General features: G+C 43.5%; 4 protein-coding genes across 7 annotated transcripts; 1 reads left to right on the top strand and 3 right to left on the bottom strand.

The window, feature by feature from the left end:
• Positions 1-3,860: 3,860 nt before the first annotated feature.
• Positions 3,861-27,869, bottom strand: NR1D2 (nuclear receptor subfamily 1 group D member 2). The gene is made up of 8 exons (XM_084221660.1): positions 27,575-27,869; positions 23,920-24,180; positions 21,895-21,983; positions 20,832-20,976; positions 18,655-19,271; positions 15,309-15,494; positions 11,313-11,523; positions 3,861-6,906 (listed from the first exon to the last, which is right to left on the bottom strand). Exons 1-8 carry the CDS (start codon positions 27,588-27,590, stop codon positions 6,710-6,712), a joined length of 1,722 nt encoding a protein of 573 aa, XP_084077786.1. The 5' UTR covers positions 27,591-27,869; the 3' UTR covers positions 3,861-6,709.
• A 15,495-nt stretch (positions 27,870-43,364) lies between these two features.
• RPL15 (ribosomal protein L15) lies at positions 43,365-48,943 on the bottom strand. Of its 2 annotated transcripts, none has more exons than XM_084203279.1 (4): positions 48,829-48,943; positions 47,199-47,380; positions 45,715-45,851; positions 43,365-43,721 (listed from the first exon to the last, which is right to left on the bottom strand). In XM_084203279.1, the coding sequence occupies exons 2-4, from the start codon at positions 47,368-47,370 to the stop codon at positions 43,416-43,418; spliced, it is 615 nt and encodes a 204-aa protein (XP_084059405.1). In that variant the 5' UTR covers positions 47,371-47,380; positions 48,829-48,943; the 3' UTR covers positions 43,365-43,415. The 2 variants fall into 2 exon arrangements, with proteins under 2 accessions (XP_084059405.1, XP_084059404.1); XM_084203278.1 differs by having other exon boundaries at positions 47,199-47,383; positions 48,829-48,939.
• Positions 48,944-48,979: 36 nt separating this feature from the next.
• Positions 48,980-64,599, top strand: NKIRAS1 (NFKB inhibitor interacting Ras like 1). 2 transcript variants are annotated; one of them, XM_084205797.1, is made up of 5 exons: positions 49,034-49,079; positions 50,085-50,178; positions 50,869-50,993; positions 58,625-58,866; positions 61,658-64,599. In XM_084205797.1, the coding sequence occupies exons 3-5, from the start codon at positions 50,900-50,902 to the stop codon at positions 61,895-61,897; spliced, it is 576 nt and encodes a 191-aa protein (XP_084061923.1). In that variant the 5' UTR covers positions 49,034-49,079; positions 50,085-50,178; positions 50,869-50,899; the 3' UTR covers positions 61,898-64,599. The 2 variants fall into 2 exon arrangements, with proteins under 2 accessions (XP_084061922.1, XP_084061923.1); XM_084205796.1 differs by lacking the exon at positions 50,869-50,993 and having other exon boundaries at positions 48,980-49,079.
• A 1,008-nt stretch (positions 64,600-65,607) lies between these two features.
• LOC311157317 (ubiquitin-conjugating enzyme E2 E1) lies at positions 65,608-111,179 on the bottom strand (the record flags this gene model as incomplete). Of its 2 annotated transcripts, none has more annotated exons than XM_084211952.1 (6): positions 65,608-66,702; positions 67,626-67,773; positions 74,792-74,924; positions 106,660-106,710; positions 108,781-108,959; positions 111,000-111,179. In XM_084211952.1, 6 exons carry the CDS (start codon positions 111,177-111,179, stop codon positions 66,605-66,607), a joined length of 789 nt encoding a protein of 262 aa, XP_084068078.1. In that variant the 3' UTR covers positions 65,608-66,604. The 2 variants fall into 2 exon arrangements, with proteins under 2 accessions (XP_084068078.1, XP_084068077.1); XM_084211951.1 differs by lacking the exon at positions 111,000-111,179 and adding an exon at positions 110,255-110,327.
• Between the last annotated feature and the right edge of the window lie 33,000 nt (positions 111,180-144,179).

The following is a 144,179-nucleotide window of genomic DNA, read 5'->3' on the forward strand; positions in this document are numbered from 1 at the left end:
CCCAGAGCCACATTGACATGGTTTTTGAACACTTCCAGGAATGGTGTTTCCATCACTTCAACTGAGCAGCCTGAACACCCTTTCAGTGAAGACATTTTTCCTAATATCCAATCTAAACCTGCCCTGGCAGAACTCGAGGCCATTTCCTCTTGTCCTGTTGTTTGTTATTTGGAACAGGGACCGACCCCCACCTGGCTACACCCTCCTGTCAGGTAGCTACAGAGAGCAAAAGGTCCCCCTTTGGAGCCTCCTTTTCTCTGGGCAGAACCCTCCCAGCTCCCTCAGCTGCTCCTCATCACATTTGTGCTCCAGACCCTTCACCAGCTTCATTGCCCTTCTCTGGACCCACTCCAGCCCCTCAGTGTCTTTTTTGCAGTGAGGCACCAAAAACTGAGCACAGGATTTGAGGTGTGCCCTCACCAGTGCCCAGTACAGGGGGACAATCCCTGCCCTGGTCCTGCTGACCCCACTGTTGCTGATACAGGCCAGGATGCCATTGGTCTTCTTGGCCACCTGGGCACACTGCTGGTTCGTGTTCAGCTGGCTGTCAACCATCCCCCCTCCTGCACATTTTCCACCTGGCAGCTTTCCATGAATCCCACAAATTATGGAAAACATGACTGAATTCTCTTTGTGAAGTGTAAGAACCGGCATTCATTCTGTGATGCGTTAACCTGGCAGTTTTGCTCATACCCTCATAGAGGCACCAGCAGGACAGATGTGCCCCTGCAGGTGCGTGTGCAGGGGCTCAGTTTGGCCCCGTGTCCAGCTCCCAACAAGGGGCAGCCTGTGCATGGGCACAGAGAGGGCAAAGGCACACTGCACAGTAGGAAGCAGGGCTGCCAAGCCGCACACATGTTAAGCAGCAGGAGACAAGGCTGGAGAGGCTCCTATTGGGCAAGGATAAGAAGGTGAAAAGAAAAAATCCTTCATGCAGCGTTGGCTGAGCTCTGCACCACAAGCCAGCCTGAGGGGTGCTAGTTTAGACACCGTGGAGATGTAACGTTGTTAAATTGTTAAATCATTTTTGCCATCTGCCTCTGGGAGGCCAGGTGCATGTCAGGCTGACCCTCTACCTGTCACTCGTGCACGGGGTCGGGGCAGGAACAGGCAAGAGGCAGGATCGTAGCAAAGGCGAAGAAGGCGTTATTCAAAAGAACCGCGTGGTTTTATAGAGTGGTACCATAGATTCTGTTCTATTGGCTAACTAACAGAAACGTCTTTCTCACGCACTGTCCTTGAGAGGAACAGAAAAATAAGGTAGAAAAACAGCACCTGCGAATTGTTTACAGTCAACAGGCTATCACATCTTTCCAGCTCCCTAAATTTCTCAAAAGCCGCTGTGAGAAACGCTTGCCGTTTGTCTCTCTCTGTCCCACGGCATCCACATTTACCCGTGTGTTTCCTCTACCCCAAAGTGCTGTGCAGAAGAGAAGTCAGCTATCAGGATGTGCACAGGTCTGGATTGCTTCCTCGGGCTTCTGCATGGGCAGAGGGAAGGGGACCAAAGGATACTTGAGGTTCTCCTTGAGATCCTCCCATATTCTGGAACGATGCAAGAACCAAGTCAGTCAATCTCTTCTCCTTGAGATGCTCCTATATTCTGGAACTATGCAAGAACCAGTCAGCCTAGGTCAGAGACAATCTCCAGCTGTGTGCTGGCAACTGAACCTGCCAAAGTGGCGTACAAGAGGGCATTGGTGTCAGCCTCATTTCATACAGCATTACCCCTGCAGCTAATCCAGGGCTGCCTGCACGAGGCCCGTGGAGCATCACCCACGATGGAGAAGGGCTGTTGTACAGCAGCAATCCAGCAGCAGGCCTCTCCAGCTGTGCTTCCTTTTGAGCTGCAGTTTCTGATGGGCTTTTGACACGTGGCTCCTTTCCTCTGCCTTCTACCATCTCACAAGTAGCGCTCGATGCTGCTGCATGGAATAATTTGAGTTACAGTCTTCTCAAACTGAGTGGGTGGGGGGGCAGATAGAAGGGCCCTTTGGGAAGATAACTCCCCCATCAAGTTTTAAGCATGTAATTTTACAAGTAATCCCCTCTCTCCAGCCAGAGGCAAAGGCAGTCCTGGGGCACAATGCAGGGGAGCAAACCCTGCCGTGGGAATTCAGGCCAGGCAGGAGACAGAACAGCTCAGCCCCGTGTCAGCACAAGCTGTGCATTCACCAACAATTCAGGTGTGCATTTACAGCAGGTATAAACTGCTCTGTGAAGGAAACTGATGCGGCAGAGCAGCGTCTGCACAGAGGAAGGTTTATTTAGCGTGAATGAGCATTCTTCTTCCAAATAACCAAGAGTGTGCAGCCTGTCAGCTTCCACACACACCTGCTCAGCTCCTCTCTTGCTGGTGATGTGTCCTTGACCAACTTTCCTGCCCAGCAAGCACAGCCTCTACAGTGCTTTCAACAAGCTGCCCACTGCAGCTCAGTCAGCTGCCAGGGGCGGCTGCCTCCAGGCTCTCCTCATACCTGGATGTTCCTCCCTCCCCACTCCAAACTTCAACTTTAAATAAAAAAAAGTAAATTAAAAGGGGGGGGGAAGGCGGCATTCACTGATGAAGGCTCTTGCAGCGCTTGCTGTACTCATCAAAGAGGAGGAAGTGCCAATTACTTCCTTGTAGGAACTGCTGCTGTAATCACAGCGCTCTGCGGTCGAGCTGCAAACGCCGATCCCCTCCCGCCCAGCACAGCCCCTGGCTCCTGAGCCAGAACAGGAGGCAGCCGGCTGCCCACACCCTCATCACTTCACACTTTCACACAGCAACACTCATACCTCTGTTTCCTTGTGACATTCACCATTTCCTGGTGCAGTGAGGACGGGCCAGGCTGCTGCTGTGGGCACACTGTCACAGTGTCACAGTGTCCCACTGCAGACCCAGAGCCCGGCACGCTGCCCAGGAACAAGCACAGATGCTTCCTGCTCCCCTCCCCTGAGCATCTTGCCAGGCTGGGAGGTTGGGAGAGCAAGGAGAGCCGAATCATGTTTTTGCTGGGAAATGTCTTTCCTGCCCCTGCCGTTCGCTGTGGTAAGGCTCTTACAGCCAAACAGGGAAGCATTACTTGGGGCCCATCCACAGCAATTCGGGAAGAGTTGGGAAGGGCTCTTCCCAAGGACCTCCCAGGCTCTGGAACCTCTGTGCTTTGTCACACTATTCACAGGGGCTCAGACTTCACGGCAACAAGAAAAGCCATGTGCAAACATGGCACCAGGAAAAACGTGCCACACAAAAAAAAAAAAAGGCATTTTTGTGCTGTTATTTTTTTCCAATGCTGGGAGTAATAATTTTGTTCAACTTTTTTTGGTGTGCACCTTTTTTAAAAAATACCACTAGATACAACATCTTCTGGAGAAGCTTCTCTTATCTCCTAAAAGAGTGCACTCTCTAAAGCAGGAAATGAAGCTGGAAAAATAACAGATCTTTGCACCTCCTATTCTGTTTTTTGTACACCTTTCTTATAACCTTGTCTTACCCAAACAGCATTTTTTTCAGCTTTATTCTTTAGAGCCTTATCCTTTTCTCAGTTAAAAAGTTATATTCTCCACATTAATGCAGTGTTTAAAATAACTATTTTAATGACACACCCCCAAAAAATCCTGTAACTGTAGCAAATGGAGCGCACCAGAGAACCCCATCCAAACACTTGGGAAGACAGAGCAGTAGCACAGACAGAGGGAGATGCTGGCTCTCTCTCCCTGCTGCTGTGCCCCAGCACAGCCCCGTGACCTTACAGCAGCTGATGTTCTCATCCAGAAGAGAATCTCTTCTGCTTTGTTCATCCCAGCGTGCTGTCCTCCCCCCCAGATTTCGTCCAGAGGAATACAAAGAACACAGACACACAAGTTTAGCTTGCTGACATAATGCCCATATTTAATCTTTTAAAACAAGAACAAAATCAAGAATAAAATCAAGAATAAAAATTTCATTTAAGTCATACAGTACATTAATCTTTCAGCAATGACCCAATCTACAGTACTCAAATGCCTGGCATGAAGTCTATTCTCTCAGCATTTAACAAGTGTATAACCAGTGACACAGTAAAAGAAGAGCTCACAATACACAGCTAACACAATGAGTTTAGATTTTCTTCTAAGAGTCCAGCTAGGGTTGGTAATACATGGGTCATTTTTGAACCATACTTTAATCAGCTTTTTGTTCAGTCAATCTGTTTGGGGCTTTTTTTTCTGTTATGTGAGTTTTTCCATTATGTACAGGAAGATTATTTCAAATGAAATTGCACAAGTTAGAATATCTATCTATAGGCATACATGGTCAATCTAACTAAAAAAATTTAATAAGCAATAATTACTCAGTCCTGGTTATACATTCCTAAAGGCTTAATAATACAGTTTTAAAAAGAAAAAAAAAATAAAACAAAACACAACAAAACACAGCTGTAGGGTGGCAATCTCTGTAAGAAGCCTTCTTCCCTCCCAAAACAACCAAGGGTTAACTGTACTTTCCATGTTTGAAATGGGGTCTACAAAGAAGTCATTTCAGCAACTAAACAACAAAAACCGTGTGACTGTGTCCTCTCTAAAGTCTGAATGGTTCGATGCATAATTCAGTGAAGCTCTCAAACAAATAATACTGGTAGGATGCAGACTGTTAACAGAAATTAGGACAATATGCCCTGATAGAACATTTGGGTAGCAAAACTGCAAGTATGAAAGGGCCATTACCCAGTGGTTAAAGCAGCTTGAAGCAGGACAGCCCTGCCTGGGGAGAGGGTGGGCTCCTCTGCTCCTTAGGCTACAGCTGAATTCTCCCCACCTCTCACCAAGTACTTGCCCCACCTGTCCTCAGCCCCCTCCTCCCGTCTGAGGTGGAATCCCCCTACCAAAGGCCAGGGGAGCATGGCAGGGTGTGAGCCCTCCCTCTTCCCACCCCAGCTCCTGATGCTGAGCAGCAGGCACGGGGCTGCTTCTGCTGCAGCTCCAGCACAGGCAGGAGGGCTCCTCTCAACCCACCGTGGGGCAGGCAGGAGCTCTGCAGGCTGGAGGCTCCCTCTGTCCTGGCCCTGACTGCCAGGAGCAGACTCCCTGCCAAGAGTAGCCAAACACTAGAGACCCTGAGGGCTACCTCTAAGGCAAGTTAACTGAAGAAGGGTGATGGAGCATCTTCTTCCCACGTTAGCAAAACATAAATGTAACTAATTAACACAACTGCTCTGACTTCTTTTAATCTCTCTTTTCTGGTGCCAGGTCCTGCTACAAATGGAAAAAACCCCATAGAGAGCTGCTTTCCTAGATGGAAAAGCAGCAGAATCTTAAGCCTTGTGGATCTGCCCTGTAATTTGCTACTGGCATAAACAACAAAAAAAGTCCCATTTATTTGGTTGGTTTTTGTGGTGTTTTTTTAAGGAAAAAAAAAAAAATCCAGACCATCTAATGCACCTTCTCTGCACATCACACACGCTCACATGCACACACACCAATGGAGAGCTCCAGAAGAACAGGCATGGGAACCACAAAGCCCAAATGGAGAAGAGACGAGGGGAATCTCACATTTCTGTTTTCAATTCTCATTTAGCAATGAAGCAGCAAAATGATGTATTGCAAGAAATAAACAGTCACAGAACACACATACACCCGAATGCAACCATGGATACGTTTTTCCCATTTTTTCTTTTTCTGACAGACGTTGCTATTAATCTGACAGCTTCTTTCTGGCTGTGCTGAAGTTTTTGAAGAGCATCTGGTGCTTATTTAACCTTTATCAGAACACAAGAACCTTAGTGGCAATGGACAATCCATCTCATCAGTGCCACAACCAACCATCTCTGCTTGAGATTCTCTACAAAACCCTTCTGGAAGTTGAATCTGACTCTGACTCTGCCTCTTTAGTGCCACTCTTGGTTGTTGTTTTTTTGTTTTTTTGTTTTTCTAAAATTAACAAACACAGCATATTAATGCAAATTCGATGTTTTCTAAAAAATGCTCAGATAATTAGTTCAGCAATATGCAAAGTGCATCTATTTGGTTCTTTCCATAGATCACCTTCTGTTTTAAGTTTAAATTCCTTCACAGTTTAAAATATTGTGAAGAAATTATATGTATACTTTATGTATAGAACTATTTATATACATACACATATATACACACAACTCTGTACTTTATATAGCCATAAACACTCACTACTTAACTATTTATATTATATACACATGGCATGAACACACGCTCAGTGAAGAGTTGGTGCAGGCTGAAACCATTCCATCGGGTTTAATGGAATAACAACAGTGAAACCATGAGTGAGTTATCAAGAGACACAGACATTCATCTATTAGATAAGTGAAAGACCAATTAAATCAGCTCTTCCATTTTCCTATTAGCACAGGATTGTTCCCACCCCATTCCATGCTCCATAAGCACATACACAGCTACTTTGCATTCAGTTTAGGTGAGAGGGCAGTGGTGGTTCTTTTTCCTAAATGAAAGGAGAGTCCATATTCACTCGGGCTCATCGCAGCCTCTCCTGCAGGAGTGGGCACAGCCGGGCCTGGGTGCCGCGGAGGATTCCGAAGGCTGCGCCGCCGTCAGCTGAAAGCACCTGCCAAAGCTTTATTGCATGGTTATGGGACAGCTATCAACTGTTCACAGTCTGTGAACTCTCTCCAGCAAGTGGTACAACTGTATAAATACATACTTTAGCACGAAACAGTTTAACACGAGGCAAGTCCAAGTACAAATGAGACCTAAAGGCCTATGGGTGAACTTTAAAGGCCAGCAATTCTTCAGAGTGCATGTTGTTTAAGGAACGCAAGTCGGGTAATTTCAAAAGAAGTTTTGTGAAAATAGAGGCTTCGTTTGGGTGATTTTTCATAATTAAGGTCCTTAATGCGCGGATTAGTGTTTCCTGAAGTGCCTCCACGGAATTGACATTTTCTATTCCGGAGCGATCTAAACAAAAGGGCAGGGTGAGAGGGAGAGAGAGAAATTAAAAAACAGGAGGGTAGGGGGGGAAAAAAAAATTGACTGAACAGATGCAGGCTGCAACATAAAACCAGGGCAAGAAGCCCTTACTAAATTAACAAGCACAAGAAAAATCAGACACTTATGCCAGAAGTTTTAAATCACACACACCAAAAGTCTTTCAAAGGTTATTTAGCATTAACTTTTCAAAGTACTAAGTTCATACCAAACTGGCAGCATTCAATCACTACTTCTGTGATTCCTAACCCACATTTCCGGAGGATGACAGACAGAAGCAAATGTTTAAATATGTTGCTGAATCACAATTTTCAACCCAAGGAGAAAGACAGAGTGCATGAAAGTAAAATTTCAAATGTTTCTTAATACAGAACCCTAAACTTAAACTGAAGGTTTGAGGAGGAAATCCCACTCTGGACAAGCCCCAGTTGTTATCTGCACACTGGGATTCTCATGAGCAAAGGAAGTACAACCATTCATATGACTAGGCACTATTTCTGAATGTGTTCTGAAGCACTTAAAAAAGGCAACATGATGCACCCAAAAATTGCCAGCTGAGGAAAAGCATGTCAACACCAAGACAAATATTATGTTCTCACATACTGCACTCCCACCACACCTGAAGCACTGCTTACAAGAGGGCTGTATTTAAGCTGAACACACCTGGTATCATTAGGCGGAACCTCAGTAAGCGGCTTGAAAGGATGAATTTTTAAGTAAAACATCTCACCACATAATCATGCACAGTAGCTGTTTTTTTCCAAGCTGTAGCTTCTTTTCTTAAACACTATGTAAATTCAGCAGGGCACACACATAGCCAAGTGACTGGCACAAACAGAAATGTGCTTTGATGTGTACACGTACTTAAGCACTTTGCAGAACTGGGACGTGGAATGACAACAGCTTTCTGGAGTAACACTGAGTCAGATCGTACAGAGTGGGAATCCCTTCCTTATGCTGTCACAGTCAATCCCATCAGATTGCTCAGGTGAACAGGCTAGAAGTCCTCCTGGACTACTCAGTGCAGTTCCCTACTGCTATAGGAAAAGTTATTACATAATCCAATTAAGGATGCATCTTGGAGCAGTTATATGTGTTTTGTTCCTTGAGGAAGATTGTTCCAGAATCTTCTACAATTAGGAGCTCTGATTACTATCAAACGATTTTTATTACCACACATTCCACTTTTCTGTGAAAACTGTCCAATAAGTTTGACAGCTGCTGTCCAAGAGAACATGAGAAGGCATCTCTCTGCCTTTATTTATTAAATGATCTCTCCTGCTTGCCCCCTGCTCTGCAAAAGCTTTGCTCCATTCTGAGCAGGTACAGTGACACTTGCACAGAACATGCCAAACAGAGTTCCACAAGAGCTCTGCACTGACAGAGTATTGACAACAGTACTGCCTTGCCTCTGAAGGTGGAAGAACGCAGCCCAGCCTTTCCGGGCTGCCTCAGGTGAGTTACTGTAGCCTCCTCACTTCAATTAGTCCAAGTCTTTCTACCCCCTCTCAGTCTACTTCCAGTTGCTCCCAGTGGCCAGCAGAAGATTGTGTTAGTATTATGCCAGTAAGGGAGAATAACAGAGGGTGTGTACTTCATATTCTTCTACCACAAAACAAGACCCTTAGTTAAGGGATTATCTGCTCTCTAGACCTGCACAAACCACATTCCTTCAGCTTTGCTTCCGCCCTGCTTTTTCCTCCTCCAGTGGCCATGATCCATCTTGCTACCTCTCCTCCATCTTCAACACATCTAGCTAACTGAAGCCAGAGGTGAAGCATTCTTTTAATTCTGGAACGGTACCAAGATAATTCCTCAGCACCACCCAAGTGTGATCCTGCTTTTTCTTTCTTTGCCATATGACATGGGAAGGAGAGGATGTAGAGTTACAAACAGTCCTTGCTACTACCCCTGCTTCTTCTGTACATTCTAAATACTACTCCTAGGAGTGGTTATTCATCCAGTGTTAAGTGGAGATGTTTCTCACAAGCATTCTCCCAACTAGCAGTATTTAGAGACCTAACTTCTTTTTCCATTGGTGAGTCTTGGTTTTTATTTCGTTTTAATCAACTATAGGTCTTTAAAAAGATCTTTAATTAGTGCAACAATATGGTACTTCATATTGTGGATCACCTAATCAGCATTCAACAGTCACACTCTCTTCTGCTTTTGGAACTGATGTAAATCTTGACTACTATCTCCCCTTCAGTCTTCTCTTGAATAACCTTCATTCTGAGATGAAGAAAGCATAATGGCCTTTTTCTTCCACCTTCAGTCCTTCTTACATTTATGGCGTTTTTTCCTTTGCTTGCATCTCCATATTATTCTCTCTGATCCTGTTCTTCAACTCTAAATCTCCAACGAAGCACCACCTCCCCTTAGAGGAAATTACTTCTTTGGTTACACTACTCCTCAAAGAATGGGACATAGGGATCTGTCTTTCAAGATCTGTTTAATCAACACATGCCCACAATCCTTCGGTTCTACAGGCACCTTCTCTTCCTGGCAAGCCCTCTCACTGTAAGCATCTTTCCCAGGAACTCTGCTGAGGCCTCTTCTGTTCTTCACTACCCGCCTGAGCATGAAGCCTCCTCATTTACTCACTTGTGCAAAGTAACAACAGCAGCATTTCAATCCAGTCTCATGTAAAAGAGAAAAGCTGCTCTGAAAATTTTTGAACTCACAGTGATCATCAGTGTTAACCACATCCCCTTGTGTCTGGAATACAGCCCCAACACTGGCCAATAAAGCTGTACTTCATAAAACCCTAAAAAATTTTGTGAATTTGTCCAGGAAGGCTGTGATCAGACTGCAGATCAGATCATGAGGCAGCTAAGATAGGCAGCAATAATGTCCAAAATACGACCTGAAAAATCCTCAGCAACTGCAAGAAGCCTGAATACCAAACACCTTCTCTTTGTCCTGCTGCATGGCTGACACTACATGCTGCACATGTTACATGCCATCCCTAAGCTAACCCCTGCTGGGAGCTGGCAATCAGCACAGTGCATTAAAGGCTGGGGAGATGGCACTGCACTGGAAGCACATTTAGCAGAACAGATACAGCCACTTAGACTGAAAACAGGTGGCACAGAGATTGAGATATTCTAGGACCCAGGAGCTGAGCAAGCAAGAGCTGTAAGCCTAGTTAGAGTGCACAAGAAGAAAAGAGACCTGGTTGTCAGTCCTTATTTTAAAGGCTGCCTGCAGTTCTTGTCAAGAATTTCCAGAGGCTGGAAAGGTAACTAATACCTCAGGTTTCTCTCTGCTATCTGAACATTTTCATTAACAGATTCCATGCTTCCTTCAGATCATAGTGCCATGCTTCCTTCACACTGCCATTTGTTCTGGCTCTTGGAGCTTGCTAATTCTGTGCCACCCTCTGCTCATTATCATGGCTTACAACCCGAAGAAGAGACAGCTGCCCTGCCCTGTGCTGTGACATTTCAGCTCAGCCATGCACAAAGCTATTAGCCTGAACTGTCCTACCTTGTTACAGAGGCCTCACGTGCCTACAGCACCATGCCTGGGTGACCCTCCTCGATAACACATGGGTCTAAACTGCTCATGTGAAAGGGGTGCCCTTGTTCAAGGAGTTCAGTGCTCCCCAGCTGCTGCCTCGCTGTCTAAGTGGGCGCTGCGAGCATTCCTGCTACCTACCCCTAGGAGAGCTTCTTACCCAGCACGCAGGGATTCTGCATCTTGCATTCCAGGCATTATATGCAGAGCTAATGTGCCTAATTTGAGGCTTGAGATAATACTGCAGAAGTAGGTGCTTAATCCTTCTTTGAATCTGGGCCAGGGTGTTCTGTCTATCCAGGGACTGAAACAAGATAGGAGGCTGGTGAAGATGTCAGTGGATTGGCAGGCCTTTAGTGGAGAGAAGTCACGATGCAGATGATAGGGCTTTCTTGCTGACATAGGCAGAGATCAAACTGTTGGATTTAGACTTAAGTAAAATACGCAATAGACTTAAATGACAACACTTGGAAGCAAAAATACCACCTTATCCAAAGACTTACGCTCTGCAAGTCAGGAGTAATTTCAGTGATGCTGTCCTGTGAAACTTAGAGGAGCCAGACAAATAGCATCTAAACGGCCATGGAGCAGCTATTTGTTTTTGCATTACATAGAAAGCAGTAGGAAACATAAGCCCATTGTTACTTTTTTTTTAAAAGGCAATGTTAGAAAGGCTAGGTATCTTAAAAAGTACATTACAGCTTGCTAGCACCTTAAAACCTACTCAACTGCACTTACACGTGAAATAACATTTTGGTTATTTGGTATATATATCTGGTATACATTTTACAGAAAACTTTTAATAGAGAGTCACATTCGGTTTTTGGCAAAGGTGCAAGGTAACTTTCTCTTCTTACCAGCAGATACCAGGACAACCGCTGTAAACAAACTCATTTCCTCATCGCTAAGTTGCAGGGCATTTAGTTTCTCACTAAATTCAAACATTGAGTTGAGCAGATCACCAGCTCCCATTGAATGCAAGTCATCCACACTGTACTTCTTGCCACTCAGGAAGGTGACAGTACGTTCCTTTGCATCAAACAAAGATGCAAATCGTACCATTAAAACCTGCAGAAAGAAAAAGGAAGAAAAAAAAAAAAGAACAACAAAACCAGATAAATGCAGGTGCATTTGTAGAAAAGCCAAAGAAAAAAATTAAACTTTTTAACATCATTCAAAGTGTCTTATTAACCATTCTAGAAGCATTCTATACAGAAACTGTCAGCATGCTATTGAACTGCAAAACACAGTGCAAGCTCTGGCCCCATAATCTGAGAGAAACAAACAAGTGACAAAACTAGGGAGTGGATGCAGGGGAGGGACTACAGCATATGAAAGGCAGGAAAATTAAAATTTAAGCCTCAGACAGCCTGAGCCACACAGACCATGTCATTCATAAATATGCCAGTAGGACAACTTGCTTAAGCCACACAACAGCCAAAGGCACACAGAGCATTAAAAGAAATGTTTTCTTGGCCACACTCAAGAGGAGCAAAATGAAGGTACTGAACCAGATTCTCACTTGGCATAAAGTGGAGCAGCTCTATGGAAACAATGCTGATTTACACCACCTGATGATCGGGCCCCCTAGGCATTCTTTGGAAAAGTACCATGCCACATCACTGTACCCACAGGAATGTTAATGAGCTCTGCTAGAAAGGAGCCACATGTAGAGCTTTTAAGAGGCTGGAGAAGCACAGCTTGAGATGGCACCTGGTCTGCAGCAACTGGGAATACCCCTTTGGTACAAGCACCTGGGCTGGAGCAGTTGAGGTGTGCTAAACTTACCCCTTTGGGCTGAAATTTCTCTTGTGGTTTCTCAGTTGTACTGTGAAATGTTTCCCTCTGGAATGGCTTGTAAAGTTTCATTTGCTCATGTTCAACAACCGTATTTACATTTTCAAGGTTTAAGTTGCACAGAACAGCTTTCTTATTTGAAGAAAATTAACTAACTGGCATTGGTTAAAACTTCAGACTCGCTCTAATCTCTTGGTGTGACAGTTGTCTCTTCTCATTTACCCTATTAATTGCATTAATTCAAATGTTTACTACAGGTGAGAGGAGAACCCGGTTTTCAAAGACTAGTACCTTTGACAAGCTTAAAGAAAGGAGAGTTCAAAACAAACAAAAATGTCTGAGAATTCAAACACTGTTCATGCACATCACACGACCTCCTGAATTTAACGAGCCAAACAACATGCAGCAACCTTGATGGACACAGGAGTGCTACATACTATTCAGTTCTGTCAGCTAAGCTATCTGTCCTTTGATGACAACAACTACAGAGTGCAGAAACCCAGATGCAGAAGCCATCAGAACACAACAAAACCAGGCAAAGGGCAGGCAGACAAAGCTGAACTTGTGCATTAGCACAGACCCACCAGGTATCCAGCAACCTCTCAGTTCAAAACGGTATTCTCCCTACAGAATTGGCCTTTAGAAACATCTTTAAATAACAGGAGCAACCAGGATTAGTGCCGATATTCAAAACTGAAGCCTGTAAAGTTGTGCTGACTTCTTCTAAGGCAAAGACCTCCCCTATTTCAGTGCCACCATTCTAAACAAGGAGGAACAGTTTGGACTATGGCAAAGCACAGGATTGATTCATCCCATTTCACTTCAAACCAGGCTCATACTTGTGCATGCTGAGGACACATCTGATCAATCCTATCACCTGACCATAGCAACACAGGCACATAAAAACCTCCACTCTGGGAGGCTGCTTGACCATGTCCCTAGCAGCTGCAGTCAAATCTGAATCACTACTCAAAGGGATCCAAGGGCCTTGTTAGCTCTACCATCAACTACATTTGGAGGGGAGGTGGAGAAGGGCCCACTCAAAACCAGTCGAGTTCCTTATTTTAGGTTCAGTGCTGTTTCTGAGCTGGCTCTCATAAGAAGCCACGCAAATGCCACCACGATACACTGAACTCCCCAGTACTCCCAGTTCTGAGAGACCTTTATAGCTTGCGTGTGTGTGAATACAAATATAGCTGTGCAGCTTCTGCACCAACACTGTCTCCATGTGTCCTCGTACCCTCACAAGAACAGGCACTCCTCGAATACGAACTGCTAAGAAGCACAGTGCCAAGCCAGCCACACCAGACCTGGAGGCAGCACTGTCACTCAGGTTCTTCTATTAACATGCAGACACTGGAATATCCTGGTTCAGTTTCCCAGAAGACAGAAATGACCTTGGATGCACCAGGCTTTCAAGATGCTTTTGGCTCTATCGCAATGGTTTCATTAGTCCTGTTTTTGTGAATTTTAGTGAATTTTTTTCCACTGTTCTGCAGCCCTACCATTTTTTTTTCCTGTTGCTAAGATGCCACATAGGCCTTCAACTGCAAGTTGTAGCTCACTAACAGGAATCATTAATGTTTCTTATAAATAAGTGAATAGTGACAAGCATGCAGCCATACATTATTACTAATTCCCCTGGATACAGAAACCTCCTCATCAGCAGTGCTTGTAACCGGCAAAAAAAGCATAGGAGTGAGGCCTGAGAAAAGCTTCAGCTGAAGAAAGGCCAAGACAAAATGTTTTACTTGCAAAACATGAAGGTTTGGCTTTACATTATAGGGACAGTTCAAGACAAATTTTTCACCCTCCTCCTCCTTTGCAGAGGAAGGAACCAACATTTTTGTGAAAGGTGAAAGTAGTGAAGAAGTAAAAATACTGCCCTTTCACTACAGGAGTTGTAGATGAATATTAAAAGGTCAAGAAAAAGTATAACAGAAAAAAATACATGACAGCAAAATGAAGGAAACAAGAAAACTAATAGACTCCAGGCAACAAGTCTTCCTGTATAGCTTGTACCCTCCAACTCAACAGTTACTCATTTCAGAACTGTATAAATGCAGACTATAGACCCAACACATCACACAAGAAATGTCTTCGATTCAGGTAAATACAAAATCCAGCATCTCTCTTTGAAAGAGTAAATCATGTAAACAAGAGAAAAGGCATCAGCAATGCCACACTCCCCAAAAAAGCACAGTAACACCAAATACTTGGGACTTCGGCTCCTCTGACCCTCTTTATTCAAATTTCACATTTAAATATTTATGAAACGTGTCCTCTCTACTCAAATTTCACATTTGAATATTTATGAAATGTGTACGGTCTCCAGTAGACACAAGGGTCTGGAAGGGCAACTAAAACATGATGTAAAGGTCATCTAGTGAAGGTCACTAATTATAAAACAGCACCAAGCTCTGTGGTATCACTTCCAAATTAATACCACTAATTCACATATACGTCATGACCACAAGTGGATGCAATTAACCACGACGACCTAGTGGGATTAGTCTAGAGTAAGTCAGGCTGCAGCTGGCACACAGCACCGACAGAGCTGCAGCACTACACGTATTTACCATTGTTACTGCATGGGACATGGATGCTTCAGACACTCCCAAGTTGCCACCTAAGTGGTGACTGGTCAGGATTGGATACTCTGGCTTTTGCAGGAAGCAGAGTGGCACAAGGAAGGACATGCAGAGCAGTAAACACATTCCTTGAGAAAACTTTTGAGTCAGTAGACAGCTTTTCTAACCTATCTACCCTTCCAGATACAGTACAGCTCCTCAGAGTAAGCAAAGGTAGCTAGAAACCCTTAATTATGCATTTATTAATGCCCAGGGCTGAGCAGTTTTGAGCTCAGTGGAAGAAGGACAGGTCACCAAGGTCTGACCAAACAGATCCCTTGGACACCATCACCTCAGAGAATGCTCAGAGCATCCATGAACAAGCTGGTTTCACTTGACACAGCCCAGTTCTGTTTGGTTCTGTTTGTACAGGGTCAGATTGATGCACAGCTTGTCAGGTTTGCAGTACACACACGGTGGTCTCACCTCAAAGGTCCCAGCCTTCAGAAGATTGACCTGGTCATGCTGGGAGAGGTCTCGGAAACCTGGGATGCGCTTGGCGAACTCCACCACTTCCTTTACTGCAGGAGTAAAACTCATGGAAAACTCTTCCCAGATTTCATGGCCAGACTTGTTTGGGTCCACATGGGGAGTCTTACTCATTGGGCAGACCTGATGTTTGCAAAACACAGACAGAAAACAGCTTGTAAAGGTATCGTTCCAAATACTGACAAATACTTGAGAGAAACATGTTTATTATTCAGCAAAACTCTGCAATAATGACATGGGGAAAAAAGAGATCAGCATTCCTCAATCAATTCCCAAAGAAACTGGATTTCTTCCCCTTGCTTTAAAACAAACTAGGAAAAAAATCCACAGGATTGTTAGCAATCTGTTTATAAATTTGTTAACTTCAGAACCTACAACACTGTGTACTGCAAAAGACTGACACAACCAAGGTTATGCTACTCTTCCCTGATGTCAACTGATCTGCTCTGACATCTGAATTTCTCTTTACTTGTATTATGCCTGTAATTTCACAGTAAATTGCAATTTCACAATCAATCAGTTGCAATCTCACAGTCACTACGACATTCATTCTCCTATCTTTCTCGTTCTGCAGGCAACTGAAGTGCTTCAGTCAAGGCGACAAAGATGTCAACACCAGGGCAAGAAAGCAAGCCTTGGTTTCCTGAGTCACAGGTTTACACCCTCATTACAAGGATAACCCTCTTCTGCAAGTTTGCTTTTACTTGTATCACTGAAGGAGAACACCAAGGAACTGGTGTTCCAGTATTTCTCAGTCACAAGATGACAAAATGCTCTTTCTTTCATACAAACATACAGCAATTTTTCGTAGGAAAGTCTGAATCCATTACACTGAGATCAGACAAATCAGTCAGGGCTGACTGCCAATAAATTCCCTCTGCAAGAGCCAACCAGAAGCTCTGCGATATTTTCAGTTCTAGCTTCTAAAATTTACATCTTTTAATGAAGCTTAAACCTTTTAATATTCATTTCACCTGTCATCATCAAGGACAAAAATTCCTTTTAAGTATTCCTCACAAGGGTACTAAATGGTGTATGTAATCCTACATAATGTCAGCAAAACAAAGAGAAAACAGTGAAATAGATTAGCAATTCCTCAGAGCTGTGCTGTTTTTGCAGGGCATCTTGAATACGGTAATTGCCTAGCAATTCTTTGCGTGGGAGACTATAATATTTTGGCAAAAGGAGAGGTCTAGGCACACAACCAGAAGGACAGCAGATGCCAACCACTGCTCTGCCTGTGATAGTGCAGTGGTTCACATAGGTACTGATATAAATACAGCTCTTTCCGAAAATAAGGAATCTCTGGTTCAGTACTCTGCCCTGCAATGGACTTAAAAATCACCTTAACTTCTCATTCTACAACAGCATACCCTGACCCACAGGCACTCAGTCCCAGGGGAAACTACCACTTCCACACCCAGTGCATTGTGTCTGTGGTCTCTTGACAGACCTTGGCCCAAGAACCAGAGTATCTCTAATCAGAAGAGACCCATAAGGATTGAGTCCAACTCCATGCTCCTTGCAGAACCACCTAAAGCTAAATCATATGCCCAAGAGTTCCATCCAGGCACTCCCTGAACTCTGACAGGCTTCCTATGGAAGCCATTGTCAGCTTGTACAGTCACCAGTTCTCTTCAGAGGAACCTCTGCAGGAATGACCTGTTCTGCTTTTCTGGTTACAGGGACATTGAGTAAAAACGACCAAACCCCTGAACATCTGTCTCCATACGGGTTCAGAACTTAATTACTTGCCCTTATTGCTGATGACTCATTTTGGTCAGATCCTGAACTCAGTGAGTTCTTGGGCAAAACCCTCATTCATATCAGGGATGTGGGGTGGGGAGGGGCACTACAGTGCTCTGCTGGATTTGGTTTTGTCTCCTTATCACTGATTACGTCCTGCCTGCAGCAGCCATGCACAGGTCAAACTGACTGGCTGAGTCTCTGCAAGGCAGCACCACTCCCTGCCCGCCCATACTGACAGGTTTAACCTCTGCTTCTCAGGAGTGCCAAGAATGCTGTTGTAGTGACACCACATACTTTCCCTGCAAGGAAGAAAAGGCTAGGAATTATTATTTGCCATGTTGCACTGCCTGGAGCCTGCAATTAAGGTCAGACCCTGCTAGGGATGGCATGGTCTACATATGCAGTAGACAAAAAAAAAAAACGAAAAGCCCCCATAGAAGTGCAGCATCAAAATAAACACCTTTACTGTGGAGTCCTTTGGGGGTCTTCAAGAACGTGTGAAGGATCTTCACAAGGTAGGAGGCAGAAAAACACTGGCAGCTCAAATACTTCAGAAAGGTCAGGGGCTCGCGCTTCACACCAGGAGCGCAGGATGAGAACAAGGATGTTATGTTCTCTCATCCCAGGCTCCAGTGATAAAGAGAAGGACAATCTATTTTAAGGGGCTTACAGAACTGGTTGCCTGAATGGCAGAGAAACAGCAGGTGCAAGGCAAATGAGAGGGACCTGTTAAGCAAAGGCAAAAAAAAACCCAACCAAACCAAACCAACACCCATATGCAAAAAACCAGGAAGCATCCTTGTTAGGAATTCAGTGAAAAAATGCTCTAGCAAAGTCATCTAAGGTACCCAGAAGTGTGTCCAGAGCCTCACTTGCCTAAGTACTACAGAGAAGACCCTGAACTTCTAATGGTTTAACTCTGCATCTTCCTCCTGCCTCTGTTCAGATCTGAACATGTTCTACAGTGAAAAGGATGCGCAGCCTGTGGGACTCGTTAAAACAAACAAATCAAAAAATCCCCATCACCAAAAAAGCAGCCTACCTTGCAACAGAGATTTTAAAGCCCATAGTAAGGCCTGTAGACTGGCTTAAAACCCAAGCCCTGGGGTTTGACCCCAGAAATTTGCTCTCAATATCCTTAAAGAAAATACAGTACCTCTGACCGTATAGATTATTTGAAAGTAAAGTCTTCAAAAGGACTGAGTGAAAAGGGGAATTTGTAAACTCCTATTTTCATTCTAAAGTCAAGTCACATAAAAAACCCATGACTTTTTTTTGGCCAACACTCTTCGATGTTATTTTACTTTCAGTTAGCTAAAAACCAAGCCAAGAAACCCCATTAGCAGTACGATTTCCAATCCTTCACACCTTTAGCCATTTTTGTCCTTCATCACAATTTGCACTGTCAAACTTGTGTCACCCTTTAAAGTTTCAGCAGTTGTGCCAACTGCGTGCAGCTTCACTGACTACTGAGACACAGCTGGATCACACCCACCAACAACTAAGTCAAATCAAACAATTGACATCAATATACCAGATGCATTCTTCCTCCAGTGCTGCAAGAGTAAGTGGCATTCTTGTTTGGAGAAAAGCCATCTTCTGGGATCCTCTCACACATTCGCTGAGTGTAACCACTGGTGAAGTTCATGCAGTGGCTGTTTGTGAAGCACACAGGGTGCCCGCTTGGATAATGCATTGTGCTTCTCCCTTTGTACTGTCCCCCAAGGTGCTGTTCCCTGTCAGGGTACTGAGGGCCACCCAGGCCACCAACACAGTGCTCGCTGCTCAAGATGTACTGCTCGGTGCTCTTGGACACTCTCTCCCCACTCTGGGGCTGCATCATCTCTGCTGGGTTTTGGGACTGTTCTTGGTTGTACATGAAAGTGTCTTTGTGGGCCCTGGTGACCATACCGATCACCTCCTCCTTAGCCATGTCAGCACTAGGAGGGGGAGAAGGGCTTTTGATGGTTTCTCGCTCTTGCTTGGGCTTGGAGGAAAGATCTTCTTGAGGTGCTTGGTCTTGATGTTCTGCCAATGCTTCGTTGGGCAAGTGACCGCTGAACTGACTGTTCATCATGGTTTTCATGGCACTCTGCATTTCAATCAACATCCTCTGTTTTTCACGCTTGGGAATACGGCCAAATCGAACGGCTACCAAGGTGGAGAAATGGATAGTAGTGGGGGGGGGAAGGGGAAGAAAAAAAGAAAAAAGTCAGTCCTGAAAGTGTTAGCGTGCACATGCAAAATAACATACCCCAACAAAAAATCCTGCCTTTTAAGGCAAGATTTTAACTGCTCTCACCAATACTATAGCCTGGGTAATACAGTGAAGTCAAAGAGCTCTTGGGGCACAGGACTGGCATGAATACAAATGTATGCCGTTGTTTAGGGACAAGGCAGCTCTAAGGCACACAGTCTGTAATGCCTTTTCCCCTTTTGCCTCAAACCTAGCTATGTATTATATACACAGTTGTGTTAACTGCAGAAGTGTCTTTATTAAATCAGCACAGCTTCATGAGCTGATAATTAGCTGAATGTAAACACAGTTAATATCATCTTTGCATAGAAGTCCTACAAGACAGGTCCTCACGGACCAATTACATAACTTACCAAAACAAGAGAATCAATGCTGAACGAAGCTTACCTTGGCAAATTTTCTTGGTAACTTTGCCTTGACAAGGACATTTTCTGCTGGCAAGGGGATGGGCATCATTGTGGCTGCAGCACTTTTGACCCTGTCCTAGGGAATCTACAGCTGCCTCTACCACCCTGTCCAACCGCAGCCGCACAAGGGCTTATAACCAGTTTCGACTGATGTAATTATGCAGCAGTCCATCATTAATGCAACTAAGTCTCTTTCATTAAAGCAGGTGCAACCTCGTGCGCAAACAAGCGCCTAGGGGATGAAATAACTCCTATGCACGACAAGAACTCGGAACAATTATTTAAAATAAGTTCTAGCACTCCACCCACTAAATTATTAACAGCCCGAGATTCCTAGTTCTTGTGAAATAAACACCCAGAGAAAATTTAAAAGTGAAACAGAAGGAAGAGTTCTGGTTGTGGCAGTAAGTTGTAGCAGACAAATGAACTACACTTTCAGCATTATTTATTATGGCTCAAGGAGTGGACAGCAGGCAAGGTGGTCAGAGACACAGACCAATATCAACACTTCCTCCCTGCCTTTCCTCTTCCTCTAAGAAAAGAAAGAAAAAAAGGAGCAGACACATGCTCATCCTATGTACCCAAAGCTAACTCTTTAGGCTCTATTCTAAGGCTATCAGGTTGGGCAGAATTCCCTTTCATTGAAAAAGCAATAGTAACAAAGGAAAAAAAACAAAGACAAAAAAAAAAAAAAGAAAAATATGAGTCTTGTTCAGATTCAGGTAGGATACAGCTGTAAGTCTTAACATTAAGCCAAAATTGAGACACTTGTTACAACCATCCCCCTAGCAAGCCACTGCAGTACATCCCACTGCATCAGCTCCACAGGCGGGAGGACAGCTCTGAGGCTGCTTGCAGTACCACCTCACCAGCCCAGGACACTCATGGAGCAAAAAGGCAAGCTGAACTAAATGCTCTCAGACAGGAAAGCTCTCCTTGACTATAGGGCTTGGCTGCATTATCTGCCATTAAGACCCTCAGCAATTGTTTTTGAGGTGGGCAGCAGATTCCCTCTCAGAGGATCCCTGGCTCAGTACAGGAACGTACCATCTCTTGACATCCCAACAGACAGGCATTTTTTGAAACGACACTGCTGGCATCTGTTCCTATTCATTCTCATTATAGAACAGTTGTTATTCTTCAAGCACTTCTTATACTGGATGTTTTGCTGAATGCTTCTTCTGAAAAAACCCTGTAAGCAAGCAAAAAAACCCCACAACTATCATTACAGCACATGTCAAATCCTTCCACCAAGACTCATGTCTCTGCGAGCACGGGAAACCTCAGTGCATCGCATCAGCGGCTTCAGAGCCATCAGCCCCAAGAGATTTTAAAGAACTTGGTACTCCTCGTGGCTTACTTCCCCTTTGTGTGTGATCTGTATGTAATGTGAACTAGTTATGATCTCTAATTACCAAAGATAAGTTGTTCCCTGCAGAGTCAGCACCTAAGAGCAGAGTATCTCCGATATTACCTCTGTCACTGTACCAACAGTTCCTAAGACATGCTCTCAAACACCTATGATATCAAGTGCAAAGATGGGAGTCAAAATAACATATTTTGACTTCCATCTCTGCAGTTTGGCAACAAAACCATCCTGCTGCACCACATGGCCTTCAAAGGTGTTTTCTTTTCAAACAACTCTTTATGCAGATCAACTCCTTCACAGAACATAACGTTTGCAATGTTACAGATTAAGAAAATACATATCCAGTTCTGGCTTTCCCTGCGGTAAAGAACTGCTTTTCCAAAGCTGTGTTGTTCTGTGCCCCAGCCCAGGCGACAACTCACACCCACTATCTCTTAATGCAATTAACAGGCACATGTCCTGCGTGACATGGTCCTTACCATCTCTGCCTCCAGTTCTTGTTCTCTGCTGTGTGCTCCAAGTCAGGCAGGATTGGACAAGGGGTGGGAACAGAAAGTACTGCAGAGTTTGGAAAATGCTGTATGCTCCTAAGTGGTTTGCCTGTTCCCTACAGCTTCTGAAATTTCTCATATTTAACGAGGAACTACACCAAAATTTGTTTTGGCAGTATCACCCCTTTTTCCCCTATGGGGAGAACTTGAGCATTTCACCAGCAGAAAGGTGAGCAGAAATATAGCTCACCTTGCAGCCCTCACAGGCATGAACACCATAATGAAATCCTGAAGCGACATCTCCACAGACTTTGCAAAGAAGAACCATGCCATTAAATTCTAGAATCAAACAAAAAAGTCAAGGATATAGAAACCAGTGACAACTGCAGGAACATGTTTCCAGCTTTTAAAACCTGGACTTAAATCGAAATATGTCAGGTCAGTTCAACACATGAAAAAATACAGCAGAAGAACAAACAACATGAATATACAAACCCCCTGAACAGTTCAGAAGGTACCAGTGCAAGGGTGGGGGGAAAAGAGGACAAACACGAAGCACTCAAACAAACAGGGAGAAAGCACACATTCACTGGGCTATCAGAGTAGCACTGCACTCAGCAGCAGAAAAAGAAAGTCTGCTTACATTTAAGCACTTTTAAAAGGACCATTCAGTTAACTAGGCCACCAAAGTTCAGGCTCAATCTGTTTTTTCCATCAGGACAAGAAAGCCTATGAAAGGCTACAGTTTCCCCAACAGAGAATAAACACTTTTTCTTAAAAACCAGAAATACTAAAGGACGCTTTATAATATATTCAACACCGGCCATACACTGTACCTATCTGAAAACAATTCAAGACTGGTAACTCAGCCATATCTACATATGTAGAGACCACTCATTAGAGTGCATATCCAGAATGGCTCGCACACTTGAACTTGAAAATACCTTCTCAATCTGCTCATGGTTTGGGTTTTTTAAGTTTTTCCCCAGCTATTTTATTTCAGCTTGTCAATAAAAATTTTTTTCAAGTCCTAAGTGCTGGTCTAACATCGGTCTCACTGAAGCCAATGGGAATTTTACCAGTGATTTCAGTAACCACAAAGTTACCTTAATCCAACAGAGACAGCTGGAAATACTCCCACAGAAACATATTCTACCAGAAAAGTAACTGATTTGACATTTGGGTTTCATTTGTAAATCGGAACTAAAACATTTTTTTAAGGTTTTCTAAAAGAAAAAGAACCAAACCACAACTTTTTTTTTTTTTCAAACATAGTACTGAGCTAAAAAAGTTATCTATCTATCTGAACAATTTACAACAGGTTTCATTCCAGGAACCTCTGCCCTGATACCAAAACCCTAGTTACTAAAGAATTTTTAAGCAAAGGTTCTTACTAAGAACTTAAAGTAGGAATACTTAAAACAAAATACCCCAAACAGCAAAGCAACAAAAAAACCCTATTTGAGGTAGAACTATTAGACAGTTATTCTAGCTTCATAAGAATCCAAAACAATAAAACAGTTCTGCCAGTAAAAGAATTCAGCCTCCAAAAGACTAAATTTCAGCTGTTTGCTGAATCACTCCATTCCAATACTTATTTTGAATCTTGCCCTTCCAAAACTGTTCAAATATACTTCTCCATCACTGATCTTTTCTAATTACCAAAGGAAGTGTGAAGTAAATATGCAGAGATAGATTGTTGCATGTATTTTAAAAGGCCATTCTTGAGTTCCAGTTTACAAGTATTTTATTTTTCACATCCACAGAATTATGACTTGGAACCAAAAAGATAACTGTTCCACCCACAGCTATAAAAGTATTACGCTTGGGTAATTTATTTTGTTCCTCACAGCTGGTGGGGGGAAGGGAAGGTGAAGGGGCAGGGGACAGAGTATGAAAGAACAGAGAAACCAGATTTCCAAGACAGCTCCATAAATACTCTTGAAGGTAATTTCTGATTATATCACCTTTACTTCATCACTTTTTTTTAACCGACTGTTTGATTTTTCCTAAGATCAGTTTTCACTAATGGCAATTTGAAGTAAAGCTGGACTGTATTTATGGGCTGTTTGAGGTTGGCAGCAATGGGACCCCCATCGTATTAGCATTTGCATGGCAATACCGTATGGATTGCCACACACATAATGCCAAAAGATAAACATGGAGCCTTTGCTACGCACCTACACCACAAGCCAAAGGGAGACCTGGGTGTAACACACGGGGCTGTAACACAAAAGGGGAAAATGGTGTTTTCAGGAACTGGCACCAAACATACTTGTGACTCCATTATGGCCTTTTGTCAAACCAGCAACACTCGACTGGTTTGTTTTAATAGTCTCCTCCAGCCGATCGCTCTTCGGCGCCCCGTCAGAGCCTTCACCGCTCCGGCCATTGCATCCGCTTTCCGAGGAGGAGCTGTTTGGAGGAGATGGAACAGGCGAAGAGGACGACTGGAAACCGCTGTCTGAGCTCTCGCTGTGACATGAGGCTGGGCTAGATGCCGAGCTCGAAGAGCTGATGTAAGCTATCACACCCCCTAAGGCAAGAAAAAAAAGGCAGCACGTAGTGACATAACCAGCAGACATGCACCGCTGCCATGTGAGCCACGCCGTGACCCAGCACCACCAGATCAGCCATTACGTGCTCCTGAGAGCACTCCTTTCCCTCCCTCTCTCCCTCAAGCCTGTTTGTCTCCATTAGTTGTCTACAGCTGACCTCCCAGTCTGCCTCATGCCCTTCTCCCATCCTATCAGCCTCCGCTGGTCCAGGCCAGGATGAAATGGCATAACCAAAAGATGGAGCAACAAGCCGTGGTGCTGGAAGGATGGGGCAGCAGGGACAGGGCATGGAGTGACCCAGAGAGGGTTTCCCTGGCCACCCTCTGAGCAGAGCTCATCTGGAGCCAGAGCCAAGACAGGATCTTACAGCGCTGTGGAACCAGAATGCAAACAAGCTAGGTTAGGGACAGAAATAGGGCAGAGAGAAAGACTTCATGCAGGCTACACGCCAGAGGCACAGAAAGGAAGGGCTGGGAGGTGCTCACGATGCAGAAGGAAGGGGGCAAGGGAAGGAAATAGCACTGCAGTCTGGTTAGCCTACTGAACGCCATTTGTCCGACTGCAAGCCTTTGTAGCCTTTCTAGCAGCAGCTAAACTCCAACTGCCAGGCTGCTATTTGCAAACAGCCTCCGTCCTGCCGCATCTTGCAATCTGACACACTTGAGAATCCCTCGTATGAAACAGCTTTTTGTCCTCAGGCAGACCTGGGAGCAGTTCTGGCTCTACACAGGCTCCTTCTTCTTGCTCGTAAGCAAGAGAAATTGTTTGCACTTCATATGAGTTTGTCTCCGAGACTCAGCATTTCAAAAGTAAATATAAAAACATTTGATATTTCACTCCAGAACTTCAAAAGCCATAGCCATGAAACTGTTCAAATAAATGACACTCAGTATGTTCTACATTTTATGCCTCTATTGCTCAGTAGACTCTCTTCACTGATGACTCAGGACATTGCAGCAAGGAACTCCACACACCAGTAAGAATTCAAAACTTTAAAAGGGCCAGGCACTGCCTTCCTTTGGAAGAGAAAAGCGCTGGTGTCTGTAGAATCCTTGATCAACTGAACTGGCAGGGTAGGCAGAGGCTGTAGCATCAGCCATACCCTCCTCACAGATAAAAGCAGTGGTATTATACAACCCTGGAAACATCACTGCTTGCATGGAGCAATTCTGACTTACAAATTTTCAGTACTTTTACTAGACATAACGGTCCTCTAAGCACCTCTGCAGCAGCAAAACTGGCCCACTTCCTCTTCAACATTTCATTTTTTTCTACCAAGGAAACCCTTGGCAGGAGGGTTCCCTAAACAGCACACAGTCCAGGAGCTCCTGGCAGCGCTGTCTGGGAGCAGAAGTCAGACTAAGGGGCCATGTGACACGTGCAGGACACACAGACCGCTGCTCACGTTCCCAGACAGCAGTGTCCCTGCACCCTCCACACGGGCTGGTCCCGCACAGATTTTTATTATTTTGTTGTTTGTTTTTTTTTTAAGAAATCCTCCACACAGCATAGCACGCATTCCGGATCAGGTTTTCGGAGAAAGGAGGATTGGCAAGGGGGTCATGAGTTCAGCCACGGCATGAGAAACAAGGCATCATCAGGCACCCGTGCTGGGCTAAGCCACCACCTGTTTGACAAAGGTCTGTGCCATCCCCCAGCGCCGCACGCGTCTCTGCCAGGCGCCAGGGCAAAGCTCACTGCTCGCCTGGTCCAAGGGAGGCACCGGGCTTCCCAGCAGGCGCCATCCTTATCGGCAGGGGCAGATCGGGACACGCAAGCACAGCCAGCCCCTGCAGGGAGCTCCACGTTCCTCCACGCTGCCACCGCGCCCCATTATCTTTAAACCCTGCTCGTAAAAGAGATGCTCTTTTCCCTCAAGGGTAGGGCCAATGTCACAGAGGAGCACAGAAAGTGTGTGCCTGTGGGGGAGTTTCACCCCTCTTCTCCTTAGAGCTGGAGGAGCTCCAGATAGCTGGGCTGCTCTGGCACCCTAGAGAGCTTGGCAGGCCTGCCAGCGTCACAGTCGCAATTCCTCGTACTTGTTGTTATTTTGGAAATCACACCTCCCCGTGAACCCTGTTTTTGTTTGGTCAGCAGTCAAAAGTTGACTCTCACGCAGAGCACAGGGTGACATCTCAGAACAAAGAGCACAGACACAGAGCACGTACACGTGCACACGGATGCCGGCACTCCGCAGAAAGGGGGGTACCGGGATGCTCGGTGGAGGAGGCAGCCCCGGTTCTGCGAACTGCCAGGGATTTTCTTAGGGAACCCACCTGCCGGAGGGTGCTGAAATGAGTCCTCTGGGCTACGCGGAGCCGCGTTACTGCTGCTGCAGCGGCGGCGGCACCGCCGGCTCAGTGACAAGGACCCTCTGGGCTCTACCTGGCGGCATTCACTTTAGGGATGGGGCGGGAGGGCACCGCAACCTGCTGGTGTTCCATTAACACAGATCTGGGAAGCGGTAACGCCGCAGGGGCGCGAAGCAGGCGGCAAACTGCCCGGGCGATCCAACCGGCGCCCGGGACGCTGCGGCTGCAGGGGCTCCCCGGCGGGCACCCCCATCTCCCTGGCTAACACACAAAGCGGGAAGGGAGCGGGGAGCGCGGTCGCCGTGCCCGCAGCCGCCCTGCCGCCTCACCCCATTCCACCGCACCGGGGCTGCGGCTTTTCCCTGCCGCGGTCACGCGGCGCCGGGGCTGGAAGAGCCGGGCCCGCCCTGCGCTGCCCCCGGGCCGCCCCCTCCCCGTTACACAACACCGCCCCCGCGCATCGGGACGGGCCGCGTGCCGCCGCCGCCGCACACGGCCACACCGCGTGTCCCCCCGCGACCCCGCGCACTCCCCCGCACCATGCCGCGCCGCCGGTCGTCCCCCCCGGACCCCCCCCCCTCCCCGCTCCACCGCGGCGGGGGCGGAGCCGCGGGAGCCGCGGGGGCGGGGCCGCCGGGCGCCGCAGCTGCGGCGCGGCCCCACGTGTCCCCGGCGCGCCCCCGCCGCCGCCGCCGCCCCGAATGTAGGTCACCAAAACAGCGGCCGCCCGCGCGCCTCACGTGTCCGCGCCGCCCGCCGCCCCGCGCCGCCGCCCCGCCGCTATTATGCAATGCGCGCGTCACCGCCCCGCGCGGCCAATGAGCGGGCGCGCCGCGCGGAACGTAAACACAGCGCGCACATGGCTCGCCCGGCGGGTCCATGTGAGGCGGCGCGGGGCCGTCCCGGCCACCAGCGGGGCCGGGGCCGGGCAGCGCCGCCGCCCGCCGCGCTCCCCCCGCCCCGCCGCGCCCCGACCGACCCCCGCCCGCACCCCCGCGCCCGCCCGGCCCCGCGGGACCATCCCGCACGGCTGCCCCCCGCAACGGCCGACCTCGCTTACCCGCGCTGACTTCCATGGCGACCTCCTCCCGCAGGGGCACGGGCGGCGCCGCGCTGGGTTCCGCCGGGCCCGGCTCGGCTCCGGTCGGCGCGGCGCGGCTCCGCTCGGTCGTTGTCTTCCCAGCTCCGTGTCCCCGCCGCAGCCCTACATGCAGCCGGCGGGAGGCTGGCTGGCAGGGAGCGAGGGAGGGAGGGAGGCGACCGCGCTGTCTCCTGTCAGAGCAGCGGGTGCGCGTCCCCGCCGCGGCGCCCTCCCCTTTACAACAAAAGCGCTCTCGGGGAGCCGCGCAGAGCGAGTGCGGCACCACCGCCCGCCCCGCCCCGCCTCCAGCCCGCCCCGCCCCGGCGGCCGCCCCGCCCCGCCCCCGGCCGCCCCCCTCACCCAGTGACACACTTTCCGCGCCGGCGGCACCGCTCACGTGCGGCGGGAGCGTGCGGGAGCGCGGGGGCACTGCGGCGGCGGCGGGGGCAGCGCACGGAGCGGGCGGTGCGGCGGGGGAGCGCCGCCGGGGTCACCGCCGCTGCCGCTGCCGCTGCCGCAGCCGGAGTGGCGCTCGCCCACCGCGGCCGCGGGGCAAGGTGAGGGGCGGCGGTGTGTGTCAGCTGCTCCGGCGCTGAGCACCGGCAGGAAATGCCACCGCTGTGACTGCCGCAGCTGACGAGCTCTCACCTATCCCGACACGAGCATCTGACAGCTCGCAATTCCAACTGTCAGCGCTCCGTGCCCTCTTAGCCGCGTGCTTTCTCACTGCCGGGAAAAGGGAATATCCGGGAGAGACCCTTCTCGGCAGCGCACACACACCGCTGCAGCCATAGTCTCTCCCTCTGCAGCCGTAGGGAGAGGCCATCACACAGTTGATCCCAATCTCCGTCTCTCCTGTTTTCTGCCAGGACGTGATTTTGTCGCTCCCAGAGCGATTCCAGCCTCTAATACCTTATATCATGCAGTGATGTCCCTGGGAACAGACCTCCCGCAACGGGGGAGGGATGCGTCCCCAGAGGACCCAAAGCAGGGGTGTCCCCGCTGGGGTCGCCATACTCCCTCTCTCAGAAGGAAATCCACGAAGAAAATGCACCACAACAAAAAAGGGAGCAGAAACTTGGGGAAGACTTTCCATTAAGCTAATACAGAGCCCAAAGCCAAGCTCTGGCCCTCCCTGATCCCGGGGTTCAGAGGCAGATGTGTGGCTTCATGGACTATATTGACCTCCAGACTGAGAGCGAGGCAGCGGAGTTAAATGAGGTTAACCAGTGGAGGTTAAATGCAGCTAAATGTAGTTTACTGCCTCCTAATTTGGGTGAGTTTCCTCTCCTCTCAAATGAGGTAAACAGGTCAGTTTGTGTGAGCTTCATCGCTGCTCGAATAAGGTTAAGAGGGTGAGTTTTCCCATTTTTCTGCGCATGGTCAGCAGCTGGGAGGCATATAGCTTTCCTCTTGGTCAATATCCATCACTATCTCCAGACCCTTCATCCCCCAGCCCCAATTTCCTATAGAAAAAGCTCCTCATATCCCCAGTTCCCTTCCTCATACCAATTTTAAACTACATTTCCTAAGCCCTGCCATGCTGCCCTCTGGGCTCTTGTGTAGCCCCGGCCTGCATGACTGGCAGCCAAGCAGTGCTGCCTGCCCTGAGCACGGTCAGTGCAGGGCACAATGGCCCACCCTCCCCGTGCTCAGGGCTCTGGCTCGCTCCTCCGCCTGGCTGCTGGTCCTTGTGGACAGAACACAAATAAAATCTATTTGATATCAGCCTATCATGGCATCTCAAACCTCTCAACAGATTAAATTGGCCTGCGGACTCAAAGGAGAAGGTAGTGAATACATCAAATGCTATTCCTGCTAATGTCAGGAACAACACCAGAGCAAGTCCTCTCTGTCAGTGTATTCTGTGTCTCTAATGGTGTATTTGGATTTTAACAAAACAGATGTTTGAGTAATGGTTATTAACTGGTGGGTCATCAACCCCAGGGTCTGCTAAAAAAACCCTACAGAACTGCACTGGGTCTGCTAATAAAACCCTACAGAACTCTTGCTTTTGGATAAGGCTTCAATTTGCAGGCGGTGGTGGAAGCACCCAAAGATGAGTATGGAGGCACTGGCACTCAGACCAAAGGTCCTCCTGGCCTGCAGGCCATTTGTGGTGCTCAAGGGAGGTTCCTTGGTGCATGGGTGCATGGACTCCATTCCTGAGAGTGGTCAATAAAGGGAAGGACTGCTTGTTCACTTCCTTTGTGGGCAAGGATAAATGCTGCTGCTCCTGCCTGGCGGGACAAATGGGAAAGGCAATGTACGCAGGTTCGTAGGATGCCATAGGGAGAGGCCATCACATTATTGCTCCCAATCTCAGTCTATCCTATTTACTGCCAGGACATGATTTTGTCACTCCCAGAGAGATTCCAGCCTCTAGTATCTTTTACTTTTGAGACTCTCAGGGATCATTATAGCAGTTTCAGCCTGCTCTTGCCTCCGGTGCTGCACTTGGCGGTCCTGAAGCCAACCCCCATCTATCTTCAAGAATATATTTATTTTGCTTCCCTCTCCTATCTCAGAACAACCCATGCAGACCTAGGAGTGCTCTCTGTGTTCCCATACTCCATGCTTTCTGGTTCCTTCCCTGAGGTGGCTACATACATGGCTTGCAAGAGCCAAGCACTTCTCTTAGGCATGTAGTATGGCAAAGGGCAAATGATGGGCCCACCACCCAGCCTCACACAGGATCCTTGTGCTCATCAAGGGCACCAAAAGGTGTGTTTCCTGAGAAGGTCCAGCAGGTAGAGCTGGCTGTGGGTGGCCACAGGATGCAAACAGTGTGATTTCTGTCCTGGAGTTTCCACAGGAGGTCTCAGCAATGGCCCATCCACTCCTGTGCTCTAGTTCTGCTGTTCAGCACAAAGCTGCGGACTGCCACAGCAGACCATGAGAGCCGCTTCAATGTTTGGAGAAGAAAGCTGTCTTAGAGAGCACCAAGGTTTTTATTCTGCCCTCTAACCTGGAAAAAGACTCCACTCTGCCAATGTAATAAGAGGGTCAAATATTTCTTAGAGCCTCTTTCTGCCTACCTCTTCCAAACCCACATAAGCAAACACCTGGCTAATAACTTGTGGCTCTGGGCGCTGGCCAAGTCGTGGTGCCTGGGCTTCTTCTTGAGGGGCTTCTCTTTGACTCTAGCTTGGCTGCTAAAGCTTTGGTGTTACTTGCTGAACTGCAAATAACATTCCCTTAAAGATGTGATGCTCAGTGGATGTTTCCTGGTCCCCGCAAGGGTCTGTGATTCAGCTTTCCATGAAGGGCAAAACAAATCCTGGCTTTATGGAGAAGCAGTGTACTGCTGGCATTCACAGTGGCATGGCGGTGCTCCAACCTGAAGGCTGGACAGGCACTTGAATGATCAGTGGAGGAGTGATTGGGAATTTGTGTGTTTGGTCAGTCCTTGGAATCCTTCAGCCTCTGTTTACTGCTGCTGTCTGCAGAAGGTTTGTGGTTCTGGGAACAGACTGAAGTGAGGCATTGAAACATGAAGGGGCAGAAGAAGGGAAAAAGCACAGAAGGTGGGACAGACAGCTTCTTCAAACCCCTTCCCAGCCCTGGGAAGGAACACAAACATTTATCCCTCTTCCAGCCCACACACACGGAGCAGCCCAAGCAGCGTATTCAAATTCCAGAGGCTACAGAGTGATTCCCATCTGTCCTACCTCTGGGGGGGAGATGGCACAATGCTGTTGCAACCAACTAATGCTGACTTAAATGTTAAGTGCAGTTGATAGCTGGATGGTGGGACAGGATGCATTTTGGCCACCTCAGCAGAGGTATGTAGAGGCTGATGACTCTTTTTCCTCAGGCCTGAAATGCTGGTGGTTCCTCAGGTTGGATCCGAATGCCTGCACCTTTCTGTCCCTGTGGAGAGGCCCTCCTAATCCTGGTAAACATCCACACATCAGCCAGGAACGTGTGAGTTTCCATCAGCAGGCATTTCTGCTTTCGGGTGAGTTGGATTTCTTCAGTGCCTGGCACATTTACAATAATATTAGCTTGATCCCAAAACATAAACTTTGCTAAAAGAAAAAAATTGTTTACTTGAAGAGTGCCAAGGAGCAGCATTTTTTCATGCCACAACAGCTCCTGAAGTTTTCTATTTCTTTTTTTCCTCATTACCGCAGGAAAAATTCCTAACCTCTTATTTGTCTTTTTGACTGATGCTCAGAACAGTGCTGACATTTGCACAGATCTGCAGTAAGTCCAAGCCCTCTTCCCTGGTTGTTTACAGCACACATTGGTTTAAACAGAATAAAAGATATTTCCCCCCATATAAAATTCTTTGTCATTCTTTTTCACTCTGGTCAGTCTTTGTGATGAGATCCTCCTGAAACCCTCTGTCTGTCCTGAATAATTTGTGCTCCACAACTGCAGATGGAACTAGTTCATACAAGTACACTTAGGTGAGGCAACTGATACCAAACCCATGCTTGCATTTCCAGTTTCTTTAAAGCAGAGATTCACTTGCTATCTACAGTTACTACCTTAAATACTGCCCTCTAAAAGTCTTTATAAAGATAGCTGTAACTGTGACTTTCTTTCGTACATTAAGTGATATAAATAGCCATAAGTCATCTAACTAATCTTAGCCTCTGAAAGCCAGTGGAAATTTTTCTATCGATTAGAGTCAGCTTGGGTCAAGCCCTACACAGTGTTTTTCTGACCCCCTGCCCTACTTTTTCTCCATTCCAATTTAACATATATATCTCTAACTCTTTCAGTTGGTGCACTTTTTTCCCTCTGTCAAACAGAAATCCTGATAAGGAGGTCCCAGAGGTCTTTAGCTTGTCATCACATCCCTTCATGGGCTGAATGTGTGCAGAATGCTTTAGGAAGAAGCAAAAGCTAAATATAGAATAATTTAAAGTTGCCCATTAAGGGCATGCCTCCATGACACAAATGCAGCTAGCTTAGGTACTGGGAGTGGTGCAGTCACAGAGCTAAGTATAACCAAGCAGAGGATGTGGCTCACAAACCATCCCCTTGCACTCACATCCTGTCTCTCGGTATCAGAGCCTTAGAGGAAGATATAAAAGCTCATAATAGGCAGTCATATACTAACTTGCCCATAGGGTAACTCTCTTCCTGATTAAGCTCCTCAGCAGTCAGTTTATAGCCTGAAGCACATAACCCTGCCATAACTTTTTTCTCTTACCCAGCATTATTGCAAGCGTGCTTTTTCTTCACAGACTTTGGTAGTACAACTGGTGGCCTGGCCTGGTCAAATTGGTGGGAAATAACCTCATGCAGTAGTGATGCATTACCACTAGCCTCATCTGCCCCTGTAGATTTTAATGGAAGGTGATGACTTGGACTTTTAGTCTAGAAAGATAAAGCATTAATTCTACGTTAATTAAGCCTATCTTATATGGCAGCAATATCACTGCCCACCGTTTTGTTTTTGTGCTATAAGTTCCTTGATCTGTCAGAATATCATATATTTATACAGAAATCAAATCATCACCTAATGAGACAAGGATGAGAATATATACTGCTTGATTGGGCCAAATGGGATTTTTGAGAGAGAAGCAGAATGAATAGTGCAAAGGATGTACGAGGAGCTACCCTTTGCCTTCACTGAAAAAGACTCATAAAACTTATCTACAGGTGATTTCTGACACATTGTGCTGTCTCAGAGAAGGCATCAGCAGTGTTGTATTGAAGGCACAGTCGGCATACAACTGCTGCCTTATGCTCTGTCAGCTGCCAGTCCCTTCTCCTCACCACCCAAACCTCTCCAGGGGCAACTGCATTTCCCACTCTGATGTCTTTTGTACTAAATACCCTTCTTAGTCTGGATTTTTCTATTCTCCTCTGCCTTTTCCCAACTCTTTTATATCACAGTGTCCTGAAGAGCACCTTATTTCAAAGCAGCGATGCTCTCTAGGAAGTCAGCTAAGCTGGAGGCTGGCAGCAACCACGTTGGCACTGCGAGACATGGTGCTGGCCAGGACATCCCTGGTGTGGTGTCACTGCTGTCACCAGATCAAAACCATTGCTTCAGAAGTCTTCTCGTAGCTCAGCTCCACCATTCCCCTTCTGAACCCTCCAGACCACCAAAACATAAGCCCAGTTTGATTTTTCTCATCGTAAGCTATGTTCATTCTTGGAGAGATGTACTGTCACAACACAAACATAAAGCTCACCTTGGGCAGAGCAGAGATGCAAATGATGCCTTCTCCTTGTTTTGGGGAAATTCTGCAGGTTGTATGAAGGGGACACACAGACAGAAATGATAGCCCCAGTTCCTGCAAGGTTTTATGTATCACCTTTTCTCTCCTCTGCAGCAGCACAAATTTACTGTGATTACTGGTGTAATTTACAAGGAAAATTCCGGAGAAAACTCAGCTCAGTCACCAACAGAGGCAAATATGACTTGCATCTGGGCCTTAAATGGCATGAGTTTGTAGAAAATGAACAGCTTTCATTACAGGTGCCATTGGTCCCTGTGCATTGGCCCAGAGTGAGAACTGCCTTTTACATCTAGGCAAAACAAAGGCAACTATAGTAAAATCTGAAAAAACTCTCTGGGAAATAAACCAAAATGCATATTGGCCCTGAGACTTATTATCTGTAACTACCCAAAGGACAGCTGGCAGCTCAAGGGCCAAGACAGCTCCAAGCTCTTCGTAGCACAGTGTTTTTTCCCCCTGATTGTTGTCTCACTTGGAGTCCAAAAGATGGCTTACAGCTTCAGGGTGCTGAGTTGAATCAAGAGATAATGCATGGGACTCTGTATTGGACCTTGTGTGCTGCTGGATTAGGCCCAGCTGGTAAAACTCTTGCTCTGAAAAGCTGGTTTCTGTATCCTGCTAAGAGCCTAAAGAGTTAAAGTTATTAACTGGCTTCTGAATAAAATGCATTAGGAATAAATATGCTTTAGGATAAACCTATTAAATGGATAAAAATGCCATTACCAGGGGTGAAATATGATTGTGTGACCTTTTAAATAAATAAGCCTGCTATGCACCAAATTATGTCAGATAATAAGCTTTATACATGATAAAGTCATGCAGTAGGTCTCAATCTTCAGGCATTCAATGAAATATCGCTAGCCATAAAGGGCTCCTGAAATGTTACACTAAAGAAAATTGCTTCCAGCTATAAAAACTTAACTGTTAAAACAAATGGAGTCTCTCTCATAAAACCCTTTGCAAGGCATTGGTAGCAAGAGCAAAAGCTTACTAGGAACAAACCTGAGGCGTTTGCAAGTGCACAACGCTTCTTAAAATAACTCAGGCTCCAGAATAAATCTGGAATAACTCTATTGAAAGCAGAAGGGTGTAGCCCCAAAACACCAGCGTGAGATCCAAATCATGTTTGTAGGGCCTTAGAAATATGTTGGTGGGATAGCTCTGGGTGCAAACATTGCTGTGTATCCAAACTAATCTGCACTTGCAGTTTTGGCACTTGTACAGGCGGTGGAAATGCTGACCTCTCTGTCTGTCCTGAATCTTGGGTCTGGCTGTGTTATGCCTCAGCGACTTGCCCAGATTACTCCTGACACAACAATATTCCTGCTAAGGGGCCATTTGTATTTGATGGGATGGAAATAGAGCTGGATATTATCAGCCTTGTGAATAAAGGCAGACGTGCATTTAGTCAGATTCAGCTACCAGCTTCACATGCAGCAAAACTGGCTCTCTCCATTAAGTCAGAGTAAGAACTTTCTGCTCTAAACCATTACAAATAAGAGGGAAGAAAGCCAATTCTCTCATTCCTTCTAGGGATCACAGGCGAACCAACAAAACCTCCTGGTGAGGCGCTTGCAGTTTTAATAAAATCATCATGGTCAATTCATCTCTGGTTACATGAACATCAGCAAATAAACACAATTCCCAGCTTGGGTCTTGTGCTGGTTTTGGCTGGAACAGAACTAATTAGTTTCAAACACAGTTCCAAGGACTGGAAATACTCTTGGAATTCCCTGACACAATCAATTATCTTCTTAAAGAGTTGATGTCAGACACTGACAAAAAGGACCATTTCTGTTTCTTCTGGGTTTTCATTTTTTTGTTTGTTTGCTTGGCAGAGTTTTCTTGTGCAGGGGTGTTTGTTGGTTTTTTTTCCCCTGAATTGGGAGAATGCATCCTAGAAAGAATCTTCTTAACCTTCATCTACAAACACTGATAATTTTCACCAAAACTCAATCCAGTGCAATCTTTTCCAGGAGGGGCACTTAAAGAGACATAGCAAAATTCAAGCGCACAAAATTAGCCAGCCCTGCTGCAGTTCCCAAAGAGTTCACTCTTTGAGCCTCAGCAAAGAAAGAGGTACATTCTCCACAACTAGTTTTGGTGCTCCTGCTAAATACACACGCTATGGGAAACACAACCTAAACAGGAGCACTGCAAAGGAATGGGTGGCATCATGAGGCTGGCAGTGAAATTTTATCATGTTTTCCTGAACTGGAGTGCAATGTCTAGAAGCAAATAATAGATCTGTTCCAGGCAGGAGCTCAGCTGCATCCTGAAGATGCCTCCAGGTACTTGCCAGTTTGTTTTATTGCTGTTCCTCACCCTGGTGAATTGTAAGCATCAGTCTCAAAGAGAAGACACATTATCGGGGTGAAGGACAATGGCTTGTTATATAATCCTGCCAAATCCTTGATACAGCAGTTCTCAGCAAACAACCATCTTGCTCTGAGTCATCTGGAAAGTCTCTGGTTCAGTGAGCTTCCAGGAGCAGACCATCAAAACAGGTTATATTTCCACTTCCCATTTCAAATTACAGGAGGCACTTATGAGTCAAGGCAATAATTTTCTCTTTATCTGCCTTCAGATGCCATCCCGCATATGGATCCAGCCTGTGCACCTGCTGAGCCAGAAGCCCTGTGGGAGTTCCCAGGCAGCTCTGGATGTCACAGCTTTCAGCTGTCCTGGGTGGCTGCTGGCACGAGGGCAACCACAGTGTGAGGAAATCCTTACCCTGCTCTTCAGAGAACTGGAGATGCTCCATGTGGGGCTGGACTTGCTCCACACTCACCAGCCTTTTTCCAAATGCCCATAGCTGGTCCCTGTCAAAAGCAGGCACTGTGCCCATTAGACCTCTGGGCTGGCCCTGAATGGCCATTCACATTTTTTTCTTGTTTTATTTCCCTTTGAGGCAGTGCCAAGTCTTAATTCAGTGCTGGGTCACAGATCCCACCCAGCAGGACACATTACACTGGGTCTATCTTCAAATTAGGAGATCTCGCACCTCAGAACTGGCCAGCTCAGCCCCACTGCCCTCCCACCTCTGCTCAAACCCACTGCTCTCCCACCTCTGCTCAAACCCACTGCTCTCCCACCTCTGCTCCTCCCCACCATGCCTGACAGACAGTCACAATCAGCTCTTGTGACAACAGCATTGGCACAAGAAGCTGACCAGCTCATCTTTTACAAACCAAACAGCTACAACTTTGGCAATCTCACTCCTACTGAATAACAACAACAACAAAAAGAACCGAGTCAGCAGCAAGCAGTAGCCTGTTGCACAGAGCTGTAAATAAACCCAGGAGAAACAAGATGAATCAGCTTGGGTTGGCTGGTGGGTGCTGAAAGAGCTGGTCCGGGGTTACCACTTCAGGGTGGGCCAAAGTGGGGGAAGATGGAAGGCAGTCACTTCCCTGGTTCTCTGTCTGACTCCCTGCACAGGACAAAATTCAGCCTCTACTGCTTCAGCCTTTACTGCTATTACAAACTTCCTATGAAAGTACCATACAATTCAGTGCTCAAGCTGTAATGCAATTAATGTGATCTTTGGACAATTTGCAGAATCTGCAAAAACCATCAAGTTTCATAACTGTGGTTCATTTCAACAGTCGTAATTTGGCGAACAGAATTATTCATGCTCAAAACTTTTCTTATTTTAGGTTTTTTTTTTTTTCTTAAAACAGGTTAAAATTTCAGAATGTTGTCAGAATAGCACCTACTAGAGGGTGAGATTGTTTGCTAGAGAGGCATTTTGAAGTTTTCAGTTCCAAACAGATGGGACCATCACTAGAGAAAATAGAACTCATGTATGCCATATGCTTTACATAGTTTTATGATTCTCGTATTTTTTATTAAACTAGCCAATGAAAGTAATAACTACACTGGAGATTTTCATTTAGCCTCAGGGGGTCAGAACAGTGATTTCAGTTTTTCATGGTGTTTTCATTTCTGTTTTCCTTCTCAGCAAAATAAATCATAAACATAAGGGTTGGGTTTTCAGTGTAATTTACAGTAATCAGCTTGTATCGTGTTTCCTATGGTACAACTATTGCTCTAAAATTGCTGTTTACAATGGACAGCAATCAGCTGCCCAGCACAAATCATTGGTCTAAAATTAAAAACTTAGTATCTTACTATTAGCTCATATGGATTTTAGTCTCTGTGTCTTAAGAAAGGACTACCAGGCATCTATCAGAAATAAAACTACTTAGATTAAGACTGGGGATTAGATTCTACAGATTCAACAGAATCGATTGAATCGAGTATTTTCTATAATTCTATTAAAAAAAAAACAAACCCCAAGAGAAGTCCTTTTACTTGCATGCTGACTTTTCCTGTGGAGCTGGATCTTACTTTGTGTCTTTTTCTGTAAAAAAAGATCTTAAGCAGATGTTCTCCACCAACACCCGCAGCATAACTTGCAAAGTGAAAATAATACAAAACTTTCTGTTTTGCTCAAAAGCTTCATTATGACTTTGTTTAACTGTGCCTTGGCAAAACCACTTTCCACATAGTTGCAGACAAAGCAACTTATAACACATTATTTTTATATATGGCTCTGAAAGAACTGAAAACACAAAGCTCAAAACACATAATTTATAAAGGTTGTGTAACTTGCTATCTAAACTTATCTGACTAATCATGAAACCCGTGAGAGAGGCAGGTGGATTGTAACAGCAGATGAGTTGAAGGGCTGTGATTCTCATACAAGGAAAGGGTTCAAATAATTGCTTGTTAGTCACAGAAAAACAATGCTGCAAGAAAACTGTATGAATAAATGAATGAGTGAACACTGGACTAATGAGCTACTTCCTCTGCTTGGTGGATGAGCTCTCAGGGGATGACGACTCATTTTCGTTACACTTGTGAATGCAGTGCGGAGTTAACAGGGTCTTGGTTTCTGCCTGCTGCTCTATTGACACACAGCCTGGTGACAGGGCCTGGGACATGGAGGGCTTGAGCACTGGACACAGGACATTCATGTCACTGCACCAATTGAGAACTGTCCTCCTCCTCCTCCTCCGGGTTTGGTGAAGTCCAGCTGCTTTCAGGAAAGCAGGTTGCTAGCAGAGACACTGTGGAGCTATTCTGAGGAGCTGTAGGTTTGTTTAGCCAGGTTTACACTGTGAGCACTGCCCCACACAGGCCTGGCTGATGAGCCCTGAGGGACCCTGGCTAGCTGTAGCCTTGTCTACCAGGTGCTCCTGTCCCTGAGCAGCACCAGAGGACTAACAAGCCCCACTGAAAGCCAGCTTACTTGTTATCTTTTTTTTTTCACTTCTCCTCCTGTACCCGCCCCCCCGCCCCGTTTCTTGTGCCTCTCCAATCCTGTGTTTCCAAGAGAACTCCTCAACTTGCACATGGACAGCCAGCTTGGGTCCAGAGGCACTCCTCTGCTGCTCTAGTGCAAGGAGATACAGACTGCAAAACCCCTATGCAGTCAGCTAGGGTTCAACATGCTAACTAGTGAGGTTTTCCCGAAGCCTAGCACCAGAAGTGCAGGGAGACCTGAGAAGTGCGGGGAAGAAGGGTACCTGGCATTTGAGAGAGCAGAGTCAGCCAGCACTGGTCTTATCAGAGCCAGGCTTAATTTAATCATTCATCTGCTCTCTGATCTTCAGGATACCCCTGCTCTCCATTTCCCTTGAATGATGTAGAGATGACAGTATTTAATGAGATTGAATGCCATCTTCATTACAATAAGAGCCTTTAATTATATCATTGAACATCATTTGATATCAAAGAAAAGCATGCTCTCTTAAATTTCAGGTAGTGACAAGGGGTCCAGAAGAACTGGGTTCCAGTCCTGGCTTTGCCAGAGGCCTCTTCTGGTCCATTAGGTAAGAGCAGGATAGCCACTGAATTAAAGGTTGTGTAAGCAGTGTAGCTCAGACACTTCCTAACTGTAGGGAGCGAGGCTCTGCAACCTAAACACTCTGTGTGTAATTATTAAATTGAAGCTGATTCAGAACCTTGACACATAAAGAGAACAACCTACAGGCTCTCTCCATCCTTTCATACAGCTTTACATTTCAAACAATTACTTTAAAAGGGTTGGATCAAAAAGTTGGTGGTTGCTCAAAGCCCCAGAAAAGAGCATCCAATTCAAATCCAAATTGGATTTTTTTGTGGCTGCAGCAGTGTTTCCATCACTCTGCGTATTTTGGCTTGATACTCTCCTAACTAGACTTGTGTCTGCTGGAAAAGAAAAGGGATGTACAAAAATATGGTGTTTTTTCCCCGCTTGGAGAGTGAGTAGATAATAGAGAAGGAATCAGGCTCTATTTTTAGAGCTTAGCTTTTTAATTCATTAGCTGTACAGAACTCCTCACAGGCAGTCACTTTTCTCTACTGGGTCAAGGCTAGGGAACGACTGGTGCATTACAAGGACAGAGATAAGTGAGAAAGTCGAGCTATAACTCTCCTCCATCGCTAATTACTTCATTCTAAGGCCCCCACAAAAATCACCAGTGAAATTCCATGACCTTCTGCCGCAAGGAAGGAGCCAACTGCCTCCTCCAGCAGCATCTGTGCCTTTTGCAGGCATCGTGCCAGCATGCCTCTCCCAGCAGCACACAGCTGCCTCGCAGAGATTCCCAGTGCTTCGGAGACAAAGCAAGGAAACAATCACACTCGCTGTTGATTAGTGAGTCCCTACTTTGCAACCTAGCTCACGTTGCCAAGTAATGAGCACTTCTATTAGCTATGTGGAAGGGAGTTTCCAACTTGCTTATTTAAAGAACATCCTAAATCACACAATCTGTTTTTACACATCCTACCCTTCGGGACAGAAATAGTGCCCTTGACAGGTCCTCACCTTGTACCAAAAGCTGAGTGATTAGCTAATCTAGGTAGCTGACACTAAAGTGAAATCCAGCCTAATAAAAGCTTACAGTCAACTATTTTCAACAGCATCAAAAACCAGGCTGAACCAGCCTGGTACTGTACAGCCCCACTTCTCTGCAGTTTAACTGTGGTATTCATTTTGTCTTGCCTACAAACCAGACAGCTCTTTTAATTACATTCAAAACATGCCTGCTCAGACTGAGAAATGATCAGTCCTGCAAACAGAGCCAAGTAGATGGCTTGGAAACAGATTACTAGATTCCTCTATGTCTTAATAGATTTGCCTAGCGAAATTCCTGAAGCTTCCTCTTCCCTCCCCCTGCCCTCCTTCAGCTACAGCTTAGTGTCCCTGTTTCAGGCAGACCCTTGGTGTCTGGGGAGGACTGAACTCATGTTACAGCCTCTCACTAGAACTGTCTCACATGACTGGTTTCTACCACAATCTAAAGGAACACAGACTACTTGCAATCTCTTGAACTTGCACAACAGGTTCAAGAATCAAGTAGGAAAGGCAGAGATCACATAACCTCTCTCTACCCCAGCTTCCCAAGCCAAGAACCTCAAAAAAAGTTTCTCTTCAATGTTTTGCCTTTTTAAAATAAAGATTTTAATAAAATATAATTAGTCTTTCCACTTCACATAAATTCTGCACAGCAATGTCCCTTCAAAACCAAAATCCTGTCTAAGAGCACAAGACACTTCTAGCATGGAAAGACATGAAGGCAATCTCAAAGACTTGGAATGAGCTGTACATACCCAGAGCATCCTCTGAAGGCACTGCCATCTGTTTCAAATTCCCTCACTGGCCGGCTAGATCCCACGCTCTTTTAGATACACTGTCATCAGCAGTTTTCAATAAACTTCAGAGGGGATAGTATTTTCTTTTAAAGCTCAAAGAATTACAGGACCACAAGGGCCAGCATAAGGTACGTCTCACTGAAGACGCCTGCAGACAGAAGTGCTGCAAGGTTTGAAAGCTGGCCAATGACACAGCATTAGTGCTGACAGCCCTGTCACCTGCTGTCACCCTCCCCCATCAATGACAAGGGTCCCAAACAGCTTAACAACCCCCAGTACAGTATCATCAGCCACGAAGTTGTTGCCTTAAAAAAAAAAATCATAGATTTGGGTTGAAGGAACCTTAAAGATCATCTAGTTCCAAATCCCCTGCCATGGGCACGGACACCTTTTCCTAGACCATGTTGCTCAAACATGCTCTGTACAGCTAATGAATTAAAAAGCTGGCCTCTAAAAACAGAGCCTGATTCCTACTCTATTATCTAAAAAAAAATCCAAAGGAATGGACACACTGGCCATACCGGCACTACCTGAAGCCATTAAATCTACAAACCAGACAGATCAGCCCCCTCTCTGCAATAACGCCCTCCATGCTCAGGGGAGACCTCACTCATCAAATCTGCTCTGAGGGACTTCCTGTCCTACAACATCACAGGACTTTTAAAGGAGAGGCTAATAAAATGTCCCATATTTAGAGCAGATAGCTTTAATACTTTTTAACAGATTATTTTGCATTTTTTTTGTTTGAACCAAACAAAACATGTCATCAAAGAATTGCTACCTTGAGCTGTAATTCCTGGCTTTGAGAATGCACTGCCAAAATGTCTCTTCTTTAGACTACCACCCTCCTGTAAGAACTTACACTCGTGAACACAGTGCAGTATTAAGTGAATTTCTCAGTTGAAGGGAAAATCTTGACATGTTTCAAGGCTCAGGGAAAAAAACCAAAACATTCCACATCCCAAGCTGAAGTTCCAGGAAGACACAGCTACCTCTGTCAACCTTCTTCACAGCCTTCTACCAACCTCTTTTCCTGTCACTACCTAATGGATATAATATGGAATTTGTGGAAGCTACGACAGCCATCCACCTAATTTACCAGGAACTGCATTTAATCTCTCAGCCTTTATGTTGAAACTGACTTCATGCTGAAAAGGTCACACTGATTTCACAAATAGTCTAAACACATTTATCTGTAACTGTTACCCAAATGTGTTTATTTCTACCACCTAACCATGCAGAGTAAATCAGAATGCAGCTTTTTAACAGATACATGTTTTCTGTTCTGGTATCAAAAGAAAGGTTAAAGAAACTGTTCCCCCTCAATCTTGACAAATGAAATACCTACTCTACAGTCAGTATTTTACTATTCAGGCTAAAATCTTATCATTCTTTGCAATGTGCCCACATTTTTAATACTGTGCACTGCTATGAACAGAGCAAGCTTTACCTTTCCATTCTGTGCTTAGCTGATTTAGACATTTGTAGCTGAGAGGCCCAAGAGCTGGTTTGACATTGAAGAAGTACAAAAAAACAGAACTTGAAAAATAAAAGTCATTAGTATTTAATTACCCATAAAAAATGAATGAGCACTTTCAGTTTACATCTCATTGCACAAGATCAAAGCTGGCCTTCAGTCCAAGCACAGGACAAAGAGACCCCAACCTACAAACAGTGACTAAATAAACTCAGACCAGGAGAAAAAAGAACACGGACCAGCCCTTGGGCTTTCAATACACATTGCACATGTCCTTCCACGTTATCAAAAGTGAAACCCATCACAGAACTCTATACTCGGGGCCTACAATCTCCACATGTATCAAATTACAGTTTCAAAAGCCTGTCAAAATATGGAAACACCTGAACTCCTGGAGAACTCCACACTTATCCACATAACCCAAGAAGCAGCAGAAGCACTGTTAAATTGAACAACCTGCATGATCTTTATTGGATGGCCACGTTTACAAGGATTAGCGGTAGCGGTGCAGCTGCAGGGTGTTGCGCCTTCTCCAGGCCGCGCGGCGCGAGCCACCGATGGTGTGGTGGAATTTGTGGCCCTTGCCGAGCCCGCGGCTCTTGCGCCCGGCTGACGTCAGCCCGCGCATCTCTCTGTGCTTGTGGACGGGCTTGGTGATCCATTGGGTATCGGGGTTCCGCCTGATGGTCTTATGGAAGGGATCGATCAGGATCACTTCAAAGAACTTGTAAGTGGAATCTTCACCCACCCAATATGAGTTCAAGACTCTCAGAGCCCCACAGTGACGGCCAGCACGTTCCTAGAGAAAAAATAAATGCAACAGGCTGTAAAACCATGGACGCAGGGCACTCGTCATGCAGAAAGATTACTAACTCAAACAGAAAATTTCAATTTTCCCTAGGACAACCTCTTTTCCTATAAAAACTAACCTCCTTCCAGATACAAAGGTGCAGGAAAAGTAACAGTTGAAAAGAGCACTGTGTTATTAAAAAAAAAAAGGCTGTTTGGCTTCCTGCATGAAACACGTTTTAAAGACCATGAGCAGGAAGGTGCTTGGTTGACAAAAGAAAGAACTCTGTGCACAGAAGCACCCAGTCAGTAAAAACACAATGTTAAAAATAACTACAATGTGAAGATGAAGAGCATGAGCTACACTTGGAGTGAAAGACCAATCTTTTATGGGAAGTTATGAAAGTGATTAATTTCCACATCCAAAGCTAGAGGGGAGAAAGAAACTTCTGCAGAGTGTAAGCCTGTACTGGTAGGAGTATGGAACAGCTGATGTAACAAATCTTTGTACCACTGCTGGTGTATTAGTGTGTGCTTTTCCTATCCTCACTTGTGGTTAGGAAGACACAATCTTAGTTTAGAAAACAAAACAAAGCAGAAAATAGCTATTATGCAACTCAATCTGCTTCTCCTTTAAAACACACTAAATGTGTTTAATTGTAGGACTTTATCATCATCATGGGGCAGCATGAACCAATGGACCCCATTCATCTTCTTCCCCAATGTGATCCTAACCTATTGTTACAGGCTTTCCTAAACAGCTTGACTATTTTCTGCACATGAAGTAACATTTTTTCAAGTTCTTTTATTCTAGTGTGAGAGCAACACCTGTATGAAATATTAGAACACCAATCACCCTTGACCAGCTTCTATTTGAGGATGGGAGCTCCAAACTGAGGCTTTGCATTTCTGTAATCAGAAAAATCTAAGTCTTCCAGAAAGACTGTGTCAGATTCAGAAAATCTGAAGCTAAAACTGAGGGCAAATAACCTCCTCCATAGCTGTCCTAAGTGATTAGCCATCAGGTATTTGGGATTAACACATATGAAGAGAATGCCATGAGCACTGAAAACAGAACAGCATTTTTAATTCAAACTCATCACCTTCTGTTTCTTTTAAATAAGCATGTCCCATTTATATTTTTTCCCCTGAAAAAAAAAATCCCACCTTACTCAACTTGCAGAAGTCACTTAGCAATATTTTTAAAGTCCTGAGAACAGAAAAGTCTTCTTCTGCTTCAAGATGGAAAGGCAAGGACACTCACCCTTCTTCCACAATGTCTAGTTTGAGAATGCAGCCTGGTATTAACTCTAACCCACTGAAAGAGGGTTTTTTTGTTAAGGTGAGAACTCCATCTCTTCCAGACTACAACTGTGATAGCAATGAAGCTTAAGATCTCATCAAATCAAAGTTTACATTTTGAGTATTTCAGTAACAAGATGTCACCTAAAAATAAGTTAACCACCAAGCTGTGTGAGGTACCAGTTTTTTATAAAGAAGCAGAAGGTCTCTGGCACACTGCCTTCAGCTTCTGCAATACATCTAAGCGTGCTGTGCAGCACCACTACAAAAACAGGTGCTACAGGCTTTAAGACAGGAACTCACGTGTACTTTGTGAAAGGACCATCACCTACAGCTGGTGATCCACACCTTAGCACATTCAAGTTCTTACTTCTAATGCGTAACTCTTTATTTTACTGTGGCTTGGCCTAGTTACATGTTTTTCATAACAAATACTGAGGCATACTTGAGCAGTATGAACTTCACTAAACCACTCAAGTGGTTCCCATAGACCCCATTTTAAAAGTCTGAATAGGTTTTTTATTGTCTCAATAGAGTTTTAAAAAACTGCTGCTTTCCTGCCACCATTACTCAAAATCTTACTAACAACTTATTAACAAAACAGCTGGTTTGGTTCTGTATTTTTTGTCTCCGAATATTTTCAGCTTTTACAGACAAAATCTTTCCAACCCAAATTTGTGCGCAATAACCAAAATACTCACCTCTGCTACAGACTGAAGACTCCGGGCAAACTTGAGCTGGTTAACACCATGATGCACGGGTTTACCATAGGTTGCACCTTTGGGGACTGGGCGTTTGCGGCCACCACGGCGAACGCGGACACGGTAAATAACGTAACCTAAAAAAAACAGTGACTCAGGAACTAGAACAATTCTAGTAGCAATTGTACTGCATCTGCAATCCCCAAAAAATGAAATGCTGCAACACAAAGTCATTTTACCAATCTTTACCAAAATTTACAACTTGAGGTGGATAGTGCAAAATGGTTTTGTTATTTTCATTATAACTGAGTAAGGAAAATTATATCCTGCTGCAACTGGTTTTGGCTCCAAACCAGAGCTTATGGCACCTTTTCACTATCCAGTACCAAACCAATTAAGATCAGCTACAGCTATGCTGCAATACAAACATAAAAAAAAAACAAACCAAAAAACTCACCAGCCAGCAAAACCACTACCCAAACTTTTCAGATGGCACAATTCAGATGGCAGCACTCAAAAAGCACTGAAGCACAAGCCATCCACAAACCCGGCTGAAATCTGGTCACTGAGAAATGACAAAACTAGACAAACAGTGACAGAAGTGTCAAGTCTTAGCTTTTTATTTTCTTTGTGAATAAATATACCGAGTTTTTAAATGTATTTCCACAGGTTACACATGGATAGCCACTTATCCCATTTCTTTCCCTGACCAGTATCTGTTTTTCAATGATAGTATTAACTCCATCATCTTGCCCAAGTGCATGCAGCTGTAATATAGCCATGAATATGGCTTGGGCTCTAAGGAACCCCAAAGTTCCAACCCCCTGACATGGACAGGGACACCTTCCACCAGACTAGCTTGCTCAGAGCTCCATCCAACCTGGCCTTGGATACTGCCAGGGATGGGGTATTCACAACTCCTCTGGGATATCCGTTCCATTGCCTCACCACCCCCACAGTAAAGTTTCTTCCTAGTATCTAATCTAAGCCTGCTCTTTCAGTTTGAAACCATTTCCCTTGTCCTGTCACTACATGCTCTTGTGCAAGTCTCTATCCAGATCTCTTGTAGTTCTTTTCAAGGTGCTAGAAGGTCACAGTTAAGTCACCTGGAAAAAGTCAATGTAACAGATGACAAAACTTGGGCAGAGAAAGGACATTCCCCAAACCTAGGATACTGAACCCCCTGCTCAATTGTGTGGCACTAACACTGCACAAGAACAAAAACTGAGGCCAAAGCCCACTTGATCTTTACCTGCCTGAACAGCACCAGAAAGCAGAGATGTGAAATTAAGTGAAGTTAAGGTTTTAGGCTGTGGGCACTGCTACCAACTGAGGACATTTACAATAATCTGTTCATTTCATGCAGAACACTATAGTTTATTGGGGGATACGTCAGTTTCAGACTTCGATACTCTGCTGTCAGTGAAGGAAGCCAATGTCACTCCACGGTGAGGCACAGGGACCTCACCTGTCCGTGCCATTACCTTGCTTGGCCTTGTATCCCAGCCTGCGGGCTTTGTCCGGGCGCGTGGGGCGCGGGGCCCGGTGCAAGGCCGACAGCTGGCGGTACTGCCAGCAGCGCACGCGCAGCAGGAACCGCATCACGTCCGACTGCTTCTTCCGCCACAGCTCCTGGATGTACTTGTAGGCACCCATGGCTGTCTACCTGCTGGATGGAGAGCTCAGTGAAACAGTGCACCAAAACCAATTCCAGCTGGAACACCTTCCGACAGGGGCACTGCACCAAACCACACATGGAACAGCACTGAAAGACGGGGAGCTCTCACGTTTCTTTGCACCACTGGCACATCTGGGAACACGGATCACCCCTGGCAGCCTTCAGAGTCACACCCTGCAGTCACCATTCCCAGCAATTTTCCTCCTCTTTTATTTATTCTGGAGTGTTAAGGTCCTCAACGGAGAAATTTTCAGCTACGCTATGTCTGATACTACTGAGCCCAACAATAAACAGCTGAATTGAGTTTTACATACAAATCTATCAGGAACTGCAGGACTGTGAGGAGGGTGGCCTTTAATGTTAACTCTGACTTTTGTAAAGTTTTTACTTCTAAGTGAAAGCTTAACAGTATGTGGAAGTCTAACAGTTGCTTAAGAAACGAGCTGGACTGGGACTTTTGCTTCCTTAGAGCTATTCACATGGTGTCTCCCACATGCCAGGAGAGACAAGGCCTTCCTCCACATCCGCTGAAACTAGGCTCTAAGTAAAATGAGGCCTTACTGACCGTGTCATAGCTCAGTGTGCTACTGCTGCTGACATTTGTGTTTTGCTCCAGAGATGCCCTGTGGAGTTCTTCCTAAATTGTTTTTAAGAATCGTTTCTGCTGGGCGCCATTGGGGGTAGTTTGTATTGCCTTCAGCAGAGCAAGGGCCCAACACAAAGTTCTTACAGGTCAAATTCTGTGTTTAGAAAACAATGATTATTACCAACACCCTCTTCTAAACTGAATATGTTTTAATAACATGAATATAATGTGAATATGTATTAAATTAATATGTCTGAATAGTTGAAGGCGTTTTAAAAATCACATATTACTTTATTTTGTCATCATGTTTACTGCTGTTTTCCTAAAAACCTCTGAGGCCTTACACATCAGCAGCAATCAGCACGTGTACCTGAACTCCATCATGCCCCAACCCAACTCACAACCAGAAACACGCAGCTCACTTTATTCACACGTAAAAACACGCCACAAACAGTTCGGGTGTGATTTTGATATCCCTCTTGTTTGAACCTGCCCAGCCATAGCTCATCCATTCCCATCCCCAGCCACCCCACCTTTTCGCGGCCTAATGGCACAAAAAAACCCCACGAACAAACCGCAAACCCGGAGCAAACCCGGGCGCGCCGCCTGTCACCGACCTGCACCCGCTCTGGCGCGCCAGGGCCGCCCCGGCTGCCCCGCTCCCCTTCCCGCCCCACCGAGGCGCAGCCCGCGGGCCCTCCTCCACCGGCCTCCCAGAGGCTCCGCGCCGCAGGAGCGGCCCCATCCCAGCCGGAGCCGGGCGGGCGCGGCGGCGGGACGGGCGGATGGGCGCCCGGATCCCGGGATGGGCGCGGATTGAGGGAAAGGCCGCGCGCAGACCGGCCCTCACCTGATGGCGCCCAGCGACGGAAAGGAAAGGCCCTACTTCCCACAAACCCTCGGGCCGCAACACACTTCCGGCGGCGGCAGCGCTGCCTCATGGGTAATGTAGTCCTGCGGGCCGCGCGTCCCTCCCCTCCCCTCCCGGCCCGCCCGGCACGGCCCGGCCCGGCCCGGCCCGGCCCCCCGCGCCCGCCAATGGGCGGCGGGGGCGGGCCCCGCGCGGGTCCGTGGGGCCGGCCGGGACGGCTGTCTGTCCAGGTGCGCGCTCGCGGCGGGGGGGCGGCCCTTGAGGGCCGGGGCACTGGGGCACGGCCCGTCCAGGGCTGCACCTGGGGCAGGGGCTTGGCGAGATGCGGCACCCCCCGAGACACCCCTTCTCGCCAGCCCCCATGAGAGCCCCAGGTCCGGGATTGGGGTGGGACTTTGCTTAAAACTCTGAAAAGAAGCCTTGAAAAAACCCCTCTATATAATAATTATTTTAAAAAAATTTTAAGGTTATGAGGAACGGCTGGGGGAGCAGGGTTTGTTTCGTGTCGAGAAGAGGAGGCTCGGCTCGGGGGGAGCCTCATCCCTCTCTACAACTCCCTGAAAGGAGAATGTAGGGAGGTGGGGGCCGGTCTCCTCTACTGTGACTGCGCTGAGAGGACCAGAGGCCTTCAGCTGAGATGTGGGGGGGGGGACTCAGATTAGGTATTAGAAGAAAATTCTTCACTGTTAGGACAGTCAGGCATCAGAATAGGTTGCCCAGGGAGATTGTGGAGTTACCATCCCTGGAGTAGTTTAAATGGCATCTGGATTTGGTGCTGGATGATGTGGTTTAGTGGTTACAGTGGTAGTTCTGGGCAGATGTTTGGACTGGATGATCTTAAAGGTCTCTTCCAACCTAATTCTATTCTATTCTAAATAATGAACGCTAAGGGAAAATAAAAAAGCCCTAAAACCAATCCTAAAACCTTTTGAGTGGAGGGTAGGGAGAGGGCAGCATGGGGTGCCTGGTTCTGCAGACCCTGGCTTTGCCCACTGATCTGCTCCTGTCCCTGCTCCCCTCCCTCCTGCATATGGCACGGCACAGGTTGGATGGGGCGTTGACCGACCTGGTCTGGTTGGTGGCATCCTACCCGTGGCACGGGGCTGGAAGGAGAGGACCTTGAAGCTGCCTTTCAACCCAAGCCATTGCATGATTCTATGAGTTAGCCTTTCCCAGCCTGCAATTCCTTTCTGCCTCCCTTCCTGCAGCTACAGGATGACCTTTCTGTTTTTCAGTGTATGCTTTTCAGAGCACCCTGGCTTGTGAAGCATTACCTGGTTAAACTGGAATTGAAGCAGGACTACGCCAGCCCCTCTTGGTCCACAAAAGGTACTCTTCAGCTCTCTCTGTGGGAAATGGCTCCAAACAGCAAACTGAGTCAGGGCCTGCTGCCCTGCCATGGCTCACTGGCAGAGGGAAGTGCCCCAAGCTGCTGGATGCCTCCTGCTAGAAACCAATCCCCACCCATCAAACTGTTTTAAAGCAGACTAAAAAAACCTGCTTTCTGCATTTGCTTTCCTGTGCTTCTGCCTTTAACTCTCCTGTTTTGTAGTTCTTAGTCCATAAAAGCTAGAAACTTTCTTGCAAGCAGAATTCAAGGGAAGGAGCCATAATTTTCTTGCATTTCCAGAAGCCATCCTGATACCATGAGTTACCATCAAGCCCACTGCAAACCCAGGAAGCCCGATAACGCTGTGCACACACACGCCAACACACACAGCCCCTGCCCCGGGCGCGTGCATGCTCCAGCGCTCCCAGTCTCCCCAAACCTGACAGGACAAGTGTCGAGGCTGCAGGCAAGCATCAGCACCGCTGGCAGCAGCCTAAAACCTGAAAAAATGGTGTGGGAGGAAACTCTAGTCCTAAAAATATCAGTCGCTGGCAGGCGCTGGGAGGGAGCTGTGCCCCCGCTGCTTCGCGCTTTGCCTTGCGCCTTCCGTGGGCTCGGCTCCCACCCGTGCCCATCCCCATCCCCATCCCCGAGCCGTGCCGGGCTCACAGCCTCCCCTGTCTGCACAGGGCTCCGCCGTGGAACTGGCCCTCGGGAAGCATGGGAAAGGGCTACAAGGTGGTGGTTTGTGGAATGGCCTCAGTGGGAAAGACTGCGATTTTGGAGCAGCTTCTCTATGGAAGGCACACTGTCGGTGAGATATTTTTACTTTTGGGGGGAGGTGGCTTCCTTTTCTGGCATCTTGGTCGGTGTGGGCCCCAAAACACCAATAATGGAGGACTGCGAACTGCGCTGAGGTGAAGGAGGAAATTAATATGGTTTTCTGGCATCTCTGGGCTGTTCTTAAAATTCATAGTCCCTTGCTTACAGATTTTTAAAAGAGTTGTGGAGAAGAACCCATTCCATGATGTTCCCAGTAATAAAACACAAGAATGTTTAAAGAGAAACAAACACTGAAAGTAGGTGATGTGCCTGCTGCGTATTTACAAAAGAAATATCTCGTTCCCTGAAAGGTGCCGTAGATGCTTGAAAATAAATAGCTGTCACATGATGAGTGTAGATGCCGTTTAGACTTTTGTTTCATCTTCTTAAAGCTTTTTTTTGCTTGGTTTTGGCTAACATTTAATCAAAGCTCTGGAAAGGAAAACAGCTCAGCTTTAGGTTCCACATTCTGTGCTGAGTTTTGAAGGCCAAGTGTCTCTGCTCTCTAAGAAATCCCCATGGGGAAAACAGACTTGACAGAGGAACAGAGGATGCCTGATATTTGCTGTGCACAAAAGAAAGGGAACAAAGGCAGAGCCTGCACGTTTCCCTCTGTTTCCACATTTGGCTTTTAAAGGAAGGGCAATGATCATCAGGCTGACAAATTATTCCTGCCTCGCCTAGAAACAAGGGGTGGCACCAGGGCTTTGACAGAAGATGTTTAGTCACTTTGCATTTTTTTCTTGAGCCAGTAAATTAGACTGGGATAAGTTGTTGGATAAACACAAGGATTTCTAGCATGGGGCTTTGCAGCACTGCACCTTTAAAATGTATGGATGGGAGGAATTTGCTGGCAAAGCGTGATACAGAACTGTGTGCTAATACCCGTGTTTAAAAGGAGGATTTCCTCTAATGTTGCAGCAACATCTGTTTCCAGCATCCTACTGAGTGCTAGGCACGTAGCCCCGTGTAGCTTTCAACGTGAAGGCTGCAAAGCTTTGCAGGATGAAGGTTTTTCCCTTTGCTACCGACCTGCCTCTCCTCTGTGCTGGGCTGGGTGGCTGTCAGAGACACCCCAGCAGCATGAGCAAGGCCACGTTACTTAAATCGTATTGCCTTGCATTAACTCCTGCCTGCTATTAGCAACCCCGGCAGGAAGGATATTCGGGTGTTGCTGATCACAGGCGCTATTTATGGAGCCAGCCATGTACATGATTATACAACGTCACGGACACTGCCTGACATAACCGGAGGGAGGCCTCGTGCCTGGGCTTTAGCCGTGGGTGTCCCTCTGTCACTCCCAAATGCCCTGCTCCAGCTTGGCCATGGAGCAACGCAGACCTCACCCCGGGCCCCCCTGCACTTAAAAAGATCATTATCCTTGCCTGCAGCTCTGCTCTAATATTTTGGAGTTACTGGTAAGGGAAGGAACAGCTGATAGCAGATGGGGAGTGCAAGGGGAGAAGGAAGAAGGTAGTTTCCTGTTTTCTGTGATTTTGGTCAAATATATTCCTAAGGCATTCAGAGAAAGAGGGCAAGTAGCAGAGACAAGATGAAGATATGGAGAGGGTCATTACGGAGCTGCTGCACCCCCAAGAGACGAGTGGCCATGCCCCAGCAATTTTGGTATCCCTTACACAGGCCATCAGGCACATTTGAGGGGATGGACCAATAAGCTGGTGCTTTTGGCAGTCCTGCTGAGTGGTCACCATCCTCCCTGCCTCTTCCTCAGCACAAAGGCAGTTGTCGCAGGGGGTGCCTGGGGTCTGGGTTGGTGGAAATGGTTCCCAGAAGACTTTCAGCTACTGTTCCACTCTGTATTGATTTAACTGCTGAATTGCAGGGGCAGGATGCCATTGTGAGGATCTCTCCACACAAGGACAGAGTTTGAGGAATGGCAAGTCTTTGACTGCTTCTTAGCTGAGCTGCTTTAAACTGCACAATGGTGCTACCATTGCAGGGGTGGCCCTTCCACACCTGAAACATGATTACAGGATCCTGATCCTCATTTCCTAAAGCTTGTGAGCTCCAGAAAGCTGATATGTACATCTTGGCTGCTGGCCTTTTTGGCCGCAGGCAAGAAGGGACTAGTGTGTTTGCTGAAAGCCTGTCTGTTCAGAGCCAACCAGCAAGGCAGCTCACCAGGCATGGCAACACGGACACAAGCTGTTTCAAAACCTGTGCTTCCTGACTGACGTCAGGAACAGCTCTGCGGCCGCTCCAAGGGCCCAGGAGCCATGGGGAGGATGGCCAAGCCAACAGGGGGAGTCTTTCCGTTCTGATGGCAGGCACATCCCCCTCTCAGTGACAAGAGGCACGCTAGAACTTGGTTGGAGGCTCAGAGCACAGGGTCTGCTGCCATTCTCCAAGGTGTCACAGCCACTGTCACGAGGGCCTCCTCCTGGCTGTAAATCAGCCACAAGTCTGTCAATGCTCACGTGCCTCCTGTTGACTTTCCTGTAGAAAGGAGTGGTGGCACAGCTGGTGTCAAGGAAGTGATTAGAGTCCTTGGAGGTTTCATGCTGCTATGTAAAGCCCTTGGCTTTGAGCCCGTGCTCCTGGCTGTGTGCTTGGTGATGGTGCTGTAAACCCAGCTGCACTGTTTCTTTTCCTAGAAAAACAAGCACCTTCAGGTCTCCCTGGCTTGTCATGGATGAAGTCCGTAAGTGCCAGTGTTACTTACGTGGTCAGCAGCTAACACTCTTAGCAAAGGCACTAAGATAGTTTGAGGTCAAAGAGGAAAAAGTACTCAGGAAGGAGGAATACCCCAAAAAAGGACTATCTGTGTCCCTGTAGCGTGTGAGCAATGATGTCTGGTATTGGATTTTGGGCTAGGCTTTAAACTGCAAGGAAATTTACCTGGTGTCCCAAGATGGGAAAGGAGAGGTCAAATAGATGAGAGATGCTCTCAGAGCCATGTAAAATAATGTAGCTATTGCAAGGCAGACACTGTTGCCAAACTAATACAAGGAATTAGAAAAAAACCCAAAAGGAAATATTTGAAATGGGTGCAGATTTAGCATTGAGTCATGTAGGGACTATATCACCATAGGTCAGGGCAAATAGCTGCTAAAGATTGCACATGTGTATGCAGTACATATACAGGTACAGCAGTGTGCCCAGGTGGCCAAGAAGGCTGATGGCAGCCTGGCCTGTATCAGAAATGGTGTGACCAGCAGGGCCAGGGCAGTGACCATCCCCCTGTGCTCAGCACTGATGAGGCAGCACCTTGAATACTGTGTTCAGTTTTGGGCTCCTCTCTACAAGAAAGACATTGTGGGGCTGGAGTGGGTCCAGAGAAGGAAAATTAAGCTGATGAAGGGAAGGGTCTGGTGCACTCCTGTGATGAGGAGCAGCTGAGGGAGCTGGGGGTGTTCTGCCCAGAGAAAAGGAGGCTCCAAAGGGGGACCTTTTGCTCTCTGTAGCTACCTGACAGGAGGGTGTAGCCAGGTGGGGGTTGGTCTCTTGTCCCAAGTAGCAAACAACAGGACAAGAGGAAATGGCCTCAAGTTCTGCCAGGGCAGGTTTAGATTGGATATTAGGAAAAATTAGGGAAAGGGTGTTGAGGCATTGGAGCAGGCTGCTCAGGGAAGTGGTGGAATCACCATTCCTGGAAGTGTTCAAAAACCAGATATGGCACTTGGAGACATGGTTGAGTGATGGGCTTGGCAATGCTGATTGAACAGTTTGACTCGATGATCTTGGAAATCTTTTTCAGCCTTGACTATTCTATGATTCAGGATTGCCTGGTACCTGGGATGATCTCTCTTTCTGTGACTTAAGTGTTGTGTTTATCCAAATGCTCCACCTTGCTGTCCTGAAGAAAGAGGGGCCAGTCTTTTCTCCTCAGTCATGGAAAGAGTCCTTGACTAGCAGCAGGAGATTGTCTCACTAAGTACCTGTGGTACCTGGCACTGCTTGGTACCTCTTGACCAGGCTAGCAGGAGACTTGCTGGCTTAGCTTTGGTACAGGACATGTCTGTGAAGAGGATGGATATTTTTCCTTAAACAGTGTTCCTGTTCAGTGAAGGTGCAGAAGGGAATCTTTCTTCTGCCTTTAAAATATTTCTGGCCTCTCAGCCTATACTAAAACTTATCAGCTCAACAGGAGAAGATGAGAACTGTCCCTTGTAGAAAACTTATCTCTGCCTCCTGGCAGTGTAAATAGCTGGTATGGTCACGTTATTCATAAGCAGCTACTTCAGATCCTCTTACTAGCTAGGAATGAAAGCACCATATATTACTGTGGTGGAAGCCATAATGAGAGAAATTGCCTCGCTTGTTCCAGCTGGAGGGATTTGGGGTTTTGGCTTACACACTTTGGATGTGGAGGCTAATTAACCTGATTATGCATTAATAGAATCATAGAGCTGTTGGTGTTGGAAGGGACCTTAAAGATCATTTCCTTCCAACCCCCTTGCCATGGGCTGAGACGCCTTTTTACATCTTCACTTCTTAAATTAAAACTACCTGGTGATAGAGTTGCAGTCAGCTTTGTATTTTAGAAATAGATGAAAATGGAACTGAATATATATAACTGAGGGTCAAAACCTGGCTATTTGTTGGTGGGACCAGTACTTCCCTAGCAGCTAAATCTAAACAGATCAGCTCCTCTTGAGGTTTGTCCAGCTCTTTCCAAAGTCAGGGATCCTCTGATACACTGTCTTTTGAGATCTAAATAAGAAAAGCCTGTTATTCTGCAGTTTACAAACATAAGGAATAGCAGGTTTTAGGAGCTCTTTGCTGAATTCCTCTGGAAAAAAGGAAAAAGGGATTACACAGGAAATCTTCAAAAGTACTCAAGAAGACACAAAATTTGTACAGCATTAATGTTCAAGATCCAACTGGGAACTTTTGAATTTCCATCCCTCTTGAAATTTTGATTTACTTTGGTATTTGCAGTTTATCTGCTGTGCCTAGCCTAAGTGTGCAGTATTCATTAGTATATTAAACCTTTTCTTTTCCTCATTGGGAAGCCACAAGGGGTTGGAACAACACCCAGTTTATGACTGAGGCTTCCCGTTGCAGTTCCTCTGTGGCAGCAGTCGGTAAAAAACGAAGACCTTTCTGCCTCTCCTAAGATTTGTACCGGCTAAGTAGGTGCTGGAGAGTGGCATCACCTCTGTCTATTCCTCCTTTCCCTCTCCAAATTTTTTATATCTTCAGTTTTCAAAGGAAGCGTGAGGTTGTGCACTATCTTGTTAGTTCCCTTCACCCCTCCAGCTTCTGAACCTGAAAGCTGGCCCATTGCAGTCTTCTGCTCCATGGAAAAACGAGTCAAGCTGGCAGCAGTCTGCAGGACAGCAACTTCCCAGCACAAGCTGCCCTTGCCCACCCAGGTAGAGGCGGTGGAAGGATGCCTGGGGATGCCAGTGAAGGGAAGGAGAATCAGGATCTTTGTGGCAGGGAGGATGGGATGGTGCCAGCATTTTTCTAGGACACTGACTAGAGTTGCTTCTCTTAAAACAACTTGCCTGACCCATTTTTGAATGGAGACCTAGGAAGTGTTTGAATGGGATGCTACTAACAAGAAGTGTAAATGTCATTGTCAGCAAGATACAGCTGGTACATGGTCTGGGCTTTAGGAGCAGGGCCTAGAATAAGGTGGCACAGGTATTTCTAAAAATTGTCTATGTTTACTTAGGAAACTACTTGCATATACTCCCTCCCTCAGTGCATGTGGGTGAAATTTCACCTCTGGAATCTGATACTGGTGCATAAATTTCAACTCCCTCCTAAGTGCCTCCCCTTATTTCACTTCAAAATTTGTTGCTCTAGTCTGGTGAGTTAAGTCCCCGGTCTTAAATTTTCCTCTTTGTTTTTAAATAGATGTTAAAAGACACACTTTTCACCGCTGCTTTTAATGCCATTAGGAGGAGATTGTCACAGGATAACAAGGATCTATTAGAGGCTGTTGGATTATAGTGTAGCATTTAGAGGATGAAAAACTGTACAATATTATTTGTTGCTTTTAAAAAAGAAAACGTCAGTACTTAGGGTTCCTTCCTTCTTGCCAAAGCCATGTTTACTGATGCTAGGTATTTCCTTTACCTGTCTGTACAATGCAGCAAGGCAGAGCAAGAATATGGTGCTGTGTCTAAACAACAGTACTATATCCAGAAAGGGCTTTGTTACTACCTCAGTCTTTAAAAGTGACCCTTTGACACATTCTACAACTACACAGGATGCATTTGTGCTTCCTCTTTTCATTAACCTTTGCTTTGTCCTTCTGTTCTTAGTTTTGCTCCCACACATTAGCGTGGCTATATTTGGAGGCGAGATAAATTAAATCTTTGGAAACCTAATGAGAGTTTGATATATGAAGACTGCACAGAGAGGGGCAAAAAGAACAGCTTGTGCCACTTTCCTGCACAGGAATGCTGCATACATCACGGGAAACCATCAGCGTGGGTGGAATGCTTTAGCTTGTTTGTCAGTGTGGAGTGTTTTGAATAGTGTCACTGAATATAGCAAAGTCCTTATTTTCATAGGCCAGATAATCCCTTGTGTTTTCTTAAACAATACACTAAAAATGGTCCCTTTTTGGCAGACAAAGAGAATAAAGCAGGACTCATTATTGAATTAGTCCTGCAGCAGCAAACAATTGTATATAGGAGTGCAATGGAGGCAAAAACGTGGGTTGCAGAGGGCTTATATGAATACTTAAAACCAACTCAGAAAGCGGCCCAGCTACACTATACATAGATCGTTTCAACCTGTAACCTTATGCCCCTGCATCCAGGAGGAACACAAAGATAAGGTGATTGATGTGTTTTCAGGTTTGGCTTAGGAAAAAATAATTTTAATTAGTTCAAAGCTGCCTTGAATTACTTCACATTTACTGTGTGGAGAGGAGGAGAGAAGGAGGGCCAGGATGCAGAGAGTCAGGGTGGAACAGGTAATACATATATGAAAGCTTGTTACCTTGTGCATGCTCTTGCCTTGCAGTAAATGAACTTCCTATTAGCAAATCTGAGTCATTTTAAATCCCTAGGGGATGGAAAAAGCTCACTGTGCATTTGAGTGAATATAGTATGGAACTTTATTTGCCCGCAAACGTCTCTTTCCCTTTCTGGCTTAATTTCACATATTGGTTAGTTGTACCACTAATACACATTCATTTCCAGAATTATTCCTTTGGCTCCTGCTTCTGCAGTGTGATCCAGCTCATTATGAGGCAAAGAAGTAGGCTTAAGATGTTAGTACTTGACTATCTGGTGTTCCCTGGCTGTTGTTCCAAAAGGGTATGTTTGGACAGGCTCGTTTTGCAGCATGTTTGGCACAGAACTGGTACAACTGGGTGGCTGGAGTTTGGAAAACTTGGGAGGAGAGCATATATCTTATCCTATTCTGAATGTGCATGTTGCATAGATAAATTTTACAGGCACAATCATGTGCTTACATATTAATGTATTTACAGTATCACTATTGGAAATAGCTAGTGCAGTCATCTATGAATACAGCCCTCCATGGAGATGCCAGGCAAGGTCAAGGCCTGGTCAAGCCACTCTGTAAAACCCTCACTAAAAGCTACTGTGGGGCAAAATTCTGCTGCACTGCAAAGAATTCTTGTAGTGAGGCTGTACTTACAGCAGTGGAACATTCCTGCTTGTTTTCAAACAGGCTTAGAAGAGGGTGCCACAATGGAAGATGTGTATTTGGCATCGGTGGAGACAGACCGAGGCGTGAAGGAACAGTTGCGGCTTTATGACACCAGGGGTCTGCAGGAGGGCGTGGAATTGCCCAAACACTATTTCTCTGTGGCTGACGGCTTCGTCCTGGTGTACGCTGTGACCAGCCTCGAGGCGTTCCAGAGAGTCGAACTGCTTAAAAAGGAGATCGATGTCTTCAGGGACAAAAAGGAGGTAAATGCATGCTCGGCTAAACGCTGTATCAGTGACAGGAAGTTAAGGTCACAAAGCCCAGCTTTTGTTTCTGTAAACGTCGTGTACAAAGGAAAATGAAGGTACCCACAGCCTTGGGCAACCCAGCAAAAAGGAGGCCTTCACATGCCAGGGAAGCTTAATTCACATGCCATGCAGGTCATGCAAAAGAATGCTTTTTTTTTCCCCCTCCTTATTTCCTCTACTACAGCTAAAATTCAGTCAGCTGAATGCACCAGCCAGGACACTTATGACTAATAAAACATATGGTCTACAGCAGTGCAGCTCATGTTTTTCTAGATATTGTACAGGGGAACTCAAGTGCATAGAATAATGTAACGAAGGGCATTATCTTTGTTTGTTTTGTATTCATGTACTTGATGGCTTACAAACTAGTGTAATTGACAATGGGTCTCCCAGACATTAGTCAATTGGCAAAGCAGCTTTAATGTATTTTAACAACCATATTGAATCAATTCAATTGTGTGAAATGACTGCTCTATTTTCCCTTAGAAAGCAGCTAGTGTTTTCAGCTGACAGCATTCCAGCTTAGCTAAACAAATATAACTTGTATGTGGCATTAGCATTACGGCTTTTCCTACAGTATCTCTATTCTGGAGTAGTTTTCCCTGTTAAATGTCTTTAGCCTACAGCTTTCCAAATGCCTGTTTTATGCTGTTTAAAAGGAAAAAAAAAGCATGAAGAATTAATTGGATAATGGTAGGGAGAGACTTTGCAAAAATGTAACTTGTTTTGTACTGACAGCACACAGGGTGGTAGAGGAAGGCAGGCTCAAGTTTGATGGCAGATGAATGTGCAGTCACAGGAGAGGCATGTTAGGTGGTAGGGCTGGTGTGAGCTGCAGACTGTCACGTATATCAGGGATGCAGGAGTCAAGCATAACTCCCCTGCAGGCCAAGGAAAGGTGGACAAGCAGGAAATCTTTCCCAGGCACTGTGTTTTGTGATGGCCCTGATTTGGTACTATACAGCATGTTGTAATGCAGAAAGGGAGTCACAGCCCCAACAGGATCTGTGTCCTGCTCATCTGTGTTACCTGTCACAACTCTTCTCTCTCATTGCATGCAGGTATTTTAGAAAAAAACTAATTTGCTTATCCTTTTGGAGAGCTTAAAATTGTGATTCTGACTGAGGATAACATGGTTAAAAAAGTGGTGGCCACAGTCAGATGGATAAAAGTTTTCATTCCTGTGATTTCCATAAAAAATAGGCTTTAAGGTGTACAAGGTGAGATCAGGAGTCCCACCTTACAGTAAAATGTTAATCAGGAGATTAATGATTCTGTGACTTAAAGTCTGGGCTCTGCTAACATGAATTCTTTACTGAATTGGGGATGTATCTCTACACATGGTGCTTCTGAGCTGGCAGAACTTCAACTCGTTGAATGGCACAGTCCCCTGTTGTGTGGCAGATGACAGAAAGTACTGATGGCTGGTTCCTTGCCTCTGCTGGCTGTGGGGGCTCTCCAGCACGCACCTTAAAGCCTGGCCAAGTTTTACACTAAATAGAGGTTTTGTTCTGTTACACTGACAGAGCTTTGCCATAGCTAAAATTCAATTGGAGCATGCAATAAATACACATGAAGATTATAGCTTCTTTCAAAGCCTTCATAGAGGGGGGAAAAATCCCTAAGCAGCATTTTTCCAAACACCCTGGACTGCTGTAGAAAAGAAAGGAAGTCTCAGACCTCACAGGAACATGACAAACATCTCTAGCTGGAAAGAAGCAGAAGGCATTCTGGAGTTAGCCTGAACAGGAAAGAGCAAGCGTGGCCACAGCAAACCCCACAAATAATCATCAAGAGAGAACTTTATCACTTGATCTTTGTCAAACCACTAGTGGGGATGAAAACAGAGTTTGACTGAGGACCTTGAACTAAAAATGTAGGCATGGTTTCCCCCTAAAAGCTGGTGCTGGTAAAACATTGTTAGAGAACAGTTAGCTTAAAATAAGGAGGAACAGTAGCTTCACATGACCAGCACTGCCTGTGGCACTTCCTAGAGCTGAAGCACTGGGAAGGTTTCATGTACCTACTGAGCTCAGACTGTCTGGGTAATAGTGACACAAGTCACTTGATGGATCCTTACAACTGCAGATCTGATACAGATGTGCTGCTCTTGAAACTGCTCCCCAGAGGATGCTGCTGGTGCTTATCTGCTCTTCTCAGCAGACTGTCTCCTTCAGCCTGGGGCTGGGCAGCTGGCAGGGCTGAGCTGGGAGAGGGGCCCATAGCCCAGCCTGCCTGGGCTGCTGGCACAGTTGGCTTTATTTGTATTGTGGAATGGGGGTTGGGCAAGAAACAAACTGGGCAAAATCCACTGCTGTGGGATCCAGGCTTTCTCTGCTGCTGTGCATTTCTTCATCTCTCAAGCATCTGCTGCTGTGACCTACTCGGATGTCATGCTCTTATTTGTCCAGGGCAGCTCAATTGCCAAGTAAGTGGAGAATGGGGCTGTTTAACTTTGGATCTCTTGGCTATTGTTTCCCTTCAAGCAATCATTGAGGGTGGGGAGTGGGGTGACAAGAAGGGGAAGTCCTGCATATCCTATGATTAAAACAAGCTTCCAACCCGTAAGTAGATGAGGCTAATTCAAATCCCAGACCCTGATATTCCAATCTACATGCCACTTACCTTGTGCCAGTGCTAAGTTACAGAACAAGACTGAACTGTATTGCTACTTGTCCACTGTTAAAAAGGATGGTGACTGGTGGATGATTTTGGTATAAAGCTCACCCTCTTGTTTGGTTTGTAGGTTGCAGTTATTGTCTTGGGGAACAAAACTGACCTCCTGGACGAGAGGCAAGTGGAAACAGAAGCAGCACAGCAATGGGCAAGGGCCGAGAAAGTGAGACTGTGGGAAGTGACTGTGACAGATCGGAAAACACTGCTTGAACCCTTCACCTTCTTAGCTAGCAAACTGTCCCAGTCCCAGAACAAATCAACATTTCCCTTGCCTGGAAGGAAGAGCAAAGGGAATAACTGTGAAAACTAGACTAGCTTAGCATTGTCTCCTGCTGCCAGGTCGCAGTCTAAGTCCTTTATGTGCCATTTGCTCCTTGCAGTTTCACTTAAAGCAATAATATCATTCAGCAATAAAAACAGCACGCTTACAGCTAAGAGGTATCCTTCCTTCTCATAGACTTGGCTTGGAAAAGCTGCTGGTGGTAAAAGCCTCAAAAAGCACTTTAGGAGAGCAGTTATTTTGCAGCCAGGGTTATGGAGGAGGAAGGGATAGATGGATACCTCTCTAGCAGGGGCTTTTACTATGCCTGGATACAGCCATGTTGAGGGACAAATCAACAAGCTTACCAGTATATAATCCCTCTGCATATCTATAGCCTGTAGTCACAAAAAGTATTAGCTGCAATAAAGCATTCCATTTGGAAAGGTGATATATTTGAAATGGCAACAGTTCTTTTACCTTGACCTTAAACAGGGCCACAGGGCTTTTTGATGCTGCAAGAGGCTGAGATCAGTGTCTTACTGTAGGAGAAGGATATGGAGCAGGAGGAACAATTATCAGATTTAGCCACTGATGTTTTGCTAGTGTCTGGAAGGAAAAAACCCCAAGAAAATAAAAAAACCCCACCCCCCACATCTTATGGGAAATACCTCAACATGAACCTTGTCAACAAAATCTAGTAAGCAGTGCTTTCAGGTCAGGAATTAATTTGTAGAAATCAGAAATAGCTCGCAGAGCTCATTGACTGAACAACAACCCAAGGACAACAGAGCTGTGGGCTTGTTCTAGTAGGTCCACTACAAATCCCATAGGTGTCCCACATTCCCACAGGTGGTCATTTTACTGAGAATTATAGGGATTGATTTTGTATGCAGGAGATATTGCTGGGCTCTGCTTAGGGCACGCTTAGCTGGCTGCTCAGGCAAGCTGCAGCAATCCACCCTCCCTAGGCCAGGTACAAAGCTCTGTATGACTCTGCAGGTGGGGCTAAGGAGGGTAAGAGGCTGCCTGCCTTTTTGGAGCTGGGAAAACACCCAGCAATACCTGTACAAATGGCCCCGGTCTCAATGCTCTGCACATGGTCTGGCTGCAGGAGCACAACTGCATGTGTTGTGTTTGACTCAACGCTGGCAAACCTGTGTGCTGCGGGAATCTGCTGTTCCAGGCCAGCCTGGCACAAAACCGAACAAAAGGGGATATATAGTGACAGAATGAGCAATTTTTCCCAGAGACAGGGGAAAGTTTTTGGCATCTTAACAACCTCCTGTACTAATTGATGCTAGCTTTTCTTTATATTTGAAGACAAGAGCAGGGAGAGGGAGTGAAGTACCCAGTTTCTGCATTTGCCACTAAATTAATCCTCTTTTGAACAAATACTGAGAATTTCACTGTGAATCGGCAAAACCACAAGCATTATTTGCACTGTCATATCATAACTGCTAAACAGTGTGCTTAATGATCACAATTAAGCTCATAGTATTGCTCTTCCTGAATACTGATTAATAAAGCCTATCAGCATTACTAAAGTCTGTCAACATTATTAATGTCAGAGCAGCCGTACACTTCACTAAAAATTAAACAGGAATCCCTACCATTATAATGAAGGTAGACGAAACTGTTTATGTGCTTTGCTCAATATAGTTTGAATCGCTGTGGCCAAGGAGTAAGATAAGAGAGCAATTATGAATGAGCAAGTTCTTGTAATGCCCTGCTAGGAACATACAATTGTTTCCACACTGCAGCTGAGTAAGCACGATAGCACGACCTCTCCGCACCTGGCCAGTAAGAGTCATTGTCCCCAGCAGGATGACACTCCCTCCTCACTCATTTCCTACTGAACACACGTGTACTCCAGGCTTCTCCCTACCCAGAAGAATCCATATCTGCCTGCATACTTGGGATGTGGAGGTGACTTCAGAGCAGCAGTGGTTCACCTCCTTGCTGCAACCTCTTACCAAGGAATGGGTCATGTTCCTCTTCTTCAGCTCTGCAGAACCCCTCTGGAAGGGACTAAAATCACCTTGGATCAATCAAAATAAGTGAGGATGTCTACTCACAACAAATCACTAAAGCTGACCCCTGAGCCAAGGGAGTGCAGGTTGACAAGTCAGAATGAACTTAAAATGCCTGGAGATGGAAAGAATGGGGATGATTGGTTCCTGTGCAGCTCTGCATGCTGCAGACTCGGTGCCAATTCTTCTGCCAAGACTGATGTCACCTGTAGGCTGCCAGAGCTGTGCAGTGCAAGTGCAGCTTGCTCATTTGCTCCACTGGACTCCCAGGACTTGACAGTGTTTTAAGACAGGCAAGAGAAACAGTATCTTCTAAATGACTAAGGCCATTTTTCCAAATAGGCTACATAAAGGCAAACACATTTTCTTTGATTTGGCTAAAAGCAGAGTTTAAATAATTCGAGGCATTCAGATAAAAAAAGAAAATCACCACCCACTGTTTTCTTTCATAAACTTACTCTGATGTTTTTCTAAATATTATAGTGTTTTACTGAGAAGTGATGGAAAATCTAGTGTCTCCTCTGCAAATGATACACACACAGTGGCTGGTACTGAGTAAAAATGAAACTTGCTGTAGTAGAGTTTTACACAGGGTGAATAAGCAAAGTACAGAGTATAACGTAGTACCTAGTGTGCAGAACATTTATTTTGTTCTTCCTGTTCCACTGACTCAAACCCTGTTCTAGGTCACTGGGATCATTTACCTTCTGCAAAACCGGAGTCCCTTCACAAGATAATGGAGAAAACTTATTATAAAGAAGAAAAACAAAATAGCGAACTAAACCATCTTTCTCTGTTCCTCTAAAGCCTCTACCCTGCTGAATAAACACTGTACAAATCACTCGCCCTCACCAGTTACAACAGTTAATTTGATGTGTCCCGGTGGCACAAAGAAAGAAGCTGGCAAAAAACTACTGAGATTGAGCCATTCACCCCTTTACTCAGTAGAGGAGAAGGAAAGATTACCAGAGGTGCTCCTAGTGTGATGTAGCTATGTACCAAAGAGGTAAACAGCTGAGGGAGCTTGTACACCAAAACATGCACTGTGTCAAATGACGGCAGTTCAGCCCATGAGGGTACAGTGCTACTACCCACCCAGCAAAGGAAAGGACACTTCTGATTAACAGATTACTTTGGACCAAGTTAGATTTGCTCTGTATCTAGACAGCAAGAGAAGTATGTAAATGAAACACATACAGAACTTATTTTAAAGTACCAAACCAAATCCAAGAGTGCAGATGGCCACCCAGCACTCACAAAAATGTCGCAAGGTGAAGCACTCGCCATGAAAAATGAATCTGTGCTTCCGGCCCTTACCTTAAGGGAGTGGTCAGAAATGCCATATCCACAATTAACTGCCCTGTTGCTACACCTCTCAATGCAAACACTATGTCTCTAGGAGATAATCTTTATAGGTAGTTAAAGGATGTACAGATACTCCTTTATGGTGTTGTCTGCTACCTTACCAGGACACGATTCCTTCTCTTCCAGGTCCAAATAGACCACTCCACCAGAAAAGCATCAAGACATTCTTTTCTTCCTTTTACTTCCTGCCTCTTTCCCTTCCAGATAGCTTACACTTTTCTGGTTGTACTTTCAAACAACATGCCAGTCCTGCAGAGGCAACACTGTGAAAACTTAAGCTAAAAAGTAACTATTGTGTACTCCGTGGCAAGTTACCTCCTCAGGGCCAGGTCCCTGCAGAACACCCAGTGAACAGTTGTAAAGGTCTTACATGGTCATTCACTGTATGGTTGTCTAGAACTGTCTTCCTAAAATAGCAGCAGTCAGTGCACTCACCTGCAGATCTCCCTTGTCCTTAACCACAGCATAAATCCTCCAAAGCTTACAGAGACACCATTCTGACAAAATGACAAAGCAAGGGACTAAACAGAAATCTTTTCTTCTTCTTTTTTTTTAAACATCTTTTTATTAGCACAGTAACAAATGCAGACTTAAGTAGCCCACAACATACAACCAATCCACTGAGTGACTCCTATTCCACACCTTACAGTTAAACAGCTTAAGGTATTTCACTACAGGTTACCATAAGTCCTGATTAAACCCTTTATTCTTTTCACAAAGATAGATTGGCTTATAAAATAATACATTAACTACTTCTCATTTCATATATGAGGCCATATATTCACCTCTCCATATCACAGATCATGAGATGACAGTCTTTAAAAAGGATTTGTTAAATACCAATGTGCCCTCCATAGGGAAAAACAATCCCAACATCTTTTTACAAAAAAAAAAAGAAAAAAAAAAAGAAAAAAAGGAAACTCAACCCAGAACAAAATAAATCCCTCAAACCCAAACAAACAAAAAGCAAAAACAGTGTGTAGAGTCTTGAAAGGAGTTTTACATAAATGTCAACCTATGTACCTGTACAAAATTAAGCTGTTTTAATCTTTTATATATTGCAAGCAAACTGAAAACCAAAGAAGTCTAAGAAGTTTACATTCTTCTCGGTACTATATGTGAGCTAATATTGCTGAACTAATTACAGTCTTAAAGTATGCTATTCCAAATCCTAGCTGTCTACTGTAGCAAGATACCTTAAGTTACAACAACAAAATCTTAGGAAATAAAAGACTGAATAAAATCTGTTATAGAAATACCCTACTCTTTACCAGCACCCTCCCACCCCCCACCCCTTCAAAATCATAAGCAGCTCTTTCCATCACAGACAAATAATGTAAGAGTTTGACGAAAATCCAATTTATGTAGCGTATCTTTTGGTCCATTGTCTGGCCATTCTGTCATGCTCTGCTCTGTTAGTCATATACTGAGTGGCAATGCTTCCAACCAGGGGGTCAGCTGAAAAGGAAACACACCACTTATTTCAGACAAGTTACCCAATAAAAGCTTTTAAATAAAGCTGAAGTGTAAATTTCATACAAGGCAAACACACAGGTAAGGTACACTGTAACAACCTAAACATACTGAATTGATGATCTGTATCTTCTCTGATTTTGTGTATTTATGGTGACGTGCTAATCTGTAATTTAATAGTGGGAAATGCCAAAAGAGTTTAAAAAAGTTTAAGGCACAACAATCAGTCATATTTTGCATTACTGAGGTTTTTCACCAATTCATGTATTTCAGGTTTATTTTATTCCATCTAAGAGTGCCTGAGATACTCATGCTAAGTATACTTGTAACAATGTAAAGCTGCCTTCTAGGAAAGATTAATTCTCAAGAAGGGGTTTTGTACATCAAGTTTAGTACACGGTGAAATCTGGTCTTTCTCTCCTCTTTAGACATATAAAAATGCAACCTGTAAAATTACTTTGGAAATGAAGACATATTCCTCTTAACTCATGTGGACAGCGGGTGGGTTAGAGCAGCAGTGATGACCACTTGTGGCATAGCTGGCCACTTCTTTTAAAGGGAGGATGGAAAGTAAAAGGTCAATCCCCTGTTTTCAGAGCTGTCTGGGGCTCTTCAAGCTCCGTTACTGAATTACTGTAGCCCTTCAGACCAGCAAAGGATGCGTTTGGAAGGGGAAGGAGTTTTCATGTGCAGGAGGATCGCTTGTTTCCCCATGGGTCAGCCTGAGGAGCAGTGAACAGCGAGCTGGTAAGGGCTATCTCCCTCCACCACCTCCAGCCCCTCTCTGACTGCCCTGGAGAGGGAAATGTGCTCCACCGGAGGCACGAGCTGAGCTGGCCATACCAATAGAATGAGGAGGGCCGCATTGCTAAGGTGCTGGGAGGAATGCAAGGTGCAGGTGGACTTACCGGGGTTACAGTCTGTGAGGAGGGAGCAGATGGAGAGGAGAACTTTAGAAATGGTTAAAGCTGGACTCCAGTTGTCTTTTAAAATGTCCAGGCAGATGACGCCTTGGCTGTTAATGTTGCAGTGGTAGATCCTTGTCCGGAACGTTACCTGCAAGAGAGGGGTGTGAGCGGGTGTGCCGGGGTGCCACAGGCTGTGGGGAGGGACAGGACAGCAGCACCGAGCGAGGCAGCGGAGCAGCGCCCGGGCGCGCCGGGCCCCGGGCTGACCCACGCCGGGCTCCCCGCGCCGCCGCCGCCCTCTCGCGGCGGAAACGAGAAAGAGCCGGACTTAGAGCAGAAATGAGCAACAGTCTCAGGAGCCGACTTCCACGGTCAACACAAAACCAGGTCGCTGTGGGTTTAATTTCTTTTTCACAATTTTTTTTTTTGTCTTTTTGTTACCAGTGACAAAAGGGCTCAGGGCCTTAAAATTAGAATTTTTCTCCTTCTGGACTCCCAAGGATTTGTAAAATCCTCCAGACAGGCCAAGGCACTTGGAATCACAGTTTCCATCACTTCTAAGAGGCGCAGCAATAGGAGAAGTTAGATTTACTTATTTTCACGATGTGACTGAGCTAGGTAGCTTGCCACAGAAGCTATCTGAAAGAGAAACACAAGCACCAGGAGCCGTGCTCAGAACACCATGGGACCTGCAGAGAGGCCTTACCCTGACTCACTGAGTGAACAGCGACAATAAATTTGGTGCGATTTGCATGGATTAGGATTATGAGCATGAATAATTAGGATTAGGAATATGAGCTGGTGGGTTCATGTCCTAAATCTTCAAAATTTGTCAGCTATCCACACCTAGACATTTTATTGTCTGTTTAGAGGTCACAGGAATATTTGCAAAACACACTCAGCACTGGTGTGTTCTTGTCATACCACACACTTACCCTTCTCTCAAGATGGGTCCAGCCCACACATAAAACTTGCCAGTCAATCCTCATTTCTTCTACTGCCTTTTGGATGCAAAGAATTTGCCTATGACCCTTGCTCTCACAGGCTTGGGGAGCAGGCACGGGGTGGGGTGACAGCTATAGAAGCCTGGTGACTGGCATGTCCCTGTGCACTGAATCCATGCAGTGTTTCCAAGAATGCTCCCAATGCACAGAGCACATGGGCTATTTTTGGACTTGCAGAAGTGGTTACTTGTCACACAGGAGACACCCACACTGCATGCTTGGGGAGATTTTACGCTTTACTTCTTGTGAACTGCTTGGATTTTGGATTAAAACAGGAAGCAAACAAAGGAAACCCCAAATCCCTGCGTGTTTGCACATTATGGGGGAAATAGCAGAATGACTGCAAGACAGCAGAGATGGGTTACCCTCCCACACCTTCTGCAAAAAGCTGCCGCTCCAAAACCGAGAACTCCAGATGCTTTCTACCTAGGGAGCCTTGGAGGCATAGCAGACAAGACACCTAAATGACCTTTGTTTCCCAGATCATCTAATCTTCGGAGGAAAGGCAGCAATTACTCCCTGCAGTCATGTGGAAGTCCACGTGCACCAGCCTGAGCAGAGGGCGGATCTGCCTCTGCCCTACCTGCCCCAGCCCACACTGTTCAGGGCAAAACACATTCGTGGCATTTGCAGCTGCTGGCAATGGCTCTGCCACGGGTTCCTGAGCAGCCCTCAGCCCAGCCCTGCTGCCTGCTCAGTATTTCTGTGTTTGACCTGCACCTTTGGGCTCCTTCCAAGAAGGTTTCTAACTGTAAGCGAGGTAACCATTTTGACAGTTTAAACACTTCCAGAAGGGGAAGCATGGAGTATTTCCAAGCTGATACAGTAAGGACCAAATTAACATAGGTCAACAGTTCTAATTTGTAAAGACAGAACATTGTTAATCCTGATTCTTATCACAAAAACTAAATACTCTGCAGACAGTGTCTCAGTCCAGTTGACTTATAACTGATAACAAAGCATGAATGCTGTTTGTCTTTAAGAGTAAGATTTATTTTTAAGTTATTTTTCATGAAGGAGGGGAAAGTGAAAATGAAAGAAGACTCCCATATACTCGCAGAAAAGCCTGGTTTCTTAATATACCTTAAGATACAATCCTTAAAGGATATATCTATGGCACTGAAAGCAGTTTTCTCCAGTTAGAGGAACTCTATCAAGCACTGTGGAAAACATCTAAATTTGTTTTCCCTTTAGCAGCAACTCAGAACTAGGATGGTGTTAGACACGTGTAATTCAGCTGTTTGCCATTTAAGATTTTAGCTGATGGCACAAAACCCAGCAGTGCAGGGAAAGCAAATGGAAATGGAAGAGGGAGAAGCTGGAAGCCCACTTGAAAACAAACAAAAATATGTAAAGTAAATGCTCATTACACCCTTAAGAGGAAAAAAAACCCTCACATCATCCTAGTACATTCAGACCAAAATCAAAAGAAACTGAGTTACTTGGAAAGTAGCAAAGAGAACAGCATGTGGAATAGCAGAAAAATATAGTGTAACTGAACAATCCTTTGGAAATGTCCCACCTGAGATTACATTAATGCAGTAACTACATGGAGTTAAGCACAGCTTTTGAAAAGACATAAAAGAAGCTAATCTCAACCTTACCCTGAAGTGATAGCAGAGGTTAATTTACACAAGCAGCAGAATAGGAGTGGGTGGAAGGAAGTGGTTAGAGGTTATTAATACAAATGATCAAAGCACACACCCCAGGTCAACACAAGCTACTGTTTTCACCTCAGTAAATGAAATCAAACCCAACAATAATGTAACTCTTAGGAAAATGTCCATTGTAATAGTACTAATACTGGACTCTTAAAGTCTAATTATACTTGTTTACTGGATTCTCCTAAATCCAGGCACACCCAGCACGTGCCTGACTCATTTGCTATCTGAAGCACAGGCAAAACCAGAATACAACACAAAATGAGAAAACATAAAAAGCAGAGAACAGATTTGCACTAACATTTTCAAGACATTGTATAGAATGCTCAATTAAAAGCAAAAGAACTCCATTATACATATTTAGGACATGAAAGAGAGTATCTGTTCCTGTATCAGATTTCTCCCACTGAAGTTCCTTGTACCATGCAATACATTTCCAAGTCAAATTTTAAGATCTTTCATTTCTCCAACCTCAAGCACAGTAGTGCAGCCCCCCTTCATATCCTCACAAGAATCTAAATATCACTTCTAGCACAATCTTTTGGCTCTCCTACAGGAACATCCTCTCCAAAACATTTACTCCAACATACTGAATCAAGCCCTTAACTGGAGCTAGACCCAATGCTCAAAGGCTACACCTGTATATCCTTCATCACACATCTCTCAGATGTTCATCAATCACACTGCATTTGTCAGTGTTTATGCCTCAATGCCTTCTCTCACACATATTCCCAAGGGCTTGGAAGCTTGCCAGGATGGCCATTTTCACCTAATTTTATTTAAGAAAGTAAATCCTTTAATGGCATTTTAGTTTCAGGTTATGAAATGTGTTCAGCTACAGGCACTTCACCACTGGCAGCCCACCACAGCAGGAACTGTCCTCACAGGAGTTACCAAAGCCTCACAGAGGTTTTCTTCCACTGGTCTTACAGGGCTTACCAAGGAAGATTCAAGGGTTGCAAGTCCTTTTTCCTTACAGAGCTTCATCTTTTCAGAGATCAAGGCTTTTGAAATGACATTCTGCTCTATTTTAATATAACTCTACTGTTCCGTGAGAGCTTCTCATCAAAGTGATATACACTGGGGTTTGTTTCAAATAGCTGTTTCCTTATTTCTTGCCCTAAAAGGCACTTACAGGAAGGCTACTGTAATTACACTAGCCTAACACTTAAACGTGATCCACAGACAGTATTTACTCTCTACTGCAAGTAGTTGGACAGTTTGTAATCAAAAAAATAACAGGAATAAAGCAGGAGTGATAGGACAATCGTATTTTCCACATTACCACTGATTAACACCAGTGTAGATTTTAATACAGGAGCAGCTTTGGTTCTCAAAGCATGGTTCTTCATTTCAACCTGAAGTGTCCAAGTAGAAAAAGTGTGTTCTATTATAGCACCACCATACTTTCTCCTATATATAATCTCAATGACACTAAAGTTACACATATTTTACTTCCATGCCTACATGTGGTTTGTAAACTGATTTGGACTTTGCTAGATTAAAAACTCCATTTAAATGATACTGCTCCAATACAGTGAATCACCACGAAACTCACCTTTTAAGGCCTCAGTAAGTGGTACCTATCTGTTTGGTGTTTAATCCCACCCTTCTTTTCATCTGGGTGAGGGTTTAGATGCAAAGATAAAGACAAAGCAATCTCAGTCAGAAGCACTGAGCAGAAAGCAGGGCTGAGCTGGAATGACATAACTGTTTATTTGGTTCTGCATGGGAGAACTTGGCATACAGGACTGGCTCAGTAGCTCTGGCAGTTACAGCATAGTCTTGCAAAGTATCCTAATTGACCCTTGAAGCAGCATGGTGGGAACACATCTGAGAGCAAGAGCTGCAACTCTGGCTGGGCCATTTGCACCATGTACCCTGCCTGTGGCAAATACTTCTACCCCCAGGTGGAGCTGCTAAAGGGAGAGGCTGCAGAGTGGATCTCAGACTGTAGGCAATGTAAAGACCTTTCTCCTGAGCAGGACAGCCAGCAGGCCTGACTGCAAAAGGTGCTGCCCAGGTGGAGAACCTCCTGCAGCAGCTGGCTGATCTGTAGGAGGCAGTGAGAAGCATGTGTGGCATCAGGGCTGCTGAGGAGGAGCTAGACAGCTGTTTCCAAACTGCACTGGACCCACATCCTATGGTCAAACAGCCAGAAACTCCCACCAGCACACAGGGAAGGGAGGGGGGCCAATAATGCAGAAGAATGGAAGCTTGCCATGGCAAGGATCTGCAGGAAGAGACTTCCCCCAAAGACTGAGGTGTCCCCACAGAACCACTCTGCTGCTCTGAGATTGGAAACACACATCCTATCAGAAAAGGCACTAAAGCCAAATAAGGCAGTCATGGGAGTGACAAGAAAGGACTCTGGAGCATGGATAGTTTTTTCATCAATCCTCCTGGTCAAAGGGAAAGGGTTCAAAAGGGCTAGTCAAATCTAGCAAACCAACAAATGATTACGGGACTGGTGCCACAGCCAGGGGTTTGGCTACTTAGACCATGGACTTGCTTTGGGAAACCTAGTCTGCTGGGCACTGATGGGATCCATCTGTCAGAGAAGGGGAAGGAACCTGCATGGATGAACAAGGAGCTCCTGGACAAACTCAAACACACAAAGGAACTGTACAGAAAGTGGAAGCAAGGACAGGCAGCCTAGGAGGAACAGAGAGAGGTGGGCCTGTGAACTCATGAAGTTCAATGAGCCCATGTGCAAGGTTCTTGTACCTGGGTCTGGCAATCACAAGCACTGTGAGACCCACCTAAAGCACAGAATCCAGCTGTGGGGCCCCCAACACGAGAAGGAAATGGACCTGTTGGACTGAGTCCAGAAGAGGACTCAAGACAGTCAAAAGGCTGGAGCACCTCTCCTATGAAGAGAGGTTGAGAGAGTTGGGCTTGTTCAGCCTGGAGAAGAGAAGGTTCTAGAGAGACTTTAGAGCAGCCTTTCAATACCTAAAGTGGCCAACAGGAGAGCTGGAGAGGGACTCTCTACAAGGGCATGGACAAGGAGTCATGGCCTTAAAATGAAAATGGGTTAATTTAGATGAGATATTAGGAAGAAATCCCTTATTGTGAGAATGGTGAGGCACTAAAACAGGTTGCTCAGAAAAGTTGTGGATGCTCTATCCCTGGAAATGTTCAAGGCCATGTTGAATAGAGCTTTCAGCAACATGGTCTAGTGGAAGGTATATCTTCCCACAGCAAGGACGTTGGGACTAGATGATCTTTAAGGCCGCTTCCAACCCAAACCATTCCAGGATTCTATGATGAGTCTGAACAAGCCTGGGCTGATAAATGCTTCTGACCTGTAGTATAGAAAGCAAAGGTGTAACAAAGCACACATGGAAAAGCAAAAGATCACTCTTTAAATGCTTACTGGGCTCACAACATAATAAATTGCATACAGTTGGTTGGATGACAAATTATTCAGCAAATTAAACAAAGAATCCCCAAACCCAAAAACAAACAAACAAAAACTACTCAAAAGTGAATTAAATTCTGACATGAGAACCATCTGAGAATGCCAGAGAATCTCCAAAAAGAGATGGACAGATGTCAGCAGAAAAGCACTGGAGATGTCCCAAGGCAGAACATGATGTTTGTGCATTGGAGCCCTATCTTAGAGGTAGAATTTAAGGACCTTCTACCAGAAAGAAACCCTGAAGTTATGTGAGCAAGAACAGGCAAACAGTTTCCTTAATTTGGCAAGCTTGTATTAATTTGTGTTGTGCAAGCAATTAGCATTGCTCTGTTGAGATGGACTGATGGCCTGAAGAAGTCCTTTCTGCTGCAGACTAGACCAAAGTCTGAAAGATGGTGCAGTCACTGGCATTTATCTCATCAATCAAACAACTTTTAAGTAGAAAGTTAAACATGCACATAAATGCTTTCAGATACGAGACAAACACCAAGTGTATGCACAAGCACCTCTTGTAATCCAACACTTTTCCTGTGGCCACATACTGGAACCATCGGATAACGTTCACTTGTGCTGGTATTTGCCTTAGAGCACTGGAACACAACAACACTGGAATGTAAGAGCTTCACAAATATAACACACCTACAGAAAGTTTGTTACTGTACCAAGAGGTGAACAACACAAGTGTCCAACAAAACTGGAAAATTAAATACTACTTTGGTGGCCAAAACACATGTAACTTATGCTTACAGTACCTGAGTTGTTTGAGAAATAAGTATTTGTAGCATTTCTCCTCTTCTCAAGTTTATTTACTTTTCAGTTTCTCAGTCCTGTCCAAAGGCTTGCACTAAATGCTTAGGACTTATAAACAGAAGCAGGAAGAAAGAAGACAAGCTCTAAGATAATTAAGAGGCCTGGAAAAGTTGTTAACATTAGCTAATAGAAACTCCTGTAATGTCTAAAATTAGCTTAAGTTTGTTCTTAAGAAGAGTGGATTTCAAATGGGCTGTGTTCCATTAACACTGCATGCTACTCATGTTTAGCACTCATGACTTAAGATATTAGCTACAGGTCTCTTACCTTTGGAGGCTTGAAGGGATATTCTGGGGTAAACGTGATGTCAAGGAAGAAAACACCTCCTTCATAGACTGAACCTGGAGGTCCTAGAATGGTTGATCTCCATTCATAGATGTTATCACCTTTGGGGCCAGCACTAAGAGATAAAAAACAAAATCATTTAGAAATACTACCGCAGCTCAAATAAATACGACTTCTTACATTCTTCAAGTATGATATGGAAGAAATATTTCAATGTTACTCTTCATACACCACCTGAAGTAGAGACAGGGATTAAAAGAAGATTGAATGCTTTCAAACACTCAGAGATTTTACCTGAACTTTTCAGTGTTTCAGACTGTTTAGCAAAGCTGAGAAACAAGAGGTGGGGTATTGTTTCCATTTTCTCTGTCTTGATAGTTAGAAGAGCAGCATTGCCCAGAACTACTCCTAAACATACTACACTATCAATACAATACAAGAGCTAAGTTTCAAAGAACAATTTCCTACTGTATTTCAGAAACGGCTCTTCCATCTCAGTCTTAATAAAACTGTACCACATTAAAGACCATACTAAACAAATTAAGGATTTATGCTCATTTTATGAATCTTGTGTGTTCTTTAAAATTAAAACAAATCCTGCACTATTGTTAAACAAAGGCTCATAGTATAATTGAAGGAAGCCAAATTAATTATGATGCTCTTAAATGTCAAGAGTTTCTACACTTTTATCATTTTACTGCACATGATCTTACCCTGTTGATATTGCTTGCATCATGGAACTGTTGTTTTTTAGAGGGAATTAAAATCACTGTGCCAAATTAAAACAGCACTTTCTCAAATTAGCTCTGCTTATTTGAGATTCTGCCTAACCTGCCAGCATGTCACTATAAGCAGTACAAACTAAAGGTGTTGCAGAGATCAAATGTCTGCTTGGTAAAATTAGTTTTACTGATATCCTCAGACACTTGTACTCGGTAGTGTGCCATGTGTCACTGAGCATTTCTAAGTACAGCTCAACCTATAAAGCCATTAATGGTGTAGGACTCCTTTGCTGGCTCTTCCCTTCTGTACTGCTATTGTAGTATTTCTATTTGTAAAATGCCAGAGCTGGAAAAGCATTTACATAATGGGTTGTGCTGACATAGCTTTTTACATCACGGATGTACCATGGTTTCAGAAATCTCTTCTCCCCTTGTTCTGAAGGGGATGGATCTTAATGTTCCTATAAAATGAAAACTAGCCTTGCTCTTCTTTCTTCCTTCTTTTAACAAGGCTCCTCTAAGACAGAAGGTAAAAACCAGGCTCTTTTCATATTATAATAATCACGGAGCAGTATTACTTGAGAAGGAAGGCAATACAATAAATTCAATATACACATGACAATGTGCATTTGATTAACATGCAGGAAATCAGAGTAATCACTAAGTGTTAATAACAATGTTACAGAAATACAACTGCAAGAATATAAATTGTCAACAGTGATCAGAGACATTTTTTTCTCCCTGCTCTTCCCAGTACCGGTGAACATCTTCTTGACAGCAGGGGAATTAGGAAGAGAGAAAGGGAATTAATTCTGTTATCAAACCTAACTTTTTTTTTCCCAGATTAACCTAATTATAAAATTTCACAATATGTTGGTGCTAGATAATTCAACAATGGTGAAGTTATGACTAAAAGCATGCTTCTAATGCTTCTAGGGAAAGGAAAGCATGTAAGAAAGCAGTCTCTGCAAATGATGCACCAGCCACAAGGGAAAGATTTTTCTCTCCAGAACACAAAACGCCACACAGCTCAAGATCAGTATTAAATTAAAGTAAAAGCCATTCCATCCTGAACACTCCTGGCATCCCACTCCACCTTAATGACTTGTCCCTGTCCTATGCAGGTCCATATATTTGGGCACTCAGTACTCTCCAGCTACCACTTGTGCATTAGACTGGAGAAGTGCTGTATTTCGAGGGAAGCTCTGGCTCTGGAAAGACACCAACTTAACTGTGCAAACTTACTGAAAAGGACTCTCTGGGGCACCCTTAGCCACCGCTCCAAGGAATCACCTCTTTATGTACCTATTAGCAACCTACTGACACACTGTCATTACTGCAAGTTGCGCCGGCAATCATCCTCCCCTCCCTCCCCTAAAGGTGGAGCTACTGAACGGGAACAGGTACTTGAACTTTGTTAGCACCGATTTACTGTTGGAATTTATATCGCAGAACTGCCAAAGGAGAGCACTTCAGCACTCAAGAAATGTGACGTGCCATTAGCACCGAATACAGCCCTCTGAGCCAATGAGAAATATTTCAACATTTCTCATTTTATTTCCAGCTTCAGCCCAAGGGACTGTCAATAAAAAACTCCCACAGACTTAAAAAATATATTATCATTAGTAATAGTCTTAGAAATCTCTTGTATCCTATTAGGTTTCCAATTAGAGCTATCACTGCACACAAGTAATATATTGCCATATTAAGAGTGCAACATCTTTGTAAGACGTCAGTAGGCTTTAACAATGTTGTGCTAAGCTTACCTTTTAAGCTTTTCATAATTCAATTAACAGCATAAAATAGCTGTGCACGTCCAACTTTTACACATTAACATTGATTTCTTATAAAAGAAAGACTGAAAGAGGATGATGCAAGTCAGCTTCAAGTATGATACTGCTTAGATTTAACTTAGGCTTAGTAATATCAAACAGCTCATGAAGACCTAGTGAATAATAGAAAAGTGACAATACTTGACCACAGTGTAAGAACAGTGGCATTAACTTTTGGTGGAGATATGGAAACTGTCAAAGGCTAAAGATTACATTTTTTTATTTAAAATCCTTGCAATTATCTGCTTCAAAAAGAAATTCACTGATGCATGGACACAGGGCTCACTGGCACAGCTGTCACCTTGCCTGATTTGTGTCACCATCGCTCATATTAAGTGTCTAGGTCTACTAATACAACATTTTAAAGCTGTCCAACATATGACCACTAGGAAGACAATTTTAACCAATTAAATAGAAATAGTTTCCACTGCAAGATGAGAGTATGTAAGCAACAACTTTCTATATTAACTCAGCAGCCCACAACCTCTTCACTTCCAAAGAAAGAAATGAATAAAAGACCAGCAATTCAGAGTGAAAAATGACTTCAAAAGAAAACTGAAAAGATCCCAACCCATTATTATCCTATCAAGCAGCATGTGTTACACTTCAGTGCAACTGAGATCTCTTTTGGAAAAACAGTGATACATTCTGAGAAGATGCACTGCACTCATTGTAACAACTGATCCTGATTGTTCCCAATGATGCTAGCTTATTCCCCAGACTGATGTTATGACAGAAACACTCCTTGGGAAACCTCCCAGAGCCAAGGTATTGTTCAAGGAATATCTAATTTTCCAAGTCTAGAAGCAGGAAAATGCAAGGCATTACCTCCTGGTAAACCCAAGGCAGAGAAAGAGTCAGTACAAGTGAGACCAAGCTCAAAGTCCTGCACAGGCCATGTCCTAACCAGCACTGCGCTCCTTTGGAAAAACCTGATCTTGCTCTGCCTCTCTCTGTTGGCAGACGCCATATTCTTTCCCAACTTAAAAATCCAACAGGTAAATTAGAAATGCCTGCAGCAGAGGCTGGGGAGCAGAACAATGCCTAGGCAAATTAGCTGCAGATGCCTTGCAGTACGGAGCAACTGTAAACACAGAATTCTGTCTCAGAGATTCAGTGTTCATGGAGAAAGACAGACAGACAGACAGACAGACACACACACACAGAGTCACACATACACTTCCACAAATGAAAAAAGCTGAAATGACAGACAGTCTGCAAGAACACCCAGCCTGTGGCTTTTTCATATTAAGCCTGCCAGATATAACCTCCGCCAGGTCTGCAATGCCTGATACCCCCCTGATATTTTGCACACACACACTCAGCTGCCTCCTCTGTCCTGGCATCCTGGGCAAATCACTCAAAATATGCCTATGCCACAAGGGAAGGCAGGACTTTTTGGCATTCACCACATATAGGTAATGTATGGAAATCCCTGGGAACACAGTGATGGTACTTTCCAGGGGAATGACTCAGTAAAGAGTCCATCGTTTATGTAAACATGCTAGTTCATTTAGAACCTACCTGGTCCTTTCTAGGAGTTGACCAATGATAATATAAGTGCTCCCTTAAGTGAAAATTCAAACTAGCAAATAGTTTAATTTCTCTTTGAGATATAGAAGACACAATAGCAGATCACTGCAGTGATAAATCAAAATAGCTGATGCTACAGACACTAGGTTAATACCCTGATATACCAAGGCAGCACATATTCCTTTTAAAAGCTAACTAATTTAGCAGAGTAGTTTAGAAGTGCCACAGACTTCTATCCGTCAGCGTGATGAGAAAAAGGGCAATTCCCTGGTATGATGAACGAAATAACACCTAATGAAAACCTACAATATATTTCAGGTAAAATTGCAAGTAACAAACCCATGAACTCATACAACAACTACTCCATATCCCTAGGTGCTATTTTTGAGGCTATTTTGCCCTAAACATGAAGAGTCTCATGCTAGTAGCTAAGCTGTTTTGAAGTTGCACACTTGGGGAAAATAAACATAAATTCTAAAAACACTGCAGACATGACCTTTTCCAAGGGACATAGCTCAAATCAGAAAGCAAACAACATACTAATGCCACATGGGAACTTCAAGGTGGCAGAGAATCTAATGATCTCTAAAGTAAAACTTCACCATTACAAACTGACAGCAACATAACTTTTTTTTGCTGTTGCTTTATTTTCTAGTAAGAAAAAGTTAATGGCTGAACACGGAAGTGCATCTTAGTTATGGACTTACTAGGCAACTTTAGGAAACAGCTGACTGTTGGAAGGCCCCTTTTCTTTCCCCACTCCCCTTTTTTTTTTCCTATTTTCTTCTCCAAAGATGTAAGCCTAGAACACATCAGAAGCTTTGGCTGCCAGGCAGGTAGCGTATCATTCTCACATGAAGTTCTGTTGCACCTTGATTTTTCCGACGAACCCACCCCACTCCTGACCTCAGGGTAAATAAACTTTCTTTTCTCATAGCCCACTGGGTGGGTCCACCCCTGAACTTGCTCACTTGTATTGTTAAACTGAATCTGGTGGAGAGATTGGAAAAGCACCCCAGAAATACTGGATCACTGGGAGAGGCAGGTGCCACCTTTACAAAGAAGCAGGGCAGTTCATCCATTTTCACCATTGAAAACAAACACCAAATCCTCCATTCAAAGAAATTTTGCTCTACAGATCTTTAAGCAATCTGTCTTAAAATAGGTGTGTTGAAGGACAGAGCGAAAACCCACAAAACAAAATGCAGCTAACCCTTTGGCCCAAAGTTCACTTCAAAACCTTCACATTAATGCACAGTTCTAATTTTAGAAATAAATTGTCACCTTCTGCACATGCATTAGCAACCAAAATCAATTATTATTATTTTGATTACTATATCATTGAGACCCTCCATTCATAGGCAGGACCCCATTACGCCAAGCCTGCTACAATGCAATCCAAAGACCTGTGTACACAATTTACAAAGGTTTTTCAGTTATAAAATAAGCATTAAAACATTACACAGTTATTAGGAAGAAATCCAAATAGACAAAACAGAAGCAATTAAAAGGATACCCGGGGCCATCCATTTAATTACTATTTTTTTGGCAAAGTAGTTTGAAAGTGAGATGCCTCTCATTTTTAAGTCAAAAAATGGAAATTTAAGGAAAATAAAGGAAAAAAAAATCACAACACAAGAAAACCACTCCTGGGGAGCCATGGCAAATTAAAGGTAACTTACTGAATTACCACGTGCCACGTGAATCAGCGGCAATTTTTGCCCACTGTCATTATACACAACCAAGCTGCTAATCTGTGTTAACATAAAAATGATGGACTGATCTCAGGTGAAATTCCTGCAAGCTCAATGAGAGATAAAATGAGGGGGAAAACTTTTTCTCTTGCTGTCTTTTCCCTCAATGAGAGGGGAAAGATAGCAAGAGAAAAAGCTGCAGCCAGCTTTAGTTAAAACATAAGAAGGGAGCAAAGGAGGTAGAGAGGTAAGTGAGCAAAGACGGAACATAATATTGCTACAGCAACCCAAACATAAAGTTTTGAAAATAGAACTTAATTCTTCTAGTTCATATTCAGGGAGATGGTTCTCCAGTACAAAGCTGTAAATATTATTATTTTTGTAAGTCATTGAAAGTATTGTGTTTTCTGTCTTCAATTTAAAATGCAGTCACAATATTATTGCACGAGCATAAGTGCCTTAAAAATCCCACCACATTTCCAACAGAGTTAGAGATAATATCATTATTCTCTGCATTTTCACACACAAAATTTCTGTTTTAACATCTGGGAAAGCTTTTCCCTTAAGTATCAGCCTAATGTAAAACTAGGAAGGTTTGAACAATTGTACAAAGCTTAAACTGGAGGATAAATGGTGCAGTGAATTACTTTCTTACTAGGTTAAAAAAGGAACTAAATAACTAAATAGCTCTGATAATGGAGCTGATAAGGCGCAATGCAGGGATTTATGGGACTTCAAGGAAATCTGATCACGGGGATTTCTTTGTGGGAATTAAAAAAAAAAAAAAGGACTACATTTCCAATTTATATGAAAAATACTTGGCAATAAGATCACACAAAAACCAAGAGTTGCCACAGCCAAGATCTCATTCTTTTTCTATTACAATAGGAACAGAAATGCCACGGGGTACTTGCAAGTTTAGGACTTTTACCTGAAATATTTCAGTCTCTGCAAAAGATTACTGTGAAGTTACTACTAAGGACCTGGTGAAAAGGCCAACCCCCTTACACAATTCCACTGCAGAGTCTGATTTTTCAAACAGGCTCCAAAGATTTAAAATAAAATCTCAGTCTTGACCTCAGGGACGTCAGGAAGAGACTTGTGATATTCTCAGGAGTGTGCTGCAGCTCTATTTAGTTTAACAATAATCACTCCAATTTAGGAGGAAGTCCTTATAAAAAGGTTCAAGAGAAATTAATCCATTTAACATTGGTTCCAAAATTGAAAGTAAATCCAGCCTGCTCAGTTCTCAAGGGTTTCAGTTTTTCTTTCCAGTGGCTTCTTTGTAGCCTTCTCTACTGCAAAGTACTGGAAGTTTGTCCTACTACATAGGGGGAACATTTTCAGTGTCAAACACGACTGCAGAAAGGCTGTTTCTGTAAGTCTGAGACTTTAGTATGTACAGTACAGAAATACAGAAAATGCCAGACTAAGTAATGAATTAAATTATTTTCATTGTATGCAAACCTTTTTCTTTTCTCCTCATATATTTGGTTTGAGGCTGTGAACAAAAATTAAATAAATTAAAATTCCCAGCTTATATGTGACCTTACATGTCCCATTAAATAATACTCGGTATAAGAAACAATACAACAAATTGGGAAAGAGTAATGCAGAATCTGACCTATCTAACAATAAGTAATTTCTCATTTGAAATGACAAGAAATGTGATGGTAGAATCTGAGGTCTGCCAACATAACCTCATGTTATTTTTAAATCAGTTTCCTTCCTGCCATTTGTCTGTTGACTATCAACTACCAACATAGAGACAGAAATTATTACACATCATCAGACCTCATTTCCAAATTATTTATATATTTATAGCACAGATATGTAATTTACACCTGGTAAGCAAAACCAGGCAGCATCACAAATGCACTATTTCTTCAACTACACCATTTTTAGGGGGCATCTTCATATTCCAACAGGTTTTTGGCAATTGGTGTAGAAATTTAACTAGTGAACCTATTTATTTCTGTAACTTTAATGGCTGCATAAAGCAAGCATACCCTAAACTGGTTGCCTATAATTAAAGACAAATAAAAGACAATCAATATTACTGATCAATATGAAAGTTCTTGTTTCACTAAACTCAAATGTGGTATATTCCTGAAAAGAAAGCAAATCTACTTCCTTCTGGCACCTACTGGGATATAGTAGGTTCTTCAACCATGGAAAGGAAAGGAAACTACCCCCTCTGACAGCTAAACAGTTCAATAATATCCCCTGCCCCTCCATAAGCTCCAGAGGTGCTACACTGAGTGATAACAGGGCTCCTTCCTAAATACTGTGCTTTATCCATTAAGGAAAATAGAAATTTACTACAATTAACTTGCCATTCCAGAATCAAGCTGGGACCTACATCTGGGTTTCTGTCTATCATGCCCATCTCCTATGCTGCTCTCAACAGTGTGAGAATATGGAAGGTGATCTCACTAAGCAGATAGAACTCCCCAGAACATCATAAATATTTAGGAGCCCTGTAATACATCAATTATAAAAGTAATCAATTTGAACCCACATGATCTGGACACTTCTGTCTCTTCACAAGTTGCTTGCCCTTGTGGACTGCTTATTTTGGACTTTTTCATCCAGTTGCCCTATTGATTTCATTATAATTCTGTAGATCAAGAAATACATACCCTATATAAATTAAATTGAAAGGGCAACAGCAGCTACAAACCAACTTGAAAAAAACAGCCCCAGAAAGTTAGAGATACTATGTAACAATTGGCAAGATACCTCTGCTATGCTGAAAATTGAAAGCAAGCAAGACTCTCGAGCTTCCTCACGCTAATAAGAACAAGGTTCTCGAGGCTTCACCCAACTGCCTCCTTGAGCTAACTTTCATATTTCCATGGGGAGGAAAAGGGCTACTTGAAAGAGAGGAGTCAATACATTCCAGACTAGAGATACACTACCATCTCTCTTGCACTGAATGGAGGAATTCTGCCTAAAGTCTGTACTAGGAACAGATGAAGTAGTATTTTAAGATTACTAGTTTATATGCAACTTCTAAGTTTTCAATAGAACATAACCTAAGGGAAAAAAACCCGCTCCTGTACCACATGCTCCTAAACTGTCCCATCATCTACCTACCTACCAACCGACTCACCCTAAGAAACATGTTACAAATTAGAACAATCCATCAGCCAATTAACAAAGAGTCCCCTTCCCACTAGATGTATGATAAGTAGAGTCAACATCACTTAACCAGAGAAACAGGCCAACCCATTATCTTGGCTTCACATCTTTATATCACTCCCCATCAGCACACCAATGCTGATACCGATAACATTATGTTGAGGAACAAAATACAGTATGTCTTGAAGAACATATCTTAAAAATACATGAAAGACAGAAAGAAAAAAGAGTCTAATCTTGATGTCTTCCCCTTCTCCTTTGCCAACATTAAATCTCCTTTCCTTGCCACTCACTAAATAAATCAAGATCACTGCATTTGAATGAACCCATTTCACTGGGGATGCTAACAGCAAAACTACAGAAACCAGCCAATAATAGCTCAAAATTTGGTTACTCTTCTCAAAACAACAACAAAATATTCTCAATTATGCTGTACTACCCAGAGAGAAAATTCTTCCTGATTTTCACAGGTCTAAACTATCAAAATTACCTGGCAAAAAAGTAAAGTAATTTGAAAACACTGTCTTTGAGTTTTGAAACTCTAGCATGCACAGACTAGAAAGAGAAATCTAAGACGAGAACTTGCTTTAAGTAAAACAAGATTACCTACACTGTAATACAGCACAGCTGCCAGCCAACTACATAGCAGCCACTAAAAATTGTTTATATACCACTGCAAGTTGTTCCCATTAATAACATGAGCCAGTCACAATAGCTAGCCAACATTTACTGTAGTAGATACAAATATTTCTAAGCTGGTTAGAGAGAAAAAACTTCAAAAAACCTCCAAAAACCTATCGAGAGATTTAAAAAGAAAAATAGAACTTTGATTTTTCTACAGCAGATTCACATGCATAAAGGACAGCCTAAACAGGTGCTTGCAGTGACTTTCCAAACTTTTGTTTATTTTTTTGTTTTCAAAATATTAGGAACATTACTCATTAGGAGCCGCAAGAGGACTAAGCAGTGCTCTTAAATGATGTATCCAGTTTTGTGGCCAAACTGCATGCCTTAACTTGAAGAACACATACAGTCCTTTGCAAATTATCTTTTCTTCTTCAGAACCCTATTTGGCAGTCAATATTAAGTAACTTCCCTGTGCACTGCAAAAAAATTCAGAGATGACTTTTGAACTTTCCAATACCTTTACTTCATGACCCTTTTATTTGGAAAGTCCAAATGTCCCAAATGTAAGGAAACATTAATAACAATGAAGCAATGAAGTGACAAGCAATAATAGTTTCAACTTAGACCATTATGTCACTTACACCTCTTATGAAAAACAGGTTACATTCACACAAGCCAACACTTGGTGTGTTCTCCTTCCTGATTTCCACTAGAGATGACCTAGCTACAATTTAATAAGCTGAAAGACAACTCTCATGTGTGGCAGTTAAGTGCTGCTGACAGAGAGCAACAGCAGGCAGGGAACGGGGAATTGCTAAGGAGCACAAGAAATTCAGGCATCCTCCTCAACATCACTCCTGGTGATGGCTTAGGAATTTGTTTCTTCAGCTGATCACTGATATCCTTAGCTTAAACCAAAATTAAACTTTTTGGTACAATGAAGAAAAAAAATCATACAAAATTCACACTTATACCTGAAATCACTCATGTTAAATAATACTTCCTGTATGTTGCCATGGAGGCTTTTCTAGTAATTAAAAAAGAAAGACATTTTCCTCACAAACTTCTGGTGCAATCCAAGAAATGTACAAAAAAGGGTCTGAAATACACATTTCTTCACTGGATGGTGGTAACACTTGAATTGGTAGTAGTTCTAGCAAGAGGTTTTCTATTGTACAGGCAGAAGGAGGAGAGCACACCTCACAGAAACATGCAAGTGTCTTAGAGGCAGAGAACAGCATACATTTTCTAACCTTTTAACCTCAACATAGTTGCAAGTTATACTTTGAAGCAAGAGTGACAAGATTAGGCGTATGTTTTGAGAGCTGAGCTTTGCTTTTGTTATGCCATAACCATTTCCATAATGCTGAGGAAACTGCAGAACTGACACAGAGACAGATGAGCAGTTTGCACCTAATATTACACTATTAAGTTTCTGAACACTAACTGAACACGTTGCTTCTAATTAGGCACAAATATGAAAACAGGATAATAGCACACAGTGGTATGGCAAAAAACCTGGAAGTACTGCCAGCCTTAATACCCATGCTTGATGCAATTTTCCATACATAACAACATAAGAGAAATAAATCTCTCACTAGCTACAAATTGCAGGGTTTTTGGGTGTGAAGGTAGGGAAAATCTCTCTAAGCACAAAGAAAAATTATTTGTTTCCAGTCACCCCAGATTCATTCATTTTGATTTTTCTTACTAAAAGGCATTTCAAGTATTTCTTGTAGTGAAATAAAGATGTTCAAACAGAAATATGTTTACAATGTAAATATATTTACACTATTTACACTACGTTGGAAAATTTCTCCTCCAGTCTAGATAACCCCATCTGAACTTTCAAGATAAAATAATAAGCAGGTATTTCTTCATTTAAGTTTCTGTGTCAAGACCTTAGTTCAGAAAGGCCAGTAAATAAAACTCTTAGAGTACACACAAAAAGCCTTCTCAACAAATTAGTGAGAATAGACAATTTCCAAAGGCAGCTGATATTCCCATCATTAAAAGTAACTTATTCTATTAAAAAAAATATATATATATATTGGGTTTTTAATCAAATGTAGCTAGAGGTTATGATGAGCCAAGTTTTTACCAATTAAGGTAAAAAAGCTGAAAATAACTCTCTTCTGCTGAGTTTGTAAGCATCAGGAGGGTAGAACATATCACTCACAAAAAAATCATCCCCATGACAGTATCATTAACAGATTAGCAAACTAACCAGTATTAATATGATTTTTTAATTCAGTCTACATAAATATACACAAAACTCATGCAACTTCCTAGCCATGAGTTAATGATACTACAAACTTGAAATCGGATCAGGTAAAGTTAACCTTAAGTACTGAATTGAAACACCAAAATGAGTTCTTGTTTTGTGCTTTAAGACTCAATTCACTGAGAGACATACTATTTTGACAAAAATATAACAGAAAATACTTTTAGAAATCACTCTTAACAGTGTTTTTTTATATACACACACACACCCATATATATATAAAAATGTGTGTTTCATACAACACAAATCGTTTTACAACTTGACTTATAAAGATTTTTTTCTAAACCCACTTTTCCTCCTATAGAACAATGTTAAAATAAAGTTCAGTTCACACATTAGTATACTAGAGATAGCATTACTCCAAAGATTTTGATCACAGGTCAAGTGCAAATTTTATCTACTAGCTTATCAAAAGAAATATAGATCCCTCAGGCTGCATCTCATCTGAAGTCCACCTAGTATCTCACCGGCTTCCAGTGTCAAATGGGTCAGAAATGAACATCAGAAGGTTTCTGCCAAGTTTTCTGTTTCCTCTACCATAACAACACCCTCAGTGGTAACTGCTTGAGCCTCAACACTAGGCATCCACGTTTCCCTTCTGAAATCCGTATTAGGAATCAGCCGCAGTAATTTTGTCTGATTTTGCCCTTCATAAAGCCTGAGACTTTTTGAGGCTTGCTTAATTCCTGCTTTCAGTAATGTAATACAGCATGGAACTCCCTATGCCCCATTTTGTTCTGTAAAAAGTCAACAAATTAAATTTCACTATCTTTTAATCTTATTCCTTATGCCTTTGTTCCTGTCTTAGAAGAGGAAAAAACCCTTCCTCTTTATTTTCTCTTGAAAATAAAAGAAAAGGAAAAAGGCTCAGCCTGCCCCAGGGGAAAGGTCACAGCACCAAGCTTGATAGAGTTCAAGAAGTGTTTGGGCAATACTATTGGGCACATGGTGTCATCCTTGAGGATGGTGTTTTGCAGGGCCAGGAGTTGGACTTGATGACCCTTGTAGGACCTTCCAACTCAGCGTATTCTGTGATTCTGTAAATGCTACATTTGTGGGTTTGGTTTTTCAGACTGTTTTTTTTTTTTTTAAGGAAACAATCCCTGTGTCTTCACATGAGAAGTCCTCCACTTCCTTTCTTTTAATAAATTCCATCTCTCCTCTCCAAAATCCACTTACTCCTCCAATATACTCTTTTAGATAAAGTGGACAGCATTCCACAGAAGCTGATAGACGAGTGATTACTCTGTATTTGAATTTGAGTTTAGGCTTTTTCTCATTCTCACAATCCTTTTTTCAAAATGGGAAAACTTATCACCATAGGTGATAATGCATCTAGTGAGTACTAGGCCAGTAAAGAGTAAGTTTCTTTCCCTACTTCAAAGTTTGTGGCAAACCACTCATTGTTACAAGTCTCTTTCTAAAAGCAAGTACTTCTCTATCAGTCTGGGCTAGCTGAAGTCAATGACAAAATTCCATCAAGTTCAACAGAACTAATTCATATGCAATGCAGGGCACAGAAATCTCTTGGGAATCCAGCACAACCCCCTCTAACAAAACCAGCAGCAACTGCAAAAGCCAGATCACTGCAGAGCACTTGGACTGGGAGGTTGCTTCATCACACTTAACCCAGTCAGTAATTATGGCATTCCTAATTCCCACTGTCAGCAAAGAACACTTTTGAAAGCATCCTTGTTGCACCTGCATCCCATGAAAATACAAAATACTGTATTTTTTATGGAAGAGTAAAGTCTAAAAGTTTGTTATCAATCAATGCTGCTGCTGGGCATCTTCAAAACAAGAAAAATTCTGCTTCTGTCATTAAACTAACACTAGTTTATAGATAATTACAGAAGAGCAGAACCTTATAAGGAAAGCACAGAGCTTTACAGAAAGCTGAACTCCTCTAAAGGAGAAATTTTAAGGTTCTTTTGTTTAAAGCCACACGATTTATTCAAGTTATCTTTCCTACACACTCAATATGAGAATTTGGAAGCCAGGAATATTTTGACTAAAGCCTAGGTATTTCTAATTTTTGTTTCTATTAGTTTTTGCTCAACAACCTTTTTCTTTTCTCTCTGAATCTACAGATGTGGGTTTGTGTTGGGTTTTTCTGTTATGTGGTTTTGGGTTTGGGTTTTTTTGGAGGGGTTTGTTTTGGTTTGTTTTTTTTTTTTTATCTTTAGCATATCAAAGTATTTCCCCTCCCTAGCCCCAACATGTAGAAACTGTGTAGTTTAATGTCCTGCTGAGATTTGCAGGCACAAATGTCAACTATAATAGTCTAGCCTTTTAACATATTTCCTTCTTCACTCCTGCTATTTTTACACTCTGTGGAATTAATTCTGTAACCTGAAGTGCCACTTATTAAAAAGGCAAGCCACGGTAAAGAGCTTGCTACCATCATCACTTCCTTTACAGAAATATAGTGATTTCACTCATTACAGCACACTCAGGTTTAATCAACACCCTGGCTTCTGCTCTGTGTAGGTATTAATCATTTAGAAGTCTTTGGATTCTATTGCTCACTTTGTAAGTAATTTCTGTAGGCATTCCCTTGCAACCTGATCAGACATGATGCATAAAATTAATTTCTGGGATGACCTGATATGGAAAGGGATGTGGAAAAGGAGCATGAAAAAGGATGACATCAGTAAGGGATGAGGATTTCTGGTCCCAAAGAGACACAAGACAGGTGTGCACATGTGTATGTGGAAGGAGGGAAAAACACTCTTTGTGCAAGTCGGGATTGAACAAAGATTTCAATGCAATGCTCAGAATTAAAGCAGATTTTAGTCTATACGCAAGTTTAATTGGAAGAAACAAACAACTCCCCCCCCAGCCCCAAAAACCCCTCCACCATGCTCTTCTGGTACAATATCTCCAGGTATCCTGCTTAAACCTAGGAGCATGAGTTTAATATTGCTCCCAATTCACCATAATTAATAACACTGACTTTGAACATTGATGGTAGCCACATGCCTGCCCAAATCTATTTCAAATTCCGTTATGTTCTTGGCCTCAATAATTTCTTATGACAGTATGTTCCAGAGACTAATAATATGTGTGAAATACACATATAATACCTTCCTTTTATTGCTCTTCTATTTGCCTTCTTTCATTTCAATAGAACATCTCTCTTGGTTCTTCTGTTATGAGAAAAAGAACACAGATGTTTCTAATTTATTTTCTCTTACACTAGAATTCAGTGCAGCATGAAGTTAGCAGTTAAATGACTGAAGTATTTCATCCTGATTGTGTTCTTCCAGACAGAGTAAATGTCTGTTCTTCCAGAGTAAACTTACCTACCTACTAGGAGAATCAGAGAAAGATGAACAAGGAAGTAAAGAAATTCAAACCTATGAACTTTAGGCAAAAGGTTTATGAAAGAAAATGAGAAACCAAATACCAAAAGCATTAAAAATGTTCCCCTACTCAATGCTGCTACATCTATATTTGGGAAAAAACCAAATCAAACAAACCACCCCAACGAACCACAAACTAACCAAAAGAAATACAGTGTGTATGGCTGACGATGCTAGTGAGGGAGAGGGACAATTAAAAAAGCAAAAGAACAGAACTTTATATGTTAACAGCACCCAAACCTCTGGTAGCACACATACTCAGCATGCGACTTTAAATCTTATTGTAGAAGCAATTAGTCAACAGTTGCAGCTTCCTTTGTGAGCATAAGCAAGTTCTCAGGTGCCATCATCATGGTCATGGATGAACAGCTTAACAAGGGATCGATGCCACCATTTTGCAATGACATTTCTGGGCACTTGCAGGAAGGGTGTACATCTGTATTTGCATGTAACTACCATTATCTGGGTGTAAGCTGCATCAAACAAAAGCATGACTTCAACCAAAACACTTCATTAACCAGGGATGTCCATGTAGAGGCAATGAATTTGTAAAAGCAAGTGGAAGTAGATTTCAGAGGCAACACACCAGATTGCAGAGTGATGACATTGGTGTTAAAATTTCAGTGGAAACCTTGCTTGATTTAGTTATTGCAGGACAGGAAAGGACAATTCAGAGTACAGAGCTTTTTTGTTATTTCAGCTATAGGATTGATCCTTAAATACAAAGGTTGCCTGCCCTTAGACCCACTACCAGCCTGCACTGTGTCTTACTATACCCAATTCCAACTTTCCTCATTTATTTTAATGGAAACAACACTGCAGCTGAGGAAAAATACACACTTCAATGCTTCATTCTGCAGGATGATGGGACCCTTGTTCTTTACACTGGATTCATTAGCATACATTTGATACACATGAAAAAGCCTCACCTATATTGCCCAGCTTTGAGGACTTGAAAAAAATTTCTGGAGCAGAGAAACTCTTGTTGACAATATATATCATTTGGATCAGATTTTTAAAAAAAGTATATTTTCAACAGCGAAATAGATAATAAATAAACTAAGTGCTCTGTTACAGCTAGGAAGTTCATTGCTCTAAGTCAAAACACTGTAAAGACTGGAAGAAAGCCACTAGTCTGCTATGATTAGCCAAGGGCACAAGAGCACAATTAGTTCTTACTTGATGACAGGACCAGAGACAGAAAGGAAACCCAGGTGGGTTATACACAAAATGAGGTGTCCTGATTGAATGCGACAACATTCGGATTGAATTTTCTGAAAATGTCATACACCTTTTAACAAACTTGTGTGATAATGGTCCTGTTATATCTAGCTCTGATCATAGAGACATTATTTCATGTATAAAATTGGAGTACACAAAACCTCTACAACCCAGAGCTGTACTCACTCCGTTCAGTGAGGTGATCACACACACTCCCATAGGGTATGCCATAACAGCGGATCTAGAATGGTATTATCATTTTTGCTACAAAATAATGACAAGAATACACATTATGGCAGCACTGATCCCTTCTCAGTCATGAAAAGAAGTTTGACTTTACCCTTTATACCACTGGTATTAAGTGGCAAGTCAGTGTTACCCTTGGAGTCTGTTTTGCACACCCCTAAGAGACTTTCCTATGTGCGCTTCTTCTCCTGGGTGATGCAATGTTTGCAGTTTTTATAAAAACACATACTCTGTCAACTTCTACAAGTCAAATTAAATGCTGAAGAAAAGGAAACTTGATCTTACAGTGATTCTTTTCTACACAGCTACTTCTGCACATTTAGGAGGGAAAAAATAAAGAAAAAAAAAAACCCTCTTTGTCAAAACTTCCACTGCACTGTGGTAAGTGAATGGAAAATATGTGTTTGCATACACATACATGCTTTAAATACACTGCTGACAAAAAGCAGATCTGATTCAACACTGTTCCCTAGCGCTGTTGTCCCAGATAGCATTGAACAGTTTTAAAATTAGCAAATTACTATGAATTACCTCATAATTTGCAAAATGAAATGGTGGGCAAAATAAAAATCACGCTAAAATTTACTTCACCATTTCGAAGCTGAAGTCTGGTAGTGGTTCAGTCTTCTTGAACAATTCAACTACTGCAAAACACATATTGAGAGGCACCATTTGAGTCTTCCTTACTCTAAAAGTAAGGGATTTACTTTTAACTGCTGGCAAAATCCAAGTACATGTTCCCCTCCTGAGCATCTTTTAATCTTCATAGTTTCTGTTGCTTTAATCCATGCAGAGCAGACTCCCACCAAGTAGGTATGTCTCCCCAGGCCAGGTTACAGAGGGAAGGCAGCTCTGATTCAGTGTCAACTGAGTTCAGGTGTATTTCTGAAAAGACTAGAAAGCAAGATCTAAGCTGTGCAAGCTCCAATTAAAGCAGACAAACAGCTTAAACTACGAAAAAGTCTACCTATTAAAAACTTCTTAGCAGCTGTGACCAGCATGGATGAGAAATGGTGAGAGAGGTTGCCCAGTGGCTGTTGTGCTGGTTTCACACACTTTTCCCACTAGGGCAAAGAATGATTAAGAGACTCACTATCTCCATGAGTATGCTTAACTGGAAACAGCTTTTGTCGAAAGTCAGACCGTTAAATGTACCCACGTCATAATTTTACTCTTAAGTATGTTCTACTACATACTTAAAGACATACAGAAAGAATCAAAAATATAACGTAATTTAAGGTCTTGTTTTCTTCAGTACTACCTGAACACATAAGTCACCTTTAATAACCCTGTGAGTGTGCTAAGGATGCACATGGGCCTGACTGCCCACAGGCATGCAAGTACTAAAGAAGAGGAGTTAAACAGACCTCCCCTCTTCCAGATCAATGTCTTACTGCACATAAATTTATCTTCTTCCTTTTTCTGCTGTATGCCCACTAGGTCTACAACTCCTGAAGTCTCCTAAAATCAGAGGACTTTAGCAGCAAATACAATGCAAAGGAAAGACAAAATCCCCAATCCTCCCACGAAAAAACACCCCAGCAGTGCATGTGCTTCCTATCTTTTCTTATACTGAGAAACAGAATAATAAATTAGTAAGGAAGCAATGTGAATCTGGGCATAGCATTACCTTTTTTTTTAAACAGTCTATATGTTTGCTTTTCATTAGCTCTCTGTGGTGGCAAAACTATAAATGTAAGAGTTAGAGACATAAAGGGAAAAAAATAAAGTAGCCAATAGCAAAGATTTCAAATATACTTACAAAACCACAGTTTGTTTTACAGCTGCTTTACATAACAATAAAAATGTAATATACCATGGATTTTTGGCAGTGTGTAGAGAGGCAGCATCAAATGGCAATAGTGGAGTAAGCACAAATGATCTCTTTGGAACAATTAAGCAATTTTAATAAGACCATTATGTGCAACAACTAATGGGTCCAAAGAGACAGAAAGGTCAAAAGTGTGAGTTTCTCCATACTGACCAGAGATCACATTTATAACCTTCTGGAAGAGAGGATACCTTCATAATCATATTATATAACCCTTACTAGAAAACAACCCTGTTTAGCACACTAAACAAAAATAGAGATCTTTCCTTCAGATGCCAAAGGCAAGAATGCTTTCTCCCATCCATGTCTCAGCATAATTAATAAATAAATAAGGGGGAAAAAAAAAAAGCTTACCCTCTGTGCATATCCAGCTGAGAAAATCATTGCCTATATATAAAACAGTGCTCACACAGTTCAGTAAACAGTCTGGCACATAAAAGAAAAAATGGGTAAATAATACATATTGTACATTAAACTCTACAGAACTGTTTTAGTGACCTTCAACTCTAGTAATATAAGCAGGGACATGCAAACCCACTTATTTCTGGACACAGTTCATTCACTATCTCCAGCAAGGACTGAAATTTAACACTGGACCCAGTGTGTCATTAGGATTTGACACATTATCTTTCAGGAAAGCCAGTCTAAGCAAACATTATATTTCCATTACTTTAACACCTAAAAAAATGAGATTCTCCCTCTGCAAAGAAATCATTTGCTAAAACAGCAACTAAATGACTTTCCAGGTGTGACATTTAATGTGTATGTGAGAGGAGGGTTAGTAAAAATACTGAGCAAAGAACCTTTCATTTGCCTGGCATACAGTTGTCTGCTGTGTAAATGCTCATACAGGCTCACCTTCTGCACAGTCAAATGCCCTCATAACTCCGAAGTGAAGTTTAGATGTATCCTCTTGACTAGAAACCTTTCAAGCTAATAAAATACTTTCCAATGACCAAGAAATAATACATAAAGAAAGATAACAAACTTCAATTTCTATGTTACCTTGCACTCAGGATTATCCCATTTGCCCATTTAAGTACTTTAAAAACACTTCCCTCTTTCCCTTTCATCATGCTACTCTGATTCATGACCCAGATACTTTAGCAATTAAAAAAAAAAAAACAACCAAACTATATACACATTCAGTAGTTTAGCTGATCACTGCTACTTCATTTGCAAGTAAATTAATGAAACAGGAATGGTTATGTCTGCTTATTTTTCAATTCCTAATATACATTTTCTTCTGTCAACAGGACAACCTTGCCTTTTCAGTTCTCTGTAGGCATGGGTGTCAGACTTTGACAGATATAATGGCTTAGTGCTTTTCCATCAGGAAAGAGAAGGCATCAGAACATGCTCAGCTCAGAAGGATAAGGAAGCAGGTGACTACACTGTTCTTTACAAGACTAAAATGGCTTGCAAAAGGAGGCCCAACTCTAGGGGCCAGAACAGGCAGTCTAGCTCTTTCTTCCAGAATTTACACCACACTGGTGACTTGTAACACACTGGATTATGATGAAGGAAAGGAAAACCTAGAAGAGAAGCATAGAGATTGCTCGGAGTCTCTGCAACAGACGGTAAGATTTACTGCTGTTAAGGGATCTGGCAATATACTTCTCTTCTCTCTTGTTCTCTGATTTTAAGAGTTACATCTAATCCCACCCTATATTTTCATTCTTTCCTAGTATGTCATAGTTCAGCCATCAACTCCAGCTCCATTCTTTTTTTCCTCATTTGTTCTAAATCATTGAAGACTGTTGCAAACAGAATGGACTTCAGCAGGTAAAAGACAGCTCTCCTTCCCAGATCCAAATCTAAACCAGCACTCCAACCTTACCTCTCTAAGTGAAGCTGTGAATCACTAACAAATCTCACCCAGCTGTTCAGCTGGCCACGAAAGAGGTCACGGCACATCCTCACTTACCCACAGCCCGTCACTCTGCTGCTACCACTTAGAGCTGGACCCTGCCACCTTGTTGTATCCCCACCACAAAGTGTTACCACACAAGCCTCTACTACTCAATCCCTACCTTTCAGTCTTTCCTGACAAAATCCAGTACTAGTTAATAAACACATCCTAAGTGGCTAGTTCTGTGCTACTCAGCATGCAGTGAAATGCGCACCTGAACAATTCCAATGCTGAATGATTTGTCTGGACTTTACATTTCCTTATAAGAAAGACTCTTCTATGAAATACAAGGCAAAATCCTTGAAATGCAACGCAGAAAGTAGAGACTGCACAGCCTGTGGGGTTAGAACATTTGCATTTTCTGTGGGAAAAACAATGCACAAGACATAGCTAATATATTACAGAACCTCATATGTAACATAGTATTTACAGTCATTAAGAGTACACACACTGAATACGAAGTACTTAAAACTGGAATGTCTCAACACATGTAATAGCTATGCATTTTAACTCGTATTTCCCTAACAAATAGTTACAGTCCTCCTATATATTGAGATGGAAGGTGAAGTAGGAGCACAAAGACACCAAAGAAAGAGTTTAGCTATTGGACAGCTTCATTATTTCTCTGCCACTATCCAGGAAGAAAAAGCCCCAAACACTATCTCAAAATACACTATCCTATTACAAAGTAGTAGTAGTATCACAAAGTAACAGCTGTGATAACCTTGGTGTGCATAAAACCAGAAAACATTCAAATCACTTATTCAAGATAATTCAACAACTGCTGAATAAAACAACTCACTTATTTACCTCTATCGGATAAGGGAAAAAAAAGACAATTTTGCAACATAAGCATAACTTTTTGGGGGAAGAGAGGATAGGGTGACACTTACAAGCCCAAAGACTAAACCTACTTTATTAATAAAGAACATTTAAACATAGATGGAAATTTACATACCACTTTGCCAACACCAACAAAAATTAAGGAAGTGCTTTACTCTGAAAAGTTTACAATCTAAATTCAGCAACACAAATGCATGAAGGTTAATCCTTCACAAAAGCAAGGAGAAGTGGCTAAGTGACAGGAAACAAGAGCTTGCGTTAAACGGCAAAGCATAAAAAGAAAAGAGGCAAGAAGGGCAGAAGTTGAACATTTTCTGTGGCAAAAAGCCATGTCAATTGGAAAAAGGAAATAGAGAAGAGCCTGAAGTTAGTGGAGTGGAATGAGGGAAAATGGGGTAGGGGAAGGAGGTCATTTTGTGGGTATTCCACATAGAACACTTAAAAAAAACCCATTTGGGGTCATTTAACTCGGCACCTTACTCCTGGCAGTGGTAAGAGCCTACTCCTTATAATAGGTGATGGTGGATACTCTCTGTAGTCCATTCCCTTTGCACTCCCTCAGAATCTACAGCCACTGGACTAGGGGTGCTAAAGGGTACTTGCCTGACTTTTCTCTTTTTATCTGTTCATGGACCTGTTGCTCATGAATTTGTTCAACCCACCTTTGAACATGCTGATTCCATCTGCCTCCACAACCTCCTGCAGAAGAGTTTTCAGAGCCTCACTACCTACTGGATAGAAGGACTTAAACTGTTCTAAAATGACCTTTTAACAGTTTTAGTGAAAATGTGTTTCCAGTATTATGGAATTTACTGAATAACAGCTTTTGCCATACTTCTGTTTCAGTTGCTACAAAAAAAGGTGTGCTCCTTTGGGAGATTCAGATTCACAGGGCCTCCAACAAAATTAATTTGCAACTTCCTATTTTAAATACTAGTCTATTTGATTTGGATTGACTGAGTCATTTATTTCTCTCTCTATTTTTTGCCCTCTTCCTCCATTTCTCTGCCTGCCTTTCACTCCCTCTGCTTGCTATCACTTCTCCAATTTTGTTCCCCACTCCTCACACCTCACTGATGTGCTTCTAGGAGGACATGGCTAAAGAGTCACAAGTGACACAAGCAGCAGTTCAAGGCCATCTGCAAAGATACATACCTGTTGCATATATACTTCAAGGTATAGTATGTTGTTCCCATGATAAGAACATATATGTGCATTCACTTTATTACTAATTTAATATTTTAACTCCCAAGCGGGGGTGCAAAACAATCACCACTGCAAAACATGCAGCTTGTATGCTTTACTGTTTCAAAAATCTACTCATGGCCATGAAGAAGGTGGCCTACGGATGGTTCTCCCCATCCATCAAGAGGAAGATGCCCTGTATCTTCTGTTCCTTACATTGCAAGGAGCAGGAATTGGAACTACACTGCTGGCGCAGAAAAATCATCAGTCTTGTCTCTACTTCCACCTTTGCTGCAACTATTCCAGCAACCAGCGCAAAATCACCTCAGTCACCCTGATAGGCCTCCTCTCTCTGCTGTGCCTTACAGCCTCCATTAATGCCTTGTAAAACCAGTCAGGGTAGCAAGGTTGTATGTCCTTTTCTGCTCCTCATCTGCAACTCATTCATCTCCCAGTCTTACCAATACCTGCAATCCGATTAACCGCACAAGAGGAGTGAGGGGATGGAAAAAATGGAAGGATGCTATTCCAAAGAAAATGTTAAGATTTCGCTGGAGATTTCAACCCTGGGATGCAGCTGAAGGACGGGCAGCTGAAGGCCTAACACTAGTTACATTCAAAACTTAGACACTCTTGCTGCTACTGTACATCCTTCTGCCTGATTTCATGTTACAAGGGTGCTGTTGAAATTCAATTTAAAGTAGGAATGAAAGCACCACCACAACTTTAATGCAATGGAGAACTCAGTGAGATTCATGATATTTTGAGACTTAGCATAGCTATTTACAGCCTTCAGTCTTTTCTCTCTCCCACAGTCACCCTAGTGTAAGAAGGCATAAATACTTTTACCAGAACTCAAAGCACTACAAAATACAATGAGAATCTCAAATTAAGAATTACCCCATCAAAAAGAAAGTTAGACAATTCTCCTTGATAAATAACTTATAAGGAAGACAAGGAGGACACTAACTATAAAGGCTTCACCTAATTTACCTCCTTTAAAAAGGTTACTAAGACATATAGAAAACACAATGCAAATACAGTATTACAACAAACTGATTGATCAGAAACTTTTGATAAAATTACCTTCTCTGGTATACTACAGTATTGACCTAATTACTTTAAAACAGTATTATTACAACTGTGTACATTTTAGCCATCTTTCAAAACCTTCTGCAGCAGCTAAACACTGCTTTAATGAAATAAATTGTACTTTATCCACCATTTATAGGCCACTTCTCAGAGCTGCTACACTTGTTCAGAATATAAAATAACACACTAAAACTTTCTAGAAGTTGTCCTTGAGAATTTGAGAACTGCAAACATATGAAATCCGTAACAGTCATAACTTAAATTAGCACCTTAAAATGTCAGTGAAGATATTCAAACTGCATTTAAAACCTTTGAGACAATTACCCCAGCAGTTTTCTTTGTAGAACAATCACTGTCTCAAATAAATCTGACAAAGTTCTTAGACTGTATCAGAAGTAGTTTTTTTTATCAATTCACCAATTGTGAAAAGACAGCTTTGATTTCAGAATTAATTTTAATGTCTGGGGGACTTTTCACTCCTGTGTGCACCTCCTGTATGATCCTAGGCATCAAAAGCAAACAGAACAAACCTCTCTCCTGATTTCTCCCAGCAAAACACTGGCATTAGCACACTGACCAAAATATTGCTCAGATACCGACAGCAGAAAAAGCATTAAATATTAGCAGTACACATGCTCCAGAAAGCTCCTCCCCATTTTGCCTTTACAGTTCTCAGTACCAGATCAAAATTCCTTGTTTCCAGCAAGTCCAGCAGCTCCAGAGGGAGAGATGAGCAATCTTTTTAAACAGTCATTTACACTGATACAAAGTACTAAACACATCTACTAACATGCTTATCTGATTAGGTCCACGCTCCCTTTTGACTCTAAAAGTTGAAGCTTCTGAAGGAATTTAGACCTAAATTCGACACTGATTCACAGAAACACAGAAGCAAAGAAATCTAACAGGACTCTACATCATTAACTGTACAGCCTCTTTAATCCAATTACTTTGTATTTTCTCTTAAACAAATGAACTGCCAAAACTTGGCCTGGACCCAGTTCTCGAAACAGCTCAATTTCATCTTACCTGATCCATATTTTCAGATGTGAAACTATGGAAGACACTGGAGAGAGTGAGGAGATTCAAACACCACATCTGCCCTGAGCTACAATCTGCATGCCCCACTCTCCTTTTCTCCCCCAGCTTCCTTCCTCCAGAGTCCAGGTTAATAAAGAGCACTGCAAATTGGATATTGAAGTTAAGCATCTAGCTCTGCAACATCTCCTTGTAATGTCAATTAGCCCCTTACACACAGAAAATATGTATTAAATGCATGGTTGCAACCATTACGCTTTCTCCAAATGCCTTGGAATTTTAATTGCCTGTTGCTGAAATTTGCAAATTGGCAAGAGAAACAAGAAAACCCCTCTGAATTCTGGAGCACAGAGTGCTTATTTTGACAGTTGTAGTTTATTTATAGTACTTGACAATACATGTTCTCTCCTCGGTTTTGTAACATAACGAATTGAGCATTCAGACCTCCACTGTTAAGCCTCAGAGGGAAAAATAAGTATAAATTTATTTTATTCAAATGAATGTACAGATTGGCAAGATTCTACTTATAATAACTAAATTGCATCATTAATTTAACTTAGTTTGAAGCACTTTGTTTTGTGGAGAAAGCATAGCCCTTAACTTTGAGCACGGTGTGTGCCTGCACAGGTGTGCAGTAATCTCTTAACCTATTCACATAAAATGGTATCCTTTTTTTAGTACATTAAATGCTTCTGAAAAGGTGCTGCATGGAAGGCTGGTCTGTCATGTACAATTACAGAAGAGTGTAGGCAGAGGCTGCAGAAGTTTCACTACACACAAACTCACTGATAACCTTAATCCACTGATGTACTGGCACAGGTGAACTCCGTTTCCATCCCAACACAACCCCCTCCAACAGCGGGACCAAAGTGAACATCTGCCAGACACAATGACACCAGCTCTCAAAACCAACCCGTCCTTCAGAAACCACAAGGCTCTGGCAACCTGCTCTTGCTGAAATCTTCAAACACAAACCGGCAAGATAGATTCAAGCCCTAAAGTATAAACAGCATACATACATTGTTTCCCATTTAAATCTATGAAGTATCATACACATACAGTGTACATTTCTTAAAACAAAACCAGACATATAAACTGCTGCTATACACATATCCAGTATAAAAATCTAGACAAGCAGCACTGGAACACAACTGAAAAACCAAACAAGACTGTGTAACCAAGAGGAAACAAGAATTTGTCAGATAAAACATATATGCAGCATCATAAACACAGTTGCACAGTGCCCTCCAAGGGCAGCAAAACTGAAAGTCAAATAATAAAATTAAGTGGTATACAAGGGAGGGTACACAGAAGGGATTTCAATCCTCTTTGTTCTTAGCCATGATACAATTTCACAGCCACTCTCAAGATTCATCGTTTCCATGTTTGGCATGCAAGAGCACAGAATGCAGTTCATTTGGGAATTACCGAGCCAGGACATGCAAAGCAAAATCTACCACAGCATCAGCCAGCTCCTGCCACAGCATCCGAACAGCCTGGCCATCAAAACATTTCTGACAGTTAAAATAAAAACAGAAGTGCCTTCAGAAAAGCTAATTCCTCTAATATTAACTAATCGATCCTCAGCAAAGAAAATGCTCCTGTGCAGCCTTTGTCTGAGTACATCGGGCAGAGGACTTTGCCTGCAGGAGCTGCTGCCTCCACATACTTAAATTCAGCCAGTGTAGAAATGTATTATTTTTATGGTTTAAGCTAGACCATACACAGCTGCAGAGGATCTCTAAATTAGTTAATACACCATTTCAAAAGGAAGAGTTATTTCTCCAGGGATCATGTGCCAAACAAAGCTGAACCACTGGTAGTTTATATGACAAAAGATATTTTTCAACTACACACTAATTATGTAGGTCCTTCCTATCCTACATCTGGAAACTTCTCACAGAAAACACTCACATTTTCAACACAATATGAGGTGAAAAAAGAAAAAAAGACTTCTAAAACCACTTCTGTAAGCTGATAATTTCACTTTCCTTAAAGGTGATAATATTTTTTTATTTCTACAAGGAAGCAAAAGCTGGTATTTGTGTCACTCCTGACCTAATAATTTGACTGGGCATACTAAGGAGAAAAGTCAATGAAATTAAGCTTGTTACTTAGAAAATGTAAAACTGGAAAGTTTATGCTATAGAATACAACTACGCTCAGGAAGGGCTATTTCACACACGAAAATAACAAAAACAACGCTGATACTAGAATTTAACAGTGACAATCCATCCTTAAATAATATGCTAGATTTAAAAGCAAAAGCACTTAAAGCATTATTGGAGTTGAAAGTATTGAAAAAATACATTTGCAAAAAATTACAAGCACCATAAAAAACAAATGTAAGCAAGACAAATGCCAGACCTGCATGGTATGTAGATGAAATATATTAATTATAATATGAAGCTGTTGAATTCAAAACTGCCTTTGAGCCACACATTTTATGCAGACTTCTCTCAAGCCAAGAAATCTTAATTCCACACTGTAAAGTTTTGAAAACTATTAATATTCCATACGTTATAATGGAGAGCACTTCTCCCCACCATCTTTACTGAGACATATATTTATTAAGTGCTGACAGTTAACTTTCATGAGACTCTCAAGGAGATCTGGTCTTTATTCTGCAAATTTACAAAAACTGGGCTGAAGGTGCCAAAAAACACAACTGTATTTTATTATTATTTAAATAATGAATTTGTGATAGCATTTTACTCTGAAGCAATGGAAAGCCCTGCAGGCAAATGCCTCCTTCAACAAAGGTTTGAAAATTATTTTTGTTTAAATAACAGCTGGTCTTGCCTATGTGGACTTAAATGAGCCATGTGCAGACAAACTTGTTTCTGTTTAGCTAAGATAGATTAAAAAACATTAATTCCAGTTAATATCCATTTTGGTCCATTTACACAGATGGGAAAAATAACATTAAATTACCATGCTTACATACAGTCAATACCAGACACCCAATAAAGCACAAATTCAAAGCCCTGCTCGTAATGCATGTGATGCACACAGTTCCAGCAGAACAGCTCAGCTGCAAGTTAGCTTAAAACAAAAGAGATTTACATTAATTTCTCCACTTTGCCAGAGACTTCCTGTGTGACCTTAGACAAGTCACTTGTTTTTTGTGTGCTCTAACTCCCCACCTCTAAAAATGGGGAAAACCACTTGTTCCATAACCTCACATCAATAAGCAGGTCTACCATGAGGAGATGCTTAGATACAGAGGTTGAATAAATTACACAAAGCAAATAAAGAGTACTTAAAGCTTGAATTAACTTATCTTAAAGCTTTGGATAGTTCATCACTGAGACAGAAGGAAAGCTTCTGCACAACACTCATAAGTGTTACCAGCAAACAAAAAACAGGACTGCTTACACAGCAAGATAGAACCGTATTTTGACATATGCAGAGCCAAAGTAAAGGCGTGAGACCTCCTTTGTCACTAGCATATATAGAAGACCAAAAGTAAGAAGTTTCTAGTTACCTTCTTTGAGCTCTAAAACTGGAGTTAAACTCTCTGATATAAAACAAAGTAGGAGAAGAGATGACCAGATACACTCTCAAAAGATTTTAAACACTTTAGGTCCAAACAGTCATTCTTCAATTTGTCTTAACCACTAACCACCTTTTGAACTTGAAAGTCATATTTAACTTTCATAACTCAGTATTAATATCACAAGTCAAATCAACTTGCAGAAAGTAAAGACCTCCAGAGCACTGGCCAACTGAAAATAATGAAGAGGACTACAATCCATTCAGAAGTAGCTGCCAAACATACATTACACTAGGACACTTACGAGGACACAGCACTGCTCCCAGCAGGAACCCACAAATTTGCAACATATATTAAATATATCTTTTTAGAAAATGTTTTCAAGTCCAAAACCCTGCATTTTCAATGCAGGCCAAACAGAGACTGCCTCCATGCACAATATTCTTCACCTCTGCACACCTAACTGCACTAGCCTGTGAAAATCAAAATCACAGCCTGAAGAAGGAGACACAAGTACACAGGGAGTATGAGAAATGAACCAGCCAATGACACACAAGCACAGGTAAATTTTGGGGGACACAGGCAAGCTATGGAAAAACCAGAAGCAAAGAAAGTGCTGAGGAGAGAGGAAGTTCTGGAATAAGCTTTCCCTCATATTACCCACATATGTGTAAAAACCACACAGCTGCTCAATCACAGGGTGTTGAGTGTGCTTGGGGTTTGGGTTTTTTGGTTTTTGTTTTTTAAACAGATGATCTGTGGGTTACACACATGAAAATACAGACACTAAAAGCTACAAAATAAAAATGAAACATTTATTTTTAAGCTATTTTGTTTGAAATGTCAAATGGTTGTCATTCTTTGTAATTGCATCTTGTATGTCGTATTCTATAAGAAGAAAAATACCTCATGTAAGATATGGTAAATCAGTTCTTACTAAAAATCATTCACAACCTGAACCTTTATCTTTCAATATGCAGAGCTGCTCTGGGATGTGTTAAATATCCTAAACTCCCATTTCTGCAATAAGACTGAAAGAACAGTATTTTGCAGCAAGGCCAAAAATTAAAGCACAGCCAACCATGAACTTATATCAAACACCAGACATAGAACAGGGGAAAATACAAACATGGTAGTGGGGGTGTAAGAACACATGTTCAGAAAAAGAAAAAGATTATGATGTTTCCAACATAACACAAGATACAGTTTCGGACAAACATTTTCAAACCTGAAAATGTTGAGGCTTTGGCAACCCCTAAAACTGACAGTACAACAGGTAGTACATGACATCATACACAATGCCCTGAATATGTAAATTCTAAGATTAAACTTACAGGAAAGAGTGAGATGCCTAAAAGGAGAGGACTGGCCTCTCCTCCAGTGACACCTGAAAAAAGTCTGTAGAGGCACAAAGGCAGCAGAGATATGAGGGGCAGGAGGTCAGAGGAAAGGTTAGAATAAGCAAAGTCATAAAGGCAGGAAATTGAAACTAAGTTCTCAAACTATGTATTTAATACCTCCTTCACAGCATGCCAGTAATGTTCATATGAAAGGAAAAAATATAAAGGAAAGCAGTAACACTGTTAGCAGGCTTCCCAAGAACAAATTCTGGCAACCTTAAACATCATGCAGCAACCAGAGTCTCTCATTTGCTTAATCTCACACTCATAAATTGACTATTTCTATTTTTTTTTTTCCACAAGAGGTGAACATTCCCCACAACTGCACTAGCTGAAACTCATCTCACTGTTGTGGAAATCGGCATCTGCCTGCCTTCTTACAAACCAGCCACTACAGGGGCAAACTCCCAGTGTTTAAACGCACAACTGGAGCCTTGTCAGCCATAAGCAGAGCTGCACTTCTTGGCTCTCAGCAGCGTGTTTACACAAGTAGGATGACTTCACCCCAAGATGAGCAATACCAAAACTCCTTTGGTCACACATACACACACAACAAACCCCTCCACTCACGTTTTCCTACCTATCAACATATTAAAAGGCAGTAACAACTACACCAGTTCTATGCATTAGTTGCAGAAGCTGCCAGCCTTCACTGTCACTCATCTGAAAGTCAAAAGGAATGCAGAATACTTATAACTCCACTATGGATGAAGATTAATCATCGCTATTTGTACTACGAACTAATTTTTACCATTAGAAATATTTGTAAAGGCTGAAATAACACAGACTTACTATGTGGGCCTTGAAGCACGTTATCTTCCATGGTCTATGTAATTAAAAAGGAAAAACCAAAACTATACTGTATTTTGACAAGTACTCTGCTAGTTCATCTTTACCTGTGACTGAATCCAATTGAAATAAGGACAGATTAGGGTTCTAATATCATTTACACAACCCTTCAAAAGAAACACATAATCTAATATACTCATACACAATCACAGCTTTTGGATAGACTTGCAAAGCTCCGTCTGAAGTCCCAGCACCTTGATCATCCAGACTCAGTTATCTAGAGTGTAAGTAACAGTGCTTGAGATGTGCTTCCATGTTTCTTTCCCATGAAAATCAGATTAAAGTGGGAGGAGGAGGGAAAAGCATGTGGACTTCATTCTGATACAGAGCTGGGATGCACATGGGACAGACATCTCCAGCCCAAGAACTGGAAATTTTATAATATTCAGCTAAGTCATTACTGTCCCTAAAACAATATTGTCAGAACTAAAGATTTCAAAATTTGTTGGTTATCATCCCAACGGCACAAAAATCTTCTTAGTATCAGATTAGATGTCACATATCACATTCAATCTCTCATTCAATTAGTTATGATCCTAGGGACTGGTACCGAAAGGGTGGCTCTGGACCTGTCAGGCTAACTCTTTTGCTAATGCCTCCCCACAGACTAACAGTGGTAAAAAGCTTCAATAAAAAGGTTCATGTACATTTGTGGGTGGAAATTCAATACGAAAAAGACCAATTTAAACAGTTATTTATAAGCATAATTTTCTCCGATTTCTACCATTACCAACATCAAAAGACATCAAACCTCAGCTACAGCAAGAAGATGTAACAGAGAACAGAGTTATGTGTTGGCAACTACAGCAAACACAGACCAGACCGAAAGCCTCTTTCCTCTTCAATGAGCAAGTATAACCAAATATCTTACACTACTACTGCCTCCTCTCCAAATGCAAAGAGGTTCAGTGACACCATGCAATGAAACAAATCAACCTACCAGAGGTTTTAAAAAAACAATATAAGTTTCTAAAACATACCTAAAAACAAACTGCTTTATAAACGGCAACAAAATATCCCTGCTTTCTGTTTCATCAGCTAAGATGCAAGCTCCAGAGGGGCACTGAGTGACGAATTCGCACTTCACTTCCACTGTCAGCTGCTGTTCACAACAGAACTCTGAACTAAAAACCTCAGAGCATTTTCTGCTTCCTTGGCAGGACTCTTATTTATATAAGATTAGTGCAGTCAGGCATTAGATTTATAAACCAAAACCAAAAACAAACAAGGAGAAAGTTTTCACACTCTTCTTCACAGACCAGTTTCTGAAACGTACACATACAAAACAACATAGCATAGTGACATGCAATTATTAAAAAAACAAAACAATCCCCTAAACAAACAGAAAACTGGTCAAAATACATACAATCTCTGGAGGTATCCCCACCTGGAAACTATTTAAAGCATTCACAAAAGTACTGTTGGCCACCTAAACAGCCTGCTCCATCCAGAGCCTCAGAGGGCAGTTACAACACACGGGCACACTTCAGCCCCTCACCTTCCCCCACCCTCCTCAGGTAAGGAATCAACACCAACCTGCAGTTGGGAGGTGGATCTAAGGTGATGTCAGCCAATTCCTTCTGAATCCTGTGGCAATAAAGCAAGAAGGAACAAAGGTAAGTCACTGAGTGGGACAGCAGTTAACACATTCTCCTTGCAGATGTACTGTCATTGTGAGCTTGCCACAGTACATAAGAGAGGCACTCTCAGCTGTGGCCTCCCACCAGTCCAAACCCTCTGAGCAGGACAGGCGCCCTGCACTGTTAAAGACACAGGCAGAAAAGCACACAGGCATCGTGCACTGAACCCAGACAGGTGCACCACTCTGCACTCCCACAAAGATGCCAATCACACGGTGGAAAAGACTGTCCTCTCTGCTCTGCCAACCAGCCTGTAAATGAGGGGAAACCTCTGCAAATGTGATGCACCAAGAAGAAACTGCAGTCTGAAAGGGAATTTTGTCTTACGGGATTGAGAGAAACAGTCATTGCCAAATTGGCTCCCTCCTCTCTCCCCCAGCTTCTCATCACCATCCTAAGGAAAAAAATCCACAGCCCTGAGGGAGTCAATAACTGCGCCATTCTCAAGGACACTCTAAGGAAGGTGAATATCTATTTCCGACGCTCCTGCACTTCCTACCACCTTCAATTCTCCCTTCTCTTCACCCTCAAGAGCCTCACAACACCCCCACGTCCCCTCCCTAGGACTCCAGACGCTCCCTCTCTCCACTGTGCTCAGCCAACACCCTGTCCTCCCAGCCCAGACTATTCTGGGCTTCTGCTGCTTCTGCCACAAAACGCCCAACCAGCTATCATCCTCTTCCCTGGAGTCCCATTACTGTCACTCAGGCTTCCCTTCCAGATTTCCCCACCCAGCACTCAGCCTGCCTCCCTTCTCCTTTAAACTCAGCCAGCATCTCCTGCCACTTGTCACACACAAGAACCACAGCCTTTCCACAGGAGGCAGTTTAAAATCTTCTCCTTAGAACAGTGAAGGGCACAACACGTAAACACTGCTTGCCACTATCTATGTCAGTTTGCCATGGAAACCTGCTGAGTGGAGATCTGGAATAACCAAACCACCTAAATTCTACAAAGCCACAGAGAACTCAGTTGCTACGACAGGGTATTTGCATAAAACCCCAGTCATTTTAGACACCTACTGATACAACCTCTCTGCTGCTTGGCAAAGCTGTTCAGTGAGATGGTTTATTATTCTTACTGAAGTACTGCAAGTTTGCTTGAAAACCTCCATTTGTCAGCTTAGCTCCCTGGAGCAGGACGGTGCTGAACTCAGGTGACAGAATAAAATAAGAAAGGGTAACTTAAAAAAAAAAATATTAGAAGCTCCAAGAATCTGTCCACATGAAGAAAGCTGACTGACATAGCTGTTCTGGAATTCCTATTCCAGAACAGGTGTCTCTCCCCATACATTATTCTGGAATAAAAATTCTCAAAAAAAGTCCCAACACACTCTGTTCTGTGAGCAAAGACTATTTTAGAGCAGAATGTCCACAAGTGGGCCTGCTGTGGATTATTTATTCCAGTTAGCATCCAACCATACACAGAAAATTCAATTTAAGTGACGAGCAGACAAAAATAAGCGTAATGCATTTTTTGGTAAAGATATGGGGCTATATTACACCCCTCGCACTGCAGTGCACTCCTCCAAAGCAAGCAAACTCAAAACTTCACAAACATTAATTAATCTCCAAATCAGTTCTGGAAAGAAAAAAAGACACTCTGGACTCAAACCCACAAGAGAGCGAAACAGATGTTGAAATGCAATGCCTTACTTGGGACCATACAGCTTCCAGTAGCAGAGAAAAAAATAAGGTCTAAATTCCCATAACAAATGCTAGTAAGGAAAAAGGAAAAGACAGCAGAAATAACTGAGGGTCAGAAGAACAGCCCAGAAGAAGAAAAGCCAGGAAAATATTTGGAATAAGCAGGAAGAGGGACCAGAAAGCAGTGAAGTTGGGCAGACACTAACCGCAGCAAGACACCAAAAAAAGTGAGACAATAGCAGCTTCACACAGAAAGGCTGAGCACAAGGGCTAGGAGATGAGGAATGGGAGCAGCAGGGGAACAGCGCAAAATAAAACGAGGAAGAAGGGAAGATGCAACAAATCAGTGAGAAAACTGACTGCAGCCTCACCTCTTGGCACTGGTAGATAGCAGTTTAGAGTTTTTACTCATGCTGACTTTGCTTTCCTTCTTCTTAGGCGTGCTTGTCTCTTTCTCTGTCTGTTGGTTGGAGGATGAAGATGAGGAGGAGCTGGTGCTGGCCCTCGAATCGTCATCCGACATAGCGACCCCCCCACCACACACCCCAACCTGGAGAGGAGACACCATGGGGCGTGGGGAACAAACAGTGAACACAAACACACACAGAGAAAGGCTGCTGACAATCTCGATCTGTGTTTGGGTCATGCTCCTTTTAAAGAACCCTCGTGTCTCCCTCTCCTCTCTAGGCCCTACAGCCGTAGCAGGAGGAGGAATAGCTTCCCCTGCACTAGTAACGCCGAGGAGCAGGGGAAAAGGGACTTTAAAAGCTTCCTCTCAGAAAGCAAGTGCGGAATGAGAGGAGACTGGAACGAGGACAACTGCAAGGATCAAGGAAGCTCAAAGCAATTCTTTCTAATCTCCCCCAAACTGCACACACAAGAGGAGCCATCACCACCCACCACTATCGAGCCTAGGGGTGTAGGAGATAAAAATGGAACAGCTCCGGTCCCTTGGGTTCCCGGGAGGCACGTGGGGGAGGCAGGAAGGGATGAGGCCAGGGGGGTGCCCGTCGCCGCTTCTAAAATGGAAGTGGGGCATCACTGGCATCACAGGGGAGACCCTGGCAGATGTGTGACCTGCGGTGGGGAAACCCCTGCCTGCTGGATAACCCCTGTCTGCGGGATCGGGCGTTGGAAGCCGTGAGGGGAGGCGGGCAGGAAGGGAGCAAACCAAGGGGAAGGGCTAAGCAGGGAGTGGGGTGCGCTGGTGGCACCCACCGAGGCCCACTGCACCGAGGGGCACATGCCAGAGGAGGGGGAAGGGAGCAGAGGGTCTGTACCGGGGGGAACGTGGGGGGAAGGAGGGCCAGGGCCTACGAGGGGCGAGAGTGGAGGGCCCGGGGAGGCCGGTGTCAGGGAGGGGGGCAGCGGGGACCGGAGGGAGGCAGCCCGGGTCCATGCGGGCACCCCGGGGGCACGGGGGAGGAGGGCGAGCACGGCGGGCTACCGAGGGCAGGTCCGCACCGAGAGAGGCGAGAAGCCGTCGGGAGGGATGGGGGGGCTGGCAGGGCAGCCCGGGAGAGTTCGGGGGAAGGGCTCGGGGGGCAGCCGCGGGCCCGGGGTGGAAGCGGGGGGGGGGGGGGGGGGGGGGCGATACACGGCCGCCTCCCTCCCAGGGCCACGGGCCCCCGGGGAGCTCCCCTGCCCCCGCCGGCCGAGAGCCGGAGGGGGCCCGGCCGAGCTGCCCCGGCCGCGGGCCCGCAGGGCCGGGGGACAGCGGTACCTGACAGCCCCGGGCGCGACCCCCCTGCCCCGCCGGCTGCCGCCCCATCGCCGGGCCGCGGCCGGCCCTGCCCCTCGCCCCTGCCCCCGGGGAGGGCGGCAGGGGGTGCCCCGTCCCCCTACCTCTCCCTTTGTGTCTGGCTGCTCCTCCTCGGTGCGGCTGGGCCTGGCCACTCGTGTCTCTCTCGCTGGGAGAGAAGCGGAAGTGCTGCAACAGCAACTATTAAACAGGCAATGGCTTCCCTGGCTGCCTCCCCCACCGCCGAGCGGGGCTGGGGGGCGGCGGGGCCGGGGCGCCACCCGGTGCGGAGCGGGGGGCGGCGGGGGCGGGCGGCGGAGCCCCAGCTCCGGGGATGGAGGGGGATCCCGGCCGCCACGGCCCCTTCTCTTTCCCTTCTCCCCGGGGAGGGAAGAAAGGGGCACACGGAGGGGGACGTGAGTTTTTAATGGAGACCCTCTGAAAAGTAACCTGCAGGGGTGTCGGGGGGCAGAGGGACAGGCGCCCTCCCCGGCTCCGCGGCTGCTTCCGTGCGAGAGCCCCGCGGGGACGCGGTGGAAGCAGGTGGCTGGGAGAGGGGCAGCTCCCGGGGCTGCTTTTTTTAAGGCTCAGAGGGGGTATTAGGCTCGGCGCGGGGGCAGCTTGCTTTCCTCCTATTCTCAGAACTGTTTCAACCCCAAAGCTTCTCCCCTGCCTCACCTGCTTTGTCCCTCCGGCGGCAGCAGCAACTTCTCACCTGTCTCAGTTTGAAAGCAATAAAGGGAAAAAAGAAAGAAAAAAAAAAAAAAATAAAAAGGAGGCTAGCCCGAAGCCCACTCGCCCCCACCAATCCAGGCAAAAGGAATCCCCGGCAGCTTTCCCGTCTCTCACCTGTTTCAGCCCTAAAGCAGCAGCTGTGTCCTCCCTTCCCTCCCCCGGCTCAGCCCTGAACCAGCAGCAGGAGCAGCCGCTTCCCACTCGCCCTCGCCCGGAGTTCAGGATTCCATTGTCCCCCACACTGCATTTGGTGACATCACTGACACACAAAGAAGGGGCACTTCGTGATGTCATCAACGCATGCTGGGAGAGAAAACAAAATTCTGGGCTTGGCAGCGACAGCACTAACACACAGACTCACACAGATACACACACAGACCTTTCAATTTTCCAAAGGTAAAAGTGTTAGGGATTTTTTTTCCCCTAGTCCCCTGATGGGGAGCCCGTCTGCGGAAAAAGGCGTGTTGTATTCGCTAGCGTGTTGTAATCGCGAGGCGATTTACTCATTTCTCCGAAACCTCTGCTGTCCATCTCTCGCTCCCTGTCCACCCAACGGAGAAAAGTGCTTTGGCCGGGGCGACCCACCGCCCCCTGCCCAGGCGCGGGCAGCAGCCCCGGTGGGCAGCTGCGGCGCTACCTGGGGGTGCCGGACCCACTCGTGAGGGGACAATGGGGACCAGCATTCCCACTGACCTCACCCGGGGCACATTTGGCTCGCTGCCGCCAGTTTCCACAGCCTATCGAGGGATCGCCTATCGAGTTACTTGGTGTCTTCAGTGGCCGAAAATACACTGGACTGTCACCACCACGCACCACGGTAATGGATCGGAGTTTGCATGTCACCCTTTCTCCCACGGGAGGACCTCGAGGTGATCCGCAGGCACACAGGACTGCTGGCTGTACAGGGCGCTGTTACGACATGACACCTGGGGAGTCCCGAGGGGTCAATTACAAAACCGAAGCCGCAGGAGCGACGGGGGCGGGGGGACATCCCAAGGCTGGGCATCTCCGCTTCGCAGCGACCACGGGGGGGAGCGGGGGCAGCCGAGGCTGGCTCCTCCTGAAGCCCGGGCTTCCCGTCTGACGCTGCCGGGCGCTGCCCGTTCCCGGGCTGCCAACATGGCCCCAGCGGCGGGCGCGGGTCCGGCGGGGGAAGCTCTCCCCGTTCCCCGCGGCGAGCGTCGTGCCCAGCCGCTGCCTTCGGGCTCCCGTGGGACCCGGCGGCCTGCCCGCCCGTGGGACCGGTGGCGTGAAGCTGCCCCCCGGGAAGAGTCTGCCCCTTGGCTGGGGCGGATGCTCGAGTGGGGATGAAAGCCTTCAGGCTGGGGTCGGGTAGTGGGTGCCCGTGGCTTCTTTTGGGGTCAGCTGTCAGCCAGCTGTCCCAGCTGCCTGGGGAGGGTGAGCCCTTCCTCCGTGGGACAGCAGCTTCACACTTCACACAACACAAGGATGTGCTCATGGCACTGACTTTTCACCTTTTATATCCTGTAATCTTTGAGCCAGAGGTACCCCTAGAGTGGACACCCTTGCAGGGACAGTCGTTTCCTCTGTCACCCACTCCTCTGTTTCCTTGGACTTCTGCATCTGCTGCTTCTCTCTCCTTACCCCCTCTCTTCCTCATCCATTTTCTGCACACATCTCAGCAGCAGCTCATTTTCCCTGGGCCAGTCCCTAATCTACCTACACTCGCCAAACTTGCTGCCTAGTCTCCTGTTTGAGATGTGGAGTGTGCTAGTATGTACACCTCAATGACACTGCGAGTGTCACCCTGACAACAGAAGGAATTCCACTGCAGTGTCAAGCTTAAATTGTCTTTGCTTGTGGGTTTTGATTTTGGGGCTTTTTTCCCTGCTAACCGTGCTCTTCAGTCTTTATTACCTGTAGTACCATGTACTAGCTTCAGTGAACTTTCTTCCAAAAATAGTTTGCTAGCAGAGACAACCTGTCCATTTGACATATGGGAATGATGCTTGGGAAGCTATGGTCATCCTACCTTCTAGGAGCTCTAGAGCTGTGGTATCTCCACCACTGACCGTGGCCCTGAAGACATATAATAAATGTAATGAAAACTGGCATTTAGATAAAGGTGGATGATCTGATTACTTCATGCCCCTCATTGACCAAATGGGGTCAGAATTCAGTTCCTGAAAACTGCAATGAGCCCCTCTGCCAGCATTTTCTTAACTGACCCAGGGGGCTGTGGAGGATGGTGCCATGTGTCAGGTGACAAATGCAAAAGATGTGAGGACACAGAGCAAAGTGACCAGGCTTAACAAATTTCACTGCTTATATGGAATAGCTCTCTAAAAACAGAATATCTTAATTTTTACCACAATAAAACCCCAAACAACAGCAACAACAACAAAAACCCAAAACAAACAAACAAACAAAAAAACCCCAAACAAAACAAAAAAAGAAAAAAAAAAAAAACAACAAAAAACTCCAGCTCTTTCCTGTTGTCACAGGAAACCTTCAGCGAAGTCAAGTAAGACAACTGATATTAATAATGAAAGCCCTGCAGTTCTGTAAGAAGGAACAAGGAAAGTGTAAATATTGCTAAAAAATCACAGGGGCATTTTGCTATATTATGTTAATAATCTTGGTGGAGGGTTATCTGTAGATTAACCTTTTCTGTAGCACACAATCTTTGGTAGCCCTGTTCAAAGTAATAATATGATAACCAGCAGCAGCGGTTATTTACTTTGAAGCCTACCCAAAAAATGCTTTTGCTGAAAGCACCTACTAATGTCAGCGCTTGAGCAGCTGTTACAGTGGCAACTCCCATTTTATGACTCACCTCCTCGGTCACGGCTAGGATCAGCAGTGGGCTATTCTCCTGTGTTAGCCATGCCATACCCAGAGCACTGGAGAGGAAGGGAGCCAAGAAACCCACTTCTATGCCCAGAAATGTTTTTGCAGCTTGCCCTTCTTCCATGCTTGGCCTCTCAGCTGTGCACAGACACAGAAAAAAGGGAAGAGAGTGTGAGACATGATTCTTTTTCCTCCAAATGGAAGAACTACCTCCTCTAATCAACATCCCAGCTTGGGAATTTTGACAAAATGCAACTGATCTGCTTCTATTTCTTTCCTGTAAAGTGTGTCCACTTTATTGGGTGAGCTTTCCTTCCTTATCAGTGCTTCCTCTTCCTGTTTCCTTAGTTTTGTTTTTGTTTGGGTTTTTTTTTTTTTATTTTCTTGGCTAAGTTTTGCAAAGAACTTGCAGAGGAAAACTGACCCAGATTATTAATTTTCCCTGTGCCCCAAGCTTTTTTAATCGATGGCACTAGTTTAGTGCAGGAACTGAATAGGATTAGTCACTTTTCCCTCTGGATTGAGTTTGGAGGAGGCTGAAAAGATAGATGACTGGAATTGAGTTGCCTTTGGGGCTTTGAGCTTAATTCACAACAGAAGGTAGCCAGTTCAAATCGCTCTGAATCTTCTGCTAAGGGGAGGTGACTCAGATTAGTCCTTTTGTACCATCTCAGTTCCAAGTAAGTTTTTGGCATTATTTCTAGCTGGTCTGTTTGGGTCTGAGCCAAAGCGCCTTATATTTCCAGCAATTCCAGTGATTTCTGCATCAGACCTTTTGTGGGGAGCAGAAAGAAATTATAATTCCTTTGGCTCTCCTAATGTCAGCTTGCTGGTAATGTCATGCTTGCAAGTGACAGCGGCAAAGTGAGAAACATGCTGATACCTCACAGAGTCCTGTGATGACACACTTTGTCCTTTCTGTGTGACCCTGTGATACAAAGTGAGGCGGCAAGGAAAAGTTACAATAAGCTCAGGAGTTACGCTACAACTATTTGAATAAAGCTAGACAGAAACTCTTCCAAAAGAGGAAGGAACTTCATTGAAATGAGGCAAAACGTAACAGAGAAAACACAAGTGGCTTATGTATGTGATATAAGAGAGTGAATTTACCCATTGGTTTCCTGTTCACAACTATCTTGCCATAATTTAATAATGCTGTCCAACTTCCCTTGCTGTAATTTTCTCACACAGTACAGCTCTTAGCCCTTAGAATTCTATCTTTTTCAGTTCCTTACAGAAGAATGACAGGGTCTGCAAGCAGAAAAAGACTTGTTTCGTCCCCTTTAATTCCAGGACAAAAGAGGACTTAGTTGTGAAGGAAAAGTTTAGGTCTCATTGTCAGACTCTTACTATTTACTACTTGGTTTTGGTTCTGTTTGAGGTTAGTCCTGGAACCTGAAGGCCTGTCTGGGAGACTCTCAGTGTCAACAGAAATACCTGAGATCTGTTACATGTTTTTGCTTTGTTCAGTTCTGGCTGAACCCCTACAGATGTAGAGACTGGCCAGCAATTAATTCCAAAAGCTTAAGCAGAGAAGTATAGCAGCCTATAACTATACATATCTTCTGCCTCTACTGTGCTCCTTTTGTGCATCTCCTGGTATATGGTCTAGTTCGTTTTGGTAATTGAAAAACTGGAGATGCTTAGATCAATTCAATTTCACAGCCTCATAAGAAGTTTCACAAGATATATTTCCAGGGGATTCTGCCTCACTTCCAGGTGATAAGATTGAGTCTTAGAATTGCTTTACCTTGAAGATAGAATGATTCACTGCTTTCTCAGTTTGCCCAATCTATAGCTATTACTTAGCAATCAAGACTGAGAGATATGTGGTGCTTCCCTTGTCTGTTTTTCTGGCATTGACTCCATATTTCTGATCTTCATTTTCTATCCTGTAAAAAAAGAGAATTGTATTTATCTGGAATTAGACTAAAAGTATAAATAGAGGTGCACATTCAGACTTCACTCATAGCCACTCATTAGACTTTTTTTGTCACTTCCTTTTTTGTGCCTGATGGATTGATCTCCTTTTCTGCAGAATGCTGCCTCTCTATGCTTCCACTGGTCTCATGCTTCTTTGGGCTTTGCAGCAGCTGGATCTGCTTTTCTTCATGGAATCATAAAAGGATTTAGGAAGGCACCTTAAAGACCACCTAGTTCCAACTCTCCTGCCATGGGCAGGGACACCTTCCACTAGACCAGGTTGCTCAAAGCCCCATCTGGGTTCTCTGGATTGCTGTATTCCAGGCTCTTTGAATTTTTCTGTTCTGGCAGTGCATCTCCCCTAGTTCAGATGTTTTCCCTATTTCTGCCTATTTTTCAGTTTACAGTAACTGTTACTTTATTGATCATTGTCAGCTTTCCATTTCTACATACCCCTTTTCCTTGGCAACAATACTCAGGTTCTGAAGAAATTCAGATAGTGGAGGGATTATACTAGACTGAGCAGTAAATGGACTATCATCAAACAGTACTGCCACAGGAAAGATCCCAGGGTGATGGCATTTCTGTTGTCAAGTGCTCTGGAAGAGATGAAAGACGTGGGCCAACATGACCCAGACAAATGGGCTCCTGGAAGTGATCAGGGTCAAACTGCAAATACACTGCTTTTGCATCTCTTCTCTTGCTAGCATACAGGAAAGTAAAACTTGTCATTTAAACTTGTGTTTGCTTTTTATTTGTCACCACTAAGTGGCCAATGGCAATGTCCACTGCTGGAGCAAATCCATAGGTGACGTATAGTTAGGTTATGACATGCCTATGCTGGGATAACAGGTGTAGCCCTGTAAAAGCCAGTCTAAAAGACTGGTTTGACAGCACAGAATGCACCTCTGGACACTGCATTTACTCTGTACAAGTGTATTGCCTGCACAGCTATCCAAGAGATCTTTTTCTGGTGTAAAAACCTCAGAGTGCTTCTGTCTTGAAACAAAATAGTCAGATAGGAGAACCACTGTAGATGGTTTATTAATAGTGTAGTCTCACAGATTATGCATCTGCCTTTGATTTTGTCACTTTGATAAAATCAGATGAAAAAGGACAGTATTTATCATATGGTCACCAGAATGTTAGATTGACCATGGAATACATACCCTGGAAAATCACTCATTGTGGAGATGCAGATCTGCAGTAAGACATATAAAATGTCAGTCAGTTGTACTGAATAGGTTATTTAAGGACTCAGTAATAACTGGACAAAGTAATTTTCCTAGTATTCGAGATAAAAGGGTTTCTTGCTTTATAAATAATATTTTTATTTAAAATAAAAGGGACCTACAATCCTTTCTTCCTGCACCTTCAAATACTTCTCAGTGTCACAGTAAGTGTCTCTCTGGCTCAGATGGGTGAGTACAAGAAATTCTGCTTTGCTTGCTCATGCACTGAATTGGTAATATCCTGGTTTATTCTTTCTATTAAAAATGAGAGATTTCCCATCTGCTACAATTCTGTGGATTTCTAAATCCATGTGAGGAAAAAAATCTACATGTCCTAACTTCTTAGAAAATGTATTTAGTGAGGATTTCAATTGAGTCTTTCAACCTCTGGCTCCTCATCTAACAAAGGTTCTTCTCAACAGAGAAGGATCAGGAGAGGTGTTCAGGGCTCAGTAATTTCACTCTGTGGCTTGACTACAGTTCAAGACTTCAATGGTCTTCAACTGCAATTTTTCTCCCTAGGCCTTCTTATTATCAGAGCCTTCAAAAAGAAGCAATAGAATCACTCAGACTTTCACAGATCCCTGATGCTGCATTCTTGAGAAATCAGTGTATTGCAATTCTTTTCTTCTCTTTTTGTCTGACCAGTACATGAAAGCAAAGAATAGAACATGCATCTGATTGTTAACCAGTACTTATATTTAACACCTGAATCATATAGTTTTTAATCTTTATTGAGTGATTAAGTATTCTTCATTTCCCATGTAAATAATTGAAACAGAAATTGTAAGTTGTTAAAAACTCCGGCTTCAGAGAGCCCTTCATTTCAAAATTTCTTAGAAGTTATTGTCTATTTTTTTTCTTCCTGATATAGACCATGGTAACTCTTAGATTATGCCAGAGGTTATAGAAGTGTTCACAGCATGGACTAAAACTTCACATATAACACTTTTTCATTATCCTTTCTGTCATTCATGTTCATGAAAGTTCCACGTAGCATATTCAGCAATTGCTGACATGGAAGTACAAGTTAGGAAACCTAAACGTTTCTGAGTACCTGTAAAATACCTTTTTTGTTGTTGTTAAATAACCTTGTGCTGTTTTGTTCTGTTCCCATACCACCATGAAAGGTGCATTTGAAATGTGGCTTCTTGCTAAGCTAAAGACCATCATGTCTATGATGTTATGTCTTCATTTATGGCCTGAAGGGCAGCTAGATATTTTAGACTTTATCCACACAGACACGTTTCACCCTTCACTTCAATGCAACCATACGGATACAGTTAAACAAGCATAACCCTACCTGTGAACTCCTGTCCCACCATAAAAATGCTGTCTCTGGTTCAATTAATAGCCTTTCCAGAGCAATATAAGTCTAGATTGGAAAAAGGTTCACTTCTAGAGTGTTCACATGAGGTACTGTATAATTATATAACATTGTATATAACATAACAGCCTCTTTGGTTGCACAGACATGCTTTAGAAAACCTTATCCATGGTGTAATGAAGTTTCTTTGTCAGTCTCTTCATTCAAAATATCTCTTGGGTAAGAACTGCAGCAGAAGGAGCTTTCCTTAATGCTGTGTTTGCAATTCTTTTTCAAAGAATTTATTGTAGCTTTTCTACCCCTCTGACTTTGTCTTTTCTTTCCCTCTCCCAATACCAGAAAGACAGAAGCACTGTCTTTCTCCATATTTGTATGACCATGATCCTCTGATTGTTTTTTACCTTTTTAATTTCTTCTTCCTTTTCTCTTTACCTGACTCTCTGCAAGTGATTCCCTGAATTTTGGCCAGTATGCCCAGACACCCAGATTTTTTTCTCCCATCGTCTCCAAGCGTACAAACGGCCAATAGTTCTTTTCCCCCATTCCTTCCCAGTAAATGCCACTACACAAAGTCCTTCTCTATATTTCCTGTTTCTTCCAGGCTTCCAGGCTGTTCCTTGAAGGGCCTTGCAGCTGTCCATGGAAGCAGCTTTCTCTGGGTTGATCAGGACCACAGCAAATGCTCTACAGCCTCTCAGGTCCACGGAGGCCTGCAGTTTGAGAACCACCACCTCTTGCATCAGTTGATGTGATACAAATAGGAGCCCTCTGGACATGAACTTTTCATTCCTACCCCATAATTGGGCTTTAGGCATTACCCCAACATGAACAGGCCATAATAACGTAATTGCACAATTTTAAGTCCTGTTTCAAGGGATTTAACTCCTTTATTTTTTTTTAACCATACCCCAAGTTAGTAGACATTTTCATAGAAATAAATCTATTGTAGTAAGATGTCTCCTAGCCCAGAGACATGTGTCTGGTAAGAATCCAGTGATGTGTATGGTTAGAACAAAGCAGAAGAACATGCCTCTTATAGAGAATACATTGTTTAAGGTGTCAGTGAAATTGCACAGCTCTGTGGCACTTTGGGTGGCAATTGTACCACACCCTGAAAGGGCTTGTTTCAAAACTGAGGTTGAAAAAAAAATATATAAAAGACACTGAACAACAGATGTCAAGAGTACTTCCTCTGCTAGGTATAGTCAGAAGGAGAGTTGCTCTTTGAAGATTTGCACATAAATTGTCGTGTCCTCAAAAACGAAATTTGCATTTCAGATCTCAGAATTTATGTATTGAAACTACAAGCAGTCTTTACAGCGTAGGCTGATATGAAAGGCATATTCATATGATTTTTAAAAAACAGCTAATAAGAAAATGGAATATTCCCATTTTTTCTAGGAATTTGTTGGCAAAGAACTTGGAGATTTTTCAAATAGCAGAGGCAGGACTAACACCTTTCCAATGCCACTTCTAAATTCTGCCATTATTTTTGCTTTAAACATCTGCTAATCTCAGAAGATGCCCATTTGTTTTATGTCCATGCCACAGAAAGATGACATTCACCCTCCTAAATATACAATGTTGCAGCACAATCATCTGCAACCTGAGAAACAGTGGGTTTATTTAAAATGACAGTATTTCACCAGTTTGCCTTTTATTTAAGTTCATCGAGCGTCGTGTACTGACTGATGAAGTCAACAAGATTATTTTCATTAGTTTAATATGTTTCAAATCAAGCCATTGGGAAGGACCAGATTTTTAGAAACAGCTCATTAGTGGAAATGCTGCTGCTTTCTGCAACTCGAAGATTGCCATTGGGGGAATCCTTTAGTTGCCTTAACATCTGTGCTGTAGCCGTGTGTTTTGGATGTGTTACACAGGTATTGTGGGTTTCTTTAATTTACCTGCCTTAATATCCATTCAGTTATGTTTTTTCCACTGCTGTGAAATATTATTTACCTCTCTTCCAGTTTCTGTGCTATTGACAGCCCTTCCTCTGTGCTTATCAAAAAAAGCAAGAGAGAGGACAGTGTCACACTTGAATGATTTTTTATAAGGTTGGGATATACTGTGGGTTTCACAATAAGATAGCCTGGCCAATGGAGTTTGTATATAGAGATTTTTCAGTTTCGTTACAGCTATGGGATTAGGCAGCACAGTAAAGGAACAAAAGTCAAGAGAGGCATTCTGACTTTGCTTTGGCATAACTCTTTTGAGTTCAGCAGGCTTACTCCAGGTTTACCCTGGAATAAAGGGAGCTCAGAGTGATGCCCAATAGATCAGTTTACAGTGCTTTTGGAGGCATCAATTTACTCAGTCACTTGGAAAATCTTACTCCCCTACTGCCAAAGATCTGGGACAGTTCACAATTCTAATATATTTGTGGTATGCAGATGTATTTGCTTAGTAGAATTAGGAATCTGTTAAGCAAATTTCATACAGCAAGCCCTTCCCTCTCTTATGCTCAAGGGCAAAGAAGAAAATAAGATGCGCAGGGAATTTCCCACCCCTGTAGGAAGACAAAAAAATGAGTGCTTCTGGCCTGTGACAGACCTGGACATGGCCTTCTAGCCACTGCTTGCTTACACAGCCCTCAGAAGCAAACACAGACACAGGTTTGAGTGCTCTTGTTCATGGGGAAAAGGATGCCAAGAGCCTGCTGTGAGGAGCCCTGTCCTGACTGATAGGATTTCTCCCACATTCAACAGCAGCTTTTCTCCCCTTCATTGGATGGACAGTATTTTCATTCATCTATTAAATGACTTAATATACTACCCTTGTGGGCAAAAAGGCTGTTTCTTCCTGTATCAGTGGCAGCTATATGAAGTAAGCTTATATATGTTGCTGTTTGGAGTTTTTCTGACAGATTCTCTTTTTTTTTTTTTCCCCTAGGTGTGAATTGCCACTTGGCAAAAAGTATCTGGACACTGAAATGTGTCATTTGGTGCCCTAAATGTTTATGTCCAAACCCCTGCCACTGATGACACAACATGCTGCAAGGACAAAAGTCTGTTGGCTGGAGTCTGAACTGGTTTCCTAATTCACACCTGTGCATTGGCAGACAAGCAGCCATCAATCACAGACTCTTGCATATCCTGGGTATGCTGTTATGGGCAGGGCTGGAAACATTTCTGAGTGCTGATGGGAGGGATTGGGTAAGAAAAAACAATAGAAGAAAAGTAGGAAAGCAAAGGTAATAGATTTGTAGGAAACGGGGCTGCGAAAGATATCAGGAGACTGAATTGACAATGCTGGTGTAATTCCTGAAAGACCAGATTAAAAATGATCTCTTTGAAATGCATTATGGCCACAGAGCCACAGATAAAATGTGTTAGAAACAAATTACTCTCTACATCTGCTAAATCTTAAAGCACCTTCCCAGAGTGCTAGACAGGAGCTTGAGTTGCTGTATGAAAGTTGCTATATCCTGTTTTATTTGAGTATGTATAAAGTATCTGTATAAAATATTTATCTACAGGATGGAAGAGTATAGGTGTACATGATTTTTGTAACACTCTGACAAGAAATGGAATTTTTCTAGACTAAGGCTTGTGTAGCATGCTTGAAATTGGGCTCATAACCAGCTTGTACATCTTTCAGGTTTATGGATGGATTTTGTGTTTAAGAAGTAAATAAAAGCAGATAAAAAGAATGTGACTACTATGCAGCTAAATCATCTTTAGGAAGGTATCAAGGCCAGGTCTCCTCATTAGTTTCTTTCTTCATTAGTACTGGAAGAACAAAGAACAGCATTTACTCTATATTTTAAAGATTAATTGAAGTGGGGGATGGAGCAGTGAAATTGAATTAGTAAATTATTAACCAATTTCTAAGTAATAAGAAATAATCTATTACAGAGGCTATCCCTCCATCTAGAGATTTGTCTTAAGCATTTGTCTTTGGGAGAGATGGAAGGAATAAAGGGATACAGACTAGAGACAATCCATCAAGTCAACTATTGGAACATGAATAATGAAGACCTTTGAACTTGGCAAGTCTTCCAGATCTCTCTCTCTTAACTGTGACTTACAGATTGTTTCAGGGTTGCTGCTTAATCTAATAGCCTCTTTTTAATTTTTTCTCCTGCCCCTTGACCCCCTGTTATTAAAAATGTTCCTGTTATAGTCTCAGCATCTGACAGCCAAAGCAACAGTTAACAAGGCCCGAATCTGGCAATGTGTCAGCTCAGGAACTCCCTCCAGCCTGCAAATACAACTCCACCCACTCACATTTTCAGAAGAGGAGCCTGGTGCCAAGGCAGCACTGGCAAGGTGGCGGCTGGGGAAAAGGAGGTTCTGGCTTCTTTGATTTCTGAAGCTGACTATGAACAACTGCCTTCTTTCTTCCTTTTTGAGTCAAGTCTCAGTTTGATGGCTGGAAGGTTTCCTCATTGCCTGTTTCTAAGATTAAAACTCTGATTTACTTTTAGAAACCAAAATAAGTAACATTAGTGTCCAACTGAAACCAGCAAACTTGCCTCGTGTAAAGTTCTGACTGAGAGGAAGGGTCTGGCTCTCACTAAGAATACTTCTCATCAGCCTTGTGGTTTAAAGGTGTTTTGAAGCATCTCATGGGGGTGAGAATTTAATCTGTCCATCCCTCCCGGCTCCTGGCATATGGGATGTGGTTCCAGCATGTGTGAAAATATTGGGAAGGAGGAGGGGAAAAGGCAGATGGGGTACTCAGAAGCATCTTCACCCACCCCAACTGCCCAATGGAGGTTATGGCTGTTCTAAATCCACCTGGTCCCCTGGTTTGGGGAGGGCTAAAGCCTTTATACCAGCTGTAAAGCTCTGTTCCTCTCTGCCTGTATGGTGGTCTTCTACCCTGCTTCATAGATGCACCTCTCAGCTCACAGCTGCAGCCCACAATACAGGCACAGTCTCAACCCAGAAGTACAGATGTGTTTTGTCCCAAGGTCTAACTGAGCTCCACAGTTTAGGGGCCCTATGAATGGCCTTGATGGACTTGAGAGATGGGAGTGGGGAGGCCAGAAGTTAGATTTTTTGGAAAACATCTAGCCAGTGGTACCTGAGCTGTGCCAGATTTCTCTGGCTGGGCTACAAACTGTGCAAACACACATTGCTGTCTCTCAGACTTCTGCTTAGGCTTTTGTGCAAGCCCACAAATGAAGTACTGCATTCTTTACTCCCACCTCCAGTGTTAAATGAATAGCTGCTTGACTCGTTGTACTCTATGCAGATTTTTAATGAATCACTTCAGTTCCAGGGGTGAGCCTCTCTCCCCAGCCTGCTTCCCTGTGTGTCAACATCCCTGTGTCCTCCCCACCCTAGTCCAATGGCTTAGACTATCTTCCATTCATTTCCAGGGCCTGCCAGGAGTGGGAAGTCGCAAAGGGACACAGGTGATATTGTCCTGTGGTTCATTTTCACCTCAAATGGTGCTGCTCTTGTTCCCTGTTAGCCTACAGCTCTCAGCTCATATTCAAGAGGGGCCTGAATCCAATTCCTCCCTTACTACCCCACCTCCTAATGATTGTTGGCTCTGGTTTGTAAACAAGAGAACAGCTACACACCTCAAGTATCTGATTCAATGTTTCTTCAGAATATACCCGACCTCTGAAAAAGTGAGAGGAAGCTTTTGGACTTGTTCTGTTCACTTTCATCGTGTAAAGTGAAGCTGAACAGAACATACAGTTGGGCCCTAAACCACATCAGACCCAAGGGTAGATCCACAGTGATTGCCTGTTGTCTGGCAACACTGACTGGTGATGATTTCTCAGCACAGCTTTCGCTTGGAAAACTGAATTCCTTCTTAAAATGCTCTCACCACCCTCTGTGCAAAGATGAGCTTCAGCAGCATGCACAGCAGATGCACTTCTGGATCTGGCTGTGCCATCCCTCACGCCTCATGCACAGTTCTGCTCTTCCTCCTGCTGTACAGAGACTCACTGCATCTAGAATGCATACAAGGGGAGAGCCTGCACAAAATTTTTCTGACTACAATGCGTGTGGTGCTCTCTCTCAACACTAGTCTGCATTCACTGTTCCTCTGTGACTCAGGGGCAGGCTTACAGTCTCTGAAAAATTCTGTTTTCTCCTTCTTATATCCCAAACCCTTTGAGTTAAACCATGACAAAGGAAGATACAGAGATTGCAAAGGAACAAGGGATTTTCTTGTAATTTCAGCATTTATTTCCTTCTTAAAGATGCAGTTCTATAAAATAAGTGATGTCCTGGCAAAGGCTAGTGTTATGCTGTGCCAGACAATTTTATCACCCTAGCCCATGAAGGCTCTAGTGTACAGCATAAAGCTGCTTTGCTTTCCAGCATGCCAGTTTTTTTCTAGTGCCAGACCTCATTTGGCGGCTCCAAGGAGTTTTCCTCCAAAATTAGCCCCTCTTCAGCATCCTTCTCCCCTGCCGTGGGTACCGCGGGTGCCGAGCCGGAGCCGCCCCGAGCAGAGCCGGGCGGGACGGCACCGTCTCGGCGACAGGAGGGGGAGCTCGCAGCGCGCCGGCTTTAATCGGCGAATTAATTTAGCAACGCTGCAAAATCACCACTGCGGCTGAGAGGTTCGTAGGGCCTTTCTCCACACCTCCTCCCCCACCCGCCACAAAAACAAACAGGAAAAAAAAAGGGAATAGTGGGGGTTTATTTTGGGGTTCAGGTTAGGATGGAGAATGAAACTAAATTCAAGGGGAGGTGAGAGGCAATGCAGCTGCTGGGAAGTGATGGAGGGGGTGGATCTTAATATATATTTATGGGGCTAGCAGGGAAGAGTGAGATGGTCCCAGCAGTCAATAACACCTATCCTCTGGTAGACTGGGATGGGTTCCCAGCTGGTGTGGGCTCCTCAGCTCAGCTGAGCAACCAAAGGTTCTGCCCTCTTACACTAGCACTGAACTTAGCTGTGTGTGTGCTAGGAGAGCAAAACCCATGCCGGTGGAAAAGTCTTTGTTTCCAGAAGTGAGACAGAAAAGCTTGAGCTACCAGTCTCAACATAAAATCACAAGACTCATCAAGCTCTCCTCTGGAGTACGAATCCAAGAAAAGGGTGCTCAAGTCTGTGTTGTTACATGGAGTAATGGGGGCAGAATTTGGGTTCATGCACAAACTTCCTGACACATCTTTTGGCCTGACCCCAGGGCCAGCCCAAGTTAACATCAAGCTTCTCAAAGTTAGGATGCTTTTCTGAAAAATTCTTCTCAAACTTGGGGGCACCACAGTTTACTGCTTTTGCTATTTTTAGTCTTTTCTCTGAGAAGTTGACTGAAGGCAGAATATGGAAAAATTCTAACCTGTCAAAGCACCTTCCTGAAGACAATTCTCCCCAAGAATGCAGAGGAAATTGCAGCTTTCAGAATGCATTTGTCCAGACAAACCTAACACCAGTTGTTATGGATCTAAGCCACAAGGAAAGCCTGTGCTGGTTTCACAGCAGTAGTGAGAGCAGGTTTTCATGGTGGTAGGACCAAGCCCTGCCTGCCCTTGTGCACAGGCTGCTGGTGCAGTCCTGCAACTGAGCTCATCTCTAAGGTGGGCAGTAGTTTTCCTGGTGCAGACAGCCCTGTAGAAATTTAATCTCCTAATATTGTAGTGATAAATTGGAGAGAGATTTCTTTTATGCCCCCCTCCAAGTGCCTGCCTAATTCTCCTGTATAAAATCCATGGAAATTCCTGAAGTTTATATCTGGCAATCTCTCATGAGATAGCTTTTTAAGGTAAAATATCCCCCTCCTTATCTGTAAGCTCATGACCCTCATTATCAGTGCAAGCTGAGCCTATGACTAGTAAAAAAGAGCTTACCTCTTGACCTAGAGGAGAAAGAATCTAGAGAGATCAAAATAAATGGTGCCAAATTAAATAATTTCCTGATGAGCTCTCACAAATAGAGGGTTGCATCTTCCCTTGCTGTGGAAAAGGAGCAGGTTCTCTGCAGGCACAGAAAGCTTTCTACAGACACAGCCCTGTGATACATTTAAACAGAATGAACCTCATTCTTAAACCCATCTAAAAATGTTAGTAGAATCATGAACACTGACCTTAAAATGAAAAATGATTTGCAACCTTTGCAGAGGTGTCTTTATCATAGTGCCATATTTTAAAGTATTTTATCCACTCAGCTACACAATCTTACCATTCATTTGCCGTTGTCATTTTACCTACAAAAGAGTTCACTTAATATCCCCCAAAGCAAGAGAAATGTAACGAGTATTACAAGAGGAAAATTATTACTAGTATATTATATAGAAAGGCTGTAAAGTTCAAACAGAGGGAGTTGTGTGTGCACACCACGATTCATGCAAATTACGCTTAATAGTTTAACGCTGCGTTAAATTTTGCCTCCTGAATAAAAGTGCTTCTTTAGTTATTTTTCTAATAATCTATGTAACTTTGGGGAACTAATTAAGGCAAACCATTTCCAATGTGCCTGTTTAGCTGCCTATATCAACTGGCCTGATTTTTAAAAGTGCTGACTACTGAAGCTATAGTAAATATTTTGCATCCCTCACTACCTGGTAATTTTTATGTAGTCAGTATAAATTTAGGAGCCTTATGTCAGTTACCTATGTGATACTTGTGGTTTAATTATTTACCTGTAAGACCATAGCTCCCAGTAAGAAAATTAAATCTAAGAAACCTTTTTAGTAAGCTTATTTCTCCTTTCCTTTCCCCCTTCTGCTCTATGAAATGATGTGACCTATAAGACTTTCAATAGAAAGGTGTTTCTTTAGCTGCAGGAAAATGCTGATATTGCTTCTTGATTGCAAGAGGAGCATGTGACACATAATTAATCCACATATGGACAAGGATGTCTTCCAAGACTAGAAATGGAAAACTAATCAAGAGCACATATGACACACTGGAACCAACACACATGCTTCCCTAGGACTTCTTGGCCGCTTCACATCTGGTTGGCTTGGAGATGATTGCTGGTCTGAAGCCTGGCTTTGCCTGCAAGGCTTCAGTTTCATCAGCTCAGTGAGTGCTACAGCGTGGTTTATCTTGCCTGGACTAGGGTTTTGAATGTATTCTTTTGCTTCCAGTGAACTAACACTATCCAAAATGAATGTTCTTAATCCTAAGCCTTTGACTTGGCATATATACAGGTTTTGTACTGATGTAACTAACACAAGTGCTAGCATGATTTTGAAAACTTTTAAATTTTTTGTAAATCCAGGGACATATCCCAGGGAAGAAAATCCCTGCTGGCATCTGATTTGAGAACTGCATATGGAGACCTTATTTTGACTACTGACACAGATACTGAATTCTCATTGACTTTAGCAGAGGATCTGCTTTCGAAAGGATGGAGGTGTCATGTTTTATATTACTGTGTTGGCTACTGAAAGTAGCTGTGCTTTCCAGTCACAGGGAGAATCACTGAGGTCTCAAACAGGATGCTGAGGTTCCCATGGCTGAGTACCTCTGGAAAGGTTTCCCAGGATCTTCTATCTTTCCTCAAAATGTAGATGAACAGGAAGACAAACTAATTCTTCATTCCTGGATGCCATATGTTATATAAAGATTTACAGAGCTGTTTGTAGCAAGTGCTTTGGCTGTGCTGTTTGCTGCTTCAATGAGAGACCAAGTAAGATTTTTATATTCCTCTCCCATAATATTTAATGAGCAATATTTATGCTTATGTCAGAGATATGCTTTGAGCCGTGATTATTGTCTGCAATTTTGCACTCTAATACAATGTCCAACTTCAATACTCACTGTTACGAGGCACCATAATGAGTCAGTGGTCCTTGTCATCTGATCTTACAAAACATAGAGAGTGGTTATGGTTTAGGAGGCTGAAAAGGTCTCTGAATATGAGTAGTGAATTATGAAACTGTTGAATTTTTGTATCCTGAATCTGAAGAGCAGCCAACCAAAGCAATATACCTATAATAAATACATACACAGGCATAAAAATGCACACATGAACACAGAAACAGTACAGGTATGGAGACAAAAATTCAACTCTGTGTGTGCGTCCTGAATCAAATATACTAAAATAAATCTCAACCATATTGTCTCAAAAGCACCCCATAAATAGAAAGGTTCTCAGACATGTTTGACCCTGCTAGCAGGGTACCATGCTTCAGCTGCTCTGTAATACCTCACTTGAAGCATCTGACTCATCAGTCATGCAACCTCCCTGAGAGGATGGTCACAACCTTCCATCTCATGGGAGGCTATTTGCTGGGCCTTGTACTAAAGTCTGAGCTCTGTTTCTGTGGCAAAGAGATGACACAAGGATAATTCAAAGAAAACATAAGGAACAAGACCTTGTTGTGGCCAAAACACTGTAAATGTATCAAAGTGGAAATTTGCATCACCTCAAGACAAGGACAGATATACTTTGAATACCGAGAGCCTTAATGAAACAGGGCATTTTTTCTCTTTAAATATCTGTTATCTGTTACAGGTCAGATTCAATCAGCACTTCAAAATGCCACTGATAGGCAATGATTGAAAAAGTACTTCAGTCTTCCCTCAAATATTCATCTTAGTAGGACTGTGTTCAAGGTACAAAACTTTCATTGATATCTTTGCACAGAGGCTTTTAATCCTTCTCATGGAGAGATGGAAGGAAAGGAAAGCAGAGAGTGAGCAACACGCTTGCACAGGTTTGTGAGAGGGGGAGGGAGGGGATTTAATGTCAAGGAAATTGTCAAATCCGGAAAAAAACTATCAAAAAGGGCTTTCACAGTAGCTCTCTTGGGGAGAACAGTTTTTCAAGCAAGTTCTCTTGGGGCTGAATCACACAATTCATTAGAGACAATTGGTGGGTAAAATAGTAGCAATGATCTTTGAAAAAGAAAGGTCCAATTTCCACTTCCCATTTTGTCATAAGCTGTCAGGAAGTGTTACACAGTGCTATTGAACAGCTGTTGCTGTTCTTCTTAAAGATGGGTGATGTAATGCTGGTAGAGAGCCTTGCTTTCAGAAGATCTGTGAAATGGATGGAAATACCTCTGACCCCCACCCCATAATGCTGTGAAATCTTAATTGCCCTGGGTTTTTTTTCTGTATTCAAGAAATTCCATTTTGTTCCCTAGGGCATTCCTGGGTTGGATTTTAGTATTTTTTCTTGCAGGGTTCTGTCACCAGCAACTGTCACTTTGAATAGTTCCAGGTCTGGAAGAGGAGACAGTGGAGAAACAGGAAAGAAGATGGTGGGAGAGGAGATGATGGTCATTCAACTAATCAAAGCAGGTTTTTTAATAGCTAGTCCTAGGTACTACTTCAACATGCTTCCGTTTGACTGCTGTCAGGCAACAGTTCTGTAGTGACATCTACACACTGTTAGGAGATTCGGAAAGGAATTAACACTGCACTTTGAACAGGGTCTCACTAGCTCTTGTTGACATCCTCCTGATTGATGCCAGCATAGATGAGAAGAGAACCAGTCCTTAGAGCTTATAAAAACCCCCCACATTACTAAATTAATATTTTTCATGTAATTAAAGCTGGCAGATTGTTGGTGCTACCTCAGAGAGAACCGAATCAGTACCTAGTCACTTTGGTCCACGTTCCTGCTGTTCTTCAGGCAGCCAAATGACAGTGAGATGGAAAGGCTGTGATGGATGTGTTGCAAAAAGCACTGGAGTGCAAGAAAATGAGGGAAGAGGCAAGCAATTCCCTGCTTCAAAGCACCACCCGGCAAAGACTTCCAACTCAGTGGTGCAGCTGAGGCTGTCAGCCCACATCTGATGGAGATGGTTTGGATGGCTCCACTGAGTTGTTCAGTGTTCACTCCACTACATGAGCCCAGCTGATGCTGTGAGGCTTGTACACCTGTGTCACTGTCAGCGCTGTCAGCCCACTGCTGAAGGGTGCCAGCCGGCAGAGCGATCCTCCTGCTCAGGTTATCCCACCTGCAGCAGCTGGGGAATGTCTTTTGTTGCCAGGCATCACTAAGCACATGAGGGGTGAGTCTCCCACTGGAGATGGATCTTGGTGGAAGCTTGTCCAAGGCAGTGGGCAGTCTTGTTCTTTAACAAACGCAGCATCTCCTGGGTTCATGTACAAAGAGGACATTTTTGTGCCTGCACGCAGATAGTAGGTGTTACTTTGCAGGAGTTTATATTTTAAGGTCTCACAGTCATTGGTTTATATGAGCTGCCAGTTCAGATGCTCCTTTCATCATGTAGCTGCAAAGGAGCTACTACTGGGACACCTTTACTGCTGATCCAGCCCAGCAGCAGCCTGTGCAAGCTGAGACTCTTAAGAGGAAAGAGCTCACTCCCACTGCCACTGAAGACGTCTATTTTCACAGTGTAATGCATCAAATGGGAAGAGCCAAGAATTTTCAGGCTTCTCAGAGGAATACTATAAACAAAGCAGAGTGTATAAAAAAGCAAAGGTGTATAAAATGCCTTGACAGTGCCTTTTAAGAAAGTTGCCATGTGTTATTTTAGCCAAGTCTTTATTCTTTTCTACTTAATGTTGTGTGCTAAAGTTCTCAAAGCTGCTGGCAATACTCAGTGGAATAATTTTGGAGCAACCTTAATAGAATGAACAGAATAAAGGATTGTTCAAATATATTGTAGCAAGATAGCTTTTTAATAGAACAAGTTATTCAAAACACTGATGGCTAGGGCTTGTGAATGGAAAAAATCTCCCCTGTGTTTAATTACCCCAGCCTGTCTTTACTTCCTTTGTATAATTCTAAACTGTTCGCTTGTGCTGGATGTAGTCCAGTTGGAAAGTTGGTATTTGTTCAACGATGTGTCCTATTCACAGGCTAGAGATCCAAACTGGATGACTACAGCCAAGCATCCTATCTGACCTCCCACATAATGTAGGTTATGCCATTCCACCCCTCAAAGCCTGCAGTGGAAGGAATTACTCTTTGCCGCTATTCTGGATTCGGGAAAGAATTCCTATTTAGAGCAGTACTTAAGCACACACTTAACTTTAATGATATGCTTAATTCCCATTTAAATATGCAGTGAAGCGCAACTTTTGAGTTTGCACCTTTGTGAGCAAACGTTATGGGGTCCAGTAACTTGGTCATACTGAAAAGCGTACTTTATGACTCCCAGAGCAAAGTTAAACCTGAAGAGTTTATTCAGAGAAGTCAGATGGCTCGCTGATGTGACCTCCAGAGAGGTCAGTTTTATCTGGGCATTTTCAGGCCTGTGGAGCTGCAGTGGTGTTGCCATTTGCAGTATGAAGCTGCTTAGGAACTGTAAGTGATATCCCTTTTCACATGAATCAATAATATTTCATTAATTCAGTAACAACCTCTGTTAAACCTCTCAAAAGACAAGAAAGAAGAGAAGCTGATTTTGTCTTAATTTCCAAGCTTTTTTTCACTTGCTTGGGGAATGGAGAAAATCTCTGCTGCACCATAATACCCTACCTAATTGAGCTCTTAGATTAATGTTTAAACTTCATTTGCAAGTCCATTACCAAATCTAATCAGTTACAAAGGTACCATTAAGGAAAGGATTTTTTTTTCAAATCCACTCTAATTCACATTTCCCCTCACAACTGTCCAAGGCACTGGCAGTGGCTGCAAGTGTTATAGATATTGTACTTATACCAGGAGGGAAAAAGAAACTACAGAATATTTTCAGAGGAGATAATAATATACAAAATTACATGAAGTTCATATGCTGGTATGAGCCAAAAAGGGATTGGTTAAATCTTGAATCTACTGAAGAAAAACAATACTCATGTTCAGCCTCTTTTAAAGCGACGATACCACCTTTGAGAAGGTGTTAGATTGATTGCACTGAAGACTTTTCACTAGACCCATTACCTGCAAGAGATGTGCAGCATTATCCACAGCTTCTTCCTGTGAAATGAAATCCTGGCACAGCCCAGAAGTTTCAGGTCTGCTTAATTTTCAATGCTCATATAGTCCTCAGCCTTGGTGCTGACAGATGCTTTTTGCGTTCAAAGTGAAATGTTCCTTTTGAGCTGCACATCAGAACAGGACCACCAACTTCTCAGTACTTGGGATAGCAGACAATATAAATGCTAACACAAGGCTGACCTGACCAAAGCTGAATGGATGACTTCAAGCCAAAGACTGTCTCTCCCATTACCTAATCCCTGAGACATCCAGACTCCCATCCTCATCAGCACTTAAAAAAAAAAAAAAAATCTGGACTTTATTTTTATAACTGTTCTCAGAAGATAAACAAAGCTGAAATGAAGATCAAGAAATGAGCAGTATGATACTATACAGACACTACTACTTTCAGGCAAATCAAAATTTTGCTGTTGTGTCTGTGTGTAATTGGGGAATGCTCTGCCTACCCAGGGTGGTTGGTCCCGAGCTTTGGGAGGCAGGGCTGTTTAGAGGTAGTTGCTAATAGTCAGGGATTTAGTGACCTCTTGTAAATCTCCTGATGCATATATTTATTTCCTAATCCCTATGCACTCTTTGCAGCCTGCTTACCCCATCAGCCTAGTAATTTCTACAGAAAGCAGTGCTTGGGAAGGAGTTTTGCAGAGTGCTGAGAATATTGCTGCAGTAAAGATAATATTTGTGCTGTGCTGGCTTGCCCATTAAAACAAGGATATCTTCTGCTGGTCAAAAAATTTCTGATTATGAAAAGACAAGAGAGGCCTTTCTACTAGGCTTCTTGGCTTAAGAAGCACAGAGCATAAAACTGAGGAAACTCTAAGATCTCTCCCACGCTGTATCACTGGCCTGCTGTGTGCCCTTCGGCTTCTCTCTTAGCATCACTCCTCTGGTTCGACAGCACCAGGAATGATAATTGTTGTACTAGCACTTACCTTTGTAGAGCACTTGGAGATCTGTGGGTAAAAAAAGCGCTGTGTAAGTACTTCTGCAATGAAATGCTGCTGCCTTTCTGTCTCCATGTGCAGAAAAGAACAGGAGCAAAGAACAAAAAGAGAAACAGGTAAGAATGATTAATAAAAATTCAGCCTACAATGGCCTCTCTCCCCAGATAAATGTAGTAGTGACAATGAATGCAAAGGAGGACAGAGGCCAGCGTACGGCAGAAATGAAAGTGTAGACAATGCCGGTATTATATCCACAGATCCTTGTCTCCATGGACTTCAGTCACCCCTGTGTGCTTGAAGCTGGTCAGAAGAATCCCCAGCAGAGGTATCTGACTACACGCCCTTAACACAGGATCACTTTGCCTGCTTTAAACATGAATTAAAAGGAGGGAGGAAGAGCCCCAGGGTTCAACGTCAACAAGATCTAAACTACTTGACATTCTCGTTCTGAAATGCCAGCTCTTAAATTATCAAGGCCTTTTTTCTTTCCTTTTTTTCCCTAAGAGCTCTGTATTTCCCCATGTAACAGTGTGCAAACATTTTATCAGCAAATACCAAGGGGGTGGGGTGGGGTGTGTGTGTGTGTGTGAAAAATCGGCTATCTAGAACTGATAAAGCAATTTGGCACCGACACAGCAGCTATCGCTTTTAAATGGCTGCGGGCTTTCCGAGGTTTAACAAGTTGCAGGGATAAAATTCTGGGGACTGACTGCTCTGAGGGTGAACGGGAAGCTGTGCTCGCTCACCCCGTGACATTCCTGCTTGCTCCACTGCCCGTGTCGCTGGGACAGTGCCCTAATGAAAGGGCTTTTCTGCCCTGCCGTACAGCAGCAGCCCGTGACACTGCGCTAACAGCATGCTTGGGACCATTACTTAAGTGATAATCTCGCTGCTCCTTTGTTTTATGAGGCAATAATCTGATTCCCATGTGCATAAAATGAGGCCAAAGGGTAAATAGTTTGTTATAATGAGGGAACAACATTAAGACTGATGAAAACTAGAGGTCAGTGTTATTATTTCTGTTATGACACCCATTCATTTAATAATCCTTCTGTTCATATCCTAACAGCAGGGATCCATGTCCTGGCTTTTCAAGGCAGTATCTGTCCCCTAATAAAGGCAGATATTATCCTGCTGTCTCTCGCATCTAACTCAGCTCGCTCTCGATGTGGTTCCTCATTACAATCACATCTGAGAGACTCCCAACACGGCTGTGTGGTGAAGGACTTCTGGAGACGGACCAGAGACACTAAAGAGACATTATCTGCATGGCCTCGAGGTATCAGCGGCAGGCTAGGGAGCTCATCACAGCTCTTCTGTTTCACAATGAGCTTCCCACTTAGAGGATTCTCCTTTTCTGCTGCATCTTCCCCTCCCACCAAGGTATCTACTGTCCGCTGACAGTTTACCATTCCAGCTGGGAAAATAGCCCAAGTATGTCGGTGAAGCATTTTTATATCTCTCTCTCTCGATATATAGATATAGATATAGATGATATAGATGATATAGATGATATAGATATAGATTATATAGATAGATATAGATATATAGAGATATATAGAGATATATAGATATAGATATAGATATATAGAGATATATAGCTATAGCTATAGCTATAGCTATAGCTATAGCTATAGATATAGATATAGATATAGATATAGATACAGATATAGGGGTTTTTTTAGAGAGAATAGTAGCATAGTTGGTCTACTTAGAATACTTTGAATAGTAGGTCTGAACATAGCAATATTACTAGGTCTTCTTAATCACAGAATAAAATACATCGTCTCAGGCTTCCTGAATGGGAAAAGTTTGCCATTCACATGATATACATTTCAAACACATTTCCCATGTGTTTGAAATGTATATAATGGTGTGTATAATTTTGTAAACCATCCAAATAAATAAAATATTTTTATATATACACTTCTTATAATATACAATCTGCAACTGTCCTGGATTCAGCCATCTTATTCTCAGAAGGTCACCCAGTTAACCTCCTGTTAGATAAATTCCTTCTTCATCTTACTCCTGGCACATATTCTTCAGCTGGTGGAGTGTATATATACATAATTATTATTACTATTGCTATCATCATTTTTGTTATTACTTATGATGCTGTGCTGGCTAGCAGAGGCAATATACTGAAGTAATGTACATGGAACAGTATGTACATCTTTTTTTTCACATCAGCTGTGGGCAAGAACATCTTTATAAAAACAGATGGGTGATAGAAAACACCAGTAGATGAATAGGGGCCTTATTGTATATTTTCTAACTAGTTTAATGTACAGTATTCTGTATTAATGCCACTTACACACACAAAAAAATCTTACTGATATTAATAGTGAGATAATTTGACTTACAGTTCCAGTGAAATCAGCAGAAGTAGAGTTGGCTCTAATGGTCCACATCCAAGATCTTTGCTTAAACACATTTATTTCAGGTAGTACTAAAGGCCAAGTTTTCAAGAGGTTTGATGAAACAGGTGGGCAAGACAGACAAAAAATCATTTTAGAAAAGGGCATTTTTATTATAGGAACTGAGCAAAAACAATGAATTGGGATGAATTCCATTCAGGTCTTTTAATATATTGTCTCTTGCTTTTGGGGGAAATAGGAAAGTTGAAAACCAAAATTATTTGGTACTGGTTCGGTGAAACTGATGGAAGTCAGTTGTTCCCTAGTTGTGGAAAAGATACTGTATCTACAGAATAATCCAAATCTTGGCAAAATATAACTTGCTGAGTTTATTAAAACAAAACAAAACAAAACAACAAACAACCTAGAGAGTGCAGAGTTTGAACCAATGTAGGTGGGTATCCCTGGCGTGCATCCAGATCTATGCCAAAATATCTGAAGTCCATTCTATTGAACAGATATGAATACCAGACAGCTGCATAATGACTGACTGAATGTCAGTGGATCTGATAAAACTTTTACTCAAAAAACTCCATGGAAACTCCCTTTAATTTCAGTGGTCTTTGGACTGGGCATAGTATTATCTATTTGTCACAGATAATAATGGGAATCCCCAAATTATTTGTTTCATTTGCTAAGCAAATGAAAACATTTGTTTATGCAAAAATTGAAAGCATAAATTTTGGGTTAAGAAAATAAAGAAAATCTGTTTTCCAAGCCTGTTGATAGGAAAGAACTTGGCAATGGAAATTCTCACCCCCCAAAAAGAAATTAATTTCTTGCCCTCTAATATTACTACTAGAGAGTAAAGTTTTAACTAAAGTAGAAAACTTCTGAAGCATCCTCCACCCCTCCCTGGATGCCAAAAGCACCAATCAATCCTTTTCCAGTTGGCAGTATCCTGTAGTACCAGAATCCACTCCTATAATTTACTGATGCACAGAACTTAAGGTGAAAAGGGATCATTAGGTATTTGGCATAGCCTCCTGTGCATCACAGACCATTACATTCCTTGCAGTTATGTCCATAATGAAGCCAATAATTTGCATTTGGCAAAGGCACAGCCTGATCTGAAGATGCCATGAGATGGAGAATGACTTGTTCCTTTGGTCATGTGCTCCAATGGTTGATCACCTTCACTACAAAACAAACAAACAAACAAACAAACAAACCCCTTACTTATTTGACTTGAACTTGCCTAGCATTAGTTTCCAGCCATTAGTGCTTACTACAATCTTCTCTCCCAGGCTGGGGAGCCTTCTATTTCCTGCCTACTATAAAGGTATTTCATGCTATAATTCAGTGCCTTCAATATGCTTTACTACAAGCCAAAGCACTAAGCCCTTGCATCTCTTGCTGCAAAGATTTCTCTCCGTTCGGATTTGTTTCAAATACCCTTTAAACCCAAGCACACCAAAACCAGATGTTGTACTCCAATATAACTTGCCCCAGTGTTCTACCCAGAAAATCACTTCCTTAGTCCTACACAGTAATCATCAGTTTAGAAATCTCAGAGTAAGACTGCTCATGTTTTATCACACAATTGCCTTTGGAGTCCATGCTGAATTGCTTTTCTGCTATAATCATTTTCAGATCCATTCTTTTACAGGATGAAGTCTGTAACTTTGGCTTGATTCCATACTGCTAAATGAATTGTTTTACTTTTCACTGCATAAACCCACATTCTGTCAGAATGATCCAAGATTGCTAAGCTCTTGGTCAGTTTGTACAAGTGGTCTGTACTAATAATTGTCTTTTATGTCATCTGCAAATTTTATTGGCAGTGATTTTATAATAATTTCCAGGGCATTAATTTAGAGACGTTGAATGCCCTTGATCCTAATGTTGATGCTTACAAAAAGCTGATAGAAGCCCCTCAATACCATGTCACACAGTTATTATTGCTTTTTGAGCTCTTGGTAGTGTGTTTCCCAGTCCACTGTAGGCTATCTCTGTGGAAATTGTATAATGTTAAATTTAAACAAAATGGCATACAGCACTATATCAAACATATCAGCTAGTAAAAATAACTACACTAGCTATAACACATTCAGTTTGCTTGACCTGTTTTCCACAATGTCTGCTGATTGGTGACTATTATATTTTGGCCCTCCAATTCATTATTAATTGAGCCGTGTAACATAATTTTCTTTTTTCCCCCCCTGTGATTGAAACCAGCCCAACCAGTCTGTATATTATGCGGTGAGCCTGGAACCTTGGGGTGACATCTGCTGATGACCAACACAGCAGCTATGCAGTTTATTGTCTGATGTATATATACGCAAACCTAACACAGGGCAAATCTCATATATAAAATATATTCATAAAACCTCTGTGAAAGCCAGCTTTGTAGCAATTGACCTCACAGGTGCTCTTGAAGATCAGGCATGGCTCGCCATGTAATACCTGAGGACACAAGGTGTTGTTACAAACTTCTGGGGAGCCAGCCAGGACTGTGGCTTGTGTGGTCTTGAGATGCTTGGAGTTGCCCAAGCTGCAAAACTGGGACAGACTATCCTGCATCTCACCAGGACCCCTTCCAGCATCCAAAGCAGGCAGGACCTTGGGAGCATTCAGGTAGCTCTCACTTCCCAATGACAAGAAGCTTTCTGGAGCTCCTGTCAGTACCTGTTTGGGTGGGTTTTTCTGCCTCTGTACTGCTTGACACAGATGTGTATGAAATACTTGCTGGCGCTTCTCACAAGGGCTAATGTGATGTTTGCTCTCTCTCGCATTCATCCCAAAAATAAATGACACCAAAAATTAGCATTAAAAATAACAAGATGCCCAAAGGCATTGATGCCTTTATTAAACTGTATACACATCATAAGACATATAAGCAGTACTCACAGGAAACTGATGGTATCTTTTGTCCTGTCCTATCTACAAGTCATTGCAATTCTCAATTTCCCCAATTTGTACAGCCCTTAGCACCTGGTGTATTTTTATTCTGTGATTGAGAACAAAAAAATAGTGATAAAAATAGAAAATCCCCGCTAGGAAACACACACTAATGCTGTTTAGTATTCTGAATAAAGCCAGAACCCTACAAATATAGATAGCTGATGTGCCAAGTGTACATCATGAGCTTCCCTGAGTGCAGTCAAGGTTTTCCTGGTTTAGCAAAGCTTACTTTTTTTCCTTATTACTTGTATTTATTCAACAGGAGCATCCAATTAAAATTGCCTGGACCAGGACTCTGCTTTGTTTGCAGTGCCACCAGAGAAGAAGCTCTAACGTGAAATTAGGCCTGAGGTGTAGTGGTAGGAACTCCAAAAAGGTGTGCATGGAACACTTCCTGAGGACATGTGTGCTAGCAGGACTGTTGCAAAATACTACATGTAGCTCCACAAATGAAGAAAAAGAAAGCCCAGTGGTTCAGTCCAGGGGATTAGGAAACCATGTGTCTGATGATGAAGAGCCGTGTTTTAGAGTTGAGTCACACAGTGTATGATCCAGGTGGACAGAACAGGAAATACTGAAAGACAATACTGTAGTCATCAGCCTTGCTGCTGGAGGTGCTGTGAGCTTGTTTCTCCATTGTCAGTCTTGTTTGCATTAAGCAACACAGCTATTTGTACTTTTAAAGAAAATAGAAGCAGCAATGTGGTATTGCAAGGTCAGCTGCAGTCATACATTATCAGTGTTTATCTGGAAACTCATGAAACAACAAACTCCTCACGCCAGCTCTTTGCTGCCTTCTTCTGTAAAAATGGCTTGCACATCAGGAGCTGAGAGTGGGTTTATTTTTCTTCCCCTCTGTGCAATTCTTTTATGACTTATGCAGCTTTATGCCTTGAAGAGAAGCTCCTGCAAAGTTGGTCCATTCCCATGAACAGTTCTGAAGGCAGTGGAGGTGCCACTGTGGGAAGCACTATCCCTGCACCTTCTGCAGGTTTTAAAGCAGATGTTGGACCAGCAGTTCAGAGGGCAGAGAAGTGAGTGGTGATGGCCTTCTCCAGTTCTTTTGTGACTCATCCAACACTCACAGCAAGGACAGCAGCAGGAACATCTACCAGCCAAGATGTGGACTAGATCTATCTAGTCCTGGTCCTAATACAGGTTGTCTCCAAACAGCAGAAATGCCCTCCTACCTCTCTTTTTCTGCCTCTGTGGAAATCAATTCTTTGCAACAGATTTAAAAAACAGTTTTAAGGCAGGATAGTCACCCTCCTTTGATGGGTGATACATTGAGCCTTGCAGGAGCGAGAGCTGCACCTCCTGCTCCTGCATCTCTCCCCAGAGGCGAGGCAGGCAGCAGGTGCTGGTGCTGCTGGCGTGGGCAGCCCATGGTTTCTGTAGGTGTGCAGCCTGTGCAGGGACTGCTGCCACAAATCCTTTTCATGGGAGGGACAGGAAGCGCCGTTTCTGTAGTGCGGCGGAAAGCAAACCATTCACTGCTGTCAGGGTTTCGTCTTCTCACAAATAAGAGCTTTGTTTAGAAATGTGGCTTTGTAGTTCTGTGAGAACCAGTAGAGTTTCACTTCCAGGAAAATATTAATGATTAACCATAAATAAGTAAAGAAGGATGAGACCTTTGTGGTGTCAGCTGAGAGACAGCAGTAATTTTGTCATAGCTGACAAAAATCCCAGACCTGTGGCCTGTGAATGCTTAGTTCAAACTTCCACTTACCCAAAATCAAGGCACATATCACGTTGTTACTCTCCAAATTTATCCAGGAAATTTCTTCCTTCCCTCAGTATGTAACACTGGGGATTCTCACCCCAGACCTCCCTGGCACCCCTGCAGCAGATCAAGGGGCAAGGACTCAGATTTGCACAGATTCAGTGACACTGGGCTGCAAAGCTTATTTTTTCCAAGGTAGGAATTAGGATGTCTTCTTCCTCCTTATTCCTCCTCCATCAGCACCAGCTGCTACAATGTGTATTGCCCTATAAAACACTTTTTGTTGGATCCTGGTGCCCTCAGGTGCCCTCCTCCTCCCCCGTCCTCCCAGAAGAACACCTGTGAGAGGCAGATGGTTCAGCTAATCCAAAATATATTTCTTGAGTCCATGTAGAGATGCTGCCAAGCTGCTGATTTTTTGGCACCGTGCCTTGTGGCATCCATGGCTGGTGAGAGACGCAGATGCTGCCTGAAAATAGCTGAAGAGGAAATTCTCCCAGAGTCTCTGGAGGTCCAGGAAAGGCGGCTGCTGCTGCTGCTGCTGCTGCTGCTGCAGGGTTCATGGGCAGATGTCCCACTGGAACCCTTGCTGGGAATGCCTTGTGAACAGAGCTTCTTCTCTCATGTCTTAATCATCCCTTCCTCCAGCTCCACTTCATTGGGCTCCATGGGCACTGCCTTTCCTTCTCCCACTGAATGGTGAGAGGCCATTTCTGGTTGGACAAAAGAAGGAAATGTGTTTGCATAAAGCTGGGAGCTGTTGTTGGGAGCTGTTTTTCTGCCTGCAGACTTTGTGTCCATGCACACCCAGAGACTCCAGCACCAGACATCTGTTAATTTGTTTTCAGAAGAGATAAGCACTGGCACATATTTATGCCTACCAGGGGTAAATAGTACTCATCCTCTTAACCACTGAGCTTTGTCAGAGGGGTTGCACAGGTAAGAGAGGGCAACTCCTCAGTAGCCAGCACCCCCAGCCCTCTGAGCTGCAGTGACAGGGTCCCTGGCACAAACCACCACCAGTCTTGGTTCAGCTCCTTTCTGACAGGAGAAGTGCTTTTCCAATACGTGGTTGTGCCTGGGAAGTAGCCTGGTTCCCACACAAATAAATGAACCCTGTGGTAGGATTCATGCCTAGGCACCACCACAGTACCCCCCTGACATTCAGATATTCATCAGGGCCTATCACAAATGAAGATGAAGGCCAGCAGTCATCAGGAAAAGGAGATGAGACCAGTGCACCAGCACATAAGGCCAATAAAAAATATCAAAGAGTCAAGAAACTGTGGTCTTCCTATTATGTGGGGCTTCAGGGAAGCACAAGTCCTTGCACTACCTGCTGGTTCTGACACATTCTTATTGCTCAGGATCTTCCAAATGCTCTGTGGACAGGAAGGAGAGCACAGTCCTTGCCTGAAGGGGATAATGGTCATTGGCAGACTAACAGTATGAAAAAAGAACAATTAAGATGAAAAAGGCGTGTCAGTGTTGAAAAGTTTGTGGTTTGCCCCAGTATATTTTGAGAGACTGGAAAAAAATGATAATTTTCTTTTTACTATTTATTCTTCATGAGTTCTATAGCCTTAAGACCCGTAACTCAGGGTCTAAGCTCCTTCATTTCCAGAATTCAGTTCTTTTATGCACATTTTGTAGAAAAATAGCTCTGACTCCTTGCCCCCTCATCCTCCTTCTCCAAAACCAGAGCACTACATCCAGCTCCTTAAAAACAAGGGGGTACCTAACCCCACTGGGATCAAATAGGCTTAACCTGATTTAGGTGCCTAAATACCTTTGAGGATCTAGGCATTAATCAGCTCATTTAATGAGCTCTTGTAGTCAAAATGCACAAACAAGATCTTGAAGCCAGCGTCTCTCAGACCTGGTGCAGAACAGGCTCTCCAAACCCAGACACCAAGGCAAAGGGTCAGGGAAAGTCTCAAAAAGTAGTGCTGAGACGGAGGCAGGTATTCCACTTCCAAAGCAGAAACACTGTATCTGCACTGCATGATGCAGTAATGATCAAAAAGAGCAGAGTCTGCAGCAGACCTGCTTTCTGCATTCCCTGTAAGGCAGCCCCTCCTGCTTCTGTCTTCAGAAGGAACCCGATTTCTTGCAGAAGAGCGTGTGACCCAGAAGCAGGAAGGCACCATGGAGAACTTCAGCAGTGCCAACACAGTTTTGGGAAAACCCTTCTTCCCATTAAAGGACACAAGTAACAATTCAACATCAGCCACCAGCAACTTAGTATAGGGGCTCAAAGGAACTCAGAGCTGGGGTTGCTCTCGCTGCCCTACCACGGAATGGAAAAGAAGCTCCCTCTTAAAAACCATAATGCTATTCTAATTACCGCAGAGCTCGCACACTAAACCCACTCCACTACAGAATATAACTCAGCCAGGTACTCTATGAACAGAAAACAAAACTAAAAAGAAGAAAAAAGGTGCTTTTTTTGGCTGGAGAAGTTTAAAAGAAGAATGGTGCTATAAGCAACAAGAGGCAGTATTGCTGCTGCAGCAGCTCAAACGTAGACAAGTCAGGGCTGTGGGTTTTGGTGAAGTGTCATAAGAAGAGACAGGGAGAAATTTTAGTAGGAAAACAAGATTGCTTTTTTGGCAGCTTGTGGGTATGAAAATGTAGATGATGAGGGCTAAGTAGTGCTGTGCTATGAACTGTGGCTGTGCCAACCCCAAGGCTCAGTGAGGACTCTGCTCTCCTGAGTAGATGGCAGCTGAGCACGAGGGCACAGACATGCACAGCAGCACCCAGCTTCTCCAGGAAGGCACTTATCTGCTACCTTGCTCAGGAGCTCTGACACATGATTCATGCTTGGGTTGCTCAGTTGAAATGCAAACAGGTGCTATAAAAATACGAGATAGTCCTCTATGCCTTTCACAGAGGATCTTGTCTTTGATCATACAAGAAATCAAAATTTTATATTATTTTATATTATTCAACACTTCACTGCCTCTGGGTTGGCTGTCAGGTCTCAGGAGCCTTTTCTAACAGTCATATCAGGCTGGGCAACCATGAGCTCATGACTTAAAATAGTCCTGCACCATGATAACAATTTTCACTGTGAGTTCATCTAGGAAAAGACATTTCTTGGTATTATTACATAGAAGGGTACACTGATACTAAGTTATGTGTGTGACCTTGGAAAATAAGGAGGTGATTTAATAACATCTAAGGCAGGAGCTGATTTCCACAATAATCAAGCCAGGTGGTAGTAACAGTTCATAGTAATAATTACGCACGGTGAGTCAAACTCCTGGATTTATTTTTTTCAAAGAAATGTTGAATGAGCTGGAGATATGAAGGGAAGCAAAGAATTAGCTCCACATCTGGCAGAGATGTCTGGTGCTTCTCTGTGTTCCTCAGGCAGGACTGGGGTGTAGAGGCTGTTTCATAGGGATTGCAGCAGTTCATGAGGCAGCAGAGAGCCCTTCTGTCTAACCACAGCACGACCCTGCAGCGTTGCCTGCTGCACCTGAAGATGCTTCACTTTAACCCGGTACGGGACACAGTTCACCTGCTTTGGCATATCAGGGAGCAATGGGCCTTGAGACTGTGGCAGCATCTGCAGCAGGATGCATCAGAAGGGGCAGAGGGAGCTGGGGTAACCTTGGCTTGAGTAATGGCAGTTCTTGGAGGAGCTGACACTTCTGCTTTATTCGAGTGGCAGCTGCCAGGCTTAGGGCTGTGCTGGGTTTTGGCAGCAGGACTCCGTCAAGGCAGCTATTTTAGAAATCCTTGCATATTTCATAGATTGCTCCCCATTTAAGTCCAGTGCCCACTCCAGCCCTTCTCTTGCTGAAAGTCATGTAAGAATGCTCAGACCAAAAGATCTGGGAAAGAGTAAAAGGCAGTGAGCACCTTTCCTGTCACTCCATCCGACCATACTCCAGGCTACTGCTCTCTGTAAAACCCTACCCATTTCAGGGCTTCTAGCCCAACCCTCAGCCCCTCTGACACAGCAGCTTGGATGAGAACCACCTGTTCCTTCAGATGCAGCCAAATCCTGCTGGACAGCCCCATCCCCTGCTTGCTGGGGTGGCAGGGTTTCTCAAGTTAGGAAGGTACCTGAAGACCAGTTTGGCACTTCCACAAATTCTGTGAAGTATTGGTGCAGGAGCAATGCTGAACTCTTGAAACCAAGAAGAGCTGAGGACTAAGCCTGAAGAGACATCTTTAGGGTGCATATATCTCCAAAACATCTGCATTTTCA

Source organism: Fringilla coelebs (assembly GCF_963513975.1).
Source record: "Fringilla coelebs genome assembly, chromosome: 1".
NCBI lineage: Eukaryota > Metazoa > Chordata > Aves > Passeriformes > Fringillidae > Fringilla > Fringilla coelebs.

Excerpts from the sequence above, each read along its gene's own strand:
- NR1D2 (XM_084221660.1), bottom strand. Across the intron at positions 11,524-15,308 it reads TGAAGGCTGGGACCTTTGAG|GTTTTAATGGTACGATTTGC; the intron begins GTGAGACCACCG and ends TTCTTTCTGCAG. Across the intron at positions 6,907-11,312 it reads GGTTGTCCTGGTATCTGCTG|ATCGCTCCGGAATAGAAAAT; the intron begins GTAAGAAGAGAA and ends CCTTTTGTTTAG.
- RPL15 (XM_084203279.1), bottom strand. The coding sequence starts at position 47,370 with ATGGGTGCCTACAAGTACATCCAGGAGCTGTGGCGGAAGAAGCAGTCG. Across the intron at positions 45,852-47,198 it reads GGGATACAAGGCCAAGCAAG|GTTACGTTATTTACCGTGTC; the intron begins GTAATGGCACGG and ends TGTTTTTTTTAG. Across the intron at positions 43,722-45,714 it reads GTCTTCAGTCTGTAGCAGAG|GAACGTGCTGGCCGTCACTG; the intron begins GTGAGTATTTTG and ends TTTTTTCTCTAG.
- NKIRAS1 (XM_084205796.1), top strand. The coding sequence starts at position 49,017 with ATGGGCGGCGGGGGCGGGCCCCGCGCGGGTCCGTGGGGCCGGCCGGGA. Across the intron at positions 49,080-50,084 it reads CGGGACGGCTGTCTGTCCAG|TGTATGCTTTTCAGAGCACC; the intron begins GTGCGCGCTCGC and ends TCTGTTTTTCAG. Across the intron at positions 50,179-58,624 it reads CCCCTCTTGGTCCACAAAAG|GCTTAGAAGAGGGTGCCACA; the intron begins GTACTCTTCAGC and ends GTTTTCAAACAG.